The sequence below is a fragment of the Camellia sinensis genome, chromosome 9 (assembly GCF_055761805.1).
Source record: "Camellia sinensis isolate YWXY chromosome 9, ASM5576180v1, whole genome shotgun sequence".
NCBI lineage: Eukaryota > Viridiplantae > Streptophyta > Magnoliopsida > Ericales > Theaceae > Camellia > Camellia sinensis.
The window spans coordinates 161,537,756-161,681,934 of record NC_138969.1 but is presented as its reverse complement, the minus strand read 5'-3'; the positions used below and the strand labels follow the sequence as shown (position 1 = coordinate 161,681,934).

The following is a 144,179-nucleotide window of genomic DNA, read 5'->3' as shown; positions in this document are numbered from 1 at the left end:
GAAAAGATAGTTACGCTGCCAAATTTTTTGTTTGACTGCAAATCGCTAACTCATTTGAGTTTGAGCCATTGTGATTTAGGCCTTCCTGAAAACTTTTCAGGCCTTCGACATCTTCAAACTCTGTGTCTGCGTAACATTCATATCTTACCGAGCCAGCTTCAGAATCTGCTCTCCCAATGCCAACTTCTCGAAAGCCTGGTTTTGGGGGAATGTGATCATCTCTATTACATCAAGATTCCGGCTTCATGTTTTCGCCTGAAATACTTGTCACTGTTTAATTGTTTGAATGCTAATGAGATTGAGATTTCTGCACCAAACATACGTCGATTTTTGTTATGTCGGACAGTTATGGATATCTTCACATTCAATAATATCTCATCCTTGGAGGAAGCACTTATTGGGGTGTCTCGAAATCGTTATTCGAAAACTAAAGACATCATATGGCGGTTTTAGCAAGTGCCTCACATGTCAAAGTTTTAACTATCTACGGAGGAAGTCTTCTGGTGGTTTTTTTTTTTTTTTTTCTTTTCTTTCTTTTAACACATTCATTTTTTTTTTTTTTTCTCTTAGATTTTGAATCTGACTTTTGTTATATTTTTGTTTCAATTTAAGTGCCATTTGTTAGAAGAATTTCCGGTTACTTCCCACAAGTTGCTAGAATTGCAGCTGGTGAATCGCCGGGGGCGATTTGATATATTCAGCGCCGACGTCTATCTGTTCTTTAAACATTGCAGCTGTCCTCTGCTAGAGAGCCTCTCCATAGAAGTATGCCTGGTTTATTTTTTATGCTAAATCTTCTTACACACTTAGAGTATCTCCAATGATAGTAGGCATTTTACCTATCTAAATATTACTATAAAGTACACATTTTATTTTGCCTGTCAATGATTTCATGTTTCTACCCCAACCATGCTCTTTATTTTAGCTATTCATCCAAATACTATTAACTTCATAGAATGCCACGTCAGCAACAAAGATGGAGGGAAATAATCTTAATGATTAAATACATTTTGCCTAGCCTTGAAGGCTAGTTACATGTAGCTAGTGAATGTGAGCTGAGCCAAAATGCCTAAGCATATGCCTAGTGCATTGGAGTTGAAAAAAGTGAGTCATATTAGGCATTTTGACTAACAAGCATCATATGCCTAGTGGGTTGGAGATGCTCTTAGTTTCATTTTTTTTAAAAAGAAAGGCAAAAGGCAAAATATTACAAATCAATGTTTTAAAAACCGGACCGGTGAATAAACCAGAAAAATGATCGGGTGGACGGGTCACCGGTTCAACCGTCGGGTTGAACTGGAATCGAACCGTGACGTCATAAATATATTAAAATTATATTTAAATAAAAATATAATTAATAAAATTAAAAATTAAAAATTTTAATAATCTTAAATATTTCTCTTAATACTTTTTTTATTAAAAAATATAAAAATATATTTAAAAATATTATTAATTTTCATTTTAGAAGAAGAAATTAAATATTTAATATTCCTTCCATATGATTTTAATTCAAACACTTTGATTGAAAGAAGAGCAAAATTTTTGGAGGGATATCAAATTTTAAGTTTCCCTCCAATGAATTTGATTGAATCCCACATAGATTTCTTAAGTTTTTTGGAAGAATTTTTTTCTTATAAATAGATGGAAGCTTTCACAATAATTTCAAGCTCTCAATGGGATTCCTCACAAGAGGAGACCCTTAAAAGAGAGTTTCCAATTAAATTTTTATTATATATATAATATATAATATATATATATATATATATAAAATAAGAAAGAAAGAAAATAAATAAAAAAACAGGAAAAAAAAAAAGGGGGCCACGGGTTTAACCGGTGGGTTCACTGGTTTTCAAAAAAATAGGCCGATTTTTCAAATGGCCGGTTTAAGAGGGTCGACTGGACCGGAACCCCATCCAGTCACCGGTTGAACCGGCCAGTCCGATCCGATTTTTAAAACCATGTTACAAATTAGAGTTCAAAAACTCGTAAGGGTTGTTTGATGCAGCTTAAATACGCCATTATGACTTTATTTATTTTGAGATTCTATTTCAGTCCTATTGTTCAAGTTTTTGTATGTTGAAAAAAAAAATTTAAGTTGAAAAAAATATGATTATCTTGAAGCTAAGAGAATGGTGCTTTTATATTTTTCATATTAGTTTTCAACTTAGAATAAGTTGCAGAAAACATCTTTTGGAAAGTAGGGCTGTGAACCAAGTTGAGCTGAATATTAGGTTATTTAAGCTTGGTTTAAAAATTTAATAAGTTTTAAAGTGTATTCAAGCTTGGTTTGCTTGCATAACAAGTTGACCTTATACGGAATTTTAACAAGTATAATACAAGTACAGTTTGAATAGTTTGATTTTTTATAATACGTATAAGCTTATTCAATCAAGTAGTAGATTATTCAAATTTGATTTGAAAACTTAACGAGTTTTAAAATATGTTTAAGTTTGACTTGTTTACACAAACTAATCTTGAACAAGTTTTTAACGAGCCGAACACGAGTCAAGCTCGAATAGCTTGACTCGTTTAACAACCCTATTTGGAAGTAGACTTTTTTAGTATGGATTATTTTCATCTCTAGTAAACTTTCTTAAAATTATGACAAATTTCTTTTCTTTTTACGTCGGTCTTGACTAAAAATATACCAATACTAAAAAAAAAATTTAAAAAAAGGACAAAACACACAAAAATATACCAATTTTTTTTTAAAAAAAAATTATAAAAATTGGCTTATTTTCGTCTTTAGGGGGCATTTTTCGAAATTGACTCAACTTTTTTTATTATTATTTTAGAGTTATCTAGTCGAAACAGAGTGCAAGTCTTATCATAGTAATCTTGGGTAATTTTGCAGCTCCCCCATCCTCCTCCAGAATGTGTGCATCATTCCCGCCTAGAATCTGCAAGGCCAAAAGTAGAGTCTGTGGATTGCGATTTTAATCATCTCAAGACTATCAAGATAAGTAATTTCAAGGGCACTGATACTGAAATCAACCTGATTATATTTTTCCTGGAAAAAGCTATTTTCCTGGAATCTTTGGTCGTGGTTGGTTCGCAGAGTTATCAGTCAACTGATAAGGAAAATCCAATGTATAAATCGCTTGAAGATATCAGAGAAAGGCTCTTCCAATTGCCTAAGGCATCATTGAATATCCAGATAGTATTTTGCGAATATTCAGAGCATGATGATATTAGTTTAACATGCCTTGAAAAGCATGATATAGCCAATCAGACTCATCAACTTCCATCATATTTTGAGTTTGATTAACCCGCCACCATTGAAAACACTTCGGTTTCTAAATTCATCAAGTTTCCTTTCTGTCATTCTTCTTTCTTTTGTCTTTTCATTTATTTTCTTTTTTTTTTTTTGTTTTGGTTTTTGTCAATTTTAGTTTGAAAGTGTTTGTATGTGTTGGTTTTTCTGTTTTTGTCTTTGGTTTGAAAGGCTATGAATAAATATTTGGCAGTGATATATCAGTACTCCAGTGATTTTGAGTTCTAAGCTTGCCTAGCTTTTAGTATAGGGAAAAGTTAGGGATCATGAAAATTTTGTCATGAAAATGATCATGAAAAATTTATGATCCTTAGATTACCTTGATTAGTGTGTGGTGTTTTATTCTAAGTGTAATCCAAGGGTCACCAAGCTTTCATGATTATTTTCATGACAAAATTTTCATGATACCTAGCATTGCTGTTTAGTATATCATTAAAATTAACAATAATGCTAGGTATCATGAAAATAATGTCATGAAAAGTTTTCATGAAGATTCTCCACCCTTGGATTAGATTATAGTGTTTATAGTGTTTTATTGTATGTTATGCATTCACCCTTGGATTAGTTTCATGAAATTTTTCATGATATTTATTTCATGATATGTAGCATTACCCTAAAATTAATGCTTTGGCAGAAAACGTCTTCTGCAAAAAGTTTTCCATATTTTTATGGCGTTTGGTATAATAAAAATCTAAAGTCAATATAAATAATTTCTATAGTTAACGGGAAGCAAATATAGTTCGATGAAAACATTTTTCAAACTGAGCTCTTACCACCACCGCCACCTTACCACTTTCACTAACACTATCCCACCATCACAACCAGCACCCGCACCATCACAACCACAACTATGAGCACAGCACCATTACAACCACAACGATGAGCACATTAATTTCAAGTCGCAAGAAAATATTGTCTCAAATATGTTCTCATAGAAAAATATTTTATTTCCATACAAATAGACGTCAACAACTTTTAAATGCAAGACAACCTAATATCAGAACCGGTCCTGGACTAAGGCCACTAAGACCTGTACCTAGGACCTCCCAAATTTTGGCCCAAAATAAGGCTTCAAATTTATTAGTTTTATATTATACTAAAAGTTCAAAACCCAATCATTTTTTATTGTTTGAGGCCATCTAAAAGGCCCTCAAAAAAATCAATTGGGCCAAATTAAATATATATATATATATATACTCATTGTTAGGCCCAATTCAAAATTTATATAATTAGTCCAAACAAATATACATGATATAATGAGTTCAAATAGAGTCTAATGTCGAGATTTTAAAAGAATAAATAGTTTTATCTTAATTTTTTTTGCCCTCTCTCTTTATCATATTTTAATTGAATAAATTTATCCTAATTTCTTTTCCTTAATTTTGTCTACCCTAATTTTTTTGCCCTCTCTTTACCATAATTTAATTGAATAATTTTACCTTACTTTTTTCTCAGAATTTTTTTTTTCCAATAATTTGTGTTTTGTTATCAAATAATTAGTGGATTGTGATTTGTGTGGATTATGATTCTGCTATCAGATATCACATAACAATAACGTGGTCATTTTGTTATCAGATATCAGTGGATTATGTTATTTGTGTTGATTATTGCTAAATCATAAAATAACAAGACCCTATTTTGTCTTACAAAAACGCTTGGGACCCCCCCAAAGTTGGGGACCCCCCAAAATGATGTGGACCAATCATTTCTCCCCCCCGGTTCATGGACCAATCACAGGTGAGTGGAGGTTGTGTTTTTTGGAGGTCAGTAGCATTGTTGTTTATCTTTTTTGAGTATTTGTAATGATTTTTTTCATATCTTAATATATGAAAATAAATTTTAATAGTTATATGTGTAAAGACACTTTTTGTAACTACTAAATAATAAAAAAATTATTGGCAACTTATTATTTTATTCATAATTTTTTTATAAAAAATATATATATAGGAGGGTCGTCCTTTCAAAACCCGCCTAAGACCTCATAAATCTCATGGCCGGGCCTGCCTAATATGATATATTACAATACTCTAAGTGGGAAGCAACCTAGACTTGCCTCTTCTCATATTAGTATTAGTATCGCAGGAGGCAAAGTCAACTATCATATGGCAAGATGTAGATGCAAAGTCAACAAATCAACGAGTTAATGTTCAAATAATGGAATTCATGGATACTGAGGCTGAAGACAAAATTAGCAAGAAGAATCAATCACAAACAAGAAAAGCACGACACAGATATCCGCGATTCAGTAAAATTGCTTGCATCCATGGCTCATACTAGTTCCACTAAACTAAAAGAAGAGAAGATTATAATGTGGCTGCTTGTGTAGACAACAATAAATATGCTAGGGTTTACATCAATGGATTATCGTAACACCCTTAGTACTTACAACAGAATTGGATATTCCGCGATCACATGTTGAGGTGTACAGTACTAATCAGGCTTTACAAATCCAATATCAGCTTTATCAACCAAATGAAGAGGCCTCATTATGAACTCTCTTTTTTTCATAAAAAGTGAAGGGGAAAAAAAAGTACCTGGGAAGCGTTGAAATGTTATTGAAAATTGAAATCGTAAGATACTCTTTTTAATGTAAAAAACTAGTATGAAGTCAAAACTTACAATATTTCCAACAAGAAATTCTTCAACAACTACAACAATTCCCTTCTCATTTTCTCAAGAGCAATAGACTTATAAACCCCACATTGAAATTGTATAAAGAGAAAGAACCTGCTTTCTCTGGGCTTCACGGGCTCTGCTAGTGTGTATCATGTTTTCTCCCCAAGCAACGGATGTTGCCACGCACATATGGGCCGATAAGAACTAGATCAGAAATTTGTTATCCTCTTATCCTACTAATAAATCAGCTCTCCTTCTGTTCCCAATCTGTTTTTAATAGAAATTTTGGCATGCCGGGGCTTGCAAAAACAAAAGGCTAAAAAATGAATCGAATTTTAATGTCCATTTTGCATTCATCTTCCCCACCATTTTTTGCGGCTCTTCTTTGTTTCTGAGTGGCAAAACTTCTGTAGTGCTGTCTTTGTCTCCTGTAACCGTATTTTATAGTCTTTCTTCCATGCTTCAAACCTGAATGTCAGTTTTTGAAGTTCATCATCAGGACTCATGATGGCATTGTCATGTAACACCTTTTTACGCTGCTCACTAAGTCGATTCATTTCATTTATTCTGATGTTTGTTTGCTGTGGTTCATTATCACAAGGAAATTTTGAAAAATCTACTGGGCTTCTTCCATCAGTATTCTGTGTTCCCACGGGCATTGTATTATCAGCATCATAACAATGATACAAAGGAAAAGGATCAGATGTTCCAGGTTGATCTGCAGCGTATTCAGAAGCAAGACTCTTATTGGCTGCTGCTAGACTCATCTGCACAAATAGCGGAACAGAGACTCTTCGTCATTGCAGCAAACAAAACTAATTTTCTTGAGAGTGCCACCTATATGTGTTAGAAATCCTTAACACCTAACCAAGATTGGTGAGACACGAACACATTAAAAACAAACAAAAGCACAAGAAAGATAAATCACATGCACACACAAGGTTTACGTGGTTCTCCCCAAACTAGAGTTACGTCTACGACTGCTATGGTTTTTCATTATGATCAAAATGGTTGCAAGAGATTGCGGAGATTGCTGGCCCAATAGAAAATTACGGCAACAGGTCACAAGTGTGGGAATACCATAAATACCCTTACTCCACAATTCAGGGCAAAGTTGGATCTACAGTCTTTTGGTTAGTGTCCAGTACTTACCAGGATCCACACTACCCCAACAATATGCATATGCACTAAAGATATCCAAGGCAGGGGTTGGGAGAGCAACCCCAGGGTCATATCTGCAGCTATTACTTATTACGAAATAATCGCGTGCATAATGAAGTTTGAAGGTGGCATTAAGCAAGTGAGGACATTAGACAATTCCATGACTTGATCAATATCAAAATAAAAACTGTCTGTCCTTTTATGACCTTTGTATTTTCTAATTTGTATCTGTGAATGGCCAAGATCACAATTGGAGTTAGCAAGGGATGAAGAATTGGGAGCAGGGAAAACTCACTTGCAAAGATGTCAACTGATCTTGCCAAATCTTCTCCATGGATTTCATCTTTGCCTCGTACTGTGACCACTTTATATTGAATTGCTGAAGTCGTTGTCGCAAAGCAGTGTTTTCTTCTTCCTTTAACCCAAGTTCTGTGCCTGCCCTGAGGAGCCGCTTTTGAAGGTCAGCAAGAGCTGAAGGTGAAACTTGAATATAATCCTGCTCAAGAAACAGGAAATATTCGTCAACAACACATTTAAAGTTTTATTATAAAAAGTGCATTAAAAAAATTCAGGTTACTGACAATTGTCTGAATAGCTTTTTTGTTTGTTTGTTTGTTTTTCTGATAGAGATTTGAAGTTAAATTCTTAATTTGAAAGGACCAAAATGTTTCCATCTCATAAAATAACCGTTAGATCTTGATAAATTAATTTTTCAAATAACAAATATGCTATATAGCAATCGGCCCATAACACTTAATTACAGCCCCATCTCCTCCTATTTATCAAGCTCAATCTCTGAACCCTACTGTGATGTGGCAGTAAAGACCTATTGCCTGTGAAGATGTCAAAACATGCATACTTTGTCGTCATTTTTAGAATATTATCCAAAAAAATAAAATAAAATAAAATATAAAAGAGGAGAAAGAAGGCAGATAAAAGCCAAATCCGCCAATGAATATGATAAAGTCATCCCTCAGTTGGGTCAGATAGAAAAATTCAAACTAATTCAGTTTAGATTAATTTGCACCCAGGATAATGCATACATATATTCCCTTCTTCACATGCCGTTCATGTGCTAATCAAATACAACCTATACAAAAACTAGTCAGTTTCTATTATAGTTCATGATACAACCCAATCATCTCAATAATTGTCAATCCAACAGTCCATTTTAAGTAAAAATCATTGTATGTTTGATCCCTAGACTTGCATACTATTTAAAGTTGACATATGTTAAGAAACTATGGAGATTAGAAAAGCAAATCATTGCAGGTATTTAAACTATAACATTTACTGATTCTCACAAAAATTATCAAAATGGAGGTTGACCACATTATAGATGTCAGTTTATCATGTGAACATTGTCTCCACAAAAAAGTAGCAGTACAAGAAAAAACAAAGGCCCAACCAAAAGAAATTTACCTTTGTTTCTGGATTTCTCCAATCTGGTTTTTGCATATCTTCCACAGGCTCAACGCTAAGCAATCTGGAATTTCTCTTAGAATTAAGACCTCTTCGAGTCAACCAACCACGAATCACTGCAGATTATAAAAGGAAGAAAGTTTAGCTTGTGATTATACAGCCACAGCAAGCTTGTATTCACAATTCTAGAATTTTACCAGATTGCAAACATATGACCGCTCTCTGCCTTTTTTGCATTGTTCTCCATTCGATCCACCTTTTCGTATGCTGCTGTATCACAGTAACAGATGCCAGCCTTCTAGTCAATACCTGATAATCCTTTCTCGTGTTTTCTCCACGAACAACTGCATGAATAGATAGCTTCAATGAGAGTTTAAAAACAAAAACTAGACTACAGATTTGTAGCAGCATAAACTTGCTCTGTTTGGGTTTTCGGGTTTATAGGATTAGTTAACATTTCAACTTAAGAATTGCAGGTCCGAAACCAGAATGCTTCAAGATTTAGGCTCTGTTTATTTCTATTGAAAATATTCCAACAGAAAACTTTTCCAAGAAAATGTTTTCCTTAGAAAACGTTTTTCTATGTGTGGTTGCATCTTTGAAACTAATGTAGTAGTGGTTGTATTAGTGGTGGTACTGTGGTGGTATTAGTAAGACTTAGTCTAGAAAATGTTCTCCCCCCTAAAAAAGAATAAGCAGCAGCAGCAGGTTGATTTCAAAAATCATATTGTCTTCAAAATACATGTTATATGCATTACATGATTGCAGAGTAATTGTTCCTCTTTTAAGCTCAAGATAGTAACAGCGGGCTTGGTGACCACGAAAGTATTTCTGAATCTCCAATATCCTCTCCAGTGCTCTTTCTCTTGTATCATCCATGACATCCAATAATCCAATCTAGAAACCACAAGCATGTAACATCAGACATGGAATGGAAGCATGTGGAAATAACAGTTGAATTTTGTAACAATGCAATAAGGTTGAATATGGAGAGATAATAGAGACAAAAAAGAGAAGAAAGAACACAAGGGTTTAACGTGATTCAACCAATATTGGCCTACATCCACACACACAAAATCCAATGGGCATATATTTCATTCACTCAACTTGATACTCTTGTTTACATGATACACCATATATATAGAGTGAGAGATACAATCAAATCCCTTCAGTTAAGGAATTGAAATAAATCAAAGACACAAAAAATCAAGATAAGCACAAATCATGAGATCTCCGTATATTCTAATTTCTTCCATATCTGCTGATATCATTGACAATATACTCTTATCTCCAACAATAACTGATTTCGGAATAGAAAGAAATCAAATGTATGTTCAAACCCATTAACTAAAACTGATGTTAGATGATTTCTAGTGCTGAGAGACAAGATGAGAATTCCCATTTCTCAAAGGACATAGAGTCCCTGTCCCTCCTCAGTCATATGAAGTAGTTTTAGGCAATTGGCATGAAAGACTTAACAAGTAGTTCCAATATCATCTTGCTTGGTTTTGTTATCTCCATGAGAAGTTGTGAGCTAAAATTCTTGCTATATAACAGTGAATTATGAGTAAATTATGATAAACTTTCAGGACTAGAATAGTCAACTCATGTGATGGTATTGAGATTTTGTGATACCATTTTATAAGTGATTTGAATGAGTTTAAGTGGATGGTCCTACAAGCTTTCCTAGTCAGAAAATACAAATCTATGTCCAGTTGAATTTTTTTTGCAGGATACTTCAGCATTGTTTTCCAATGAAGTCAAGGTCTATATAGTTTAGACTATTACTGAATCAGAGCTGCATATTTGAAACAAGAGTAAAGTCACGAAGCATTGCCGAAAACATGGCAAAACCACTACTTAAGAGCCTAAAATGTACATTCTTCTTTTCTGCTAGAGTTGATAGGGAAGAGCCATGAGTGATGAGGTCCAACACCATCTCCAAAAGGGCTTAACTTTTGAAGAGGTGGTGGCACCTTATAAACTCATGACATTTCTAATTGGCTGTCATGTGGACAAAGCCCACCAATTTTTATTTATTTTTTTGCAAGATAATTTACAAGGGGAAGTCGGCAGAGAAGAGTCACGACTATTGAGTCTTAGTCCAACACCACCTCCAGAGTGGCCTAACTTGTGACTTAAATGAACCAGGTATCCCTATTAGTTCATCCAACAGTTAAGCTAAAATTTACCATATTTCACTTGAAAATTTGTGAAATGAAACTAGCTAATCTATAATCACAGATGAGATGTTGCTTAATTCTCAGAAATTCTTGTATAATTTATGCTACTATAAGCTGTCGGTCCTAAAGACTACAAAATCCAAATGCTATGTAAGTACAAAGAAGTGCAACACAATAATTATGAACAAATAAATTATATATATTTATGCAATACGCATGCATATTTTATATAAGCTGCAATTCAGTACAATTGATATTCCCCCATTTCATCAGGATCATGAAACTCAAGCATAAAGAAACATATTATTCTGAATTAAAGAATGGTTTACCTTCATTCTGGCCTCATTTTCTTTGGGATTTTCCCTTAGACCATTCCTTTTAAAGTTCACCGGCAATGCTCTTTTTGCCGGAGGCAACCGAGCCCTCGACACCGGACGAACCGGCAATGCCGGAGGCGCATCGGATGGGTCCTCATCCCTCTGCCGGATTGAATCCAGCATAAGCTCCAATGAGCTACGAGTAGTTGTTGAACACATCATCACTCACTCTAAACCCATAAAAAGAATTGTCCAAAGACAATCAAGAAATCCATTTTTGGGTCTAATTCAAACAATAAATGTACATACACACACAGATACAACTGTATATATACAAAAAGAACTTCTTTTGGGGGTATTAAAACAAACAACTATAGTGCAGACATGTTAATGGTGGAAACAGAGGCAGGCTCTGATTGAACCCATAAAAAGAATTGTCCAAAGATAATCAAGAGATCCAATTTTGGGTCTTATTGAAACAATATATGTATGTACTCACACAGATACAAGTGTAGAAATACAAAAAGAACTTCTTTGAGGGATTAAAACAAACAACAATAGTGCAGACAGTTAATAGTGGAAACAGAGGCATACTCTGATTAAACCCATAAAAAGAATTGTCCAAAGACAGTCAAGAGATCCAATTTTGGTTCTTTTTCAAACAATACATGTACATATACACACACTGATACAAGTGTATATATACAAAAAGAACTTTGGGGGATTAAAACAAACAACTATGGTGAGTAGATTTTGGGATGATTGGATTGGGGGGGTTTAAAGGTTTGGAAAGGTGTGAAATAGATAATTGCTTGTGCTTCCAGGAACCATGAAGAATTGCAGATTTCATGGGAAGGAACAGAAGTTCACCTAAAGAAAAGGTCTGCTTTGCTTTTTTGCTTTATCTGGAATTCAAATTCCTAAACAGGCCCCATTTTTTTATTCGTTATTAAAGCCAACCGTTGCAAGGTCTGCAGAGAGAAGGAAAATAAATAACAAGAAGATAAATAAATCTTTTGCCAGGGACATAATGGGAATTATGTGGCAATTAAAATTAAGTACCTGACCCTGCGAAACTGGGAGATTCTACCGGTTCTCTCTTTAAAAGTTGGTAGAATAAAATTTGGTAGAAAGTGAGAGCGAAAGTGAAATATATATATATACATATATATATTTTCTTCTAAATATTTGATTAAAATAAAAATTTTATAAGAAAAATTTAAAAGTTTAGTTTTAGATAACTCACATATTTAATTTTTTTTTTTTTTTTGTAAAAAATAAAAATTAGTTACAATATTAATATAAGTTGTATAAGAAAATTAATTTTTCTCTACTTTTTACCACTTCAAGCTAAACTAATTTTTTTTTTCTTCTTCATTTCTCTCACTTTCAACCAATTTTCATTCTAAGCAAACTGAGCATTAGGAATTTGGATAATTTTTTTTACACACCATAAAGAACCTCAGTACACACATCAATTATATCATTTAGATATAAATTTTTGAACAAAAATCAAATGTTTAAATATAAACTTATTATGAACGAAAAATAATTATTTAGACATAAACAGTTTAATGGAATATACATTTGAACAATTTATTTTTATTCATCAGTTTATATCTGAACATTTGCCTTTTATTCAAAAGTTTATATCCAAACAAAACAAATGGTGTATATTGAAATTTCTTAAAGTATGTTACTCTGTTTAGTCTGGAGTTTTCAAAAATAGTTTTATAAGTTTTCAATTAGTACTTTTATATTTTTAGTGATTTTTTAAATATTTTAATCAATTTTTTTTAAAAAAAAAATTATATCCACTTAATCTTGATATACTTAAAAAGTATAAAATTTGTACAATTTTTTTTTTAAAAAAATTCATTGAATACAACAATTATATATATATATATATTGTATTTAGTAATTTTGTAAAAAAAATATATAAATATTATACTTTTTAAGTGTATATAGATTAAGTGTATCTAAAAAATAAAAACGTTGCGTAAAATATTTTAAAAATTCACTAAAAATAATATATATATATATATATATATATGAAAAATAAAAAATTCAATTTTCAAGAAAGTAAGTTAAACCGCTGATCAAAAAAAAAAAAAGTTAAACCAAACAAGTAGGGGTGGGCGCGGGTCGGTTGCGGCCACGAAACCTCCAATCCGCCATCCGTCCGCCAAATTGGCGGATTGGAGAAAATCAATCTGCATCCGTCCGTCAATTCGGCGGATGTGGATTGAGCGGATTGACGGATTGGCAGTTTGAAATTTTATAAATTTTCAACATAGTTTAACTTGTGCACTTCCTAAAAAAAAATATATATATATTACAGTCAATAACTTAAAAAAAGTATTACAATTACCGCATGTATCATCCAAAGAAAGAAAGTTTGAAACTTTAGAATATCACAATCACTACATGCCTCATCCATATAAAATATTACAATCTGTGGTTCTTAAAATATAAAAACAATTCAAACCATCAAAACCATGAGCAAAGCAATGGTAGAGATTGTATGCCTCTATATTGTTACATTTATATATGTTTTTGAAAACAAAAACCAATCAACATATGTTATATTTTCTATTTATTACTTTTAGAGTTAGATTTAAAAACCAAAAAATATAGATAAATAATATGTTTATTTTTTTCAATTCAAAAAATATATCCAAGTTGAAAACTTTTTTTCAACAGAATATTTGAACTCTTTTTCAATTGAAAACACAAACAAAATATTTAAACAAATTGAAAACACAAAGTCTTATAAATTACTAAGGGTGCTCGCGGTTTGGCGGTTCGATTGCGGCCAAAGGAAGTTCAAATCCACCATCCGTCCGCCAAATTGGCGGATTGGAGAAAATCAATCCGCAACCGTCCGCTCGTCATCACGCATCCGTCCAAAATGCGACGGATTGGTTCGGTTCGGTCGATTTTGACGGATCGGTATATCCGCTGCTCACCCCTACAAACAAGGTCCAAAACCGTAATTACACTCACCTCCCTTGAGATGTAAGAAAAACAAATCTAGTCTTACATTTTTTACATAATTATATTAATCTCACATTGGTAAGTCATTTTTTATCAATAATTTGTTGGTTGTATGAATAAAAAAATAATATTATCATCTATTTTTTACTAAAATATATATTTATTTTTGTTAATTTTAGTGTCTACCTACTATTTTCATTAGTTTCAATCAATTTAATTTTACTAAAAAATATTCAATGTAATTATGTCAAAAACAAATATGAGATTAACTGTATTTTTTCTATGTAACTTAACTTTTTTTTTAATAAATTCATAGTATGTGTTTTTTGGTTTTTTTTTTTTTTTGGGTGTGCGTTTTCCATAAGGTGTAAGATACAAGACTACGTCCACTGTTTACAGAACTTAAATGGCTGAATTTAGAAGCTTAATTTCATGATCTGTGGTGTGGTGCTTCCATTTACAAAATTAAAATTCACTGACATTTTTAAAAAATAATTATAAATTCATAAAAAAATATAAGATTTTAATTATTAATATTTATAAAATTTATCACTAGCCTAAATTTATTTTACTAAACTTACACTAAAACTTTCTTCTAATTTTTAGGATGCTCACCTATATAAGAGTACAATTCGGAATGCAGGTAAGAAACAACGATAGTGAGAAGTTTGGTGGGTCTAAAATAGGCAACCATCAACCTATTTCAAACAAAAAATATTATGGCATGGAAATTTTTTGTCTTAAATCTTCATGTTCCTTGTTTCAATTTATTTTCAATCATAAAATTATGTTTTACAATTTTTATACTTTGAGATTTTCATTATATCTTATAGCTAAAAGTACAGTAGAGATATAGCACTAAATTTTTTAGAGATAGAGGATCATTACCTTATAAAATTATATTGAGTGTTGTAATTTGTGTGAATAACTAATTAATCCACCTTTGACAAGGTAGGAATGAGTTAGGATATGAGAAAAACTAGTCCCGTTTTGTAATTTTACCATCATTAAAAAATAAAAAATAAAATTTTAAAAAAATCCATTTTTTCTGATACTAGAGTGATGTATTTTTTGGAGGTTAGCATTGTAATTTGAGTGAGTGATAATTAACTTGATTTCTATTGCTTCTAGTGAGAGAACAATGTATGATGACTACTAAAAAGAACAAACTTTTTAACTATTATGATTTATGAGTCTCCATTGATTTGTATTTAAATTTTTGTTCTTCTATTTTAAAATTATCACAATTATTTAATTATTTAAAAATTATAAAGTGGGAATCTCAAAATTACTATGCTAATGACCGTCACTATATTAAAACAAAGGAACATAAAAATTTGAGAACAAAAAATTCAATATTGTTGATTATTATGATCTAGATAGGCTATATTTATGCATGGGTCAGTGGGAATGATGTATGGGGATCTGGCAAAATGAGTAATATAAAAAAATCACATATGTGATGGGGGTTTTCCAAGAGCATGGTGGAAGTAATCATGGAAGAGTTCATATTATATTATTCTAATTATCATAATTAGCATCCTAAGTTATTTAATTTTAATTGCAAGCATATGATCATTCACTTGGGGTTCAATAAAAATGAACCATGTTATTGTTATTTACCAGATGATTCCAATTCTTTCTACAAAGGCTTCAGCGTTATGGTAGATTTGTGGTTTCCAATAAAACAAAAATAAAAGGGCAAATTATACAAATAGTCCCTATAGTTTGCGCCTTGTGTGATTTTCCCTGACTTTTCAATTATGACACATTTGACCTTAAATTTTGAATCGTGTTCCAAATAAGGACAATTGAATATATAATTAGATTTTTCAAGAATAAAATTGTCAATTTGATAAAATATAAACTAATTTGACAAAAATGTCAAACAAATATTTTTGAATTTTTAAAAATTATTTCTACATACTAAAAATAAAATTATGTAAAATTGATAAATCTTTTAGATATTTTTTTTTACCAAATTAATTTTTATTAGGTATTTGGATGATGACCATGTAAAATTAATTTTAAAAAATTAATCATGTAATTTTTATTAATTTTACATAATTTTATCATTGGTGGATAAAAATAATTTTAAAAAAATTAAAAATATTTTTTTGACATTTATTTTTGTCAAATTAGTTTATATTTTATCAAATTGACGATTTTACCCTTGAAAAATCTAATAATATTTTCAACTTTCCTTGTTTGGAACAAGATTCAAAAATCAAGGTCAAATGTGTCACAATTGAAAAGTCAGGGACTAAACTGACACAAGTCCCAAACTATAGGGACTATTAGTGTAATTAACCCAAAGTAAAATTTAAAAATGAAATATAATAAAACTCATTAATAATGGGTTACATCCCAACTTTTAGGAGTTTTCTCGGATAAAAATAAAAATAAAAATAAAAAATACGTATGCTATTTTAAAACATATTTATCAAATTTAAGTAAATTTGAATTTTTTTATTAATAATTTCATGTTATTTTGTGATGTAGTACTTTGGAAACTCGACTTTAGGTGAAATCTTGAATTCAAAATATATTTTCTTATCTAAAGTCATTTTTTAAAAATAAATCATAACAGCTTGCATGATAAGTTTTGAAACTACTTAAGAAACTCCTACTTTTAGATTGTATTCACAACATTTACTCTCGTATAACAAGTTTCATCTTTGTGACCGACAATACATGTAGCTATTTTTTTTTTCTTTTACAAAGAACCCTTTTTTAATATATATATACTTTACAGAGTAAAATTCAAATGTCATAAGAGAAATCCATCCAATATAGAAATTTGAATCCTTAGATTTGGGTATCGAAGGTGGTGGTTGAAGTGCTGTTGGAAGTCGTCACATTATGGTAATTGGAGATTGTTAGAGGTCACAAAAGAGTGATCAGAGGTTATTGGAGTTCATTAGACGGTACTTGAAAGGTCTTCAGAGGTCGGTCAAACATCTTGACAATGGTGAATGGCAATAGGTGGTGGCCAAAGGTGGTAGGAGAGCTATTCCAAAAAAAAAAAAGACACTTAGTTTTTTATTTTCAAAAGTTTTTACAATTTTGAAATTGGTTCTCGAAAGAATAATAAAATAAAAACAAAAATGTTAACAAACAACTTAGTATAAATACAAATATCCCATTCTTCAATTTTTTTTTCTTGAATGAGAAATTCATGCAAAGTTGCCCACTGTAATTGTTCTGAAACAACAAGGTGCACAATGTCAATGTTTCATATGAAAGCACTATCATGTGGGATTATGCTGTTTTACATACCAAAGGCATACTTTTAATCATTGTGCACCCTTCATAAGGACCATCAATCTATCCCATCACTTGAATAATAATCCTCATTTCTCATAAAGTGCCAATTCAAAGTCTCAAGTGCTCAGACTACAATAGTCTAGTGGTCCCTTTCACATGCTTCTTATTTGCTATCTTTTAATGAACAAAATGGAAGTTTTGTGTCCCCCTTTTCCCTTATACATCACTCTCATATATGCATAGAGAACTACCCCACAGATAAACAAACAATTCTAGAAGCAAAGTGATGTGCTCTAATGCTAGCTTATTTGAGAATAGCTGCAGTGAGAGTTGTGTTTGACAAACCAACAATAAAATACCAAACTTTTTAAGATTTTCACATCATTTTAGGTTATTTGATAATTTGCTGTATAAAATGCAACAAACTAATGCAAAATTCTCATGAAACTCTAGTTATAGGGGGTGTTAGGTTGCTGAATTAGATTGAGTGGAATTATGAGATCAGATTGAGCAATGGGATTTCTAATGGAGGGATATTAAGTTGAAAATGTAAGATGGTGCACCTATTCATTACATATACCTCATTTTAAAATTTTTTATTACAATTTTATCGCTACATAAAATTACCTTAAATGAAATCCTAGAATTTCAATATCCTTATTTCTCTAGCCACCCATCTACTTCCTTCACCTATTGCCTACTATCACCTAGCTTAGATGTCTGCCCTACTTATCACCATCTACATCCCTCTCCTCGTTGTTGTCGTTGTCTCTCCTCACCACCCCAAATCTTTTTCCCCACTTCCCGACCACCTACCCAATCCCTTCTCTACTTCCTGACCACCTACCCCAACCTCTTGCTCCTTCTTGGCCACCCATCTCAAACCTTTCCCTCATTCCTGACCACCTACCCTAACCCTTTCTCTCACTCTCCCATGGCCTACCTATTAGTAAAATTTTGGTTTGGAACAGATCGACAGGAGTCAATCAATAGACAATCCACAATTTCACAAAAACTAAACTAAGAGATCAAGTAATGTAGTCAAGTTCTATGCCTTGATAAATTCAATGACTTTTTTGGAGTCAATCGATAGAAAGAAACAAATCAACACTTGAATTAAATAATTGAAATTGTTACTAATTACAAGAACAAAGTAGCAAATTACAAACTAATGATCTAAACTATTTGATTACAAGATGAACTACTCCTAAAACTACCTAACTACTGTTATAAATGGTTTTGAAAGTTGGTGGGTCTAAGTGGTAACGCGTTCTACGCCACGTTATGATTCACGTAGTATATTTGATTGCTCAAAACCATTATTGGGTGAATGAGAAATTGAAGCCAAAGTGAGGTCCATGGAAATGGAGTTTTTTGTGGAAATGCCTTAAGATTTGTATAAAGGCTTGTCCCACATTGGTTTGACGGGAAGAATTTTGTGGGTGTATAAGGCATGGGTTTGTAACTTGGAGAGGGCCCCAAGGGGCACCCCAAGTTTGTAGAAGAGAGAGATTATGGACAAATTGGGTTAAACCCATTGGACCCAAAAATAACCACACACGCGCGCACTACCGTTTGTCCAGCCCAATATCTATCTTTTTGGGCAAAAAACATTTGAATTTTATTTTTTAAAATTAAATTCTAATTTTTTGGAATTTGAATTTCGAAAATTAATTTCAACGTTGGCTCCGATTTTATTTTCCCCACCCGAACAGATTCAAATGTGTAATACGGTTTTTATCTGTTCAAAATTTGAACCCAACAGATTTATATTTGTTCATTCAAACCGAACAGGTATCATACCTATTCAAACAGGTTTTGCACCTGTTTAATTCAAACCTTACAGCCACGAAATTTTCTATATAAAGGCAGTCCCTCATTTGGATATTCATTCACAATTTTCATACTTCTCCTCTGCAATAAATCTCTGCATTTTGCTGCATTAAAATTTCTGTGAGAAAGAGTGTAAACACTCAGTGTGTTCGTTATGTAAATAATTTGTAGTGCTACTATTGTTTGTTGTTGATCATACTGGGAGATAGACATCCACATTCTGAAAGCACCGTGGAGAGGACGAATCTGTCTTAAGAACATAGTGTTAAACACTGGACTTTATCAGAAAATTTGTTCAATAAATTAATTTGGTAAGTAATTAATTTATTTTCTGTTTTTTTATTTTTCTGTTTCAGACTTTCATTTTGTTTTTGTAACAAAATAAAAATCTGTTTTATTTATTTTATTTTATTTTCTAGTTTGATTTTTGTAATCAATTAAATTCTCTCATTTCTTTTATTTCTTCTGTATTCCGTTTGTTGTTAAGTACACAAACATAATTTATTTTTCAAATACAGTGAAGATTGTCAAACAACTACTACTCTTATTTTTCACAAGTGTTATGAAATGGATTTGATGATGCCTTCTCTTCGTAGGCTTCATTTAGGATGTGAGTTGGTTTTTTGGCTATTTTAGTCTTGGGCTAAAAAGCGTCGTTTGTGATAGGTTTTTTTTTAACTCTTTTGACTTTGGTGAGAGAAAAATGAAATGATTATGATTTGGATGTAACATTTTATCTTATTAGCTTTTTAGTCTTTTTTTTCTTTTTGTGGCTATTAGCCCCAAAAATCCTCATGGCAAATGAGGGTTTAGAATCCTTCACCTTTGTTCTTTGACTTTGGCCACAACCTCTACAGCCACATGTCCTTTCCTGATGCATGCAAGTGTAGTCTCTTCATTGTTCGGAAAAACTACACACTCATCTCAACTGTTTTTAACTACGTCTCTTTTGTCTGCCTGTCTTTTTTTTTCTCATAAACACTTGTTTACCCTACATGCTCCACTTTAGGCCATCAACAAACAATCCTCAGCCATGTCACCATCTTTGTGAACCACTTTTCATATTTTAATACCAAGACCATGTCTACCTCGCCTCCCTTTCTACAATCCCTTTTCCAACCCTTGAACCCTAGCCCCTTTCCAAATCTCCTCTCTTATCTTTGAAACCTTATCCTCTCACCAGATCTCCCATCGTTTACCTTCAAAATATTATCCCTTAAGATTTGAAAAAATACACTTAGGGATTGTTTAGGATGTTCTAAATAAGTGTACTTTTTGACTTTTTTGGCTAAAAAGTTGAGGAAAAAGTATGGTTGTTTGGGATAACTTTTTAACTTTTTATGAAAAAATGTGTATTAAAAAATTGTATAAATTAGTGTATAAGAGAAGCTTAGGCAGAGTAGGCAGTACGGTGGGCAGAGCAGTGTATAGGAGAAGCTTGCCTCCTTTTCGGGCATTGAATTTGACGGTACTGCTTAGCCGGTGAGGGCCCACCACGGGTCCCGTTTTGCTAATCGAAACCATTCAATGTGTAGAACTCGTTGAGTACTATATGTTTGTAAAAAATCACGTTAATCGGATATCAATAACTATCTGATCGGATTAATTTTTTGTCAACTGTTAACTATAATACCATCTATTTTTTATACAAAGCTAATTTGATCATGTAGTTATCGATATCCGATCAACGTAATTTTTCTCAGGCATATATTACTCGACGAGTTCTACATATTGCACGGTTCAGATTATCAAAACGGACCCGTGATGGACCCCCACAGGCCGAATAGCACCGTCTTGTTTGTTTTTCCACCTGTTCCCTTTATACTAGGGGTGGGCGCGGGTCGGTTACGGCTACGAAACCTCCAATCCGCCATCCGTCCACCAAATTGGCGGATTGAAGAAAATCAATCCACATCCGTCCGCCAATCCGGCGGATATGGATTGAGCGGATATGCGGTTTGGCAGATGGATGCGAATCGGTTTGGCGGTTTGAAATTTTATAAATTTTCAACATAATTCAACTTGTGCACTTCCTCAAAAAAAAAAAAGTATTACAGTTAATAACTTAAAAAAATATTACAATCACTGCATGTCTCATCCAAAGCAAGAAAATTTAAAATTTTAGAATATTACAATCATTGCATGCTTCATCCATATACTACAATCACAGCATGCCTCATTCACATAGAGTATTACAATACGTGGTTCTTGAAATATAAAAACAATTCAAACCATCAAAACCATGAACAGAGCAGTAATAGAAATTGTATGTCTCTGTATTGTTACATCTATATCTATTTTTGAAAACAAAAACCAACCAGCATATATTATATTTTCTATTTATTATTTTTAGAGATAGATTTAAAAACAAAAAAATATAGATAAATAATACATTCATTTTTTTCAATTCAAAAAAGATATTCAAGTTGAAAACTTTTTTTCAACAGAATATTTAAACTCTTTTTCAATTTAAAATACAAATAGAATATTTAAACAAACTGAAAACACAAAATCTTATAAATTACTAGGGGTGTTCGCGGTTTGGCTGTTCGGTTGCGGCCAAAAGAATCTCAAATCCGCCATCCGTCTGCTAGATTGGCGGATTGGAGAAAATCAATCCGCAACCGTCCACTCGTCATCACGCATCCATCCAAAATGCGGCGGATCGGTTCGGTCGGTTTTGGCGGATCGGTGTATCCGCTGCTCACCCCTACTTTATACAAATGGTGGGCAACTAAAGTACAATTTACGTGACATGTGAGCTATACTTTTTTTTGTAAAATTAATATATATATATATATATTTATTTATAAACAATGATAACTTTTTAACTTTATTTAATAATTTTTTAATTTTTTAACTTTTTTAAGGTATGATAAACCAGCCCTTAGTATTATGATTATTATAATTGCGAGCAATTGTGATAGCAGGACAACATTGTGATGTAAGTTAATTGATTTTTTTTTTGTAAATGAAAAATTAAATTCAATGGCTTTAGTTTTTATGTAGTGATTTTTTATAGGGTTGAGAAAAATTAAAAGAAAAAATCACAAACTAGTCCTATCCAGACTAGTTTGATCTAGTTTGATCAATGCATACTTCAGTTTGGACTGTTTAGATATATATAATTTAGGGCAAATTACACAAATAGTCCCTATAGTTTGGAGCTTGTATCATTTTGATCCCTGACTTTTCAATTGTGACACATTTGACCCCGAATTTTGAATCTTGTTCCAAATAAGGACAATTGAATATATAATTAGATTTTTCAAGGGTAAAATTATCAATTTGATAAAATATAAACTAATTTGACAAAAATAAATGTCAAACAAGTATTTTTGAATTTTTAAAAATTATTTCTACCTATTAAAAATAAAATTATGTAAAATTGATAAATCTTTTAGACATTTATTTATTTATTTATTTTTACCAAATTAATTTTTATTATGTGTTTGGATGATGACCGTGTAAATTTAATTTTAAAAAATTAATTATGTAATTTTTATTAATTTTACATAATTTTATCATTGGTGGATAAAAATAATTTTAAAAAAATTAAAAATATTTTTTTGATATTTTTTTGTCAAATTAGTTTATATTTTATCAAATTGACAATTTTACATTTAAAAAATCTAATAATATTTTCAATTGTCCTTATTTGGAACAAGTTTCAAAATTCAGGATCAAATGTGTTACAATTGAAAAGTCATGGACCAAAGTGACACAAGTTTCAAACTATAGGGACTATTAGTGTAATTAACCCTATAATTTATTACTTATTATAAACATTCAAATAGTTTATTAGTATTATATATATATATATATATATATATTATTTGTAACCCTCTACTCTTGTAAAGGTGTTATTGTACAATAGAGAATTATTGGCCTTGTTTGGTTTGTGTTTCCCAAAAATTTTTGGAAAAAATTATCTACAAATTAGTTTTCAAAAGTAATCAAACCAAACAAATTTTTCTAAAAAAATTTCTCAAAACTTGTTTGGTTTACAAGTTTTTCAAACAAATCTCTCTCATACACATCAAATCAATCACTTTTTCCAAAACTCTCTCTCACAATAATTTTTCAAAACATCTTTTAAAAAAAACCAAACCAAACAATTTTTCGTACTTTTTATCTCTAAAACTCATCTCCCAAACTCAAACCAAACATACCCATTAATTCTAAATAATTTGTAGATTTTGAATAATATTTTGTGAATATTGTGTAAGATGACAAGGTTTCTACAAATTATTGTTCCAAACAATAATAAACTGTGTTTTATTAATTTTGTTTGATTTAGTTACAATCATCTTATTTGTTTTCAGTTTTCAGAAAACACTTTTCAAAAAATTATATTTTCTTATTTTTCGTGTTTTTTGTTTTTACTGAATTTTTTTAATATTTTAAACAATTTTTTTACTTTTTAGACACACCTAACATAAATACACCTAAAAAGTGAAAAAATTATAATTTTTTTTAAAATTCACTAAATACCAAAAATACAAAAAAATATAAGAATTTAGTATATTTTTTGTATTTCTATGTATTTATTAATTTTTTAAAATATTTTTCATAAATTTTTTACTTTTTAGATACATCTAACTAAGATGCATCTAAAAAAGTAAAAAAAATATTTAAAATTAAAAAAATATTCACTAAAAACAAAAGAATACGAAAATAAAAAAATTCAATTTTCAAAAAATTTAGGGCTGGTTTGGCTTATTCTATATAAGCCAAAAAGTCAAAAAATTACTCTAAAATCCAAAAAGATATCACTATTCTAAAAAAAAAAAAAAAAAATCAATTTGTTTCCAAGAAGTACACACCGAATTCAATAAGTGCGGCTGCTGTGTGCGTAAGTGAGAAAAAAGAAATGATTGGGTGTGATTTTTACACACACCGTTGTTTGTCCTATGGGGGCCATCACGGGTCCCGTTTTGATAATCTGAACCGTTCAATATATAGAAATCGTCGAGTTCTATATGTCTAAAAAAAAATCACATTGATCGGATATCGATAACTATATGATCAAATCAGTTATGTACAACAAATGGATAGTGTTATAATTAATGATTGAAAAATAAATAAATCTGATCAGATAGCTATCGATATCCGATTAACGTGATTTTTCATAGGTACATAGTATTCGACAAGTTACACACATTGAACGGTTCAAATTATTAAAATGGGACCCGTGATGACCCCCACGGGTCAAACAAAACCGTCCAATGCTTTGTTCAAAAATTAGCCAATAATTTCTAACTTAAATTACACAGCCGGTTGTACGGCTGGGGCCCACTCCTCTCTTATCATCTTTTACACACTTTTTTTATACAATTTTTTAATACACATTTTTTCATAAAAATTCAAAAAGTTAACCCAAACCTCTATATTTTTTTTTGTCTTTTTTAGTCCAAAAAGACAAAAAGTGCACTTTTTTAGGACACCCCAAACCAACCCTTAATCTAGAAAACTCAAATCAAGAATATTTTTATGATATGATCTTGCATGAATTTTATAAATTGTAAATAATAATTTGACGCTTACTTTACCCTTAAATCAAATTAGGCCAAGTTTGGGAAGATTAAATAAGTGTACTTTTTGAATTTTTTTGTATTATGTGTAGAAAAAATAGAGAAGAGATGTTGATTGATGTGACCCAAAAAAGATAAAAAGATGAAATAAGTGCACTTTTTTAGGTTAGCCAAACTTGGCCTTAATCTCAACCAGGCTCACCACTCACTTTTTAGGGATAATTTGGAATTGACTTTCTTAATAATTTATTTGTTGATTTTATTTTTTCATTTTCAATGATTTATTTTTTTTCAAATTTTCAAAAAATATTTTAAAACCTACTTAATTAGATGAATCAAAAAAGTAAATTTTTTAAAAAAATTGAAAAAAATCAACTATGACTTCTTTTTTTTTTGTTTTCAATGATATTTTTTTTTAAAATTTCTGTACACTTAACGTGTTAAAAACGTTAGTTTTTTTTTGACATAAATTTAAGAAAAAAAATTAATAAAGACAAAAGAATTTATTTTTTTTTGAAAAAATAAATGGTATAAACTTAAAATATTTGTGAAAATATATTTTTTAAAATTCATAAATATAAAAAAATATAAAAAAATGTACTGAATTTTCATATTTTTTTTGTATTTTTTGATATTTAGTGTATTTTAAATTTTTTTTTTCATAAATATTATATTTTAAGTATATTTATGTTAGGTGTGTTTAAAAATTAAAAAAAAAATATTTAAAATATTAAAAAAATTTATTAAAAATATTAAAATATAGAATATAAAAAAATAAATTTTTCTCAGAACCAAATCTCACTCTCTCTTTTTTATTATTATTATTATTTTATTTGATTTTAAGTGGAAGCAAAACCATTTAGACCAAGTTTGGGAAGACTAAATAAGTGCACTTTTTGAGTTTTTATGAAATATGAGTTGGATTTGGGTTGGGTTTGAAGTGATGTGTTAGAGAAGTGATGTGATTTAAATAAGATGATATGACTTAAATAGGATAGTGACTATTTGGCTAAAATATGAGCTAAAAAAACTAGTATGTTTGGGATGACTTTTTGGCTTTTTACGAAAAGATGTGCAAAAAGTAGAGAGAAAAGAGAATCTTTGACTTTTTGGTATGAATTAGTAGAGAGAAAAGAGAATCTTTGACTTTTTGGTATGAATTGTTGACTTTTTGACTAATTTAGTAACTTTTTGACTTTTTGACTAAAAAAAATGGTTCCCAAACGAGGCCTTAGTAACAAATTTTTGACCTACCAAATTTAAAAATCCCCAAACCCGCCCTTATTCCCAAACAAGGTCTCATTATCGAGCGCCATTGTTCCTCCATATTTGCAGAGAGACAATGGAAACAGATGAAGCTCAAAGGGTTCTTCCATTTCAGCTTCAGTTCGACAAACCACTCCCTTCTCAGGTATTTCATCTCTCTCTCTCTCTCTCTCTATATATATATATATATGCAAGTGTAAAGTATATGATTACAAGTATATTGTATAGTTCTGTGACACCCAGTTGTTTATTTTTCGATTAATCCATTTTTGAATTGACAGATTAAAATAGCAGAATGGAACCCAGAAAAGGATTTACTCGCCATGGTTACTGAGGACTCTAAAATTCTTCTCCATCGTTTCAATTGGCAGCGTTTATGGACTGTATCCCCAGGTGAACTCTCTCTCTCTCTCTCTCTCTCTATATATATATATATATATATATGTAGTTATGTTTGTGTTGTCATTGTGCTTTTTAGACCAAGTAGAAATGTTTAATATAGGAGAGAAATCAAATGTCAACAACTTTATGTTTTGTATGGAATGTAAGTGGTGTGCAATCAAGGAGTGTTGAGTTGAGATCAATTGATTTACACTTTGGAATGCTTGGTAGCTAGTTAGAATGTAGGGAATAGGGATAGGGTTCAAATGCCTGCTTTGGGAGTGGGATTGTCGTAGTGCCGTGTTTGAGGTGGTATTGTGTGCAAGATGTTTGATGAAATGACAATTGAGTATTTGGGATAACAAACAAATGTTGGGTGGCTTGCTTGTGAAGACTAGCAGGGGAGAGAATACTAGGGCAGAGCCGCACTCCAAAGATGGAAGGTATGGGGTGGGTTAGGTTGGGTTTAAACTATTTAAATAATTATTTAATATAGGTTAGTTGGACCAATCAAAAATTATACAGACCGATGATTGTCTCAATTTTGACATGCTACCCATTTCTCATAAACCATATAATTATTTGAATATTACTCCACGTGCCTTTGGCTCATGAAGCTTTATAAGTGGTCCAATTAAAAAATTATAAGAATCTATAAAAGAGACCAATTTATTTTCGTAGTCCATATACGAAAGTGTGCTTTCTCTAATTTTTGGAGGGGCCAGGACCCCCTTGACCCCCCTCCCTCCCTCCCTGATACTAGGCATTTGGTTTATGGTGGAGATTTGGAGGGGACAAAGACTTGCAAATCATAGAATATTTTCAAAGAACCAGTGTTATTAAAGGTGTGTCTAGGCGTGCACCTGGGCTCAAATCCCATCCAAGCCCAATGCTTGCGCCTTGTAGTGTTCCAGGCCAAGCGACTTCAATAAGGCACTCCTAGGTTGCAAATTCAAAAATTCTTCCTCACGTTGTTGTTGTTTTTTTTTTTCCCTTCTCTTCTTAAATTTCTGTCTCATTTTCTTCTCTTCTCTTCTCTTCTTCTTGTTTACGTTACTATCTTCTCTACTTTTTTCCTCTATGTTGCTATCTTCTTCTTTACATGGCTGTGATGATGTTGCCTTCTTCTTCTGCTTCCATTTTCTTATGCTTATTCTCTAGTCTTCTTTTCTTTCTCATCATTCTTTAGATTGATCTATTTCGCCCCCCTCCCCCCCCCCCCCCCCCTTTCTTATTCTTCTTCTTCTTCTCTTTCATTTTATTCATGTTTTATGTTAAATTTTGAAATATTGTTCATTTGTCTATTTTAAAATAGTAGTATTTGTTGGTACTTGGTATATACATTTTTAAATTTTTAAGATTTCATTTTGTTTATGTTGAACTCTAAATTATTTAGTTATATTAAATTATATTTTTTTTAACGTACAAGGTGCGCCTCATTTCGGTGAAGCCTGCGCCTCGCCTTGCACCTTGAGCATAGGCCCTAGGAGACCTTGGCACCTTGGTGCGCCTATCGCCTTTAATAACACTGCAAAGAACCATGGTTTTTGAGGCCTTCTTTACCAAGTTGAAGAGTAAATTTGGTAAAACGTGAAAAGTTCTTGCTTCTATATGCTTGTGCTTTATGCAAAACTGCCATATCAGCATAATCAGCAAGGAGATGGCTGGGGTATCGTGGTTTCAACAATAGCATGTTCTTGACCAAATCATTCATACTTCGGCTTCTGTTGTACCAGGATTCATGTCTTTGATAATGGTTGGTAGTGTTAAAGTATTGAAGCACTTGATGTGTTTGACAATTAATATATTTTCCAACTGGCTTAAGGGGATGATCTGCCACTTTGCCTGTTGGAATAACCTTTCTATTAAATGAATTATAACATGGCAATCAATTATTTATTTATTTATTATTATTATTTTTTTTCCCCAATGTGCTAGGCTACTGCACTTATTGTCATATAGCACATGATAGAATTTCTATGCTGCTTTTTTTACTTCAAAAGTGTTTTTTTTTTTTTTTTACTTCTTATGGACTTGAAAGAATTATTATATATTTTATGTAGGAAAATGCATAACATCCTTGTGTTGGCGTCCTGATGGTAAAGTAATAGCTGTGGGGCTTGAAGATGGGACCATTTCATTACATGATGTTGAAGTAAGTAACCTTACGACTTGCCTATCCTTACAAAACGGGGAGGGATAAAAATATCAGCCTTCAGATATAGGTATAACCGATTATAAGATTGCATGTCTTCTTGCTATCCAAATGCAATTTTCTCTTCACAGATGTATTTTGTCTTCTAGGGCTTTTAGATTGAAATGTCTTTTAAAGTGTTTTATTTCCATATTGATAACTCTACCATAGAAAAATTGCCAAAAGAAGAGGAATATATATACATAAATATATGTATTATGTTTATCATACACCAAATTATTTCACAGATCTAGTTTGTAGATCAAGCCTTACTTCTGCTGAGTAGTTTCCATCATACAATACAAGTTGGAATGCTTTATTTTCTTTAACAAAACATCTAGGGTTGTTAACTTGTTGCTTCCAAAAATTTAGATGGATGTTGTGTACACGAAGACTTACCTATGAACAGAGAGGCTATATTCACACTGCAAACATAGTATCTGGTGCTTTATTGAGTTCAAAAATAATATCAAAAGGCTAAAAATGCCTTTGTTTTGGTCATTCATTCAAGTTGTGTCCGCACAGCTCCAACTCACCTTCCCTCTTCAGCTTTTCTCAAATAGAGTTTGTCTTCCAAACACAAAGTCTCTCTCTCTCTCTCGCGTGCGTGCGCACAAGCAAATATGTCTGTCTTGAATCTGGTGAAGACCAAGAAGCATCAGTTTTCCAGTTAAGGTCAAGATTTCTCATTTCAAACCCAATAGTAGCTTCTTTCAATCTTCCCATTGTAATGAATAATAGCATTTGCAATTTATTTCAACATGTTGTTGATCTGATATGTGTTTCTGCTTCCATTGCTACAAAATCATTTTCAAACTTCCTCACTTTACCCTTTCAACCATCAAAAACTTTCATAGTAAATCTTTGTTAAAAAACATGGCAATTATACGTAAACTTTGTAGGGGAAAGCAAGTGCTTATGTTAACATCTAAGGATCACCTTTGTAAAGGTAGTCAACTAAATGAGTCATAGACGAGGGCATGGAAGATCCATTTGCAATGCTATAGATATCCAGAATTTTCAACTCCACCATGGCTGTATTGGACCAATTTTTAAAGAGTTCACTTCTTTAATGAAAATTGAGATCAATAGAGAAATGATAGAAATCTTGTTTGGTGTGTGGGTTGCATGTGCATTAGAGAGAGACAGAGAGCTGAAAAGTTTGAGAAGTTTTATTTGGGGGAGCGTTGCAAATGAAGGTTAATTGATGGCTGACACAGACAGTATACCAGAAAGAAAGTTCGTATTTGCCATATTTCAGCTTACAGAATGAAGCTGCAAATATTATATTCTGAGTGCTAATCGCATCCTCCTAAGTCCAAAATATTGACAGTATGTTCTAAAGTCATTTTTTTTTTCTTGTTTAGAGAAGTGATGCTAGTTTATAACATGTGAACCTTTTAAATGTTGTTAAAGCAAAACCTTAAAGATGCATATTTTGGGTAATACAGATGATATTGATACGTTTTTTTGTTGACTCTTGTACTTGTTTCTGTATGATTTTTGTTGTACTGATGACAGTTTACCCTTTTGAACCTCAAGAATTTTATGTATGTTTGATTATGAGTTTTGATTGACCTGATTGAGGAAATGTACATAAGTCAGTGCTTGCTTCTCTAATAGTTTTACTGGGAGTCTGAAATTCAAGGCAAGTTAACCTCTTTAGTATACATGGTTTTTTTAAATGTTTTTTATTCACTGCAGAATGGAAAGCTGTTGCGAAGCCTAAAGTCCCATACGGTTGCTGTTGTGTGTCTTAACTGGGAGGAAGATGGAACAAAGAATGGAGTATGCATTTCCTTAACTTTTGTCCATATGGCTTTTGTAGAGCATGTAACCATTATGTATACATAAAGTAAAACTGCATTTCTATTATCTACTATAAACATTTTACAAAAAAAATTGAACTGATTTGTTCCTGTAAGATTATGTAGGATTTGGCCTTAATTGATGGAAGGTCATGGATCGTTAAGATCAGAGAAAGGAACTTTAATGTAGAAATTTATTACATCAGCTTTTAGATAATTACAGTCAATTGAGCCTTATTATTGTTTGTTGGAAAATTAAGATTGTTTAAACTGCTGCTTGTTGTGATGAGAATCATGAGATATCAACTATGCAAGGTAGCTTGGCTTCCTAAAACAAATTAAATTGGCATTCTCATTGCCTTTGTCTTTAGCTATTTGATCCTGAATGCATTTTGATTGCTCTCCTACTCACAGGTAATATAGTAATCAATGAGAGAACAAACGAAAAGTGTTTTTACAATTGACAAAATACATGAAAAACTTAATTCGAGTTTACATATATGAGTTTTAGCATTCTCATGTCTCTATTCCCTTTCCATTATGTGTCATTCCAATGTTTTTGGGCAAGTGTGCCATTCCATTGCCTAACGCACTGGAAATATAGCTTCTATGTAAGTTTCATGAGTGGAGATGCAGGATAATATCTCTCTCTTAATTTTCTTGGCAGATTGAATGATCATTTGCCATAGGGTTTTATTGAATATTTTCTTTATGTTTGGTGTCATTCATTCAATAGCATTTATGAAATTCTGAGGTACATGTTGAATTTTTTCAGTTTTTTTAAGGCGCGGCTAGAAGAAGAATGAGTAAATCTTTTGAAACATGAATAGATCTTTTAGCAACTTCCGCCACAGAGGGCTTAGAATTGCTGTGATATTGTTCACTTTGAACCATGGATATTTATTTTTCAAGGAGGGAGAATGGCTGCGGTGGTCACGGGGGTAACAGACTCACGTGGAGGAGGAGGCTGCGACGGTGGCTGGGAGGGAGAGGGGCTGCAGCAGTGGTGGGGAGGAAGGGCGCAGAGTTGATACAGTGGCAGGGAGGGAGGGGACTGTAATGGTGGTGGGGGTGGTAATTGTTTGGTGGTGTTGGTTAGGAAAATCATGGGCAAAAAAGACTTTTTATTATATTTTTGACTGAATTGTAAATAAGTTCCTAAGATAAAGACTAGAGAAGAAATTTAAACTTCTCTAAATTTAAACACCAGTGAAACTTCACTAGATTAACGTTTGCAGACTAGGACCAAATGAGCTAAGAACTTTCAGTCAATGTAAAAAACATGATTTTTATTTTTCTAATTTTAACCATACCTATGGGCTACTTATTAGCGTTTAAGACTCCAACCTTTTGCCACATATGTTTAAAGGTCTAAGTTGAATGAGAGAGAATCTAAGCCTATTTATTGACGGGTACTGTGAACAAGATTTCTTGAGTAAAATTTTTGGAGGGATGTACTCCTGCGGTGAATAATCTCAGAAACTTCATTCTATTTCTACTTCATCATCTTGATGTCATTTTTCTGAAATATATAATATGCTTGTCCAGTTTTATTTGTTTCTCTTTGCTTTCCTCATATAAATGGAAGTCTCTCTTTCTCTATTGGGAGTCAGGATAACTCTGGTAACATCTCAACTTATGAAGACCGCACTTCTCGTTTCTTTCCTCCTGCACCAAGGGTCCCTCGAATGCCTGGGGTGGTACCTGGAGATACTGGCTTCATGGATGAAAGTGAAGATTCATTTCGGGAGCTATCAAATTCTTCACATCAACGATTTAACATCTTATGCAGTGGGGACAAAGATGGGAGCATCTGCTTTAGTATATTTGGCATATTTCCCATTGGAAAAGTTGTAAGTTAGTTCCTGGATTGAACCATAGAGGAAATAACTCTAAATGTGGTTCATTTGTATTCCCTTCATTAGTCTCTATTCTTTTTGGTATTCTTTTTTATGAGTCTTCTTGTGGATTACAACTCTGGGATTATTTGCCAGAATATACACAAGTTTTCTCTCTCTAATCAACCAGTGGACAACCACATCCTTTGTCGACTTTTGAATGCTTCAATTTGCAAGGTGTGCTTATCCTTAATTTGGGTGGTTTTAATATCCTTAATATTTATCTAATTATGTGATGCTTATGATTATGGAGAGCTAGTCTCTATTTTGTCATGAATATATATATATATACATTTATTGTTCAATGCTGTATAATTTGGGTAATTTTATTTCCAATTAGATTCATTGCTATTTCTGTTGCTCGAGCCAAGACACTTGGAAAGAATACTAACTATATTGAAGTAGAGGCAAATACCATGAATGGGACTGCAAACAAAAGTCTTATACAGGCCAAGCAAAAAAAACAATCACGAGGAATTCTTTCGAAAGGGCTCAAAAGCTGATTCAGTGGTCTACATTTGATGCAATCATAAATGATTACGACCTAAAATAAATTTCTTCTTTTTTCTCCCAAAAAAAAGAAAGTTAACTATTTTTGTTTTTATTAAAAAAATAATATAAAATTTTATCTGTGCCTGTACACCAATATAACTTATATGAAGTTGTCAATGGTCTTACATAATATCTATTGAGAGTTAGAGGAATTTTTTGACAAATGCAAGTGCATATGGAATAAATTTGGGAAATAAGTCGATTAGATATGTCAAGCAAGACAGCTTATTGAATGGAAACTTGTTAGAAATACATTTGTTACATTTCATTAACTCATGTATCTTGATTTATATGATCGTTGCAATCATGAATGAAATGGGTCCAAGCTGTTTGCAGATTTCTTTTATGTGGTTATTTTTCTTGTATACTTGTGTTCATAAATCTTTGATGGATATATTATTTTTTAGGGAAATAATATCGGTAGCAAAATAAATGCATACGTACATATGTTGTTAAATGAGATGAAACTAAGCATATTTAGTTTGTTGATGCTTTTAGAAGCTTTTCACTTGCCAGTTTTCTAAAGTAACTCATTATTAAGTACCTTTCTGTCATAGGTAGCTTTGGCAAAAGATCTTTGTCATTTGGTAGTCATTTGCTCTGGGGAGCTTTCAGAAGAACCAAGCAAGAGTCCAATATCTGGACGTGATTTACTTGGTTTGCATTGCTTAGTGCTTGATACTTCAATATTTTGGAAGAGGTAATTTTAACATTTTGCAGAAGCTGTGATTATTGGAAGAATTAAAGAAGCTAATGAGTTCTGTAGTCCTGAAGTCGCGTTCATTATTCTGTTATTTTTCTTGTTTACCATTCCATTGCTCAGGAATTGGTGCTTCATTTTGTCAGTCTTGCAAAGATTGAGTTCTTAGTGTAATTATTTTGACACATCTTATTGGTTGTCTGTATTATTGAGAGCTCCTTGGCTCAAAATTTTTTGTACCATTTGTTAAAATCCACCTACTCTCCACCTACTTCACCCACTTAAACCTACTCCACTAAACCTAACCCACTACACCACTACCACCTCACCTACTCCACTAAACCTAACCCACTACACCACTACCACCTCCACTTCACCTACTCCTTACCTACTACACACTCACCCTCTTCTATATATAGGAATCATGAATCATTGTATCAAGATCAATACATCAATCAATAATACATCAATTTTAACACCATTGTGCCGAACAATTATAATTTTTGCATTTCCCCCCTTTTTTGTTACATAGGTCACTCATCTTAAAGGGGTAGTTTGGATTATCTGAAAAGAACTTGATATTAGAATAATACGAAGCTTCTTAGTAATAGCTATGCCATAGCCTATTGTGTATCATCAATCTTATTGGGAGAATTTTACTCTTTGTTTTTATGGGAGTTTAAAGATGTGAAGATCTTGAAATAATTAAAAGAAAGAAAGAAATAAAAAACGAGATTATAGATAAAATAAAGTAGTCACAGCAAAACTTTTGGAAGCTTGAATCAAGACTTGTAAATGCTTGAGAGCCTAAAATATTAGATGCATAATTTAAGGTGACTATGGAGAAAATTAGTTAGTTTCTTTATTTGAACTATACTTACCCTTTTGAGAGTAGACGAAGGGAAGCCAGAACAACGTAGAAGCACAGCATGGTTTTATTTTCTACATCCAAGTGAAAGATACCCAAGTATATGCTCTGAACAATACTGGATCAAATGTCAGGAAAACTTAACCAGTCTCATAATAAACAACACTACCCAAACTGTCGTGTATTGTTCCCATTGCATATGGCAGGAAGGTATTGGCAAATTGATCATCTTCTTCAATGACCTTGTTACCCAGCCCCTTCAGCCTTTCGGGTCCTTTAAAAATTCCTTAGATTGAAACAAAGATCCGAACCTTGTGAATAAGTTTCAGATTCAAAACAAAAATCCTTGTGGAAAAGTACCGGACTTGTCATACTCCTTTTATATATTTTGTAGGATCACAGTGACACTCACTGTAGAGTTTCAACCTTTAGTTAACAGCCAAGTATCTCCATTCCTGGAAATCTCCCTATGCTAGAAGAATTTCTTTTAGGGGGACTTACGTGTAGGTCTTAATAGGTGGACTTATTGTCCTATTGGTCCTGTGAGAATTAATGGTGTTTTTCATCAAACACTATTAAAAAAACGTCACTAATTATTAATTTTCAGCGACAGTTTGAAAATTGTCAAAAAAAATGTCACTAATTATAAGTTTTAGCAATAGTTTAAAAAAATTGTCACAAAAAGTCACTAATATTTAACTTTCATCGACAGTTAAAAAATTCGTCACAGAAAAAGTCACTAATTGTCAATTTTTAACGATATATGCAAAAATATCATCACAACTATTTTTAGCGACGATTTTACTAGAACTTATTTTCAATAGGACTTGATGGGAATTAAGTCCAACTATTAGGACCTATTGGTAGTTTACCCTTTTAATAATTTGGAGGTGTTCTAGCTTAGGCTCAGTGTAGGCTCAGTGACTCTGTCTTTGAGTTTTAATTTGCGTTGCCTTTTTATAGTAAATGCTCGTGTCTTTTTTTCCAGTTTTGAGTGCATACTGTGTGCTTCATTCCCTGTTTCTCCCTTAAGACATATCTATCGTTTATATGTTAATTACTATTATTACCGAATCTTCCCATTTCTAATGTGTTTTATTTCTCTATTAGACCATGTTTTTCTGTTATTTCTTTTAGAAAGTTCTTTTTTGAAGTTTTCTCTTATGACTTGCAGCTATAAGATGACCTAAAACAATTATAGTTAAAAGCAGTGTTTTTTTTTTTTTGTTTTTTTTTTTTTAGGTACAACAGAAACTTTAAAAAAAGAAGAAGAAAGTGTTCAATGGTTTATGTTTGTAGTTAACATACTGACAGAATTTTCTTTGCATAACCAAATTATTGTTAGTTATTGCATTCATATTTGGAAACTACCACCACAATAAACAATTATCAGTTAACATGTTTTGTTTGCTTTGTTCATCTCCACCTACTTCAGGAAAAATGAGCTTCACCAGGTGGCTCAACAAGCTTCCAATATTGAGGATTTAACTGAAGTCATCCGGGCATCGCTATCAGTCATGTGTAAGCAATGGTCTGATGCCATGCATACATTTCATGAGAAATTTGATTCTCTATCTACTCTGATTATTGACCATGGTAATGACTGAGAACAATCACAGTTTAATGGTATGCTTTTCTATTTGTTTTCCATTCACTTTTCTCCATGATTTATGTATAGGACTGGATTCGACTCCACAAGAGGAACTTCTAAGCCTTTTAGGTGGTGCTCGGACAAGTCCACCAGTACATCAATTTCTGGTCAATTCTCTTGGTGATGCGGTATGATCTACTTTATGCAGTGTATTCATTTTTGAAAAGAAATCTTGATAATATCTAATTTGGTTAGTTTATTACTAAATAGGGTCTCAAGCGTGTAGCGAAGGTTGTTTGTGGTGCTGGAAAAGAGCTTCAGCTTATTGTACTTGATCATCTACAGGTGTGCTCCTCTATTTCTTTATGTAGTAAAATTCTTTACTTCTTGATATTTTTTTTGGGTATTGTATGTTGGTTGTAGAAATTTAATGTATAAATAGAAATAGAGAATTGTATTATTGATTGATATAATGTTATATTGATATATATTACAATGATTCATGATTCCTATATATAGAAGAGGGTGAGTGTGTAGTAGGTAAGGAGTAGGTGAAGTGGAGGTGGTAGTGGTGCAGTGGGTTAGGTTTAGTGGAGTAGGTGAGGTGGTAGTGGTGTAGTGGGTTAGGTTTAGTGGAGTAGGTTTAAGTGGGTGAAGTAGGTGGAGAGTAGGTGGATTTTAACAGCCCCCCGCAAACTCAAGGGGGATAGGAACTAACCAACTTGAGTTTGGAGAGAGTAACAAAACAAGAAAATACATAAAAATAAAAGAGGATAAGAGACACTGTATGGTCGTGTCAGACCATTGGTGAAGACACTGGATAGTGGTGTCATAACGTTGTAGAGGACACTGTATGGGGGTGTCATAACCATGTAGAGGACACTGGATGGCGGTGTCAGACCGATGTAGAAGACAGTTTATGGGGTCATGTCGGACCGTTGTAGCAGACAATGTTGTGACAGTTGTGGTGACAGTTTACGGAGTCTTGCTGGACCCTTGTAGAAACTAACCGGAATCAATGTCGGGACAGTTTACAGAGTCTTGTCGGACCCATGAAGGAGCTAACCGGAATCAATGTCGGGACAGTTTACAGAGTCTTGTCGGACCCTTAAAAAATACACTGTATGATGGTGTATATAGGCTGCCCAAATATATATATATATATGGATATAGTGAGCCCTCAAAAGTCGTGCCCTCAAAAGGTGTGCCCGCACCCTCAAAAGGCGTGCCATCAAAAGGCGTGCCCAAATGCATCAAAAGGCGTGCCATGAAAAGGCGTGCCAGGTTGTCGGCGAGCGCCGAGCGGCGCAGGATGCGCGTGTCTGCCTTGGCTATATAACTAAGACGAAGGCAGAGGCTGAGGCAAAGACTGAGACAAAAAAAAAACTGAGAGAAACATCTGAAAAACTCTTCGTGTTCTGAGAGATTCGTGTTCTGAGAGAGAAACTCTGTAATATTCTGTAACACTCTGTTGCCCAGAAAATGGCTTCGTCTTCCCGTGGGCTGCTCACTCTCTTTCCCGACCTCAATGAGTCAACAAGAGAGAGAACCGGTGCGGTGGCCAGTGAACCTCAACCAAACACCTCTGTGTTTGCTCCGTTGAACTTTCCGATGCGGTCGGTGGAGCAAAAAATGGCGGTGCAAACTGATATTGAGGCCAATCAGTATACTCTGAAGTCATGTGTGGAAACCATGACTGCGGTCACAAACCTGTCGCACCGGCTGCAGAGTAGGACAAATGAGGTGCAACAGTTAAACTCCCAGCTGGCTCTGCTCCAACGCATGTATAAGGATGCGCGAGCAGAGATAAGTGTGCTAAAGACAGAAAATAAGGAGCTGAAGCGGAAGGCCACCGTGATGTTCCGATTTGGAGGTCCACCATATGCTGTAGTGGAGGAGCAGGGAGGAGGAAACTTGCTTGGTGGTCTAGGAAGCACGGAGGCAACACCGTCAAGGGCCGTCCAGGACGGAGGCAAGAAGAAAAGACAGGCGGCAGAGTAGAGAAGAAAAATCCCGCCTGTGTATGTGGTTGTTTGGGTTTTGTTTGTTTGGTTGTTTTTTTTTTTTTTTTTTTAATGTAAAATGGTGATCGGGGTGAGGCCCGACATGAATAAAATAAGGGAAGGTTTGGTGTGCAATTCTGCCTTTGTTTGTTTGTTTGTTTTGTTTTGTTTTGTTTTTTTTTTTTTTTTTGGTTGAAATAATAAGAATATATAAAATAAAGTGTTGTGCCACGTCTTGGGCAGATCAAATACTTTGGAAAAAAAGTTGAAAGAAAAGTTGAAAAGATGAGAGGAGAATGGGACAAGCCCATGTGAGTGTGAGTGAAAGTGGGGTTGAAAGAAAGTGAGGTTGATTAAAAAAAAAAAGATAGTGGGTTTGAAGAGAGATGTATGCATGTGTATCAAATCGTTACAGTGCTTCATTGTCTTCAATCCTTCCCTGTTTCCTGATTCAAAGCACTGTAAAACTTTGGATCTTCAAGTGGGTTGAGAAAACTGAGTGGTTTCATGCCAAGAGAAGAGGCTGGAGGCAAGTGAGAATACATGGCCTGCTCGCAAGCACGTTGTTGCATGTGCTGCTGTGTGCAGGTCATGGAGAAAAATGTGTAAAGAAAGTGTCCAGCCGTTGATCAGAGTAAAAGGACTGCAGCGACGGGTTAAGGTCAACAGTGGTGGTGGACTCGAAGAAATTTCAAGGTATGTGTAGAAAATTTTAGCGGAGTAGGTTGAGGTCCGGCGGGCAGCCAAGGCGAAGTTGCCGCCCGCCGGTGAAGCAAAAATACTAGTTTCTAAACCTGCTCTGATACCATGTAGAAATTTAATGTATAAATAGAAATAGAGAATTGTATTATTGATTGATATAATGTTATATTGATATATATTACAATGATTCATGATTCCTATATATAGAAGAGGGTGAGTGTGTAGTAGGTAAGGAGTAGGTGAAGTGGAGGTGGTAGTGGTGTAGTGGGTTAGGTTTAGTGGAGTAGGTGAGGTGGTAGTGGTGTAGTGGGTTAGGTTTAGTGGAGTAGGTTTAAGTGGGTGAAGTAGGTGGAGAGTAGGTGGATTTTAACATTGGTACATATGTTAGGATTGACAAGATCAGTTATTAGATCTACTGTGCGATTACATCAATTAATGCAAGTAATGCCCTTTCTGATTTCTTGATATTGATACTGGGTGCAATCTAATTTGTGGCTTTTTCTACTTAGTTTCAACATGTCTAGTACCATGGAACTACATGGGTAACAATACTCATCGTTTAATAGTTTAAGCTTGTCATATGCTTTTCCATAAAGTTCATATGCCTGCAACTTGCAATTAAGTAGAAGTGTAGAAGCAACACAACTTTGTATGTGGACTTAAACAGATGATTACTTTTACTTTTATTTTTTGGCATGATTAAACCTGAATAGGAGCCAAATAGGCGTCATAGAGCCGTAAGATGTCTTTTTTTAATGAGCCAACTGTTACCAAAGTAGGCATCAAAGTGGGTTATTATCATTATTTTTATTGTTATTATTGTTGTTGTTGTTATTATTATTATCCTCTGAAGAATGAGCTGACTGCATCAAATGAGAAATGTCAAATCTGCTAGAGATAGCACAGAAAATTGGCATATTGATTTGCTCTATTTATTTCTTATTATTGAATTTTTAATTTTTTTTTAATATATAGATACAAATCAGTGGTTGGTGCATTCTTCTAACTTCTCTTTTCAGGTTGCCCTATTATATATATAATTTTGTGCATATGAGTTTGTTTAGTCTTGCTCCTTATGCCAAGAGGCTTCAATTAAAACCTAGGTTTTGGATCTCCATTTTTCAGCCTGCTGCAGAAATTATTGGATTTAGAATGGGAGAACTGAGAGGCCTTTCAAAATGGCGAGCACGTTTTCAAGGTATTGGTTTGGATGAGACATTAATCAATAATGCAACAGAAAAAGCGGGTATATTGCTCATTCAAATTGAACGATTTATGAGGGTTCTATCCTCTGTGGTGCAACAGGTATCCTTTTGTTTTACTATTGCAAACACAAGATCATTGCTCATTAAGTTATATTCCATAGGTTTCATTTCTTATGATGATCAACACCTTTTTTCAAAGAATTTTAGGAGGTGGGGTTGTTGCTTGGTTGTATTTCTCCAACTCTAAAATGTGTAACCCTGTCAAAAGGGTGGTCAAAACTTTGTAATTTGTACTGCCGTTAACTGCTGTAATGTCTTTGTTTTGACTTGAAGAACAAGTAGTAGAACAGTTGAACAATTGAACTTTTGTTGGTTTGCTAATTCTTTAAAATGTTGTTGACCTCTACTGCATTTACATGACATACAAGTCAGCAGACTTTTAAGGTATCTATTTCATTTCATGCATTATTATTGTTGCTTAAAGAGATCTTTAGTTACCAATTATAGAGTGGGCATTATACATTTCTGTTAGTCAAGATACAACATGTGTGGTGGTTAGGTTTGGTTACATGAATCAGTTGCTAGATAAATTTGAGATGTGTTGGATAAATCTATGACACAGTTTTAAGATATCAGAGAAGTATAAGTGGTATCTAAGGTAAGAATATTTTTGTGAATTTTGAATCCTCTCTTGCTATTGTAGATTTTATAGGGGAGCTCAATTTTGGTGTTGAGCTTTTTATGAATTTGCATAGTTTTTTTTTTTTGTTGCATGGAGGTGCTGACCCTTTTGGCATCTTCTATACATAACTTTTACTTATTAAAAAATAAATAAATTAAAAACTCTGACTTAATTTTTTTCCTTTTCTCTCTTATTAAGCCAACTGAACAATAGAATTTTTTTTAAGAAAAAATTTCCTTTCTTTTCCCATAGTTGCCCTCATACCAATCATAACATTAAACTTTTTCATCATCCATTGAAATGATTAGACAATTGCAGTCAGTTGTTTGATATGATTGTAAGCTCAAAGTATATACAAGCACAATTTGTTGCATGCTTTGTTTTCCCATTTCATTGTTATGTCTTTTTATGTGACTCCCTCTTAGATCTTTGTATTCAATTTTTTATTTTTATTTTGTAAACTCTAAAAGTCTTTCTTTTAGCTTTCAAATTTCTTCAGCTGGCTTCTGAAGACAGTAAAAATACTAATGTCAGAAACAAGTGATCAGCTTCTACCATTCAGTAGGTTTGTCTTTCAGATGTTCTTTCTTGTTCTGTTAGGCTTTGCTGATTTCCTGAACTTATAATTTGTCCTTATACATATCGGTTTTGGCAGTGAACTTGTGATTATATTCTTGAAGTTTCTATATGATCAAGATCCTGTCAGGCAGTTGCTCGAACAATCTGAAGTTGATCACACTATTGAAATTGATGTGTAAGCTATCTTCTCAACTACGGATAAAACAAAAAAGCTTTCTTCTCTACTGTAGTCAACCTTGAGCGTCACATACCATATTTGTAATTGACAAGCTTGCATTGTCTGTCATGTAACCTTAAGTACATATCGTTGTTTGGTTTCGTTCTTGCCTTTATCAATTTCATGGAATTGCATATGGTTAGTGTTAAGTATTAGTGTGTAAGGGTAGTTATGTCATTTGTTCCTTTAGTCTCTTATTATAAGTATGGGTAACCCTAATATGTTTAGTGGTGTGAAATAATAGATAGTAGCAGTAGTCTCTCTTTTCTTCCACTCATTCTTTTCTTTCTTTTATGCAAATCTAACATGGTATCAGAGTTTCATCTTCCTCCTTGAAGATTCTTCTCTTGTTCCTAGTTTCATTCGTTCTTCCTTGTACACAAAAAAAAAAAAAAAAAATCCTTCATGGTCGAAATTTGATGGGTTTTCACCCTACATTTTTATTTTAATTTTTTGATGAGTGTTTGAGTGTTTTTCCAATTTTTGTTGATTTTTGGAAAAACTGATTGATTTTTCGGAAGTCCTTGCTAGGGCTTGTTTTTGGCTGATTTTTCCCTTCCTCCCTCTACCTTGGGAGCTGACTGGGACTGTCCTAGGGTTGGGAGACCTGGGTTTGATGATTTGGTAACGTTCCACTCTATTTTTGTCGGTTTTTCCTTAGTTTCAGCACAGTTTCTGCTGGGTTTTGGCCTCTCCAGCCCATGTTTCAGCTCTGTTTTCGTCTCTAGAGGTAACTTTTGTCCCTAAGTCGAGTTTGTGGATTTGCCTCTATTTGTTTTTTGCTGTTGTGGGCTAGTATTTGTTTTTCTATTGTGGGGATTTAATCTTCAATGGCTGGGAGTGAGACTAAGGGTGGCATGCGTCGTGTTATTACTCTTACCGACAGTCCCTCTCTTCAAATTAGTCCCGTTAAATTGGATGATTAAAACTATTTGATTTGGTCGCGCTCCTGTAGTATTGCTATTGCTGCTCGTCGGTTGCCTGTGCATCATTACCCTATTGGGAGTACATTTGGGCTGCAACTGTCCAAATCTTATGAGTTGAGGAAGAAGCTTTGGAGCTTAGATCAGAAAGATGGATCACTCGCAGTCTACTATGCTAAGTTGAGTAGTTTGTGGCAGGAACTAGACTATTACCAAAGCTTCCAGGCTGTTTGTTCTCGGGATGCCACTTTGTTTCAGCAAACCATGGAGGAGCGTGTGTATGACTTTCTTGCTGGCTTGAACTTGGAGTATGATCAGATTCGCGTCCAGGTGTTGGGTCGTTCACCTTTTCCCACCCTACGCGAGGCTTATGCCCTTGTCCAGCAAGAGGAGAGTCGCCGTAGTGCTATGGTTCATTCCTCTATTTAAGAACGTTCTGCTTTAGTTGTTGCTCCTCCTTCTCGAGTTCCTCGGCTTAGTTCGGTTCAGTCTGGGAGTCAAGGTACACTGGTTGATCGAGATCGCTTGAAGTGCGATTATTGTGGGACAGACAGACATGATCGAGAGCATTGTTGGAAACTGAATAGTTGCCCTAATCGGGGTCGAGGTCGAGGTCATGGTAGTACAATTCGTCCCCAAGCACATGTGTCTGAGATTGCTGTGAGTCCTTCTGAGCCTAGCACTCTTTCCCTGGATGAGTTACACACTCTCAGGCGTTTGATGGCTCGACTTGACTCTCCTCTTTCTCTCCTTCATCAGTGACATCGCCATTTGGGTTATCCTTCCTTAGTGTTTTAGAGAAACTTTTTCCTTCTTTAATTCGTGATTGTCCTAGGAGTATTTTTGGTTGTGATGCTTGTGAACTTGCAAAGTATAAATGTACTTGTTACCTTTCAATTAATAAAAGAAGTACTTTTCCTTTTATGCTTATTCATACCGATGTGTGGGGTCTTTACCCTGTGATTTCTACTTCTGGGTATCGATGGTTTGTTACATTTATTGATTGTTATTCCCATATGACTTGGATTTACTTGCTTCTAACTAAGAGAAGTTTTTTCTTGTTTCCAAACTTTTCATAAAATAGTGACCAATCTTTTTAATACTCAAATCAAAATTCTTCGTAGTGATAATGGGACTGAGTATGTTGATGGAGTTTTTCGAGCATACCTAGAGGAGCATGGCATCCTTTATCAAACTAGTTGTGTTGGTACTCCTCAGCAGAATGGGGTTGCCGAACGCAAGAATGGCCATCTTCTTAAAATTGCTCGCTCTCTCTTGTTTATCATGAATGTCCCTAAGTTTTTTTGGGGTGATGTTGTTCTTACCGCTACTTACCTTATCAACCGTATGCCTTCCAGTGTCCTCAAATTTTAGATTCCTCTTCAACTGCTTCCTGTCGAATATCTCACCTCTTCTCTTCCTTCTCGGGTGTTTGGGTGTGTTTGTTTTGCTCATTTGCAACCTCGTACTCGTGGAAAACTCGATCCTAAGGCTGTGCGTTGTGTCTTTATTGGTTATTCTGCTACTCAGAATTGTTACAAATGCTAAGATCCTCACACTCACAAAGTGTATGTTAGTATGGATGTCACTTCCGTGAGTCTGCGTCCTTCTTTTCTTCTCCTCCGCCATCTCCTCCGGGGGAGCGTAGTAGTGGTATGGATGAGATTGCGGATGAGGAGATGGCCTATCAACACGAGTTGTCTTTTTTCCTTCCTAGTCAACGGACTATTATTTGTGGTGAGGGGGAGCCTAATAGTTCTCTTGATGTGGAGCCTGACATTGGTGGTCGTTTAGACAGGGTTGATCTTAAGACTTATTCTCGGCGTCCGAAAGAGCAAGCTTCCCTTGTGCCACCAACCCATCATCATCCCCCATGCCAGTTCCAGGTAATGCATCGTAGTCTATTCCTCTACCTGTAGTTGAGAGTCCTGTTGTCAATGATTTGAGTCTTCCTATTGCTTTTAGAAAGGAGGTTAGGGCTTGTACTGATCACTCCATTTCTAAATTTGTGTCATATGATTCATTGTCTTCTACATATTGTGCATTTTTTCGTCTTTGTCTTCTGTATGTATTCCCTAGGGTTGGAAGGAAGCTATCAATGATCCTAAGTGGAAAGTAGCTATGGTCGAAGAGATGCAAGCTTTAAACAAGAATAACACTTGGGAGTTGGTTCCTCTTTCTTATGGAAAAAAGCCTATAGGGTGTAAGTGGGTGTCCACCATCAAGCAAAAAGCAGATGGAACAATTGAACGGTACAAAGCATGGTTAGTGGCCAAGGGGTTTACTCAAACATATGGAATTGATTACCAAGAAACCTTTGCTCCTGTGGCAAAGATGCATTCCATTCGAGCTATTTTCTCATGTGGAGCTAATTTGGGATGGCCTTTACAGCAGTTAGACGTGAAGAATGCATTTCTCCATGGTGATTTTGGAGGAGGTAGTATATATAGATGTACCACTAGGATTCTCATCTCAATCTACAGTTGAGAAAGTTTGTAGGTTGAAAAAGGCGTTATATGGTTTGAAACAGTCTCCTCGAGCTTGGTTTGACAAATTCCTGAAGGCTATGTTGAGGTTCGGGTATAAGCAAAGCAATGTAGATCACACAATGTTTGTCAAACGTCATGCAAATAAGGTAACTGTGCTTATAGTATATGTGGATGACATAGTTGTAACAGGTAATGATAAGAAAGAAGTGATACATCTTAAAATGCTGTTAGCCAAGGAATTTGAGATCAAAGACCTTGGTTCGTTGAGATACTTTCTTGGAATTGAAGTTGCCAGATCTGACAAAGGCATCTTTCTTTCTCAGTGGAAGTATATCCTAGATCTTCTTGAGGAAACTGGCATGTTCGGCTGCCGACCTGCTGATTTGCCAATTGAGGCTAATCACTATCTTTGTAGTGGTGTTGGTGATCTTGTGGAGAAGGAAAGGTACTAGCGACTTGTGGGAAGACTTATATATTTATCAAACACTCGTCCAGATATTGCCTATGCGGTTGGGATAGTGAGTCAATATATGCATGAACCTCGTGCCTCTCATTTGGATGCAGTGTATCGCATTTTGAGATATCTTAAATCTGCTCCTGGAAAATGGATTTTATTTTCTAATCATGGTCACTTGAGGTTGGAGGCATTCACAAATGCTGATTGGGCTGGTTCTATAGATGACAGACGATCTACCTCCGGTTATTGTAAATTTGTAAGGGGGGGATTTAGTTACATGGCGTAGTAAGAAACAAACAATGGTGTCCGGATCTAGTGCAGAGTCAAGATACAGGGCTATGGCGTATGGTACATGTGAATTGGCGTGGCTCCAGTCCTTGTTGAATGATATTGGGTTTGTTTGCAGTGAACCATTGACACTGTACTGTGACAATAAAGCTGCCATTAGTATTGCTCACAATCTTGTTCAGCATGACAGAACAAAGCATATTGAGATCGACAGACATTTCATTAAGGAGAAATTGAATAAGGGTTTCATATGTATGCCTTTTGTGAAGTCTGCAGACCAATTGGCTGATGTCTTTACTAAGAGTCTTAATAGTAAGGTTTTCCATCCCATTTGCTGCAAGTTAGGCATGAGAGATATCTTTGCACCAATTTGAGAGGGAGTGTTAAGTATTAGTGTGTAAGGGTAGTTATGTCATTTGTTCCTTTGGTCTCTTATTATAAGTATGTGTAACCCTAATATGTTTAGTGGTGTGAAATAATAGATAGCAGCAGTACTCTCTCTTTTCTTCCACTCATTCTTTTCTTTCTTTTATGCAAATCTAATAGTTAGACATCTGAGATTTAGGATTTAGGGTTTAGGTAACTTTAGGGTTTATCTTTTACTGATATAAAGAAGGTAAGGTTTAAACCCTAGCTACCGATTGTGTTTCAATTTGTCTGTTTGGTTGCCAATTTTTGACTCTAATAAATTCTGATAATATATGAATTGGCAGTGGTTGGCAAAGATGAACTAAATTTTCAAAAGCTCTAGACAATTTTAGCAACTTTCAGCTTTCAACTAACTAACTTGATAGAATATGAAAAAAGTTGCAACTTTTGTTATCACACCTTCTATAGGCAAGCTTGTGTTATTCTCATTGGACACAGCGTGATCTCTCTCCTTAGTCATTGAAGCCTTCTCTCTCTCTCTCTCTCTCTCTCTCATTTGCTAGTTTACATCACCAAACCCAGTCATTGAACCTAGTCAAAGTCCTTGCACCCACTCATCGTCGATGAACCCATTTGCACCCCTTATCTTCTTCAACAAACTCCGTTGTGTGTTGAAGCTTGTTGCTCTTCGGGTAGGGTTGGAGAGGTTGATATGAATTGTTGGTCCCGTTCCTAACAATTTAAGCTTTTGGAACTAGTAATGTAGCAATTAAATGGTGTCGTATATCTTGTGTTATACATTATGTTGGAATTAGGAAATTAGTATTTTGTATATATGGTAGTTTGTATAAAATCTGTGATTGTGCAAACTATAGATTTAGTGCCTTCTATTATTTTTCTTAATTTGTAAATATTCGTGCAATACATATTCATGGCTTGGCCTCATTCCAAGGTAAGCCTTTCAATTATTTTCTTCTTCTTGGTATCAGAGCCAAACCCTAGCCACTCTCTCTCCCTCTTTCTTTCGGTAGCCTACAGCCACGCCCATCACACCGACAGACCTTCCACCCTTACCCATCTACCCGACTGTCCTTTTGCTCTCTCTACACCAGCCAGCAGCCTCTTCTCTCCCTTCCCAGCAGCTCTGCAGCCCTCTATCCTTGCTGCCGAGTGTATTATGAAGGCCAACTAGACCCCTATTGTATTGGGTCTAGTTCGGCAGTCCCTTTGAGGAGGTTGTGACTCCTTTTTTCCCTTCTAGGGTTCTTGTCTTTTGATGTGGTAAGCATTTTTTTGTGTTTACTTTGCTTGTTGGGCTACTGGGTTATTCGGTAGCTATTGTTGGGTTAAGTCGTCGTTTTGTTCCAGCTTTTTGGTACTTTATTTGTTGCTGTGTGATATCTTGGACCTCTTTCTCCCACTATGACTGAGTCATCTTCTACTGTTACACCTATGGTACCCACCAAACCCTACTCCGGTGAGTTCAAATTTCTCTTTCTCACCAAACTCCTATTCATCATATTACGAGTGTGGTATTAAATGGGAAAATTTTTGTTGCCTGGTGTCGTTCCCTTAAACTCTATTTAAGGGGGCAAGGGGAAGGTTCATTGGCTTTCATTCGCCACTACCCAACCTACTGATACAAATCCTACAAGCAGCCAATGGGATATTAATAACTGCATTATATTGGGATGGATGTTCAACTCCATGGAGGAGCGGATTTATCACATGTTTCTGTACTGTGACACTGTTCCAAGTTTATGGAAAGCCTTGTCATAGATGTATGCTGATGTAGGATGAGTAGGGATTACTTTCTTACAAGTAGTGAGCTTGGTTTAAGTATACTGGCAGCAGCAACAATAGACTTATAGGCTAGATTTTGTGAGATTTTGTGGCTGCAACAATATTTAAAAAATGAGAGTTTAAGGGTTTGTAAAAAGGTAGGGTTTTGGGAATGAAAACAAGAGTGTTTAGGGGTTGTCGGGTGGCTATTCTAAGCACTGTGAACCTTAGTAGCAGGAATTGTTCATGTTGCTTGCGATTCTTCCTCAGAAGCGCAGCTCAAATTCGTTGAAGAATCGTGATTTTGATGCAAGAGAAACGCAAATCTGATCACGAATTTGTCTTCTTCTCAGTCGGAGCTCCATCGCGGGCCATCACAAGACCTTCACAGGCCATCGCAGACTTCTCCCTTCCTCCTCGCTGGTCTTCGCGAGTGGCACACAGGCCATCACGATTTCTCTCTCCTCTTCGCTAGTCTTCGCGACGTCTCTCTCTCTCTTTGCAAGTGGTTCACAACTTCTCTCTCTCTGATCTTCTCTTCTCTTCTCAGATTATATTATATAGATATAAAGATATATATATATATATAATATGTATTATGTATATATATATTTTTTGTTTTTGTTTTTATAAATTGTACTTATATATATATATATATATATATTTTAATTTATATATTTTATATTACCTTTATAAATTTATGTGTGTTTATTTATATATTATATTTATTGAATTAATGTTATTATGCTATTTTTTTAAGAAAATAACGTAAAACAAATAATTTTTAACAAAAATATTTTAGAATAAGTTAAAAAAATTCTAATAAAAGTGTATAATTAAAATATTTTAACATATAATTTTTTATACTTCTTATTTATTTATAACATGTATAGTCCCATAAAAAAATATAATCTTACAATATATTTTTATATATTATTTAAAATATATACAGACGTTCCCAACTAACGATTCTTGAAATGTCTACGATTCCACGCTCTCATTCCCACTCCCGCTTCGTGCAACTAAGCTGTGAACAGTGAAGTGAACAATAACCTCGCTAGAAAGAGAGAGGGGGAGAGAGATGCTTCACCCTCACAAGGGATAAGCCAATCACACAAACACAATCTCAAATTTTCATAATATTAACTCTGCTCCTCAATCATTGAGATTAGAGCTACTCTAACTACTCTCTCTAGTTTTCACTAGCTAAAGTACAAAAAAAAGTACACTATTTATTTTACCTAATTACTTTAGATATTGTATTCTCCAACCACACTCTTTATTTTAGCTAATCATTCAAACTAAATTAATTTTTAAAACAAAAAATACTAATTGTTGATATTTTACTAATATAAATTTACAATAATAATAAATTTGTCCATACAAACATACAAAACCTGTAGAATGAGGAGGAAAAAAAATACAAAATACAAAATAAGTTATTCTGTAATTCATCAAACATAATTGAAAGAATATATAAAATTGTTACATACACATATAAATATATAAAATATATAAAATCCCAAATCCAAGACATAAATATACAAAAATCCAAGATATATATATACATATTTGTTTGGAGAGCCTCTAGGGCTCTTTAATTGTAGCCACAAAAAAGTAGGATGGTAAAGTAGCTAGCCCAATAGCCAGTCCATTGGAGCTCAAAATTAGAGTTACATTGGCTAAAATGCCTAACAAGTTTTTTTTAACTATCCCCTTGGAGATGCTCTACACATATACTTAGGCTAAAGACTCTCCTAATTCTATAAGGACTATAACTCAAATTTAGAAACAAAAAATATTTGGCAACTACTAATATTCTAGACCAACTATGACTTCCAATTCTACTTCAATCATAATAGGAAACTTGACTTTTAATTCTACTTCAATATCAAAATAGGAAATTTAGACTTTTGACCACTAAAATTATTTTAGACATAATAAAATCCATATATAAGACCCATTTAATAACTTGGCCCAAAATAAAACCTATAGGTGACCCCTACAACCCATGTTCAACAATTATTGGAATTACCATTATATCCTTAATTACTAAAACCTACTATAATGACATGAAGACTCAAAATTATTTCAAATCTTTAATTCTTGATGGCCTAAATGTGCTTCATGTGAAATCCCAGATTTGCTCTTTCTCTTCTTTCCATGATCTTCATCATATGCTCATGCTCATAATGATGTTTGCATCTTTGAGCTCTACCAAGAGATAGCTCATGCTTCTTAGTCTACTTTGGTTCTCACTATGGCCAAGCTTTTTGGGTATCTTCAGGCCTGTTGGGAAGAATTGGCTTAATATGAGCTTTTGACGGAGCTTCCGACAGAGGCTGCCTCCTTTGTGTCCAAGAGTCTTGCCCGGCAGCACACTTATCAGCTTTTGATGGGTTTAAACTCTGAATTTGAGTCTCTTCGGACTCAGATTTTAAACATATCACCCTTGTCGTCTCTATGAGGCTTTTGCTACCATTGATAGTGATGAGCGTCATCGGCGATTAGTCCAACCTAGCCCTCATCCGGTTGCTCCGAGATTATCTGATCAGATGGCTCTTGCTGCACGTTCTGCTTCTCAAGGTTCAAATGGTTTTGTGACTTGTCATCATTGTGGTGCACCTAGGCATGTTAAGGCTACTTGTTTCAAACTTCATCCTGGGTTAAAGCAACGATTCTCTCACACACGTGGTACTGGCTCCTCTCGTACTACGGCTCTAGTGGAGGCCTCTCCTGTTCTTGGTTCCTGGCTCTTCTAGTATTCGACAACTAGCTACAAACTCAGATTAGACATATTCAAGCCCAACTCGGATCCCTCACCACTAGTTCTTTGGGCCCATCATCATCTACCTCCACTGCCACTCTCGCTACAGGTACTTCTACTGTTTTCTATGTTCGGTCTGCTAGTCCCTCATGGGTTCTGGATTCTGGGATTAATGATCATATGACGGGTGAATTTTCTTTTTTTTTTCCTATCTAGTCCCTACTACTGTTGCCCAATCTATTTGTCTTGCTGATGGTTCTTCATCCTCTGTGCGTTATACTGGTGTTTTTTCCTTATCCCCTAATATTTCCTTGCCTTCTGTTTTACATGTTCCTAATTTTGCCTATAATCTTTTCGTCTTGCCAAAACTTTTAATTTTGTTGTCATATTCTTACCCACTTCCTGTCTTTTATAGGACCTGAGTTCGAAGAGGATTTTTGGCAGTGATTATGAGCGCAATGGGCTTTACTACTTTGGGGATCCACCGGACTGTCTAGTTTAGTTAGTTTTTAGGCGTCTGTTTTGCCTCATTTAGTGTCTTGTGTTTTTTTAGTTAAAACTTTAGAATTATGGCACACCCGTATGTGTCATGTCAATTTTCAGTATTTATGTCAATTTTTTCCTTTATTAAATAAAGCTTGTAAGGATTATAAGGGGTTGTTTGGGATGACCTAAATAAGTGCACTTTTTGTCTTTTTACGAAAAGATGTGCAGAAATATAGAGAGGTGATATGATGGAAAAAAGATAAAAAGATGGATTATTTGAAGTATGACAAACTTGGCCTAAGTTTCATTGTGTGGTTTGTGAGTTGTCTAAGCATACCTGTACTAGTTATATACCTCACATGACTCGTGTTCTTAGTGTTTTTGATCTTATTCATTTTGATGTTTGGGGCCTCTCTCCTGTCATTGATTTTTCTAGCCATAGATATTATGTGACTTTTATTGATGACCATACTAGGTGCACTTGGGTTTATCTCCTTCGTTGTAAATCGGACGCGTTTCTCATTTTTGTTCCATTTTTACAAATGGTTAAGACTTAGTTTCGCACAGTTGTTCGGAACATCCAGTTTGTACATTTCAGATGCTTTTCGTTCCCATCTTAATTAGACCGGTATTCTTTAACAGCTTACCCGTCCTCGTACCCCTGAACAAAATGGTGCTGCTGAACGTAAAAATCATCATATTATGTCCGTTGTGAGGTGTCTCCTTTGTAGTATGGGTGTTCCCAAGTCGTATTGGCATATGACTATTCTTACTGCTATTTATCTCATTAATCGGATTTCACGTCGTGTTTTGCATGGTCTTACTCCATTCCGTGTTCTTATGCCTAACGCTACTTTGTTCCTCTCATACCCCATGTTTTTGGTGTACTTGTTTTGTCCAAGATCGGAGTCCCAATCAAACTAAATAGATAACAAGTCTATTCGTTGTGTCTTCTTGGGTTATTCCTCTATGTCCAAAGGTTATAGGTGTTATGATCATATTTCTCGTCACTTTCATCATACTTTGGATGTTACTTTTTGTGAGGATCTTCTTTTTTTTGATAACTCGTTGCAGGCTTCTCCTCAAGTTGAGTCCAATGCCTGACCGATTCTTATTTTGGACGAGGTCGCGGATGAGCTTGTTTTCTCTCATCCTCCTCCTTCACAGCCTCCCCAAAGCCCCACCCCATTGCAGGTGTACCCTCGTCGCCCTCGCTCTCTACTGCCTCCTCTCCGTTTCTTGGGTCAGGTAATTCTTATCCATCCATTTCTACCACCCCGCCTCCTCGTCGTAACCCACCTCATAACAGACATCTTCCCAACTGTTGGGGTTATTTTAGTAGTACTAATCATCCCATTTCCTAATATTTTTCTTATGGCAGAATTTCAGATTCTCATCGTTATTTTCTTGGCAAGCTTGAGTCAGATCCTATTCCCCGTTCCGTGTAAGAAGCTCTTCGGAATTCAAACTAGGCTGCGGCTATGCAGATTGAGCTGGCAGCTTTAGAACAAAATCACACCTGGGATTTTGTTCCTTTACCTTTTGGGGAGCGCACCATTGGCTATAAATGGGTGTTCACCATTAAATATTTGGCAGATAGCTCGGTTGACCGCTACAAAGCGTGGCTGGTTGCATAGGGCTTCACCTAGGTTCCTGACAAGGATTTTGGGGCTACTTTTGCGCCTGCTGCAAAGCTTACCATAGTTCGTCTCCTTATCTGTCTTGCAGCTTCCCATTCTTGGCCTCTCCATTAGCTTGATGTCAAGAATGCGTTTCTTCATGGGGATCTTTTTGAGACGATTTACATGGCTCCTTCACCCAGTTTTCTAGTTGAGAGGTAGTATTCGGGGAAAGTGTGTCGCCTACGCAAGTCTTAATACGGTCTCAACAGTCTCGCAGAGCATGGTTTGGTCGTTTTAGCTCAGTTATTCTATCCATGGGATTTTCTCAGTGTCATTCTGATCATACTTGCTTCATCCGCTATAACTCTGCAGGCCACTGTATCATCTTGTTAGTTTATGTGGATGATATCATTCTCACAGGCGATGATACAGTCAGCATTAGTCAGGTCAGAAGGGAGTTAGGCAGAGAATTTGATATTAAGAATCTGGGGAATCTCAAATACTTTCTAGGTATTGAGGTTGCACACTCTCGACAGGGGATTTCTTTGTCCCAGGGGAAGGACACTCTTGATTTGCTTAAAGATACTGATATGTTAGGATGCAAACCTGCTTCTACTCCTATGGATCCTAATTTTAAGCTCACAGAGTCTGGTGAATTATTAGCAGACCCATGCATCTATCAGTGCCTTGTTGGTCGTTTTATTTACTTGACCAACACTAGACCTGATCTAACATTTGCAGTTAGTGTTGTGAGTCAATTCATGCATGCACCTCGTACAGAGCATCTTGATGCTGTTTATCACATTTTGAGATACCTGAAAACTTCTTCTAATTTGGGATTATTCTTCTCAGTAGTCTCTCAATCCAGGTTCTCCTGCTTTACTGATGCTGACTATGCATGATCTAGGACTGATCGACGTTCCACTTATGGTTTATGTACTGTCTATGGTGATCATCTTATATCATGGAAAAGTAAGAAACAAGCAGTTGTTTCTAGATCTTCTGCCGAAGTTGAGTATCGAGGCATGACACAGGACACGTGAGATTCTATGGCTTCGATCTATTATTCAGAGTTGGGATTTGAAGAAGTTGCTCCTTCTTTGCTTTGTGATAACAAATCGGCTATTATGCTCTCCTCTGATTCAGTACTTCATGAGCATACTGAACACATCGAGATTGATATACATTTTATTAGAGAAAAGGTTTGGACAGGTGTCCTGAGTCCATCCTTTGTTTCTTCTTCTAAGCAGTTAGCTGACATGTTCACAAAGTCTGTGGGTCCAATGCTACTTCAGTCTTCTATTGGCAAGCTGCGTTTGTTGAATGTCTTCACACCAGCTTGAGGGGGAGTGTTGGAAGTAGGAAATTAGTATTTTCTATATATGGTAGTTTGTTTAAAATTTGTGATTGTGCAAACCACAGATTTAGTGCCTTTGATTATTTTTCTTAATTTGTAAATATTTATGCAATATATATTCATGGTTTGGCCTCATTCCGAGGTAAGCCTTTCAATTATTTTCTTCTTCTCATTATGCATGCACTTTGATGATTGATCAATAATTAATTTTGTTTTGCTTGATTCTTCAGGGAAACTATGAAAAGAGTTAAAGAATTAGTTCAATTTGGGGGATTTTTGGACACTGGATACTTGCGAAGGACACTAGCTAAAGAATTTCAGCAAATGGAATCTTGGTATTCCTTTCTCCCATTCTCATTTTTTGGCATACATGATCTTCACAGTCTCAATATAAACTTTGTAAGAAATAATGGCAATTTATTTCTAAGGCTTCCGAAGAAAGGGAAGATCTAGATTCTTTTTCTAAATATTGATCTTCACTCTTTCTTCCATCAAACATTAAAATAAAGAGTAATATTCAATGGAGAACACAATGTTGAAGTAATTGTTGCTCATCTATGTTACATGGACTTTGATACAGTTGTACGGATATGTGTCAAAGCGTTCGATTCATCTAATTTCCATTTCTATTCACGCAGGGACACCAGAAAATATTCATGTTTCTTAATTTTCTTTTCTTTTTTTTTTTTTGAATATACCAAGTTGGAATCGTGTTTTCAAGGTGACATAGAGCATTCCACGTATAATATGGAAGCTTCATGCATAATTATATGGTAAACTAGAATTACAAGACATTTTTTGGGTAAATGTCCAATTACACACGGTGGACACCTAAGTATCATAGACACGAGCATGCCTACACGTTGGTTTCCAAAAATTGTAGGACACCATGCGTTTGGGACACATTAAAATTTTATTTTTGAAAAATATATTATATATCATAAATATATATGAATATTTTATCCAAAGATAATGGAAAATATATAACATGACACTAATCACATTAAAAGAACTATATAGTTCATAACTTAAACATCAATATACCATTCCGTAATAATTACATTCTAAAGAATACAAAACAAATTATAGAACATTGTAATACACATGATGTATTCATTTTGTAAATATTTCCAAACATATTTAGAATGCATAAGTTGTGTTTTTTTAAGAATGTAGGACATTGTTATTATGAAAAAATTCATCACATAGGAGGTATTTGGAGGGTTCAAAAAGTATCACCGAAGTATCCACGAAGTTTTGGCGAAGTGTCTACTGTCATGGATTTGTTTTTTTAATTAAGACACTTTGAAGAAGTGTCTGAAGAGTGTCGGTGTCAGACACGGATGTTGGACACGACACGCTTCCTTTGCAGAAATGTCCATGCTTCTTAGCTGAACACATATCCCATACCCTTACCCAAGTGTTGAGTGTCCAAAATGGATACACATTTAAAAGAGTTCGTTCTCTAGTCTTTCTAAAAAAATTAGGATTTTTTTTTTCTTTCTTTCTTTTACTCTAAGAAAACTTAACTGAATAGTCATGTGGCTTGTTTCTAGTTATTAATGCATTTTATCATCACTCCACATTGGCAGTTTCAAGCAGGCCTTCGAAGTGCCCTTTACTACAATTTCCAAGAAGATACTTTTTGAGGATTTATTGCCACTGTTTCCAGTTGCATCTTCACCAAAATCTGCGTTCTTAAGTTTTCCTACATCAGTATCATACTACCAGGTATGTCCTTCAGCACATAAGGCTGTCTTTCAAATTTGATACATGCTAGGTTGTATGATAAATTGAATATCTGTTTTTCTTTGCAATTCGTGGAACTTAATGCAAGTTTTCTTTGTAATTCCTCTTTTGTTTGTTTGAAACAGTTCTCCTTTTCTTGTCATCGTGGAATTTATTAGCCATGAGTTGCTGATAAAAGATAAAAAATTTAAATAATAGCTATGACTGTGAGTTGGTGCGTAGTTAAAAAAGAAAAACCTTCATAGTTGACCAATCAAATCATCTTAGTTGCGTTGATATCATCGTAAGTGGATGGTCTGAAGAACTAGATCTCTATTATCAATCAAATTTTGAATAAGATTACAGACACTCCATTTTCTACCCGTTTACTCACAATGGGAGTGGGGCTCACATCTTCAATTGGTGTGGGCCCCAATCCACCCATTCTATCATTTATGTTTATAAGGTGTTGATTGGCATGATGATTTGTAAATTTAAAGCATTAATATAGAGCATGATGAGACAGCTTCTTTATTATTGCAATTGTAGCAGCTTCAAGCACATTTAGTTGACCACCACTTAATACAGGAGAATCTCATAACTGGAACATTTTCTATATAGGACAGGATATTAACTTGGAGAAACGGGAACCATATTTGGATTGGTTGCTAATTTACATCTCTGGTTCATTTTTTATGATGGTTTCTCGATATGTTTTATGAGTCTTTCATATGTTCTCTGCACAAACACTAATAACTAATAAGACTGCAAATTCATTGAAATTGTGTAACTGCTTGTTTATGCTATCTGAGAAGAAACTTTTGGTCCATTACCCTTTTTGTGTGATGATGAATAGTTTTCAAATGATAGAGGCATGTCCACATGTTCAATTTGCGATATGGTACGAGATTAGATTTTATCATAGTTGTGCTTTGGTGATGCCTGCCTAGTAATTTATGTTTAGCCCCTACAAGTAAATTACTCTTAACAGTTTTCTTTTCCTCTATAGGAAGCTTCTGAGGCTGTCACAACTAATAAAACACATGAACAAAGGCTTGTTGATTACATCTCTTTCAGAATACCTGAGGATTCATTCTCAACTATCAGAAATTGCATAGGCATCGCTAGGGGTTTTATGCATGATTTGAGCAGTGTAAAGAAGGGAAATGCCTCACTGGAAGCTGTCTTGTTATCCGTTCCTGATGGCTACCACTGCGTGGATCTCTGTCTATATAAAGTAATGATCTTAAAGAGTTTCCATGTTTATGCCGTTAATTTTCATAACTGGTTGTCTATATGACCTTTTGTTGTCGAAAACAGGAAAGTCAAATCGTACTATTATTAAACGAATCAACTACCAGTTCTGAAAGCTCCAGTAATGGTTGTATGATGATTGTACAAGCGAGTGACCTTCCCTTTGTATCAATTTCAAGATCCACTGGTCTAAACTGTTGGAATCTGCATGAATTGAAGGTATATTCTTGTTGAGTTTGATAGAGCGACCTGATATACATGAGTTTATTGTGCTTGCAAAATCTATCAGTTTTGTTGTGTTGGCATGTCTCTGAAAGTCTTCTTTCTGTTCTGTGAGATTGAACTTCTGCTTCTCCTCACATGCAATTTTGTTTGTGTTGTATCTTTAAAACACATCTGATGAATTTATACAGCATAAAAAGTTGTATGCAACTGCTCACTTTACTGTATCTCTTTCATTGTTTTAGTTGCTTGTCCAATTTGCCTTCAAGATAAACTTTTAGCTCACAAATATGTTATTTCTAGGACTCTGTCATGTACCTGCAGATGGAGAATGAAAAGGTTCGGAATATTCCTCACTCTGTGGTTGCTCCCTTGGCAGTCAGTGGTAAGTGCTTCTCACTACATCTCAGACCTCTATTTTCTTAAAGTTTTACAAAGAACAACCACCTTTATGCGGCCATATTAAATTGAACTTCTTTTGTATGGAGTCTTAGTTACTCTCTAGATGCCATGGTATGTGGGATATGTGTCTGACATGCATCCAAATCGGTTAAAAAACATAAATAATTTTAAAATTTTAAAAGTTTAAGATTTGATTTCAAATAAAGAGGCTTCTTGCTCCCTACATTGAGTAACAGAAATCCACTTGTCTCAACCTTCCATTTAGATTGAAATCTAGGTACATCCTTCCATTTTGTTGGTTGTGGAACCGAAGGAACCGAAACTGAACACATGCTACATTTTGATTTTGTTGATTTTTCGGTTTGGTGTAAATAAGAGATACATATGAAGTTTTAAGAGTTATACAGAGACTTGTCTAGAATCCCACCTCAGGAATAAGTAAAAAGAGAGGGTGGAAGGTGCTCTATAAATGCCTCCCCTTCTACCCTTTATTACAAAACGTATAGCATTGTTCACTTATCTTCTAATGTTCAAAGAATCTGAATACAAAAAAATAATTTAAATATAATATTTCAGTCCACATCAGTACAAAAAATTTTAGAAATGAAACATACCATACCTTATGAAAAGCTGACCAAAAACCAAAATTTTAGTCAATCTCGAGCTGTCAGTTGGGTTCCAACAATTTGTCTTACAGCCCTAGCTACAATCTACAATCCTTTATGAACAATAATTTTGTGACTTGAGGTGTACTGTTAGAATTTACCATCACCTACCACCACTACCACCTCACCTACTCCACTAAACCTAACCCACTACACCACTACCACCTCACCTACTCCACTAAACCTAACCCACTACACCACTATCACCATCCACTACACACCATCCACTACACCTACATCTATATAAGGAACCATTTGTAATAGACAGAAAATAACATCAATATATCAATCAATAATACATAATTCATTCTCTCTATTTCTCTATACATCAAATTTTACATGGTATCAGAGCTATAGGTTAAGCTCTTGGTGTTCTTCGCCTTCCGGCGGGCGGCAACCTTGCCTTGACCGCCCGCCGGATTTCATTTCCCTATACAAATCATAACCCTCTCAAGGCTTGTGCAGCCCGTGGAGTGTACTGTTCCACTGTGATCACAGCTGTCACTGCTCAGAACACCATTGGAGTTCAGGGTGTGAACATTGTGCCCGAGGATTTTGTTGCAGAGCAATTAAAGTCCGTGCTGTTTGACATGAATGTTGATATTGTGAAAACAGGTATGCTTCCTTCCATTGGCATAGTCAAGGTTCTTCATCACTGTCTCAAGCAGTTCCCAGTTAGAGCTTTAGTCGTTGGCCCTGTAATGGTATCTACAAGTGGAGATGTACTGGCTGGACCTTCCACACTTATGGAATCTTTAGTGGGTTTTGATGAGGGCAGAACAGCATTGACATCTGAAGAAGGTGGAGTGCTTGCAGTGGTCGAAGTTCTGGAAAGTGGGTCTCTTCAAAGCCGTGAGCACGCAGTGGATGTGTGAGGCTTCCTCACCGGAGTGTTTCTCTCCATTGTTACTTGGAATCCAAAACAAACCAATACTTTGCCTTTCTTTCTTTTTCTCTTCCCTTTTCCAACCTTCTCCACTCATTTATTTTATTATTATTTTGTACAAATCCAACCCATCCTTTTTTCTTTTTCATTCTTTCCACACACTCATATTCCCCACTCAACTTTTTTACTCCATCTTTTGAAAAGCAACCAACACACCCGCCCACAACTTTAAATCTCCCATTTCTTTTTTATTTTTTTATTACTTTCACATTCACACACTTCTCTTCAATTTTCTTTTCTTTTATAATAAAAAAAAAAAACAAAAAAAACAAAAAAAACAAAAAACAAAAACAAAAAAAGACGCAGGAAGATCTGCACACCAAACTCATTTTATTCATGTCAAAGCTCACCCCGATCACCATGTTTCCACATACAAAAAAAAAAAAAAAAAAAAAAACAAACAAACAAAAAAAAACAAACAAACAAACAAACAAACAAACACCCACATTCACAGGTGGGATTTTTCTTCTCTACTCTGCCGCCGGTCTTTTCTTCTTGCCTCCGTCCTGGGCGGCCCTTGACGGTGTTGCCTCCGTATTTCCCACTCCACTGGGCACGATCACTACCCCCTGCTCCTCCCCTGCAGTATATGGCGGACCTCCAAATCGGAACATCACGGTGGCCTTCCGCTTCAGCTCCTTGTTTTCTGCCTTTAGCACGCTTATCTCTGCTCGCGCATCCTTATACATGCGTTGGAGCAGAGCCAGCTGGGAGTTTAACTGCTGCACCTCATTTGTCCTACTCTGCAGCCGGTGCGACAGATTTGTAACCGCCGTCATGGTTTCCACACATGACTTCAACGTATACTGATTGGCCTCCACATCCGACTGCACCGCCATTTTTTGCTCCACAGACCGCATCGGAAAGTTCAACGGAGCAAACTCCGGGGCACTTGGTTGAGGTTCCAGTGCCACCGCACCAGTTTTCTCTCTTGTTGACTCGCTGAGGTCTGGAAAGAGAGTGAGCAGACTCCGGGAAGACGAGGCCATTTTCTGGGCAACAGAGTATTACAGACTATCTCTCGCAACAGAGTGTTCCAGACTCTCTCTCTCAGCACAACGAAGAGTTTTTCAGAGAAATTCGCAGGTTTTTTGTCTCAGCCTCTGCCTCAGCCTCAGGTTCAGTCTTGGTTATATAGCCGAGGCAGCCACGCGCATCGCGCGCCTCTTGACGCCCGACAAACTGGCACGCCTTTTCATGGCACATCTTTTGATAAAGTGGGCGCGTCTTTTGAGGGCGCGCCTTTTGAGGGCTCACTATATATATCCATATATATATATTTGGGCAGCCTATATACACCATCATACAGTGTATTTTTTAGGGGTCCGACAAGACTCTGTAAACTGTCCCGACATTGATTCCGGTTAGCTCCTTTATGGGTCCGACAAGACTCTGTAAACTGTCCCGACATAGATTCCGGTTAGTTTCTACAAGGGTCCGACAAGACTCTGTAAACTGTCCCGACATAGATTCCGGTTAGTTTCTACAAGGGTCCGACAAGACTCTGTAAACTGTCCCGACATTGATTCCGGTTAGCTCCTTCATGGGTCCGACAAGACTCTGTAAACTGTTCCGACATTGATTCCGGTTAGTTTCTACAAGGGTCCAGCCAGACTCCGTAAACTGTCACCACAATTGTCACAACATTGTCTGCTACAACGGTCCGACATGACCCCATAAACTGTCTTCTACATCGGTCTGACACCGCCATCCAGTGTCCTCTACACCGTTATGACACCACCATACAGTGTCCTCTACATGGTTATGACACCCCCATACAGTGTCCTCTACAACGTTATGACACCACCATCCAGTGTCTTCACCAACGGTCTGACACGACCATACAGTGTCTCCTATCCTTTTTTTTTATGTATTTTCTTGTTTTGTTCCTCTCTTCAAACTCAAGTTGGTTAGTTTCTATCCTCCTTGAGTTTGCGGGGGGCTGTTAGAATTTACCATCACCTACCACCACTACCACCTCACCTACTCCACTAAACCTAACCCACTACACCACTACCACCTCACCTACTCCACTAAACCTAACCCACTACACCACTATCACCATCCACTACACACCATCCACTACACCTACATCTATATAAGGAACCATTTGTAATAGACAGAAAATAACATCAATATATCAATCAATAATACATAATTCATTCTCTCTATTTCTCTATACATCAAATAACATCAATATATCAATCAATAATACATAATTCATTCTCTCTATTTCTCTATACATCAAATTTTACATGTACCATAAGAGAAAATCTTGAAGTTAAAAGCAATACAAAAAGTCAACCGATTCTCTATTTTTTTACATATTTTTGTGAAAAGTCAAAAAAATCACTGAAAAAACCAATTCCCAAATGAATCCTCAGAATTGTTTAAAATCTGCTTTCAGCATCCAGGGGTGTGGCTTGTGTTTTTGCTGCCAGAAGGCGTGCGTTGGTCTATATTCTGGAAGAAGATGAAGATGAAGTATCCGATGCAGAGTGATTGAATTATTATTGTATTATTTCTCATTTTATTATTATTATTTTTTTTGGGGTTTTTTTTTTGTTATAATCAACTAGTGTTTTTCTCACTCTTTGTGGGTTTGTATTTTTACTTTTTTTTGTATGTATGGTAACTGTTGGTACAATTTTCAAGAAATATGTTAAACAATTTTAAAATAGGAACAAAAAATGAAAGAGTATAATCATTTTACATTCTAGCAGGGAGTTGTTCTCATTTGATCTCATTCTTGACACAGTGATGGTTAGCTCTGGTATCAAATGTCACTTGGATTTTGCGAGGGGGAAAGTTTTGTTAATCGATGTGGGATTGTAGATTCGTAATTACTTCAACAAAATATACATATATATGCAAAAAACAAAAAAAAAAACAACCGAGATTCCAATTCCACCTTCCAAATGCAATTTTTGCTTTACTTGGGATACCTCACAAATAAATGGTAGGTTTCAGCTTAAAAAGACACAATACTGAATCCATGAATTAATTCTCATTTATGCTTCATTTGTTTTGGTAAAAAATATTTTTTAATGAAAAACATTTTCTTATATGTTGTTGAATTTTTGAAAAAATATACTAATAATTGTGTTAATGATAGTAGCAGTAATAGTGATGTAGTGGCGGCAATGGCAGAGGTAGTGGTGTGGTGATGGTAGTGAAGGGGTGGAAGCGGCATGCTGGAAGCAGTGCTGGTGGAGATGGTGTGGAGATAGTAGTAATGTAGTGACATTGATAAAACATTTGTTTGAAAAATATTTTTCGCCTTTTAAAAGTGAAATATTTTTCACTCAAATAAGCTTATTTTCCGTTAATCAAAAAAAAAAAATCTGTAGTATAAATACATTTTCTTTTCCTCCCAAACAAATAAGAGCATTAAAACTAGATCTTTTAGTTTTTTTGGCTGCTATAAGATCTAAAGGAAGAAAATCAAGATTGATTTTTTTAGCTATTTTCTGTGAAAAATGATAATGTGCCAAGTAAAGATCCGAAAAGCAGTGAAAAAAACATATCCAAGGACTGTAATTTGTATGGACAGTTGTACAGACTGTAAAAAAATTGCACTACATATCAGAATCTTTTTTGTGCAAGGCTAATAGTCTTGCACCGAATACAGGACAGACTTCTACTCCACAAATAAAATTTATTTTCAACTGCACCACTAATTTGAGATTTCCCCAAGATCAGATCTACAATATCAATGAACCCTCCATGCCAAACACCCGTAGATGAACTAGATGAACTAATTAAAGGGCAAGAATTCTAGTACTCACTGTTTCAATAATCCCATGTTCGGATCTTGAATTTGGGGGAAAAAGACGAACAAAACAGAAATACCGATTTTAAAACCTCTTCTCTTGGGGCCTACTTTGTGAAATTTCGGAATAAGAAACAAAGACAGCCAAAAATAATAGCCAGCGACAAGTGGGGCTTAGCATAGCATACGAGGAATTTGTTGAAACCTACCACTTTAAAAGCAACTCTGCAGTCCATATTATCACATGAAACAGAATAACTAGACATAAAGCAATTTGAAAATCACATAAAGCATCTTGCAATCCATCAGAGTCATGGCAAATTTGCCTCAGGGATGTTTAACAAAAGATGCAAATAATTATTCTTAATGTTACAATCATACAACACTGATTATTGTGTTAGATTACACCACTAACATGCTACAATAATAGAACAATAAGGTACAATAGAATAACTAATAGAGAAGAAAGTTACCCCTGTTTCTACCAAGAATGGTTTAATAGCCAAGGAGAAAACCCGTGCTAAAAAAATTCCAGGCTTTCATGGTGTCCTCTACAGTCTCAGTAGGCATCATTAGTTAGAACAATCGACACCATTAATAATTCAGAAGATGCAGACTAGAAGAAAACAATCTTACTGTACAGAAACAAACTGTACAAGCAAAAATGCACTTACAAGTCAGGTTGAGTGAGCAGATCAGCTGATGCTTTGAGGACATATACTGCATCTGACAACTCAATCCACAAGCGTAGTCTTGTTTTTTAACACAACCCATATCTATAAATCATCTAACTCAACAAGTTGTGCCCGTCTCTCAGCAGCCTTTTTCCTGATGAAGATGCCCCATCTAAGGGCTGCCTTGAGTTTCAGCCACCCAACTACAGCTTTGCCTGATGAGCGTGTCTGATCATCATCGAATACGTAGTTTGAAGATTGGTTGGGCATGTGTGGTGCTGATGAGTAAGGGTAACTGTCGTCAGAGCCATTAACAGGGGCATGACTGTGGCCACCCATGTTGAAAACACGAAGTAGATGTTGCATGTCTTCATTTTCTAGCATCTCGTGACTTCTCATGCGAATCTCCTCCTCTGGGAAGTAGTCCTCGAATCCCCTATAAGAGGTAAAATTTGACGTGCCGCCAGTCTGGAAGCCTGACATGGATGATTGTGGTGGACCAAGGGCCAGCGCACTCGAACTCCTAGGAGGCTGGGTCTGTTGCAGAGCATTGATCATCTGGTTATGCAGAGGAAATGAAGTGCCATCAAACTGAATAGGAGCATCAAGGTTCAAGTTCTGTGACTGTACTGGATATTGTGTAGTGACACTAACATCGTGACCTAGTCAAAGAGAGGATTCACGTGTCAGCAATTACGTAAATGGCTAGAAACATAGGTTTAGAATTTCATGGCATGCAAAGCTTACAAACCAGCATCTCTAAACAGAAAGATTTGGGCAACACTTTTGTTTCCTGTTGTTTGTTTTTGTTTTTATTTCCGTTTTCTTGTTTGGTATATAGTTTTCGTTTTAAAAAAAGTCGAATTGATTCCAAAATTTTTGAAAACGAAAAAAGATATTCTCTCGTTTTTCAAAAAAAGATTTCCCTATCTCCTCCAACCAGCACCACAGCAGGAGAGCTCCGGCCACCTTCCGCCAGCCAACACGTCCGTTCACTGTCCACCGCCAACCACCACCTCCAACAACTCACCAAACACGCCTTCTTATTTTTGTTTTCAAAACATATGTACACCAAACAAGTCTTCTGTTTTTGCTTCTGTTTTTTGAAGGAAAAAAAAATATTTAAAACTTGTTTAACACCTTGTATTTTGACATATTCCTCTCTTTTTTTGCTCTCTCCCTCCCCTAATAAATTTGTATTGAAATATATCTTACCTCCTAAAGTTAGGCCTGGATTCATAGAGGGCTGCTCTGGGGTAATTGAAACTGGAAGACTCGGTAGTGTGAGCTGAGGATCAAAGGAGTTGGAATAATCGTGTGTGCTCACTGTAACATCATTTTGAGAAGCAGCTGAGTTGTTGTTCTGCTTGAAGCCTAAAAGAGACTTGCCATCATACTCTATAACGTGCATCCAGTTGTCATATGCCTTCTTGACCAAGGTATCCACATAGACCTGCAAAGAACCAAATTATCAGACTAATCTCAAGCACTTCTTTTTCCAGCAATTTGAGACCACAACAAATGTATTTCTCGAGTTTCTACATAGGTTGACTGTATAAGGTAAACAGAAGGAAGTTTTGCTCCAAATGCAACATCATACGTTAATATGCCATGCCATTAAAAAGATAGCTAACTCTAGTTATTTTTATTGAGGTTAAATATAACAAGACAATTGTTTTATTTTCTTCTCAAGTCAGAAATGGAAAATATTTTTCCAAAGCTATTCTCATTTGCGAACTAAACCTAACAATTGGTGCCTTGTTTAGGATCAGGAACAATGGATTCATTGACAGAAAGCAAACCATCATCAGTTTCAGATATACATGAAACATTATTCCAAAAACGAAAATGACAGCTTCAGCATTACATACCTTCTGGTCATCAGAAAGAGAATCAACTGAAAAATATTGCCCACCTGCAATTAAGCCACTCAATTCATAGATGTTGTTAAAAACAACACCAATATTCCTCACATCATCAGGATAGTAAACATAAAGTTTCCCGCTCAGAACACAAGTCTTTGCATGCTCTACAAGGGCATCCCACATCTTGTTTGACATGCCACTTCCTAGTATCTACATAACAGAAGCAAAATAAATGAATTCTTATTAGAAAAATGAATGTAATAAATTATAATTTGACAACCAAATGCTAGATTTTTACATTCCGCAGTCTCTGGGAGTCTCTCACTACAAGCCGCAAGAAGTCTTCAACTGTATATATTCCAGCTTTATTAAGCCTCTTATGAAACGATCCATCTTTGCCAATCTTCTCTAACCTCCAAACTTCATCGTTTAATGCAGGTGGATAGTGCTTCTTGTACACTGTAAACCCAAAAAAATTACAATCTTTCCAATAAACATTCAACAGATACAGAAATTAAAGTAAAACACGTGCTAACACACACAAAATATGGTTTAAGGTTGACATAGCTTGAACTCACATTCTCCTCTGTGATCCTTGACAATGAAGGCATCTGTTTTTGCCTCACGAATACGAATGCCTTCACAACAGCCTGAGGCAACCTTTAGACCTAATCTGAACTTTCTGCTCCTTATCCAGCTAGAGTTGTCAGTAAATGTAAACTCCCCCAGGGTTCCTACACCTTCCTTCAATATCACTTGCAAATCTCCAGTCAGAAGAGGCCTCTTTCCATCACGTTCTTTCACTATACGTGATTCAAATTCTTCTTGACTCCAGCCTTCTTCATCCTCATTATTAAAATCACCTTCAAGCACAACAACATCAAGTTTCACTGAAGACTCTGGACCTGATGTGACCACATGACCAGTGTTCGTATCAAGCAAAACAATGTGGATTGCTGCACCCCGCTCCCCTTCTACTTTCCCTCCTGTAAAGAGTGGGAGCGACAACCTGGACCTGAAGTGAAGCTGCAAATTTCTCCCATCTGGACCTTCTAATCGTTTTGGAGAAACCCTGCATTTTTCCCCTCAAAGTTTAATCCAAAATAGAATAAAAAATAAAAACACGCACAACGCATCAGAAGCATCTTGATCTAATGATATATAATTCTAATAGATTGAAACTTGTATGCATACTAATAAGAAGTCCAGGACTCTACAGGAATTTAACTGAACAAATGAAGAACACTTGATATATTGACCAAGTAACCAACTAGCTTAATCAACCCTGGCCTCATTATTTGGGGCCCAAATTTGGTCCCTAGAGTTAACCCTGCTTGCCCCAGCCCCACAGTACAGGAAACTTGACTGAAATTAAGTCCCAAATAGACAGATTTTGTGGTCTTATTTAGCAAAGATGAACAGGTTTACTAATTGAACATAGAAAACAACAGGAATCAAAATAAATTTCAATACAGAAAAAATATCATTAGAAAACAGAAGGCAAATAAAAAATAATAATAATACTGTTTTACCAAATGTAAGGAAATATCATACCTCGTATTAAGTTTAGCGGGGCCTAACTTAGCCAAAGCACGCTCCACCTCTTCACTAACCTGTTCAGCATTCAAGAAATCAAATATATTAAGAATACTGAAGCATCATTAAACCAAACATATACATCTACAAATGGGTTTTAAAGCACAACCAATCAGACATTTGTGGATGGGATATTCTGCCTGCACGACTGAATTTAGAAGAAAACAGCAAGACACATTTTTGCCCCAATAATGAAAGCATATTCATGCATACACCTCATATTTGGTTAACTGTCTACACCATGAAGAGAAAACTTAACTTCAGTCATAGCTTCTCAACATGCCAACTATTTTGACACGATGCCATTATTTATGCCTTCTTCCAAGCCATGTGTCCCACTCAAGTGGGGTCAGGTAAATGAATCACTTTTCACCATTCTACTCTGTCAATGGCTATATGCTCAATTAAATAAATTCTTTTTGTTTTTTAGTACTGCATCCTATGTTAGTTTAGGTCTTCTCCTAAGGAAATAATAAATACACACACAGAAGAAACAGCTTGATCTAATGAAATAATGCTAGTAGATTGAAACATTGTATTTATCTGTGTGCGCCCGCACATTGAAATGGGTCTTTGCCCTCTTGGGTCTGTGGAGACCAATTTTTTATTAACGAATGGATCTTCGGAAGTTCATGATCCGCAATGAATTCAATCATGAAATCATCAATATTCTACAATATTTGACAAAATTGGTCATTTTCTCAATAGCATTTGACAAGATTCCCTTTGTCAGTACATTATAGCTACTTCAAAAAGCAATTAACAAGTATTGAAACATGTGTTTGACCTAGTGTTCCACAAACCTCTTTTATAAGAATCTAGCTTAGAGAAGGCTTCCAAACAAAATAATGTACTGGATAAACTTGTGTAGCATTCACAACACAAGGTACAACTGATTGACAAATTAGTTTTGTCAATAACCCGAAAGAAAAAAAATTTCAACCATCTACGTAGCAAATAAAGTCAAAAACATAGTTTTCATAAACAAAAACAAAATCCACATGTAGGCATAGTTATCTTACAACTTTCCGAAGAATAGGCTCCAGTGATGAGCAAAGCTTCTGCAGACTATCCACCTTGAGAGCTTCAACGATAACACTGCAAAAATATGGATTCATCAAGAAACTAGGCTTGATGAAACAATAAACAGTTTATAGACAAACAAATTGAACTTCCACATATAAGAACATTAGTCCGCAGTGTAACTTGTTATAAAAGGAGCTAATTCAATTGGCAAGTACTCATGCAGGTAAAGACTTAAAAAGGCAGGTATTGGAACCCAAACTAAGATTAAGAACAAAAAAATTGCAAGGATTGAGACAACCCATGATCTTTCCATTGCCATTCACCCTTTCCTCAATTAAGGTCTGGAAAGAAATCAAACCATAGTTGACAAGATTTTGAAACATCAATCAAGACCAAAATGGGGTTTCAAGAGTACAATTGCAGCAATAGGAGGAAAGATGCCTAAGCTAAAAGACACATTTATGAAGCAAAAAGGGAAAAACGTCATATAGAGAAAAGGACATGTACGGACCCCAACTTCCAAATTTAATCAACCTATGGGTGCTCCAAATTTAATCAACCACTCAGCCACCCAAAGGTATGATAAAAATGAACTCATCGAGCCCAAAGCAAAGGTCTCCCTCAAAGTCATGCCCAAGGGCCACTTGAGCAGGCTGGATGATTTTAAAGTTGCAACTCTAGAAAGGTCCTACCTGAAGTGGGACCTAGACTCCAACTTAAGCTGAAGCATCTTTTATTTATTGGAAAAAATCCAGTAAGGTCCCGCTAGATCTACCCTCGAGCAAGTTTTAGGTCTAGATGTTAGTTTTTCATTCCACTAGGTGTGCGATCAAAGCCTACTCGAAAGGCAATCGAAGCTAACCTGCTTAGCTTAAACCATTGTCTCCAATATAAAACTGTAAGCTTATTAATATACAACTGCTTTCTTAGAAACCCATCTTTTTCAAACAATGAATTAAGAGCTTTTAAGAGAAAAACTTAATTAAAAATTCATGTTTTGTAGGCCTACTTTGGCATTCTTGTCCATGTATGATAAGCACATCATTTCAAACATTCAAACTCATGACCCGTGTCATGTCTTTCTAAAGTTGCGGAGTCCAAAACTCAACATATGTCGGTGCCATATGTGGCAGTGGCACTCAAAACTAACACCAAACTTTCAAATCTACTTCCTCCCTGCTAGCACCTCCATCCCGTAACCAGTATGAGCCCTCACACCCACACAACAACCCACACTCTCAATTCAACACTACCTGCCTTTCTATAGTAGTTAAAAATAAAATAAAAAATCTACAAATTTTTTCTCAGTTAAATTTGCATACTCAATCTGTGATACTATTCACCACGTTCCCTTTAATTTTAGCCAACTGGTAATAACAAAAGCAAATTCAAACAAAAAATTTCAGCTCAATTGACCAATTTCTTTAAACAAAAACACACACACACACACACACAATATATATATATATATATATGAATAAAACAATTTTCATAGCTCATACTAATTTCCACAAATTGAAGCAAAAACTAAACTTGATAGCTGACTTCAGTCAAACACAAACACATACACATACACATACATTCACATAGTGTGCATTTTCTGATATCAACTGCCTAAATACAACGACGAAACGAAATCAAAACTAAATTTATTCACCAAAATTATAAATAAATAAATTGTAAACCTGGCAAGAGCTGGTCGTTTGGGGTCGCGCTGACTTTCGTCGGTAGAACTCGGATCCAGAGCTCGCTTTTCTCTGGCCATGCTGTTGGATCTCTCCAAGTACCTGGTTTGCATTTTCTCAGCTTCCAAACAGTCCCTCTGGTGCTTCTTCAGATCTGATCTGATCCGAAATGAGCTTCAAGCACTCTACTACTCCGACAATATTCCCTCGGCAGATTCGAACAGGGAAAAAAAAAAAAAGAGAGAAAAAAGAGGCAGAAAAGAGAAAGGAATAAAAGAGAAAAAGAGAGAAAGCGGGAAAATTGAATCGTTTTTTGGACCAGGTTTCCGGGAAAGTTCAGAGGAAGGGACTGCGAATCTTCGCTCTCTCCAGTAACCATCAAAGTTTTGTTCTACTCTGGCGGCTATGAACAGCCTATGGCGGTGTTTGAAAAGAAATTTTTTGGGCAAATTACATATACACCCCTCGAGGTTTGGCTAAATTACAGATGCCCCTGAGGTTTGAGAAATTACGAATTCCCCCCTGAATGCTATATTTGCATAAGAAATTAGGGGGTAATTTGTTATGAAATATAAATCTCATGGGGCAAATTGTTATGAAAATACAAACCTCAGGGGGCGGGATGTAATTTCCGAAACCTCAGGGGTATCTGTAATTTAGCCAAACCTCGAGGGGTGTATATGTAATTTGCCCAAATTTTTTTGATTTTTTTTTTTTTTTTGCTAAAATAGTATTAAAAAATAAAATAGGTTAAAATAATCAATAAGATAAAATGTCACATTAAATTTATAATAATATTTCACTTTTTTTCTCACAAATATCACATTCAATTATAAAAATATTCAACTTTTTTTCTAAACACAAAAATTTTAACCTTCTAAAATAATCAAAAATTAAAATAACCTACTAAAATAACAACTTCTCAGACACTATGTACCCCTATATATTTGCACATGCTTGTAGAATCCGGATCCTCGGTGCCCCTTTCTTGCCGCACAACTTTTTTATTTTTTTTTCTTTTCTTTTTCTTCTTTCTCTTCCGTCTGTGAATCAGAGGGGAAGGGATGGAAGGGGAATAAGAGAGAAAGGAAGGGAATCGGCTCGGATTCTCTAGCTCGGGTCACGGCCGGCGAGGAGCTTCTCGGCGATGAGGAGCCACCGCTTCGCTGCTGTTGATGCCGCCATGAGGGGAGGAGCTTCTCGGCTTTCATTTCTGTCACTCTCTCTCTCTGCTTTCACTCTCTCTCTCTTCTCCTTTCCTCTCTCTCTTCTTCCCCTTCCCTCCCCTCTGGTTTCTGTTCTGCAGAAGACCAAACACAGACGGAAGAGAAAGAAGAAAAAGACAAAAAAAACAAAAAACCCCCAAAACGACGTCGTTTTGGGAGGCTACAGGGTTGTGCGGCAGGAAAGGGGCACCGAGGATCCGGATTCATGCTTGTATAGCTCTCTTTTATGGCTTTTTTTTCATTTCTCTCTCCTAAATTACACTCTTGTTTTTTTAGGTCAAGTTTGATAAGGTCAAGTTTGACAAGTTCAAAATAATTTAAAAAGTCAAAAAGTTTCATAAAAAGTAAAAAAATTATATTTACAAATAAAAAATATTAAAAAAATATTTTATATATTTTTATAATTTAAAAGTTTGATGGATGCTGTCAAACGTACTTGTGAAGCAGGAAGGCCATTATACACTTTTTGGGCCATAAAAAAAAAATCATATATGTAAAGTCACAAAGTTTGATTTTAATGTTAGGCCCTTGGGAGCCACTAAGGGTTCCATTTTAATAATCCAAACTGTTCAATATGTAGAACTCGTCGAGTAATATATGCTTGTAAAAAATTAAGTTGATTAGATATAGTTAACTATATGATCAAATCAATATTATATAAACAAACGAGTAGTGTGATAGTTAACTGTTAAAAAAAACTAATCCGATCATATAACTATCGATATCTGATCAACGTGAGTTTATACAGACATATAATACTCGACGAGTTGTACATAATCAGCGGTTCAGATTATTAAAATGGGACCCATGGTGACCCCTACAGGCCAACCAACACTGTTTAAACACTTTGCCCCGAAAGAGACAATTATTCTATGTGTAAGACATGTTGGGGGCAGCAGGGCAGCAGGGCAGCAGGGCAGCCGTACATCCACTCAACTTTCTTCCCCTATACACTTTATTTATACAAGTACACTTTCTGGGAAAACTTTAAAATAAATAAATAAAGTTTAACGATAACGAAATAAATTTTGAATTTTTTTATTTTATTACATTTAATTTTAATTTTTTATTTATTTTAAATTTAAATTTTTTATCTATTTTTGTCAAGTAAAATTAATAATTTTTTTTAATTATTAAGACTTCTGTTTACAAGTTTCTAATTTTATCAATTTAAATTTAAATTTTTAATTTATTTTTAATCTAAATTATTCATCTATTTCCGTCAAGTAAAATCAACGAAAAAAAATAATTTTTTTATTAGGTGGATTATTAGTGATGGAATTAACGAGGAGATTTTTTTTTTAGGGTCCTAATGTTAAGATTTTATAGCAAAAAGGACATCTAATATTTTCTTAATGTCTAAGGTCCCTCACACATCGATCCAGAGAAATTTCAATTCAGAGAATTTCTCTAGACTTCGGAGAGAAATTCTCTTCAAACTTCTCTAGTTTGCACAAATTTCTTTGGTTTGCGTAAATTTGCGCAACTTTCTCTGGTTTGTAAATTTCTCTAATTTTCTCTGGACTTCACAGAGAAATTCTCTCCAAACCAAAGAAATTTTCTCCGTGTTTTGAATAAATCAGAGAAAATTAGACTACTTAAAAATTAAAAAGAATCATAATTTTCTCTGTGTTTTAAACAAACCAGAGAAAATTAAACTACTTAAAAACCAAAAACAATCACATGTGATTGTTTTGAACAAACCAGAGAAAATTGGCGTACTTATAAACCAAAAATAATCACAATTTTCTTTGTGTTTATAACAAACTAGAGAAAATTAGGCTACTAAGAAACCAAAAAACAATCACAATTTTCTTTGTGTTTTGAACAAAACAGAGAAAATTGGGCTACTTAAAAACCAACAAAAAAATCACAATTTTCTTTATATTTTGAACAAATTAGAGAAAATTGGGCTACTTAAAAACAAAAAATAATCACAAATTTCTCTGTGTTTTGAACAAACCAAAGAAATTGGGCTATTACGAAACCAAAAAACAATCAAAATTTTCTTTATATTTTAAACAAACTATTGAAAATTGGGCTACTTATAAACAAAAAACAATCATAATTTTTTCTGTGTTTTGAACAAACTAGAGAAAATTGGACTACTTAGAAATAAAAAAACAAACCAAAGAAAATTGGGCTGCTTAGAAACAAAAAAACAAACACAATTTTCTTTGTGTTTTGAGCAAATCAAAGAAAATTGGGCTACTAAGAAACCAAAAAAATCACAATCTTCTCTGTGTTTTGAACAAACCAGAGAAAATTGGGCTACTTAGAAACCCCAAACAAAAAAAAAAATCACAATCTTCTCTGTGTTTTGAACAAACCAAAGAAAATTGGACAACTTAGAAACCAAAAATAATTACAATTTTATCAGTGTTTTGACAAATTAGAGAAAATTGGGCTACTTAGAAACAAAACAAAAAAATTCACAATTTTCTCTGTGTTTTGAACAAACTAAAGAAAATTGGGCAACTTAGAAACCAAAACAATTACAATTTTCTCTGTGTTTTGAACAAACCAGAGAAAGTTAGATTACTTATAAACTAAAAACAATCACGTGTGATTGTTTTGAACAAACCACAGAAAATTAGGCTACTCAGAAACCAAAAAATAATCACAATTTTCTCTGTGTTTTGAACAAACGAGAGAAAATTAGGCTACTTAGAAACCAAAAACAATTTCAATTTTCTCTGTGTTTTGAACAAATCAGATAAAATTAGACTACTTAGAAATCAAAAACAATTACACATGATTGTTTTGAACAAACCAGAGAAAATTAGCCTTTTTAGAAACAAAAACAATCACAATTTTCTCTGTGTTTTGAACAAACTAGAGAAAATCCGGCTACTAAGAAACCAAAAAACAATTACAATTTTCTCTGTGTTTTGAATAAACCAGAGAAAATTTGGCTACTTAGAAACCAAAAAAACAATCACATTTTTTTTCTGTGTTTTGAACAAATCAAAGAAAATTGAGCTATTTAGAAACCAAAAAAACAATCACATTTTTTTCTGTGTTTTGAACAAATCAAAGAAAATTGAGCTATTTAGAAACCAAAAGCAATTACAATTTTCTCTGTGTTTTGAACAAATCAGAGAAAATTGTGATTATTTTTCTCTGTGATTGTTTTTCTAAGAAGCATTTTATCAAACAGGTTAACTTCAAAGCTCATAGCTATATGTTTTACAATTCTAAGAAGTGTTCTGTCAAATCAAATCTCATAGTTATGTGTTTTGGAGTTCAAATAAGCATTTTGTCAAACAGTTCATCTCCATATTATGTATATATAGATGTCTGTATGTGTATGAGTTGTGTGTGTGTGTGAGAGAGAGAGAGAGACCTTGTTCCAGGACCAGTAGAGGACGAAGTCAGAGAAGGAAGAACTAAAAGCAGCTTACTAGGGCTTTAAAACATGAAAGTTATAGTATCACTTCCATCATCGGCCTTGATGGTGATGATATCATTGTCCACTCCCATCATCGCGGTATGCTTCGATTCCGATATCGGTGAAATCATCTATGGATAAGGATGCTTTGAGCTTTGCTTGACGAAGGAAAGAAAATTGGAGAAGACGATGACGACGACAATGAACTCCGGTGATAGAGGTGGAATTCATCGGAGATAGGAGCAGAGAGAGGGAGAAGTAATTTGATTTGAGGGGGTCAAATTTCTCTATGATATATGGGTGTCGGGGGTTAAGAGACCTTACACATAATACTGTGGATCTCTTCCATTATTAAAAATGGGAGAAGGACCTTAAACTAATTTTCCCAATTAACAATCTCATGGGATTAATAATTTTATGGGATAATTATATGCGGATTGTTAATACATACATTCCTTTGGTATTAAATATACCACAATTTTGTAAGATTAAAGTCTTGTGTATTATTAAGTCAGATGCTATTTGTGTGATCTAAAAGTAAGAATATAAATTTGATATGATTAAGTATCCAATTCTATGTAGTTATTTTCGAATCAAACAACCCTAAGCTCAATAATTTTTTTTTATCTCAATATATGTGAGCTGTTTAAATTATCATTCACCTTGTTTGGCTTCAAAAAGTCAAACAATTTTTTTAGAAAATTTTTGTTTTCCGTCTTTTATTGTTTTTAGTAAAAAAAACTAATATTTTAAGATTTTATTTTACTATTTTAGAAGCACCTAACCTAGATACACTTAAAAAATATAATATTTATGAAAAAATATTTTAAAAATTCACCAAATATAAAAAATAAAAATAAAAATTCATTATATTTTCGTATTTTGTATATTTATTGATTTTTTAAAATATTTTTTCACAAATATTTTATTTTTTAGGTGCATCTAAGTCATGTGCTATTAAAAAATAAAAAAAAATTAATTAAAATATTAAAAAATTCACTAAAAAAATTGAAAAGCAAAAAAAATCAAATTTTAGAAAATCAATTAGAACCAAACAAGTTGAGTTTAATGATTAAAATATTTATTTTAATGATTTTACTAAAAAGAAAAAAAAGAAGTAAACGATTTAAATTGAAAACAAATCAAAATATTATAATTTAAATTGATAAAATTAAAAATTCATGATTTATTTTGTTATATGGGTCATCCCTTAGGATTTTTTTTTATAATTTTCCCAATTTCATTTATTTGTCCTAAATTATAGTTATTTTATATTTTATGGTTGAATTATTAATTTTATCTATTTAATTTGTAAGGTTTTTAATTTCAATTTCAATTATTAATTTTATCTATTTAATTTGTAAGGTTTTTAATTTCAATTAAAATTATTATTTTAAAATTTGAACAACTTCAACTAGAATTTGGCTGTATACACAACTTGTCCAATAAGTCAATGTTTAGTTTTACGATTTAAATTATTGGAATTATAAAATTACCTTTGTGCCCATTAGATTATGTTTTCAATATTATTGATCTAGATTGATTATCTCTAATTAGATTATATGAATAAAATAATAACTTTTAAGAAATAAATAAATAATTTGATAATTATAAATGGTGATAATAGTTGAGAGGATAAAAGTAAAGTCAATCAATTGTATATTATTTGGAAAAATTAGCATGAAGGAGGACTATTTTACGGATGAGTTTGGTTTCATTTTCAAAATATATATTTTTTAACCAAAATCATACAAATTCAAAATTAATAAACAAAAAAAATGTCAATTAAGGTAGAGATATCTGCACTCAATTTTAAGCCAATCACATTTCATTTTTCATATCTATATCTATACTATATATATAACCAAATGTAGTGATTTCTTAAAAAATTTCAAATCCTCAATCCTAATACGTTATTAAACTTTTTCCTAGGTGACACATCTATTCTTCTCTCATTTTATTTTTCTATTTTTTCCCCTCTTTTTTAATATATTTTAGTTCACTTTTTAATTACTTAGGGTATGGATATATATAATATCATATGGATATGATTTTTTCAAAATATTTATAGATAAAAGATGAGTTTGACTCTAATTTAAATTTCTTCATCAAATTTATATCCTACTCAAAGATATTTCAAAAATAATAATAATAATAATAATTAAACTATAAATTTCAAAACCTTACTTCCATGACAATATGAAATTGGGCAAAAATACCAAATGTAGTGATCTCTTAAAAACTCTAAATTCTCAATCCTAACATTTCATTAAACTCTTTCCGAGGTGGCACATCTATTATTCTCTCATTTTATTTTTCAATTTTTTTCCTCTTTTTTTAATATATTTTATTTCACTTTTTAATTACTTAGGGCATGGATATATATAATATCATATGGATAGGATTTTTTCAAAATATTTATAGATAAAAGATAAGTTTAACTCTAATTCAAATTCCTTCATCAAATTTATATCCTACTCAAAGATATTTCAAAAAAAAAAAAAAAAACCTTACTTCCATGACAATATGAAATTGGGCAAAAATATTGGAGAGCTTTTGTGATGCAATTTGAGTTCACCCATTTTTTTAAGAAAAATTGAACCAATCGAGAAGAGTATTTGGAACGCATTCACAAGTTTGAAAGAAATTTTTATGCAATCTCATTTATTTTTTTATTATATTTTGTTCTTCAATTATATTAATTTACGTGTTCGATTTTGTTGTAATTTATAAGGAGGGCACTCAATTTAAATTCAGACGTAAATAAACTTAATTATGTAGGAGCTCTAAAATATTTTTGCTTATATTTTTATTTTTTTATTTGAGATCTTCATGAATTTAAATTTGTTTCTTTGCATATATGTAGTGAGTAGGATTAAGTTTTTAAATGATACGTTTATCTTTTACAATAAAAAGTTATCTGCAAAAAGGAATATTTGAAACACAAGATTAGATTTCAAAATCCTTAATGAATATACAAATAAATTACTTTGCTTTCAACTATATACTTTGTATATATATATATATATAACGAAAATCAATTGTAGACAAGGGCATTTGGATACATTGGAAGAGTAAAAACTCAATATACATGTTTTTTACTTAATTAATATTTAATAGTTAATTTCAATTACATTATTGAATGTCATGTAATTTTTAAATAGATTGGATTCAATATATGAATACTTCAATAAAAGTTTGGTTAATTTCTTATAAAAAAAAATCATTACTCAACTATGTTTGTATTGAAATTTTAAACACATTACATATTATTGATCAAAATTTTAAAATTTAATTTGAATAAATATGTTTTATATATTTAGACAAAAATCATAGGTAAGAATTTTTTTTTCTATGATTGCTGAATTTTATATTCACGTGCCACTGCTATAGAAATATTCATGTCATGCGCGTTCCATGGTTAAGACTTTATTGTATTTAAAATGAATGATTAAATTATCATATAACATAAGGTAAAAATAAAACTAACTACGAAGTTAAAAAAAAAAACAAAAAACAAAGTGATGTTAATTTTTTTTTTTATTTAGTAGCTTCAAAATACGAAAGTTGTCGAAATTTATAGGTTATAGACACAAAACAAATTTAAAAAAATAAAAAGTGATCCTCGAATTTTGTTTGTAATTAAATAGCTTTAGAATACAAAAACTGTTAAAAATAGAGTTAAAATTTATATAATAAGATAACATACTTCTAGGTTGGCACCGCGAAAAAAAACACAATCATATGCATGGACTTTACCCAAGATTGGCAAGAAGCCAATCAAGATCAGCCAAAGGAGTTTTCTTAAGTGTGCAAGTGCACACCATGTGCCACTTACACAAAAAGTGTAAGTGTAAGGTGTAAGTATAAGTATAAGGTGTAAGTGTAAGGTGTAAGGTGTAAGTGGGTTGCACATGGTGTGCAACCTCAAAAAAGGTGTAAGTGTAAGGTTTAATTTTTTACAAAAGGTGTAAGTGTAAGGTATAAGGTGTAAGGTGTAAGTTGCACACCATAACCAAACCCTCAGCCAAAATGCAAAAGAGAACACCAATACAGCAAATCAAAAACAATTGACATACTTCTACTCTAGCTCCAAACCATAGAGCTTCTAAGCCAATCAACTTTAAAAAATTTATGTTTTAACTACACAAAATTTAAATTTTAAAAAATGTTTATTTTTAAAAAAATAAAAAATCAACTTCTTTTTTCAAAATTCTAAGCCAATCAACTTCTAAGCACATAAATGTTTATTAAAAAATTATAGATGGCATTTAACTCTTATATAATTTTTAACTTACTATGGTTTTATTTTTGAGTTCTTTTTTTATTATAGGTAGCATTTTACTCTTATCTAATTTTTAAACTACTATTATCTCCGGTTCTTCTATATTAGATGTTTTTTTTATCAAGTTTATCTTATCTAATTTTTGAATTTTTAAATTTCAACTTTGATTTTTTTTTTTTCAATCTTCATTTGATATTTACTAAATTTCCCTCTACCTCATTTTTCTAGGATTAATCTAAATTTCTCTTTCTATATTCTTATAATTTATCTTCACATTTACACATAATTTTTATTTTTATTTTTTTTAATCTTTACCTTATATGTGCCGGATCTACTCTTACTCTTAATTTTTCAATTAAGTTCAATTTTTTTTAGGATTTATTTGATTTTCACTTTCTATATTCTTATAGTTTATCTTCAAATTCAAACTTAATTTATTTTTACTTTTATCATATTTTTATAGTATTTCACTCTGACCTTTCTTTTTCGGTTGAGATCAATCAAATCTATTTTTTTAAGCACCTATGTAAATTAATATCATATAATTTTATTATTAATTTTTAACATATTTAGTATTGTTTACCACCTTTTGTTATTTACCCGTGCATAGCACGGGTTACCACTAGTTTTAATCTATGAGAATGTAAGAAATTAAAAATTAAGTGTAAGTATTATCTTCACATCCAACTATTACGTAACAATAAAACAAAAATATGTATTAAAGCAAAATATAAACCAAAATTAACATATAACTTATTTTGTGATTATTCTTTTTAAGTTATCTTGATTTACCTTTTGTGAGTTAATTACAGACACTTTATGGTAATTTTTTCTCTCTCCTATTATGTTTGTTTTATTTTGTATTATTATTTTATTTTACTCATAGAAAGATATGTGAGTGAAAGGCATAATTGAATAGCTCAAGTTTAGAATTAAAAATAAAATATAATTTTTTATGTGGATAATTCAAAAATTTTGAATTTTTTTTACTACCTAAAAAAAAAAAAATAGTGTAGAGAGGGACAATTCCATTTTTTTTTGTTTTTTTAGATGGTACAGAGGGACAATTCCTTGGAGTATGGCAAAGGGTAAGTTAAGCGTATGACGGGGTAAGCTAGTGTAGAGAAGGACAATACCAAAATTAGTTAGTGCCGTTTTGGAAAGTGTCTAAAAAAGTTGTGTTTGGGAGCAGCTCAAAAACGCCAACCAGCCCAAAAACGCCAATCATCTCATTTGGCAAAAAAAAAAACAACATCCAAATTTACTAAATTACTCTTTGGAATATTTTAATTAATTAATTCAAAAATCAAAAAATAAGAATATTTTGGTCATTTAGAGTGATGTGACACTTTTAAAAAATATTAAACCCAAAATCAAAAAAGTCAGCTTTTTACCAACTTCTCAAATCACTTCCAAAAAAGCCAAAAAACTTAATAAAAAGCTAAAAGTCAACTTTTTACCAACTTCTAAAAACACAAATTACTCTCTCAAATTCGCTATGTGTTGGGGGTTGTTTGGGGAGCTAAATCAAGTTATCATATCATTGTTTTTTTATTTTTTTTGGGTACATTTTTTTGTAAAAATTTTAAAAACCAACTAAAATGACTAGTTCTCAAACGGATTCTAAATTTCTTTTTGGATTAGTCTTTTATTAAGATTTAGGGCTAGTTTGGCAACCTTGGAAAAAGCCAACAAGTTATCCAAAAAAGTTAAAAAGTTATTACTATTCATCAAAAAAAATTAAAAAATTAATACGCAAATGTTAATACATATAAAGTAGATGGCCCAAGATTGGTACTCACGTGATGTAGAACTCGGTGACAGACAAAAAAAAAAATTTATGTGTATATTCACATAATTGGATGGTAAAGTGGGGCCCGTGGGATCCACCATGGATCTCTTTTTTCTAATTTGAACTGTTCAATATGTAGAACTCGTCTAGTACTATATACCTATAAAAAATCACATCTATCGGATATCGCTAACTACATGATCAAATCGGTTTTGTATAAAAATTGATGGTGTTATAGTTAACAGTTAACAAAAAAAAACTAACACGATCAGATAGCTATCGATATCCAATCAACGTGATTTTTTACAAACATATAGTACTCGACAAGTTTTACACATTGCACGGTTCCGATTAGAAAAACAAGACCCATGGTGGGCTCTCACGGGTCAAACAACACCATCCAATCAAAGCTGAAGAAGGAGACAATATTTTCTCATATACTCACCCGGCAGACTCCACTACCAATCCGTACGGCCTCCTACCCTATCTTTTCCTACACACTTATTTATATAATTTTTCAATACACATTTTTTCATAAAAAGTCAAAAAGTTAACCTAAACATTCATATTTTTTTCCTCAACTTTTTAATATAAAAAGACAAAAAATGTAGTTATTTAGGACACCCCAAACAACTCCTAAATTGTTTTTAAGTGATCTCATTAGTTTAGAAAAATCAATCAATAAACAGATAGTATTACTCACCTTTTAAACATTGATGAACAAAATTATTTTCATACTCATAGTCGCAATGATATTAGAACATGTTTGATTGGAAAAAATGAAATGAAATAATAATGAAATATAAGGTTGAATGAAATAAAATCTCCATTTACAATCCACTGCTTTATTATCAATATAAATGACCTAAAAATAAGATAATAATTTACATTATCATATTTGATTATATCTATTAAACTAATAGAATGGAATTCATATTATTAATAATCAAATCTAAACATTAGTAAATCATTATAGGATTGATAGTTGAAAAAGTGGTGGTGGTAGTGCCAATGACTGCAAACATTGGTGGTGGTTGTAATGTGCAGTATTGTCGTGATGGTGATAGTAGTGTTGTACACTTGGCCATACTTAGCCATGATTATTAAGCAGTATACATTTCACTACAATAGTTTATTTTGCTCAAACAATCTTGACTCATTTGACAAACTCATTTTTCGCACAAAAAAATCACTATAAAAAGTTATTAAAAGAGTCAAACAAATTAGGAATCGGCAATGCTAAGCGTCACTAGTAAGTTGGCACAAGAAAAAAAAAAAAAAAAGCACAGCAACACTATGACAGTGAATGGGCCCCACTGCCACATAATTAGTGTTACCACTAATTAGCGATCTCAAGCATTTTCCATTAGGAATATACCAAATAAACTATTTTTTTTAGTATTCCTTTTTACCAACTCCCAAAAGAATCATCTAACTAATTTGTTAATGTATGTTGTCAATAAACCTAGCAAGTCAATCCGAATAGCTTGAGTTATCAATATATATATATATATATATATGAGATCCCATCTTGTGAGTATGTGTTTTATGAAGAATAATTTTAAAATGTTTAAATACAAAATTACCACACTATTTTTCCTGGCTACCTCTTTAAATTTACATTTATGAATACTTTTGATTCTCGAAAAAATCTATTTAACAAGAGTCCCTTTGTTTTTTTCTTTAATAGTTAAATTAAACAAAAAAAATGAAAATAGAATTCTCTACTTGAATTCAGTGTGGATATAAGAAAATATGTTTATTTGTGTATATTTTGATATTATTTTTATTTCTTATATAAATAGAAATTGATGATATAATTTATATTTTCTTTTAAAAAAAAATTGTTACTGTATATCTTTATTCATCCCACTAAATTATAATTTTAAATTTGTCCATGAGATTGTTTGCGATTTTAATTTTAATAATAATTGGCCTAAGTTGTACGAACATGGACATTGAGATTGTGACATGTCAATATTATGAAAAACAAATGTTTAAATTTGCTGACCCACTTACACGTTCAACATTAGGTCCATATACACTAACTAACCCAAAAAATATTGATATGGGTGAATAAATGGATAAATCTAAGCCTTCATATGCCGTAAAGATAATGACATGTCACAATCTTGATTTTTGAATTGTTCGGTCTAGTTTAAATTTGAATTAAAGACAAACTGATATCGTATATAGAATAAGTGTCCGGTTAACAAATAGTATGAGGCACAAAAAAATGACAGGTAAATTTCGAGACAATTTTCACTAAATTCAAAACAATTTCTATGAGTTTTATAACACTTTGAACCTTTTACACTTTTCCAAAACACTTTTTAATACATTTTCAATCTTAACAAGTGCTTTTTGAAAGATAAAATTTCATAATAAAATACCAAACTCTGGCCCAAAAGGCCCATTATGGAATAACTTGTTCTATGTAGTAAAGCAGAACTTCAGTTTTTTCTATTCAATTCTAAATGAATGGCCCATTCCAATTTCCAAACATATGATTTTGTACAAAACTTCAATATAACTCTTCAATTTATGAGGCATTACGTTTTTGGAAAAGGTATTTATTTATTTGGAAGTATTGTATAAATATAAAACGGAAAAAATAATAGTAAATGAATGAGGGTACAAGTGAGCTTTTTGTCTAGGGCTGCAAGTCAAACTATTTTGATCGGGGTTGAAAGTTTATTCAAGCACAAGTCAAAGTTTTGAGAGAAAAATGTTGGAGAATGAAGAAAATACTTTTTCTAATTTGATCTACAATGACATGGCATAATAATCGTTAGCTTTCGATTCATCACACACTCAGGTATATAAGTTAAACTCCTTTATCACATCATTATAAGTGAATTTGTGGATTGCTAGTTTTTCTTGTGTAGAGAGATTTGTTTAAGTTGAGTCCAACATGGCTTGACCGCTTGGCAATTAGGTTAAGTTTATCTCAAGCAATTCAGATTAGGCTTAGATTGCCTGAATTCATTACCAAAAAAATGTTTTGGATTGAGTATTGAGTTGTTCTAACCAAATGTATTGCACTTTCGTAATAAGTTATTTTTTTTAAAAAAAAAAAAACTAAAAATATTGCAAACATTAAGACATCGTTTGGAAATAGACTATTTTAGTAATTTTTTTTACTTTTTATGCAAAGATATGCAAAAAAAATAGAGAGAGTAATGTGACAATTTATAGGATTCATGATGTGACAACTTTAGTGATTTTTTTGACTAAAATATATAATTGACAAATGAAGCCTAAATATAATAAGTAATTAGCTTGAGTTATAGGCATATCCCTGTCCTTAACTCAAACTTATATCAAATTTTAATTTGAATAAAAATCACTCAAAACACACTATTCTTGAACCCAAAATTATATTAAAAATTGAATTTTACCCAAATCAAGTGAGACTCAAATGTGTACTCAAAATTGTTAAGGTTATTTTGTGCCTGTTAAATTTGGCACTCTACCATTAGTAAAGCTTCTACTTAAACTTATTAGTAAATATGAGTTTGTACATTAAAATAGTTCATATCAAGTAAGATTTTTACTTAAATTTGAGTAAAATTTTGAGTAAAGGGCAATCTCCAGCTTTTAATTGAAGAATTGCGTAAAAACTAGGGCTGGGCATAGGGTTATCCGAACCGCCCAAACCGCCATACCCGATCCGAACCGCGCACATATGGGCAGTTTCGCAAACACATTAGGGTAGGGTGCGGTTTGGATCTTATGTAATTTGCGGGTTGCGGGTTTAACCTGCACCCGCCCAACTCGCCCGCCTAAAACACTTTTTTTTTTTTGGTTCAAATCTAAGCTAACCGTTTAAAAAAAAAAAACCCCATTTTCTTTTCCTTCAAATCCGACCGTTCAAAAAAGAAAACCCTAATCAATATTATCTATCTTTCACTCTATCTATCTCATTCTGTGTCTCTCATTCTCACGATTTTCATCTCCACTGCCTACACCTACTGATCCACTCTCTCTATCTTCGCAAGATGGACTAATCGACCGATCAACCGATCGACCTCATCGCACACCTCACAGGTAAGCTCCTCTCTGAATCTCAGTCTCTGTCTATGTCTCTCTCTCCCCGATCTTTGTGTCTCTGATTTGTCTCCCTCCCTCACTCTCTCATCTCACGGTCTCTCACTCTTTGGCTTTGCATCTACTGCACCGATCGACTCTCTCTCATCACAAAATCGACCGATCGATTGACTCTGTCATCGCACCGATCGCAAGTAAGCCTCTCTCTCTTTGTCTTTCTCTCTCTCAGTCTCCCCAATCTTTGATCTGTCTATGTTTGGAAAATCAGTTGATAGATCTATTTTGAATCTGTTCATTAATGTGGTATTGGTTTGAAGAATCAGTTGATAGATAGATCTATTTATGTTATTTGTTGATGGAGGACATTAAATCTGTTTTTGGAATTAATCTGTTTGAAATCTGTTTAATTTGTGGAATCTATTTAATTTGTATTGAATCTGTATTGAATATGTTTTAAATCTATTTGTGGAATCTATTTAATTTGTTTTAAATCTGTATTGAATCTGTATTAAATCTGTTTTAAATCTGCTATTTAATTTTTGGAATTAAATCTATCTGTGTCTGTATAATTTGTTTTTTGGAATTAAATCTGTGAAATTGAATCTGTGAAAAAAAAGATTCCAAAATAAAGATTGACAAAATGGGGGAAAAAAAAAAGGTTTAAAAATAAATTTTTGGAAAAAAAGTTCAATTCGCAAACCGCCCGCACGTCCGCGAACCCTATCCGCACAAACCGCAAACCGCATTGCGGGCGGTTGCGGGTTGACTTTTTTCCAAACCGCATAGATGCGGGCGGGCCCAAACCGAACCGCAAATCGTCCCAAACCGAACCGCGGACACCCCTAGTAAAAACTAACACTTCAATAGGCAAACTTTGATTGAAGTATAAATTCAAGTAAAAGGCAAAAAAACAAAAGCTTAGTAAAATCTGTGTAAACATTTGATTTTCCCTTGATTTGAAAAAAAAAAAAAAAACAAAGAGCAAAACTCATTTTGATATGGGTTTAAGTAAATGAGTGGGAAAAGATTTTGGAGGTTGTAATCACACAATTAAAGCTTAAGGTTCAAAATTAAAAAGAAATTTAAATACTTATGTAGATCCACAGAGAAAGATAAATTCGGTGCGCCTTATGATAGACATACTAATCAAGTATTGGTTAATTTTACTTTATTTTTTCGGATCTCTCTCTCTCTCTCTCTCTGAAAGACTTTCTTTGTGAATAAGCTAAGGGTTGGTTTGAGAAGTGGGTTGACTTTTTGGTTTTTTTAGCTATTTTAACTTGGGCTAAAAAGTTTGGTTTGGGAAGAATTTTTTGGCTTTTTTGACTTTTTTTGTGAGAGAAGAGTGTAATGATTATGGGTTGAATGTGATGTTTTGTTTTTTATGGCCAAAATAGCCTATTTTGTCTTTTGTGACTAAAATAGCCAAAAAAACCCCATATTCTTCTTCCCAAACGGTGCCTAAGTATTCCACAAGCAAGGTATTTCAGCCGAGCAAGGATCCTCTAGAGTTTTTTTTTCCTAATATTTCCTAGAGTGGTGCATTGTGTGGTTAAGATTTAATAACAAGTCACATCAATTTTTTAGCATTAAATCTCAACCACACAATACATCACTTTAGGAAACTTTAGAAAAAAAAAAACACTCTAAAGGATCCATGGTGATTTGAGCCTCCCATGCTTCAAGCATGATGTGTAATTTTCTTAAGTGTGTGTTTGGATATTTGATTTGTGAAGGAAAATAAAAAGAAAAAATAAAAGTTAAATTTTAATATTTTTTTCTCCTCAAATTTTTTTTTTCCCTTACAATTTTATTTTTATTTTTATAAATTTAAATTCTGAATGCAATCCAAATGGATAAGGTGACAATCAAGGTTGAAACTTTGGATAGTTGGCAATTGTGTCTCCATTTCCTTTTCCTTCTCCTTCTCCTTCTCTTCCACTCTACTTTCTTTAAATTAAAAATTAAAAAATCAATTGTGGAGGCAAACAAAAATATTCAAAATTTCAACCAATTTTCAAAATTTATTTATTTGAGAAATTTCAAGTCTACCTTGGAATCCACCTTTTAATTAAAGAGGAGTGATGAAAACCCCCTCCAATCACCACCCCCACCACCCCCCACACACGTGGCAGGTGGTGATTGGAGGACAAGGGAAACAAAAAAAAAGAAAAAAAAGAAAATCCAATCAATAAGAAAGAGAGGGGGTCAAAGGGAATGTGAAAAAAAAAGAGGCCTTAAACATTTTTGTTAATTAAATTAGACTAATAAAAGATAGCATACCCACATCATGGTATTCCCATCCAATTAAAATGATAAGAAGATTTTAGTGCCAACCTTTTAAAGTCATGACATGAAGATAGTGTGTGGTGCAAAAAGTACTGACTGAACCATTTTAAAAAAATGACATCAAAAAAAAAAAAAAAACTATTTAAAAATGTTCACATCATGTCACGTTAGGATATAAACAAATAGAGTTGCACATTTAGTCGCACATACTACTTATTAATTCTCATAATTTCTTTGTCCATATGCATATCTTATATTCGCATAAATAATAAGGTCAGAATCATACATATGGCTACATAAACTTCATAGTCATGTTAAAACACTAATCATACTTCCACATGTATTCCATATAAGTCATATTCCATATCAAAAGTAGCATAACACAAGTACATATAACTTTCATTCTCATAATCATATAAGATCATGAATCCATATCTTATCTTACATATTTGTATTTTATATACTTGAAATATAAATGCACACGTTTCTTACTCTTTTCTACATTTCTTACCCTTCCTATAGCTCAACTGGACACGTGTGTGGGTAAATTAACTCATACTCTGATATCATTCTGTCACGATCTAAACCCGCCCCTATAGGTTTAGTATCGTAACCGGCCAGTAATCCGAGATTACTAAAGGCCTTCATGTGCAATCAACAATAATCGGGGCTAGCGGAAGCATTATACAAAAATACCAATGGTCCAACGAGCTGTGCATCTATATGAACAAATATGAACAAACACATACTGTCACGACCCAAACCTGCCCCTATGGGTTTATGTAGCTCGACTTTTCCGCATCTCCTTTCGGAAGCTCAGAACAAGCTCTACAGTTCGGACACCTGCAATTTTGAATTTAATCTCACAAATGCAATGTGAAATTGATAAACACCAAAGAGTCCAAATCCGACAAATCTTTTGGAAAATCGATTTTGAATAAAAAATGTCAAAATTAGACTGCTTTGCCAGATACAGAGTTGCCACTTAAATATTTTATTTTGGAGAAATTTAGGAAACCCATGACTCGTGCCAAAGGTCACGTGTCCGTCATCACCAAGATTGTCTCAGAAACAAGGTAACAAGGTAAAGGGTTTTAATGAATGATTTCCATCACAGAGTTAGAAATTAGAGTTCATATCAGAAACAGAGTCTTATGCATATTCACATTTCAAATTAGAAATAGATTCATATACATATTCATATTCAGATTTTACATAAGATCATATATGGTACATCTATTAGCTATCATATCAACTTGGTCCTAAGACCTACATGTATAGTCGGTACCGACGACCATAAAGGTCCTTATTTTGCGCGTAAGTAGCCATGGTATTGTTACCCCCAGGCGAAGGCCACATGAATATAGGCCTCGGTATTGTTATCCCCAAGCAAGGGCCACGTGAATATAAGCCACGGTATTGTTATCTCTAGGCGAGGGCCACATGAATGTAAGTCACAGTATTGTTACCCCCGGGCGAGGATCACGTGAATATAGACCTCGGTATTGTTATCCCTAGGTAAGGGCCACGTGAATATAGACCTCAGTATTGTTATCCCCGAGTAAGGGCCACGTGAACTAAGGATGCCACAAATACATTTCAAAACAATGAACATTCATTCATGATTCATAAAATAACATTTCAGAAAACAGATCGTATCATATCAGTCAGAGAATACTTATAATTAATCATAACTTTACAGAGTTATTACTCACAGATAGTTGTAGAAGCAGATCAGACAAATTGGACAGATCAGATAAATCAGGAAAACAATAGCGCATGACCTACACAAATACATAACATATACACATTGAAACACAATATCAATTCCTTGATCAAACTTGACTTTTCTTGTCTTTTTCTATCTAAGTAGTCCGAAGTTCTACCACGCTTTATTCTTTCTTTAGTCACATGAATCGGGTTCTCATTTAACGTATTCTTTCATTACTAAATCATTATTTTCTAAATAAATCAATTTCTTACTTTTCTTAAACAATTACTATTAAGTTAATGACTTATTCTTTAATCAACTAATTTATATTGATTGTTAGCTTATTAGTCTTCATTGAGTCATAAATCATGTCTAGAATGCTTGGAAGTAAAAGAGAACGAAAATCGAAATATGAAACTACTTTTTAAAATTTTCTAAAACAGGACTCTTTGCTCGAACGCAACATTGGTCGCTCGAGCAGACCCCTTGGTCTGCAAAAATACTGGTTGCTTGCATTCTACGCTCGAGCAATGGTGACGAATTCTGAGTTTTCCATAATGTTGTTTAAACTTCAAAACACATTACCAAGGCTCCAAATTCACGCATGACTCACTCAAACATGCAAAAACATTCTCAATTACATATACTTAAAGTTAATTCCACTTATACTTCAAAATTCCATCCATGATTTTAATTCAAATTTAGACCTTGGCTTTCATGCTTAAAAATCGTCTTTCAATTCTTTCTTTGTTTCATGAAACTTAAAATTGAATCTATAAGGCCCTTTAAAAAATATTTGCATGTATAAAATTAAATCAAAATCAAACTAATATTTGACTCTCAAATACAAATTACAATATATTTCCATATTTGTCCGAATTTAAATTTAATTCATTTTCTTCATATCAAGCCCAATTTCAAACTCACAAATTCTAAAACATAAATTGATCTTCCAAAACTATTAAACACTCATGACAACTAAATTCAAATACTTTCTAAATTAATTTTCATAAATTTGAACATAGCTCCAATTCCTTATTTTCTTTTTAATTACATAAAATTGACTTCAAGCTCTTTCTATTTTTCTTCAAAACATGAATTTAAAGTTATAAACTTCTTAGAAAATCATTTGCATGCATGAAATATTTATCAAAATCCAACCAATTCTACATAATCAAGCTCAAACCATAATTAAAATATTGAATTGCTCTAATTTAGATTTTTATTAATTTTCCTCATATCAAATCCAAATTCAAACTCATAAAACATGAATTAAAATCTCAAAACCTTAAAATTCCATGATGCATGTAAGGTTGAGTTTCAAATTTATGAAGAATGACAAAATCAAACTCAAACTAACTACTTTTCAAACTTATTTCCTTAAGTCATAGATGTTCCAAAATATATTTAATTTGAGTCAAACTCTTAAATTACATTACATGTATGTAGAAATGAGACCCAAATTCATGCAAGAAACTCAACAACAAACCAAAAATAATCAATTTCCATATTTATTTCCATAACCTTACACTCAACTAAAATTTTCTTCATCTTCTTGCTAATCCTTTTTAATTACATGATATTGGTTCCAATTTCATCTTTAATTCCAAGTGTAATGTGAAGATTCTACAAAAATTAAGTATAAATTTCATACCTTAAACTTTAATTTCAGATATTATGATTGATTTTCCTTTAGATCTTCTTCATCTCTTTCAATTTTCTTGAGCTTTTCTTTCTCTTCCTTTCACTTTCCTTACTTTTTTCCCTTGGCCTTTCTTTCTTGAGTTCAATTTTCTTTCCTTCTTTTTGTTTCCAGCAGACAACACATAGGGCTTGTTTGGTTTGTTTTTGGAAGAGTTGTTTTTGAAAAAAATTTTAGGAAGAGAGTTTAGAATTTTTTTTAGTTTGTTTGGTTGTATATTTTGGGAGAGTTGTTTCTTTGGGAGTTTGGAATGATTTGATATTTTGAGAGAATTTGAGTAGAAAAAGTGATTGAGAAGGAGAGAGGAGAGAGAAAAAGTGATTGATTGATGTGTAAGAGTGAGAAAGTGATTTTGAAATTTTTTTGAGAAAAACTCAAACCAAACAATTTTTTAGAAATTTTTTTCTAAAACTCATCTCCCAAATGCAAACCAAACATAATCTCTCTCTCTCGGCTGTTCCTTCTCTCTCTTTTTCTTTACTTCTCCCAAATTTTGTTTTGAGCCAAGTGAAGTTTTACTTCTTGGACTCACCAACACACACACACTTCTCAGCACACACACCCATATATATATATATATAGATCTTCAAACTCTAAATCATTCTACAATTTAATTTATGGTTAAGATTAATTTAATTAAATAACACTTAGTCTTAATAAATCTCAATTAACACATAATTAAATTAATTACAACTAGTTATACACTCCACATAATTTAATTTGTCTAATTTGACTTCATTTGGAGCGCAATTAATTATATTAAAATTCATCATTCTGAATCAGATTTTTAATCAAACTCTCAAAAGGCTCCAAATATCAAATTAAACTTATTCCCATCCTCAATTTTGGTTTCTTAAATCATTTAAGCTTTCAATTTCTTCTCGGACTCAAAATTTCGTTAATAAATTACATATTCAAATTAGGCACATCATAAATGAATTTAATTCATAATCATCTTAATTCCCAATCTTCATAACTTAATCAACTCCAATTCAGATCCAATTAATCAAATCTCAATTTTATAAATCTGAATCGATTATTTAATTAAACTCCCATATGGTCCGAGACTCGAAATTAAAATAATTCAATTTACCATTTGTACTTTCTGGAACCATTTAGGCTTTCAATTTCTAATTCCAAAATAAATCCTCAATAAAATCATATATGAATCAATCTCCATAATTTTCATAAATCCCAGATTAAATTAGAATAATTGGCAATTAAAATTCAAATCTTTTTAATTAATTAAGTACTAATCATAATACATGATGTGGTTGTTACACATACACATATAAACGTTAATTTAACCACATATCGATACATATCATTTACACGCATCAAAAGTGTACATCAAGGTCAAAAGTTTGACAACGTACTTCCAGGCCTAGCCCCAACTCGGAGGCACTCAAAACAACTTGGTAGGCTTCAAAACGGTAGCTCGGCTAAAGACCTCTTCTAGACCTGCCCTCCAGAACGCTCACCTATACATATATATAAAAATAGTGAGTTAAAACCTAGTAAATAAGAACAAGGTAAATGGTTAATGAATGAAGTCCCAAATCATTAATTCAAACAGTTCAGGTCATCAGTGATTCTTGAATTAGAACTTTATAGCATATCTTATCAGGTCATGTAAATAGTCATACCGTTACTTGTGGATAGTCATGTCCGTACTTATAAACAGTTATGCCAGTACCTCCCTTAGCATAACAGTACGGTGGTTCCAGTACATCCATGTTAGAGATTTCTGTGCACATATAGCCATGGTATTTCTAGGCGAGGGCCACGTGAACATAAGCTACGGTATTGTTACTCCCGAGCAAGGGCCACATGAACATAGGCTGCGATATAGTTACCCCCGAGTAAGGGCCATGTGAACATATAAATATAAACCATGGTATTGTTACCCTCGGGTAAGGGCCACGTGAACATAAGGAAGCCACATTACATTTCAGAAGAATAGACAATCATTCATTTATTTCAGGAAAGAACGTTCAACAAAGCATATCATGTCGATCAGAAAATACATATAAGTTGTTACTCACAGTGGCTTCCAGAAACAGTTGTGCTGTCCTCGACTCACGACCTATAATCACAATGCGCATAGCATAACACATATCTTATCATTATACACATTTAAGTGGCCAACATGGCTTGGCATTTCTTACATTAACTCTTATTCATTCAGTCGGTTCTATTCAATTATCCGTTACTCATTCGTTTGATTCTTTTAATTTCTATCATGCTTATAAGATGCTAATGAATGTAAATTTCACGTGAAAACCCTATAAATGAAGGCCTGGAAATCAGAAAATGGAAAGAAAACAAAACCAGAAATAGTGCCCTGTTTGGCCACACGTGCGGTGGCCTTGGCCGCATGAGCGGTGATTTTAGAATACAATTTTGGCCAAAAAGGGATTGGTTGCTCAAGCACTGGCCTAGGCCGCTCAAGCGGTCTGGGTATAGTTTCAGTCTAAAAATCTGCTTGGAGGGGAACTCATTCTTTTGCAAAAATTAACTTTATTTTCATGCAATTCAAAGCTCAAAACTCTTCAAAACAAGTTGAATAAACAATTTCTAACATCAAATAAAAAAATTAGAACTTCATATCAAAACCCAATTGCCACGTAAAAGATCAAACTTAGACTTGAAATGTAAAATAATAAAATATGTATACTTTAGTCCCAATTCTCAAAATCTAGGGGTTTCTCTTTAAATCTCAAGAACCATGCAAGAGAGCAAGTGTATGCACAAGACTTTCATGAACTCATGCCTTGTATGTCAAGATCTTGAACTAACTCCTACAAATCTAGCCATGCATGTTCATATAGGTATTCCACCTCATACATCACAAAACCCCTTTTAAAGATGCATGATGCTTTCTTGATTAAGCTTAAATTCAAGAGGATAGGCATGGAGATGTCTCAAATTCAAGGAATTAGGAGTGAAGTCTTACTTTAGATGGATGATTAATGGAGGTCAAAGCTTTCCTCTTCCTCCTTCTTCTTCAAGCTCTCTCCTTCTTCTCTTCCTTGGTGTTCTCTAGAACTTTCTCTTTCTCTCTCTCTCTATAATTTTTGTTGGGTCTAAGTGGATAAGTATGAGTTCAAATGAGCTCATATCTCATATATACATATAATCGTATAAAAATGAAGCCAAACATAACTTAGTAAATCAGACGAAATCAATTTTCAATTATACTTCCCAAATGGTATTAAAAATTCCCATTAGTCTATTCATGAACTCAATTCCAGTTTCTGAGCCCATTAAGCTCGTCAATTTCAGGTCTGAAGTTGTAGCTCCAACAAATATTTTCCCAATTCAGACAGATAGTTCCAAATTAAATCATATTAACTCATAATTCCATTAAGATAATTGTGATAAGCATTTTGGGGCCGTTACACATCATGTATTGAGTTTCCATTTTATTTAATTTTATCCTCTCAAGTATGTTGTTTGTGTCTTATTAACAAAGATATTGATGGAATTTGAACATTTGAGTCAGTTGTCGTTTGGGTAGAGTTTTTTTAATTGATTTTTTTGAATTGAATTTTTTTTAGTTTGGGACTAAAAAGTTCGTTTATGTTATTTTTTTTTTGTTTTTTTGAGTTTTATAAGAGAAAAAGTGAAATGATTATAATTTGGATATGACATTTTGTCTTGTTAACTTATTTAACATATTTTATCTTTTTATGTTTTTTTAGTTCCAAAAGCCCTAGCCAAACGAAGCTAAATTTCTTTGATTGTTTCATTTTCTCACAAGTTCTCTTGACTCAGGTTAGTTAGATAATACAAAAAAGTGATGTGTTTGTTTAAATAGAGAGTCTTAAAAAGTAATGAAACTATAGTTTTCTGTACAATTCAAATTAACTTGTTAGTTAGGTTAACAATTTCTTGCAAAATATAAAGAAAAATTTATTTTTTTTACGAATTTTGACAAGGTTTATTTTATTTTCCTTCTTACTCATATTTTTTCTCTACAACTTCCTGCTATCAGTAATTACATTTTTTCCCATCATTTCCTTACAATTTTTTTTATCTATTCAAATATATGCAAGAAAATAAATTTTCATTTCTTTTTCTTATCTTTCACTTCACTTTCTACTATTTTTATTTTCTATCATACATTTCTTTCTAAACAAACAGAGTCTCCTTTCTAAATTAAATAGTCTAGAAAGTAAAAAATTTTGACATAATTTAAAAAAAAAAAAATTACTACAAAAAATCAAATGACATATTTAGCTATTGCCAAATAGAGACTAATTTTTTATTTTTTTATTTTATTTTAACATTCATTCATATTGATCGGGTACATGGCTATTTTAGATATTTTTTTATTTTTATTTTTAATATCATTTCTCTCTCTCTCTAATGTCAAGTAGTAAACAAATTGAGCATTCATTCGGGATGTGATTTTTTGACTATTTTAACTTAGGTTAAAAAGTCTCATTTAGAATGAATTTTTTAACTTTTTTGACTTTTGTGAGAGATAAAATAAAATGATTATGATTTGAATGTGACATTTTGTCTTATTAATTTTTTAGTCTATTTTATTTTTTTATAACTATTTTAACCCAAACCATTCAAGTCAAACATAGTTTGAATCAAATTAATAGGATATTTGAATTTAGTTCCAAAGATTTAACTAGTTTAAATTTGTTTCCATCTTTAACCAACTTTAATGGAGTTTATCACAAAGGCTTGGCTTATGAACTTTCATTTTTAGTTAAAAAGTCATTATAAATTGTCACATGACTCTTTTTATTTATTTCAAATTTTTTCGTAAAAAATTAAAAAATTATTAAAATAATTTATTCTCAATATTTTTTTTTATAATATAGATAAATTTATCAAGTTGAGTTTTAAAAAAATAAAAATTAATGTGCTTTACCTTATTTATCTAATGAATTTATTTCAAACAAACTATTAACAAATTGAACACGAGTCAAACTCAAATAATTTTATTATTTTTACAACATTATCCATATCTTTTTATCACTTTTAATTCATTGTTTGAAATTTTGAATCACTATCATGCTTTTAAAATTTGAAGACTTATTTGTTTAGTTTTTGAGGCTTCAATTTGGGTATGATTTGGGTTTGGATAATATTCAACTTGGAGGCGATTCTCTCAACATGGTGTCTGCAATCCAGGAAAAAGCGGAAAATTTGTTTGGTTATGGTCATTTCGTGGGTGTGGCTCAGACACTCCTCTTGCAATTCCATTCCTCATCGGTTTCGCATGTTTATAGAGAAAGCAATTTTGTGGCTCATTGTTTAAGTAGGTTAGCCTTTGACTTTGATTCACCACGCGTTTGGATGGAGGGAAGTTCCTTCCTCTTCAATGGCATTGGTAGTTTATGAGATTCCCTCTTCTTTGTAATTGCTTTTCTTATCTAAAAAAAAAAAATTCATATATATATACACATTTAGTGATTTTTTTTAAAATATTTTAATCAATATATATATATACTTTTTAATCAACTAATCTAAATACATTTAAAATATATAGAATTTGTGATTTTTTTTTAAAAAAAATGGTAAATTACACTCATCTCTCTTAAGGTTTAAACAAGATATATTAGCCCCACGTTTTTGACATAAAATTATAATCTTTTCCTTTTTAATAAGGTTAAAATGATCGAAACTAATGCAGATAATAGGCATATACTAAAATAAATAAAGATAAATATACATTTTATAAAATATAGATGACAACATATTTTTTTTTATTCGTATGATAACGAATTATTAATGGAACATCACTTAACTGTTATGTAAATTAAAACCCCAATAGTGGTTAGTGTAATTTTATCAAAAGTATGCGACTAAGGGGTTGTTTGGAGTGTTCTAAATAAGTGTACTTTTTGTCTTTTTAGAGTAAAAAATTGAGAAAAAAATATGGATGCTTGGGTTAACTTTTTGATTTTTTATAGAAAAATGTATATTAAAAATTGTATAAATTAGTGTGTCGGGGAAAATTAAGATTGGGAGTTGTGAAGCTGTAATTTTTGACTTTTGGTGAATAGTGATAACTTTTAACTTTTTGAGTAACTTTTTAACTTTTTGACTTTTTTTCAACTTGCCAAACTTGGCCTAATTATATATGTTTTTTAAAATCTCAGTGAATGTGAGTGTAATAAAAAATTCACTAAATAGGAAAAATAAAAAAATTCTATACATGTATTTATTGATTTAAAAAAAATTACAAATATTTTATTTTAAAAATAAATTTAAATTTAAATTAAATATATTTTTTTTGAACAAAAATTAAATACATTTAAAAATAAAATTAAAAAAACACCAAAAATAAAAAACTTAAAACCACCAAATATATTGGACCTAATTTTCAAACAAATGATAATCAATTAGGATATTAAAGGTAACACTTTCTCATATCTTCTTTAATTATTAACAAATTATATCATTTACATATCATTGGTTTAGGAAGAGTGTTAGACTAAAATAACTCACTAAAAGACAAAATAAGTTAAAATAGTTAATAAGATAAAATATCACATCTAATACATAATCATTTCACTTTTTCTTTAATAATCATCAATTAATTAAAAAAAAGTCAATTAATTTTTTAAACATAACTATTTTAATGAGATCAAAATAATAATAATAAAAATAAATAACTAACAAAACAACCATCTTCTGCCAAAATCAGACTACGTTTGAGAATAGATTTTTTTAATAATTTTTTAATTTTTTAGTTAAAATATAATGTAAAAAAAATAGAATATTTATGATGACTTTTTAATTTTTTATAAAAAATGTGTAAAAAATTAAAAAATATCTTTAACTTTTTAATATAAATTATTAACTTTTGGAAAAATTATTTATAAGTCCTATTAGGAAGACTTATACTACATATGGTCCTACTAAAAAACTTATATTCCCATAAGTCCTGTGGAAACCCTCAATATTAGTTGTTAATATCATAAATAATAGTAAAATTATATATAAGAGATTGAATGTTATCATAGATCATATCTATATAAACGTAACGTGACACCTATAATCTATGGTAATATGCAATTTCTTAATTTCCTATAAGAAATTGCATGTTACCATAGATCATATCTACATAAACGTAACGTAACGTGACACCTACATAAACGTAATGTGACACATATGATCTGTGGTAACATTCAATTTCCTATATAGGAAATCGAGTGTTGCCACAGATCATATCTATATAAACGTAACGTAACGTGACACCTACATAAACGTAACGTGACACCTATGATCTATGGTAACATTAAATTTTCTATATAGATCATATTTATATGAAATGTAACGTGACACCAATATAAACCAGTAATATTTTTATATTTAATTTTAAAAAATAAAAACTCATTAAATTTGCATAACGTAATGTGACACGTTACGTTACGTTTATGTAGGTGTCACGTTACGTTTATGTAGGTGTCACATTACGTTACGTTTATGTAGGTGTCACGTAAACGTAACGTTTATGTAAGTGTCACATTACATTATGTTTATGTAGGTGTCACGTTACGTTACGTTTATATAGGTATCACGTCACGTTACGTTTATGTAAGATTTTATAAAATACATTCCTATCTAAATAGAACTTAAGACTTTATAAGAAATTATACAAGATTTTATCTACTATAAGTGTCTAAAAAAAAACTTATAAATAAATCTCCCTTAACTTTTTAATTTTTTTAATAATTTTTTTATTTTTTGACTTAAAAAATTCACTTGTCAAACCACGCCTCGCTGTCATTTTCCCAGACAAGAATGCACCGAAAAATTAAATCAACGGCCGGAAGAAACAACACTACCTAATAACAGCCTCTGACGGATCATTCAAACCACAAAAAACGACTTCATGCCATAGATCCGTTTTACTCAAATCCACTTCTCTACCCACCCGACCCGAAATCCCCAACGACCACCACACCACACAACCACAAAACACACGCACACACTCATCCAAAAAACAAATAGAAAACCGTTTGACGCGAAATGGATCAAACCGAAGGAGAGTCCATAATACTCTCGGACCGAGTTCTGGTCAACGGCACAGTCACGCCGGTGACACTCACCGCCAGCGGAAAACTCCGGTGGTCGGGGGGCGTCGGAATCCAGAGCTGCTTGGCGGTGGAGAAGGAGGTCCTCGGTTTTTGCACCGAAGGTTCCAGAATCAAGATCAGGACCGTCGTTGAGAGTGGAGATGGAATCTGCTGCTTCGGGAGCAGAGGAACTCCCGTGAGGAAGACCTTCGCGTTCGAGACTATGTCTGACGAGTTGCTTGGACTTTGGTGCCAAAAGCTCCGAGAGTACATCGATTCTCTAGGTAATATCATCGTTCTGTTCTTCAATCATTATGAATTTGAAATGTGTAATCGTATTGTGCAATTAATGAATTAGGAATCAGATGTGTGGTGTATATGAATTAATGAATTTGAATTTTAAGCTCCTTAGTTTTTGATTTATTAGTCAAGAGTGCGATAAGATGCTTGTTTGGTTACTGAGAAACTGCAGTCCAACAAGAAGTGGAGGATTATTTGGATTTTTTGTTATTGTTAACTTTAGGGTTAGTTTGGACTTGAATGTGTGTGCATAGATTGTAAATTTGTTCTGTTTAGGCAAGCATAGTGTGCAATTAATGAATTAGGAATCAGATGTGTGGTGTATATGAATTAATGAATTTGAATTTTTAACTCCTGAGTTTTTGATTAATTAGTCAAGAGTGTTTGGTTACTGAGAACTGCAATCAAACAAGAACTGGCCATGAGTTTCTGAAACACTTCATTTGCTTTTCCACAATCAAATGCAGGATTATCTGGATTCTGTGTTATTGAATGACTTTAGGGCTAGTTTGGTTGCCCTAAAACTACAAATTTCAGCCAGTTTAAAATTTTTATTAATTATAAATCAAGCAACTAAAACATCTACGTAATTTATTTTATATAAATTTAACCTGAAAACCTATTGTAAAATTGAGAGATTCATAATCTATGCTGTTTGACCCCTGTACAATTTTTTTATTCAACTCATTTTCAAATTCATAGATTTTGAGCCCTTCCATACTTAAAATATGATATGTAATTAATTTAGAATCTAAGACAATTTTCTCAAGTGTGTGTTTATATGTTTTTGTTTACATGGACTTGAATGTGCGTGCATAGATTATGAATTTGTTCTGTTTAGGTAATCATATATTCATTGTGTGCAATTAGTGAATTTTAAGCTTCTCCGTTTTTGATTAATTAGTCAAGAATGTAATTAATATGCTTGTTTGGTTACTGAGAAACTGAAGTCCAACAAGAACTGGAAATGAGTTTTTTTTCTGAAATACTTCATTTACTTTTCTAATAAATTTTCCACAATCAAATGCAGAATTATCTGGATTCTGTGTTATTGAATGATTTTAGTGCTAAAAATTAGTTAATTAGATGTGTTTGCTTTTATAAATCAAGCAACTAAAATGTTTACAGAATTTATTTTATATAAATATAACCTGAAAACCTAACGTAAAATTGAGAGACTCATAATCTATGCTGTTTGACCCCTATACAAATTTTTCATTCAACTCATTTTCAAATTCATAGATTGTGAATTTGTTAATTCAAGATCGAGTAATTCAAGCTGGGCATTCAATGTGCCCTTAAATGCATAGTCTAGTTTAAATTGTCTATAATTCTAGCTAGGGCTAGCTTGGTTGCCCGAAAACTGCAAATTTAGGTTGATTCAAAATTAGTTAATTAGATGTTTTTGTATGTAAAAATCAAGAAACCAAAACATTTAGGGCTCGTTTGATTAGGCAGATTGTAACAAGCCCGCGGGGGACCTCGCTACAGCTCGGACTCGACTTGTTGTCACGGTTCTAAGTCTGAACCAAAGAGTCCAAATCCGGCAAATTGTTTTGAGAATCAGATTTTTTGAAAAAGTAGTGCCAAACATGGACTGCTTTGCCAGATACAGAGTCGCCACCTAAATATTTTATTTTGGGAAATTTAGGAAACCCTGACTCGGTGCCGAAAGGACACGTGTCCGTCATCACCAAAGTTGCCTCGGCTCGGGAACTTGGGTACGATTGGGGAAGGTCACTTCGTGAGCACCCCCGCTCGCCCGGTCATAGACCGGCCTCTACTAACCATGATATCAATTTTTGAAAACATTGTGAGTTCTTATTCCGGTTATTAGCCTAGGTTACTATGTGATGCACACAGCATATAAGTATAGACTGGATCGCCCGAATTGGAACAAAACATTTCATGCTTGTTTATTTGAAAGATGATTTGCTACTCGCAAGTAGGCTTAAAATGCAGATTTTACCACCTGCAGGTGGGTTTAGAAAAGATGGTTTTGCCACTATCTAGTGGGCTTAAAACAAACAGTCGATGATTTATTCCAATCTAAACAACTCAACCTTCACCCACAGGCATTTAGGCAGATATATCACATAAGCACATAGCCTCATGGTAAGCATGCTATTCATGGCAGTCACTCACACGCATGCGAGGATGCTAAAGCATAGAACTTACCGAGTACTCCAAGCCAAAATAGGAACTACATTAGAAATCATGCATGATCCTAAGTATACAAAAATGCTTAATGCAACACATGCAAAATGCAACTATAGTAGGCTCGGCTATTCTAAGATGGCATATGAAATGCTACAACTAACATGTATTCAACTTGGAATTGAAAATACAATGCAGTTAGTATGATGCGCCGAGCCCGGTGCATGCAAAACAGATGAATGATGCAAACATGCTGTCATACTGTATGCTAATTTAAACATGCCCTAATCTAACCATCATAAGCGGATAAATAAAAGGGAGAAAGACGTGGGGTTGGAAGACATACATCACACTCACGCACACTTATTACAGTTGTGCCCTCACTCGGAGGGTCCGAATAAATAATACAGTCCAAATATTACAGTCCCCAAAATAAAAGAATATTACAGTCCAAAATATTACAGAATTCTAATTAATTAAAGAATTAACTAAGAAAGCAAATAAAACTGGCGTGCAGGCCAGGGACTGCCTTGCTTCTGATGGATGATGCATGTCCGGATTGTCTTGCGCGGAAATCCACCGGAATGCCCCAATTAGCCTCTGTTTACACCTGTTTCTTGAAATGCGTGCCAAGCCTCGAAAAGTTGCTGATTCTGCGTTTTGCTGCAACAGAGAGCAGGAAAGGGGCATAGCAATGTATTTGCACAAATATATGCATGTCTCGATCCTCGTGCCACCAATCACGCATACCGAGGCATGATGGCCGAGGAGCCGAAATGCGCAACTCAATATAGGATGAATGCACATGAAACTACAGCTAAAACCTAACTCCATCATGGATAATCCGGAGTGTCGGTGACTGGGGAATTGAGACACATTCCGTCACTCGGAGTACGAAACATACCTCGTTTCCCGTGCCCGGGCTAACTCATATTCCGGACACGATGCAATATGCATGATATGCATGAAATGCAATTAAGATACAACCTAGTATATATTATGCTATGGAATGAAATGCCTCGAAATGCGTGCACGCAGGCACGCAAACCGAGAAAATACAGAATGCTATGAAAATGCGGTGCCTCGAAATGCGTGCACACGGGCACGCAAACCGAGATGATGATATGTGTCTCGAAATATGTGCACGCGAGCGCGCAAACCGAGACGATGATATGTGTCTCGAAGTACGTGTACGCGGGCACGCAAACCGAGGCAATGATATGTGTCTCGAAGTACGTGCACGCGGGCACGCAAACCGAGGCAATGATATGTGTCTCGAAGTACGTGCACGCGGGCACGCAAACCGAGGCAATGATATGTGCTATGAAGTACGAGATGCCTCGAAATGCGTGCACACGGGCACGCAAACCGAGGCAATGGTAAATGCAATGAAAATGAGATGCCTCGAAGTGCGTGCACACGGGCACGCAAACCGAGGCAATGGTAAATGCTATGAAAATGAGGTGCCTCGAAATGCGTGCACACAGGCACGCAAACCGAGGCAATGGTAAATGCTATGAAAATGAGGTGTCTCGAAATGCGTGCACACGGGCACGCAAACCGAGGCAATGGTAAAATATGATGAAATGACATGGAAATGACAAATGGGCTTATACCAACATGAGTGAGCCTCAGCCACACTCACATAGGATGCCGACGGGTGAAAATGAAGTGCCTCGAAATGCGTGCACACGGGCACGCAAACCGAGGCAATGCATACGCAATGCAAATGACATGGAAAATGAAGTATGGACTTATACTAACATGAGAGAGCCTTAGCCGCACTCACATAAGATGCCGATGGCAGAAAATGAAGTGCCTCGAAATGCGTGCACACGGGCACGCAAACCGAGGCAATGCATACGCAATGCAAATGACATGGAAAATGAAGTATGGACTTATACTAACATGAGAGAGCCTCAGCCGCACTCACATAAGATGCCGATGGCAGAAAATGAAGTGCCTCGAAATGCGTGCACACGGGCACGCAAACCGAGGCAATGCATACGTAATGCAAATGACATGGAAACTGACAAATGGACTTATACTAACATGAGAGAGCCTCAGCCACACTCACATAAGATGCCGATGGCAGAAAATGAAGTGCCTCGAAATGCGTGCACACGGGCACGCAAACCGAGGCAATGCATACGCAATGCAAATGACATGGAAACTGACAAATGGACTTATACTAACATGAGAGAGCATCAGCCACACTCACATAAGATGCCGACGGATAAAAACGGAGTGCCTCGAAATGCGTGCACACGGGCACGCAAACCGAGGCAATGATAAAATGTGATGAAATGTGGCAAAAATGATATGCAAGCATGCCAATGGAATTTCAGCACTAAAATATGGGGGAAAACAGTCCCGAAATGAGGCGAAATGACATGAAATGCAAGGAAATGTCCCGAAATGCAACATTAGGCACCCGAAATGACCTATAGCTATGCCAAACATGCACAATATGGATATGCAATTCAAAGACAGAAGCTAGACAGTCCCAAAAGATGCACTTTTACAGTTATAAACATGGCCAAACAGCAAGCATAGGTAGGGGAAAAATAGCATGCAAGAATAGGGGCCAAAAGAGGGGTAATGAAGCAAGTGGTATGAGCAAAACCCAAACTGAAAAATTTCCTTCTACAACACTGAAGATGGACCAAAAATATGAACATTTACAGTATATGGCAGCCTCAAAATCAGTATACAAACATGCTAAAAATATGATGCAAAATGAGGCTCAAAAGGTGCTAAAACATGAAGTATACAAAATAATCACCAAACAGAAAAAAAGTGTGAATGAAACATGAAGTATAGGCCAAAACAAGGCCACTTTCAGTTCGGACCAAGGTCCAAAAACAGAAGCAAAGAGGGCTACTAATTTATGCAAAAATGGGGCCAAATAAGGGATATAACTACAAGTGACACATAGAGACACCAAACAATGTTGAGCCCTTCTCCAATGTTGAAGAGGGGCTCAAAATAAGCCTTATATCAGTTTACAACATGCTCGAAAATAAATTGCTCATGGGCCAAAAATAGCATGCAAAATCATGACATACAAGAGGGTCAATGAAGCAAGTGTATTATGGAGGGCTCAAACAGGGTTGAGCCCTTAATGAGAAGTGAAGATGAGCTCAAAATATGGCCCTTTTCAGTTAGGGCCGGAGCTTGAAACCAAAAAGAAGTGGGGCTTAGAAATAGATCAAGAAAAAGGATCAAAAGGGTAAAAGTACTACTTACCCTTGAAGAATCACACTTTTGTTGCTTCTTGGATGGATTTGCAGCCTCTTTAGCCTTCAAGAATCCTTCCTTGTTGCTGGAAATGAGATGGTGGTGGTAGAGCTTGGTGGTGTAGAAGAAATGGTGGTTAGGGGCTTAGGGTTTTTTGAAGAATTGAGAAGGAAGAAGATGGAGTTGGCTATGGAAGCTTGAAGGAGAGTTTTTCTAACCCCTCTAATGCATGTTGGTAGCTGGTTATATGGACCAAAAAAAGGGTGTAAAGGTGGGGCATAAAGGAGAGCAAAATTCCCCCAAAAGGGTCCCCCCGGATGTAGATATTTTTGGGAGAAAACCAAGGCACAGCTGGAATGCACTCAACCTGAAGAAGCAGGCCGGCCTATCACTTTTGTTGCAGGTGGCCGGCCGGCCACTTAACATAGCCGGCCGGCTAGGTCAAAGAAAAAAAACGGTCGGCCGGCCAGAAAAAATGGCCGGTCACCCCCTAGGATGAAGCCCCAGAAGTTAGCTTTCCAATGGCGCAAACCTTGCATTAAAATTCCTCCTGTAGAAAAAGTTATGCCCTTTTCCGTGAAGCCGCGCAGATTCAGTCCAAGCGGACTTCAACCAACCACATCTCTCCCCCCCGGACTTGGACTTGGGAGATTCTTGAGTGCAAAATGAAGCCCCGGAAGTAAGCTTTCCAATGGTGGTGGCCTCATATCTTAATTCCTCTTGTGCAAAGAGTTACGCCCGTTTCGGTGAAGCCGCGCAGCTTTTTCTCCTTCCCGGATTCATGCTGAACCACTTTTGACCAAAAAGAAGTTGGCTTTTTGGCAAAATTACTAGCCTCCCACCAACTTTTGGTGTCCTCTCATGTGTGTAGATCACATATATGTGGTTTGGGGTTGGCAATAGTGACTCTAGGGTGTTCAACATTGCATTTGAAGAGGAGGGGCAAAAATGGAAAGAAAAATTAATGGCCGGCCATAAACTTTTAGGGTCCTCCCAAGTGTGTACATCACAGATATGTGGTTCAAAGTTCAAGAAAGTCGGCCCAAGGTGTTCAACATTGGCCCGGAAGAGGAGGGGCAAAAATGGAAATAACAATTAATGGCCGGCCATGACTTTTTTGGGTCCTCCAAGGTGTGTAGATCACAGTTATGTGGTTGAAAGTTGGCAACACTACCCCTAGGGTGTTCAACATTAGCCCGGAAGTTGGAAAAACGGGCGCCGGGAGGCTCCGGTGGAGAGATAACTGGTTGCTGCAACAATTACTAGCCTCCCACCCTCCAGTGACCTTCCTGGTGATAAAACAGAGGTACCTGCCAAAAATGAACGAAAACCGATGCAAAACGAATGTTCGGGGGCCAAAACACGCAGTTCGGGGCCCCGGAAACTGCCCGTTAAACACCGAAAGTGGCGTTCGGCCACGAAGTGGGTTTCTCAGACCCCAGTGTCCCTCAAAAGGGAGAAAATAAGATGTATGCCAAAAATCAGAGCAATAGGAGATGGTTAAGCGGTCCCGAACCGAGGCACACGGCCTGACGGCTCCGAAAACCGGGAACCGGACTCCGAAATGGGAAAAATGGCCTACGGCCACCAAATGTAGCCTACGGACATTGAGAGATGGTCTACAGGACCTCTCCCTCCCCTCAGGAAAAGAAACAGAGAAAACCGAGTCTGGTTCGCAAACCGAGACAAGGCACAGAAAAGGGTTCGGGAGTCCGGAGGCAGGGCTCACGGCCGCAACTCCGAAACTTCTGAACGAGCACATCATGCAACATCACCAAGCACTCAATTGGTGACGTCTGAGTCTTAAGGTCGGTCAAAAATGGGGTGTCTACACAGATAGGATTGAGATTATTAATCCATGGGACTCACATTCCATTGTTTGGTTGCAAATATTATTATTCGGATTAGATTCCAATATCCATTCTATCTAATGAAATTGATCAATTTTTTAATCCTATGACAACAACCCAAAACATGCATATAATTAAGATTATATACTTCCATATCTATTGCAAAACAAACGTGGACAAGAGGAAATTATGTATCTCACTAATTCGGCTAGATAGCTATCCTATACTAATCTCAAGGATTGTTAATCTTGCTAATCAAACAGGCGCTTACGGAATTAACTTTATATTAATTTAATCTAAACGCCTAATGTAAAATTGAAAGGTTCAAAATCTATGCTGCTTGATGCCTATACAAATTTTTTATGAACTCATTTACAATTTCATAGATTTTGAATTTGTTAATTCAAGATCGAGTAATTCAATTTGGACATCCAAAGTGCCCTTAAATGCATAGTCTAGTTTTAAATTTGTCTATAATTCTAGCTATGGCAACAATTTTTCCTTTTTTTTGTTGTCATTCTCTAACAGGTCGGCCAAAGAAGCTATTTATTTTTGTAAATCCATATGGGGGGAAGAAATCTGCATCTAAGGTATTCCTTGATGATGTGAAACCACTGCTAGAGGATGCTAATGTTGAATTTACAGTGCAAGGTCTGTAGTCTTTGATTTTGGGTGCTGTTTACAGTTTCTCACCATTCTGGGATGGTTATTCATGCTTGTTAATTTGAAATTTTGACTTTCAGAAACAAAATATCAGCTTCATGCAAAGGAAATTGCCCTAACATTGGATCTATCAAAGTATGATGGAATAATTTGCGTTAGCGGGGATGGAATCTTGGTTGAGGTTGGCTGCTTATGCTTAACTATATTGCATCATTCACAACTAAATTCAATGCACATTATTAGGTACTTAGGGGGCAACCTAGGGGAACAATGACCATCTCTAGAGTGATTTGTGATGGTTGGTTAATAAGATTTCATCAAGGATGGTCAATATGCTTTAAAAGGTGGACAACACTTTCCAAAGTTGAGATGGTACCAGTGAAGGGTAATTGATTGAATAGCCATTTCCAAATTACTCCAATTATGAATCCTGGTGAACTAATTAAGCTACAAAGTGACCTAAAAATCAGGACGCAATTCTAATGAATGACTGAGAGACTCCTATGGTAGTTTGGAGGTCTTGTTCTCTTAAGTTGCTTCCTTGCACTTCTGCAAGATTCTTAAAAAAAATAAATCCTTTGGCTCTTTTCATGAACATAAGCAACTGTCTAATAAATGTGTTAGTTGATTCTAGGAGAAATTTTGTGTTGGTGTTTTGTTATAATTATTACAGTAATGGATATGTTTTAAAAAAATAATGGATATGTTTTGGAAACATTTTTTTAATTTTAATGGAAATGCTTTGAAAATGTTTCATAAGCTACTAAAACATACAAAATACATAGAAACATTTGGAAACATAAATTAAAATGTATATAAATATATAAAAGCCTAATAATTGATTAATTAAACATTAATATTTATATAGTCATTCATATAAAATGACAAGTGTAATATAATCAATGTTGCTATGGCAAAAAATTATTAAGTTTTGTCCAATAACTCAATTTTATTAAACACAAGTGCTAATGATTCTCAAAGTGTTTAAGATCCCAACAAAACAAGGTTTAAAATTACTTAGACGAGTAATAACAAGTGTCTCCATGCGTCTTGCTTTGCATTTTGTTTCAATTGTCGTGTTGGCATGTTTGTGTCGTGTGCTTGTGTTTCTCACTGGTGTTTCATTTCGTTACAGTCTCTTAAAAAATAAAATGTTTTGGCCGTTTTGATGGAAATAAAAGGAAATTTTGTCTGTTTGGTGGATGAATATATATATGCCATTTTGATTTGGTGACTTGCATTTTCCTTTCAAGATTAATCAAATCTGTGTTTTGTTGCTTGATGTGGTACATCTCTGGGACCTCCATTCTTTTTCTTACAAGCATTGCAAATTTAGTAGGTAGTAAATGGACTACTTGAGAGAGACGATTGGGATGCTGCAATAAAAATGCCTCTTGGAATAGTCCCTGCAGGTTTGTGTACCAAATTTATTTTTGTTGTAATACATTTTAAGTAAGCCTTGCTCACATTATATTCTGGGGTATGCTTACAAAAATAAAAATAAAAAATGCTCTGTTTTATGGTACTAGCTAGTAGCAAGCAATAGCACAGCAAGTGCATCAAGGTTTATCTAATGAATGGAACAATAGGTTCATATGATATTTTGCATTAAATGCTGTAAGCTTATCCCAACAATTGATTGGTGATCATATATAAATTTTAGTAAAGATCTCCACTTCAAGTGAAGCATGCCATCCTGTGTTACGGGCAAAATTCTCCTTACTTCTTCTATTGTTTTATGGAATTTGAAATCTGACATGATGTATTTTTGGGTGGAGGTACTGGAAATGGCATGGCAAAATCCCTTCTGGATTCAGTTGGTCATCCTTGTACAGCATTTAATGCTATTCTTGCCATTATTCGAGGTCGTTTATAGTCTCTGTTACTATTTTTTGTTTGAAAATATTAAATTACTCCTTTTGATTACAAATGGTATTTTGTTTTGATACAAGAATTACTTCATACTCCAATTACTGGCAGGGCATAAGTGTTCATTGGATGTAGCTACCATCTTGCAAGGGCAGACTACATTCTTTAGTGTCTTGATGCTTGCATGGGGTATGACAAAAATGCCATTCAATTTGATACTGGATTTTACATTTCAAGCTAGTTTATGTGTGCTTCCTTAAATCTTGTGTTTGGTATCATGGATAAGTTTATGACAAAGTCATACATTTAGAATATAATTGGCAGTTAGCTGTGGCTATATTTTCAGCATTGCTAACATAATCTTACTATATTCCAGGTCTGGTGGCAGATATCGACATTGAATCTGAGAAGTATAGATGGATGGGGAGTGCTCGTATAGATTTCTATGTGAGTTCTGGAAGATATCTCGTTTATTATGTTGTATGAAGTTTTACAGTGAAACTGTTTCGGAAGTATTATTTATACTTTCATTTGATGGGTATATATTCTTTGTTGTTTGGATGTTTCTAACCATAGGATCTGCTTTCATATATGCTGCCCTATATTCAGTTTACAGCCTGTTACACTTTTGTTTAAATTACAGATACTTTCCAAGAGAATCACTTTTTTTATACCATGTGGGACCCTTGTTTTGTCTATCTAATCTTTTGATTACAATTTCCTCCCATACATAGCATGCAAGTTGAATATCACATATATCAGAAGATGTTCAATACATACAAGCTACATTATTGGTAAAAACACACTCTATCTGATCGCAACTTATACATGGGATGATCATCATGTGCAATTGCCTTGATATTTGGTGAAATATAACTCTCTAGAAGTAAATTCTAAAATTGGTAGCCTGATTGTTTAAACTTTATTCTATCACAGTTTCTACTGTAGAAACATATTCCTGCATGAAGAGCTTTAAATAGCAGCTGTTTTACTAACACACTCAGCTATGTTATGCCTATCTTATTATTATTTGTATTGCAGCTGCTGCCGTGGCCCACCACTGTCGTTATTCGTGTTTAAAATGCTTCAATGCATATTATATTTGTATGACTAGTTTTACTATTACTCCATTTTAATGCAGGTGAGTCTTTTTAACCGTTGCCATCATTGTTGCCATTTGTTTTACTGATATTATTGTGCAACTGTTGGGTTTTTTGTTATCAGTAATGCTCTTACTATAACTTCTACTACTTGGCAAATATGATCAGTGATTCACTAATTAATGTTGTGTTTCACACCAATCACAGTTTTTAAAGATTGTCTAGGTATAGTAATTTTCAACTTTTTATATGAAAAGAATTAAAAGATTAACAACCTAATTATTGTTTCCAAAATAATTTATGTTTACAAAATCGGATTATCAAAGCACTATTTTGGATTTTTAGTTGTCCTTTATCGGTTTTATACTCTTGTTGACTTCAAATTTTAAAGTAAGGTTTGCCCATGAATGCGATGCTTGTTCCACCTGAAGGAGCTGCTGTTTAACTATCAACAGCCACCTCTGCCAGTGCCTCTGGCTGGCTAGTCAATGCAACATTTTTATCCTCCCAGCCCACGCTTCCACCTGAAGGAACTGCTGTTTAACTACCAACCCCGTCTCTGTTCTATTAACTCATGGTATTTGTGTAGTAAAGTTTATTTATAACTTTTTGCATCATCATTAACAATTGGATTATCTTTATCATCATTATTTGTTCAACATGCCTTAAGAGATTAGAATTTGACTATGTTGACAGTGCTATTGCTGTGTGAAATTCTTTGTAAAGTACTAAATACAAAAACAGCTTGTAAGGCGTGGAAATGCTGTTAAGAAAATGAATTTGGGAAGCTTTAGAACAGCAAGGTTATATTAAACTTATCCACTTATATTTTTTTCAGGCTGTTCAACGGATATTTCATCTTAGGGAGTACAATGGGAGTATTTCATTTGTGCCTGCTCCCGGCTTTGAAGCTCATGGAGAGCCAAGTGAACAGAAAGGTGAATTCATGGGCAAAGACATCTGCAATCCAAGCCATGATGAGTCTAGTAAGATTCAGAAGTGTGGCTACCAAGGTCCCCGTGATGACTCAGAGAACTTAAATTGGAGGAAGATTAATGGTCCATTTGTATCAGTCTGGCTCCATAACGTACCATGGGGTGCTGAAAACACCAAGGCAGCACCTGATGCCAAGGTTTTTTTTTTTTTTTCTTCTTCCTTTCTATTTTTTGTTGTTTTCGGTGTCTTCCTCTCTGTTGCTTTTCTTACTTTTTCAACCACCAATATTCAGTATATGATTTTCATGCTGATCATCCGAAATTATAGTTGAAATGACCTGTGTTTATCTTTCTCTTTCTTTTTTTTAAAACAGGTCTTACCTGTGGTTTGAGATAAGTTGCTAATACCTTAGAAGTTGCAGCAGAAGTAGGTTCTAGGCTGTAAAATGCTGGAGCTGTCTGTTTACTATGAAATCTCTGGGAATACATATATATATATTTCTGTGATGTATGTTATCATTGTTCTAGCACATCATAAGTATGCATTTGGAACAAATTAACTGTGTATTCATCCAACAAAATAAAGAATACTATAGTGATGTAGCATATTCCAAATAGTGGGGAAATTTATGTGCTATTATTTGAGAAAATATACATTTGCCAAATACGCACTTAGAAATTATTCTATTGGTCATTGGAAGTCATTCTTCCATCAAGTTACTTCCTTGCTCACGGTTGCTAGTATTATTATTGCATGTTTGACATTTGGCACTAGTAGAATTCATTTTTTCATGAGGTTAATTGGCATCCATGCTCAAACTTGATGATTTTAATATCATTTGGACTTAGGGCTGGCTTGGATCTGTAGTTTTCTTTCATCTTGGACTACATTCTTCAGTGTAGTATTTGTAACAATTTTTGGCTGGAAAAATTGGGGAAAAAAAGATTGGTTGATTTGTGGTGAAACTGGCAATGAAACAAAATGTTACGATGTTTGTTTACCTTAACTCGATTGAGTTTGAGATTTGCAGAATAAGAAGTTTGGCTACTGTTGGTGCATTTTAAGATCATCAAACCTCTTTAATTAAGTCCCTCTTGAAGCTAAATGTATTGTGTGCACAATTATTGATCCTTGTGTTCAATGAGCTGCCTTAACTAGGACTTCATGTTCTTGCATCTGGATCTGAAAATGCTTACTCTTTATATGCCTTTGGCAGTCTCTTCTCTGCCATGAGTACTGAGGCCTAAGATTTCTATTAAACATTTCAAGATTTTCTTATTTGTGGGCATATTTGACTTCTGTATTCTTTTTGCTGGTTGATGTGCAGTTCTCAGATGGATATTTGGACTTGATTATCATTAGGAGTTGCCCAAAGTGTGCGTTGCTATCGTTGATGACTGAACTCAATAATGGAAATCATGTCAAATCACCACATGTCTTGTACCTAAAGGTGAGTTCATGGTATTAGTAATTGCCAATTTAGCCTGGTTGCTGTAAATATTATTTCCTTCATGTACCGTTAAATTTAATTTTTGAAAGAGTTCTCCACGATCTTTTAACTTGTGGAGGGGGAATTGCCATGGAAGTTCAGATATGGAAGGGCAGAGATCCTCATTTCCATGCTCACTCTGTGTAACTTCTGAACTGCCCCCCCCTCTAAAAGTCTATCTACACCAAGGATCAAAATTTCGTTTCAGTTAGCTTGGAAATAGAAACGTTTCAGAAGCATAAATGAAATGAAAAAATAATTTGGAGACATTTGAAAATATTTGGAAACAAAAACTAAAACTTAAATAAATATACATTCTCAATAATTAAATAATTGAACAGATTGATGTCTTTGAATATTAGAAGCTCATAAACAATGGTTTGAAGGCTTAGCTAGGAAAGGGATTTGTCATTGTAAGAAAAAAACACAAAAATTCTAGTAGGAGGGATAAATAAAGAAGAAAAAAATACCTTGAAATAACCATAAAAAAGAAAAAGAAGAAGGAATAAGTGAACTTATTTAGATTATTTGCTTAAAGGAAGTTAACTAATGGTGTTTGGTTACAATTTTAAATTATAACTTATTTGATTATTCAACTTGTTTGGCCAGTAAAAAGTGAAATTTTCTTAAGCAACAATTTGTAGCTTTTTAAACTTATTTGAAACCCTTAAATACGTGTGTACAAACGAGCCGTATCTCTTTTGTCTTGGTTATAATTTTTGAGAGACATTCTGGATATTTGTGACAAAAAAAAAGAAGAAAAGAAGCTATGCAACAGCTTATGTACCGAACATTTTAACTTTTTTCACACATTAAAAGTTGTACCAAATAGATTTATAATTTATTTTATTTCTTTTAAGCTAATAATTTAAAAAACTATAACCATAAAAGCTAACTTATAAGTGATACCAAACGGGCTGTTAATCTTCTCTTTTCTATCTTGCCTCTTCTTGTTTCTAGTTTATGAAATTCTCAAAAAAAAAATTAAGAAGATTTCCTTTATTCTTAAATCTTTCGTTTTGACAAGGGACAGCCAGAAATGATCAGTGTTAGATATTCCTAATAGGTATTGAAACAACTCATTATTTTGGTATGTATGGTAGTGCTTTGGTGCATTTCAGTGAAACATTGGAATCATTCCACTGCTGTTTCAATGGAAATGAAATGAAATTTTGCTCCTTGCATGCTGTTGTGCTCATTGTGATAGAAAAGAAAGAAGAGAGGAACTGGCTATTGAATTGAACTATGAACAATACAAGGATGGATGAGAAGCTATATGTGGACATTACAATCAAATCATATTGTATTATAATCGTAACGCATCGTAATCACAATATACTACAGGTGAAAGCATTTGTTTTGGAGCCCGGTCCAAGAGTTGACGACGCAACAAAGGAAGGGATTATAGACTCTGATGGAGAGGTCTTGGCCAGAGGGAAAGGAACATACAATTCTGACCAGAAGGCCCTGATGGACTACAAGAAGCTCCAAATAACAGTGGATCAAGGTTTGGCTACTTTATTTACCCCTGTTTGAAATTTTATCATCATTTTTCCTCTATCCGGTTTTGTCGTTCCACAGAATGTTAACTTTAAAAAAAAGGGTTCTGGAACCAATGATAATTCTGTTTGTAAAGAGTCATGCATAGAGAAAACAGAAAAATAAAAGACACATCTTTTTTTTTACTGTATCTGAAAAGTTATTTGTTAAACTGACTTTGTATCATTGCTACAAGTTTTCTGGGTTTTTTTGCCGCTTTATTTTCTAATTTGAACCGAGTTCACGGGCAGGGTGCAGATCTATTCACCGGATGGATTTCACAATCCCTTTTCACCTTCAATGTTAATCCACAAAACCACTGGCTAGGGGGGCCACAGCCCATGCTAAGATCAAAAGAGTTCCATTAGTTTGTAGTGTGTTGGGCTCTTGATTTGTAAATTGCAATAGGATGGCCCCTCCAAAAAAAAATAAAAGTATCAAGTTTTATATATTCCCCCCATATTTTAATGCTTTTTAAGCTTGATATGGTTATGGACCACCTAAATATTAAAGTGTTACAAAATTAGTAGTTTTTAGTTATAATCTATAGTTGTGTTTAGTTACAAGTTACTATGATTGTTTCTAGTAATGAATCTAGAGGTGTTTCGTTATGACAGATAAGAATAATGCTATATGCACCAATTGGTATGTCAATCAGTGTACTAACGGATGATATAGTATTATTTTAGAGATTTTTGGTATTTATAATTTGTATAACGAGTGAGATCATAATTTTGAAATGGCAATGTTATAATATACAAAAATGCTAGAGGTCCCAAAAATTCTACCAAAAGTTTTGGGTCCCACACCCATGTGAGACACTTGGTAAAACTTTTGGTAGAATATTTGGGGTCTCTAGCATTACTCTATAATATATGTTAGTACATTAATTGATATATCAATTAGTGCGAGTAGCACCACCAGACATATAAACAAGTTATGAATCAATTGAATAACTCATTCATATATATATATATCAAATCTAACAGTTAGCAACAAAGATGTTTATGTTATGCACATTTTTGTAGGAGTGTGTACTATCTTCTCCTACCCTAATTAACATCGTGTGTTTCGTACAATATCAATATAATCATTTTTCTTATTTTTTGTTTTGTAAGTCTTAATATTGATTGAGAATTTTTAAAAAATATATATTTTTAGTATAATTTAGATACAATACTTCAGCTATAGATGAAATAATTAAAACTTTGTTGTCAATTCCGAGTGTATACAGTTCGGTCCTATCTTACTATAATTCCTGCGTCCGCCACCGCACAAAACAAACACCGTATGTATGATCATTGGCAGCGCCACATTGAGGCCGGAGGGGACACGTGCTCCCTTGATTTTTATTTTTATTTTTATTTTTTGGTCAAAAATTACACTTTTAAATCTAGTTGAGAAATGTTTTTCCATTAATTCCTTTGAAATTCCAAGTATTCCCCCTTCTAAATCTTTATACCACATTTTTTCTTTTCAACAAAATCCCTACAATTTGTGTTTAATTTTGCTAAAATCTTCTCTTATAAATTTGTATTATCTCTCTATTCTCTCTCATGTTTTTCTTTTACCCCTCTCTCTCTTATTTTATTTTTATTTTTATGTGTATCTCTGTGTAATATTGTAATAGAGGGATGAGATGACATTTTAATTTGTGATGATTACTAAAGTAGAAAATTCATAAATAAATATCAGTGGACTCAAGTAATAGTCTAACATATAAAGCTTTTACATCACGTTTATTTTCAATGGTCCTATCATCAAATGAAAATCAAATTCATAGTGATTGATCTTGAGATTATTTCAACTCGTGCTTGTGCTTGCATCCCAGTAAGGCATATCAAAAGCCACTTGTGTGTCGGGTTAGCGTTAGAATTAGGGCTTCTTGATTGAAAAAATTATATTTTTGAAAAAATTCTTTTTATCAAATGGTCAGAAAAATCTTTTTCGTTGTGTATAAAACCGTGTGCTTAATTAGCTTGTTGGTTTGATTTGTTTGATTTTGAAAATTATTTTGTTTATCAAATTTAATTACTCTTTTTTGGCTATTTAAAGAAAATCTTCTGTATTGCTTTACATAAACGAAAAATCTATTCTGAAAAGTGCATGTGTTTTTAATCTTTTTATTATGGTGAATTACACTGTCATTGTAATTTTTTCTTGTATCATCAATCATACTCTTTAAGTTTTTCCTAGTGTGTCAATTTAATTCAATTAGTAATACCTTTTGGCCTAGTAGTTGTGTGCAGCACAACTTTGTGGTGAGATTATGGTTCAACACTTGTAGAGAGAAGTTTGATACTTTCATGATTTTATTTCTCCTCTATTAAAGGGGTTGTATGTAATTGTTTTTTTTCTTCTCATATTTTGACCCCTTTTGAGCTATCTATTTTGTTGTTCAAAAATTAATTATTTGAACAAAAACTAAGTTCAATAGTTGATATCTAAAAAATTAATTTTTGTTCGTAGGTTAATTATCCGAACGAAAGAAATTGTGTAAACTAGAGTATTTTTGGTATACAAATAGAAGCTCTCAATTTATAATGGTACATTTCTTTTTAAATGAACTATTTTGTCATTCTCTGCCCATGGTTCAATCCTTGTTAGGAATTGATTTTTTTAGAATATATATATATATATAAATTTTTTTTGTGGTCTTTTGTAAAAATTTTTAAACTTAAAAATGAAAAAATTTGATACAAATTTAAAATAAATAAAAAATTTAACATTTTTGTATGGGCATGTGCATGCGTTGAAAGTGGACACACGAACACGGCATGCGATGCGACGCAGGCTTCTGAGTAGAGCGAGACTCGGCGGGCCTATCCACCCAAAAAAAAAAAGACTCGGCGGGCCCACCTGAAAATACGAAATAGATAGGGGAAAATAACCCATCAGTGTAAATTTTTTTTTTTTTTCATGAATATGTAATTTTTTCTTAATATCTGTTTGGGTACATGTGAATTTTAAATTAATAATAATCCAAGTTCATTTATGAAAGTTTATTTATGAAATCCAAGGTAGAGTCAAATAGTTTTATTACTATAGATACAATTAGTTATTTGAAATCACACTAAACAAATTCTCTTTTTAACTATTAGAATCATACTAAAAAGAGAAAATTAGTGAGAAATTTAATCTAAAGAGGATGTAAGGCATTAGATTCAGTGAATATTTTTTACAACAATGATTCATCCCCTCTTTTCTCCTCACCCCCTTTGACCCCCCCTCTCTCTCATTGGTTACATTTTCTTTTTCTTTTTCTTTTTTTTCCTGCTTCTCCAATCACCACCCGCCATGTGGCAAAGGGGGGTGAGGGGGTGACCCCCAAAAGGGGGTCCCAAGCATTATTCTATTTTTTATTGGTAAGAAATTAATGTTTTGTAAAATAGTTTGGTAAGAAATCTTATAAGACATTTTGTTTCTTATTTTACCCCTTAACTTTTTTATATTTATTTGACTTTTCGTTAATTATTTGTTCAAATTTATATCTATTGATTTAAATTTTTATTTATTTATTCAAATTTATATCTATTTGTTTAAATTTTTTGACTATTTGTTCAAAAATCTGCCTGTTAAAAATTTGCTAAACTTAATTTTTCCTATATATTGAAATTTATCAAGCATATTTTTCATTTTTCAACCTATTTGTTCAATTTTTTGAACAGATCATAGCCTTTTATCTGTACAAATTTTAGTTGCAAAAATTTGAGTTTGCATAGATCAAATTTTTGGGATACAATCTATCTGTTGCAATATCAAGCCCCTATATATCAAGCCCCTATCTGTTCAAATTTTGAATAGATCTATCTTATTATCTGTTCAAAACAGATCTGTCTTTGTTTTTTTTTTAGGGGAATTGACCAGTAAATCTCATTTTGTGGACTTGTAATCCATAAGGTCCTGAATGTTTTCTTAGTGACTAGGTGGTCCTTTAATTTGTTTGTTGACAGTTTTGTCACTGTTAGTATTATTGATTGACATTTGGTGTGGGTTTGTATAGGAGGAGGTGAATGGGTGTTTGTGTGTCACGTTGATCGAAAAAGCATATTAATACTTTTTTTAATTGAGTAAGTGTGTAACACTCACAACATAAGACGTGGGTTGTGACGTGAACACAAGTAATTTGACACAATTTTTTTTTTTTTTTTTTTGTGTGAACTAAGTAATTTGACACAGTTTGACACGAGCAATTTGACATGAGCAAGTGTGTCACGTTTCGGCTTTCCCACAGTTTGACTCTTTTTTCCCGATTGCCATTTGTAACGTTTCGACGTGAACCTTACCATTTGTTGGGTTCACGCAGAATCCGATCGCCTGTTCCGGCGGGGAACGACGGATGATGCTTCAGCCATTTCCATCGTTTCTCGTCCAAGTTTGACCCTTTTTTCCCGATTGCCATTTGTGACGTTTCGACGTGAACCTTACCATTTGTTGGGTTCGTGCAGAATCCGATCACCTGCTCCGGCGGGGTACAACGAGTGAAGCTTCAGCCAATCCTACCGTTTCTCGTCCCAGCTCTCAATCTCCTGCCCTCCTATGGAGTAACTGAGTTCTGGGTCGTCGTAGAATGTTGGGTCATCTGGGTCGTTGCGTAGGTTAACCCGGTGTACACCCCAGCGCAATCTCGCTTCTTTAAAGAAATCGATGCCTTCGTTTCGTTCTCTGAGAAACCGGTACTAGGGCTAGGGTTTATGAAGGACGAGAGAGCCCAAACCGTTAGAAAAGCCACCAAAACTCCACCGACGAATAGAAGGCCGTTAGAGAGAAACAACCCCGCTTTGGTCCGAGCTCCACACTTGGCCATGGATAGTGATGAAGATGTATGGAACTGAGAATGTTGAGGGGGCACCATTTGAAGCTGAAGATGAGTATTCTTGTCAGTGTGTAGCCGTTGTATCCATTGTTGGGTTCACAAAAATTGTTGATTTGTTGGGTTCACATTTGTTGGTTCACGCAGTGTTGTGTGACTCCATAACCCACGTTATCACACCCCAAAACATGGATCCGAATTACTAAACGTGGATCAGGAAACGTATCCCACAAAATCTGCATTCATTCCCAATATACACCTCTAAAAAAAACAAAAAAGGGTTAGACCCGTCCACACACACATCGCATAAATTTGAAACGGGACCTGGTTGTCTACAAAACATGCCAAACATGACTTGCCAATCCAAGAGAATGAATGTGGGACCAGATTGAGTAATAGATTGGTAAATAGGACTTTCTGATAATTTCCTCTTTTTTTTTATCATCATAAACAACAACACAAGAACAAAAAAAAAAAATAATAATAAATAAAAATTGAAGTCGCTAAACAGATATGTTAACAAAACCCTAATTTGCCAGGGTTGTTTTGGGAAGTTGGTAAAAACTTGACTTTTAACTTTTTACCAAGTTTTTTGCCTTTTTTGGAAGTGATTTGAGAAATTGATAAAAAGTTGATTTTTTGTTTTTTAGGTTAATATTTATTTATGGTGTCAAATCAAATTAAAATGACCAAAATACCCTTACCCAACATAAGAGATTTATTTTTTTATTTTTTTTTCATAGGTCCTAATTTGTAATTTTAGGGCTGCATTTTTGGCACTTCCCAAAGGGATTTTGTTGCATTTTGGCAGCCACGTTTTTGGACATTTTGTCCAAAAACATGGCTTTTTACTATGTTCCCAAAATGGCACCAAGTGTTTACTGTCGATCAACCTCGATTTGGCCAACTACACGAATTACTTGACGAAGTAATACAAACCCTCGTCTCTGTAAGCAATTACAGAGAGTAATATTTATTCTTTGGAGTCAAAACACGAGTTTCGTAGAGCATTCGTGTCTTGGACGAACTTGCCGAGCCTGAAGGCCTTGTGACTGAAGCCAACGCTCGATTCGAATCTCTTGAGTCGGCGATTTAGAAGTAGGGTTTCGGGGAGGAAGGAGGAGGTGAGGATGATGCGTGCCTCGAGATCCGATCGATTCTAACTTTTAGAAGCCTCAGATCTTGGCTCTATTGTTGGATTTGGAACTTGAAGACGAAGAAGTCGTCGGAGATGTTGTAAATTTCAATGGCGAGTGGATCGTGCTCGAAATCGCGGGGTTTTTCGGTGACACGATGGCACGCGACGACCACGATTGAGTTGGATTTTGATCAAACAAAATTTGAATTTGAATTTATGACCGAGTACCTTACTAAAAATATATACTCCATTCTACTGTCTTTGGTCGGAAGTTTTGGGAAGGGATTTGGAAAGAGAAAGGGAAAAGGTGTGTACAACTATGTGAAATATAGGCATGATTTATTCACCTACCTTTTCCATTTTCATTTTCAAATTCCTTCCCAAATCCTCCAACCAAACACAACATTCGTCTCAAAATGTTAGTCTTTTATTCTATTTTTCATTATTCCAAAATATTAGTCCATTTTTAAAAATTAAGAACAAAAATAATATGAATTTCTTATTTTATTTTTTTTAAAATTTATTAACCATATAAAAAGTACAATTATGACAATTGATATTTTTTAAAAAATATATTATCAAAGGGTAATTTTGAAAAATTAAAAATTTTAAAGTGTAATAATTGTACTACTAAAAAAAGTTAGATTTTCCAAAAAGAATTATTATTTTGGGACAAAAAGAGTATATCTCAATTTGTTTTTTTAATTATTTTTCTACTTATTTAACTTTAAATACATTAATTTAAAATTCACGTGTATCCAAACAAACACTGGTGTGTTTGGTAACGTTTACGTTTTCAGTTTATATTTACAAAAATTTTATAAACTGGTTTTTGTTTATTTTTAGAAAAACATAAACTACAAACGCGTTTGGTAATTGACAAAATGTTTAAAAAAATTTAAAAATATAAAAAAGAGTGAGAAATGGCAAGTGGTGGCAAGTGGCGGCGGAAGACGGTGGTGGAAAGTGGTAACGGTGGGTGGGTGAGTGGGTGGGTGGGTGACGGTGGCGGGTGGTGGTGGCGGCGGGTGGCGAGTGGTGGTGGCAGGTGGGTGGCGGATAGCGGGTGGTGGTGGGTGGCGGGTAGGTGGCGGTGTGTGGGTGGGTGACGGTGGCAGGTAGCTGGTGGTGGGTGGTGTTGGCAGGTGGGTGGCGATGGCAGGTGGGTGGCGGATGGCGGGTGGGTGGTGGGTCGTGGGTGGGTGGTGGTGGCGGGTAGGTGGCGGTGGGTGGGTGGGTTACGGTGGCGGGTGGTGGGTGGTGGTGGTGGTGGTAGCGGGTGGTAGGTGGTGGTGGCAGGTAGGTGGCGGATGGCGGTGGGTGGGGGTGGTAGCGAGTGGGTGGTGGGTGGTGATGGTGGGTGGGTGGGTGACGGTGACCGGTGGTGGGTGGTGGCGGTAGGTGGGTGGGTGGCGGATGGCGGGTGGTGGCGGGTGGTGGTGGTGACGATGGCGGGTGGTAGCGAGTGGGTGGTGATGGTAGGTGGTGGGTGGTGGTGGCAGGTGGGTGGCGGGTGGGTGGTGGGTGATGGTGGTGGTGGTGGCAGGTGGGTGGCGAGGGGGTGGCGGGTAGGTGGTGGGTGATGGTGGTGGTGGCGGGTGGGTGGTGGTGGCGGGTGGATAGCAGGTGGGTGTGGGTGGTGGTGGTGGTGGTGGTAGTGGTGGTGGCGAGGGGCGGGTGGTGGTGGCGAATGGGTAGCAGGTGGGTGGTGGGTGGTAAGTGGTGGTGGCAGGTAGTGGTGACGGAAGACGGTGGTGGAAAATGGTGGCTAGTGTTGGGTGGTAAAAAAAAAAAAAAAACTCAAAACTCAAAACGAAAACATATTTTTTATGTTTTCAGTTTTTAGCCAAATTTATAAACTGAGACCACTGATTTATAAATTAAAAATTTTATCAAACAAATTTTTATTTAAATTTTTAAAATTTTTATAAATATAAATAAAAAATTAAAAACGTAAGTAAACCACACCTTACATTTTGCATGAGGCTTGGGTTTCCTTTCCATTCATCGCACGTTTTTAACACTCACTTGACTCATATTCTGACTTTTTCGACTCCAATAAAGACGTACAGGGAGAATGATTTTTATTATTATTATTATTATTATTTGACATCCGATTCAATCCTACTTCTTGATTATATTTATTAAGGGATTGTTTGAGGTGTCTTAAATAAGTGTATTTTTTTTTTTAACTAAAACATTGAAGAAAAAAATATAGATGTTTGGGTTAACTTTTTGACTTTTTATGAAAAAATATGTATTAAAAAATTGTATAAATTAGTGTGTAGGGAAAAATTAGGATTGTGAGTTGTGCAGCCGTAATTTTTGACTTTTGATGAATAGTGATAACTTTTTAACTTTTTGAGTAACTTTTTGACTTTTTGACAATTTGCCAAACTTGATCTAAATCTCTTTATATATATCATATTGAGAATTAATTCAAATTTTATTTAAATACATACATATCATTTAGATACATATATTAGAAGGTGAATACATTTGAGAGTTCATATTAGATGATTGATATATCATTTTTATGAGTAGTGCATTAATTAAATATTGATTCATGTATTCAAAAGTTCATTCCATTATTACTTATGCTTTTGTTCATAAACACTGTATACCGTAACTCATTTGTAATTAGGAGACGAGAGGGACATACGGTGCAGAGAAAGTCTCAAATGTATTTCTAATTTTGTCTCTAAATTATAAAATGGGATTTGCTACATCCCCCTAAAAATACCTCCCTAATCCTCCTAATTTCCATATCAAGTAAAAAAAAAAAAAAGAAGAAAAAGTTGCCCAAATTGAAAATTAGGGGGATTAGGGGGTATTTTTAGGACTCCAAATCATTTTCCTTATAAAATAGTCAGCATTCAAGTTAAGGAAAATCACATAAATTGGTATCTTCTCTTGTTGTTCACTATTTCATTTATTTATTTAATAAATTACATATATATATATATATATTAATAAGGTACATTGCATTGCATTACTTTTCTATGTATTGCATGCCCCTAGAATGCAAATTGGTGTGTGCATGCATTGCAAGACTTTTTAGTCCCCCTGGTGGGCCCTAACCACTTTTGTTTATTGTTGTGGGCCTCCAATGCATAGCTTTCCTTTTGGGTCGGTATTGCATGATTCACATTTTATTTTCATATATGAACATATTGTCACTCTTATAAACAGCGAAGTTTTTATGAGAGGGTCCGGGGATATTGTTGAAAAATTCAAAAGTCGTCGAAAAAGTTGTTGGAATCTTTGAATGTCTAATGAAAAATTCAAATATCACTGAAAATTTTGAATCTTCTAAGCCTCCGTTTGGTAACACAGTTTGGGGTAAAAATAGCCACCACAATCCAAAATTGGCTAATTTAGCCACTAAACGACAAACATTACTTCAGACGCATGACTTACGTACATTGCAGGGTGAAAGTACCAAACTACCCTCATTCAAAATATTGGCACCAGCACAGCCTCTACACGCCCTCCCCCACAGACACGCACACACACACACACACACAATCACTTCGCGCTAGTTAGGTCATCCACAGCCGCTCGTCGAAGGAGGCGATCTAAATGGCTCTGCTCGGGGAAGAACCACAGCGACACTTCTGACAGGCCAACACCACCGGAGTTCATATCGGCGGCGACTCTCATCCTTAGTCTCTCAAACACGACCAATTTTGAGGTAATGGTTGGTTTTCCCCTTTTGTTTTTGGTTTTTTTCTTGGGTTTGTTTGCATAATTTTGTATCCTCGAACCCGATGTGGTCGGTGTATGTTTGAAACCCATTGTTGGGATGCTTCAAAATTTTTTGGTATTTCTTTGTGTTTCATTTTCTTCATTACGGTTTGCACAACGGGAAACCCACTATCATATATCTCCCTTTCACTGCAAAACTGACCTCCGATGGATGCTCAGAAGTCCAAACTAGTTGTCACGACCGATTATTGGTTCAAAACACATTTTTTTTGGACGCTTAGTTCTGGTGTTCTTCACATGACTTTTGATTTTCTGTTCAAACCTGGAATTTCTGTTCTGTTTCTGCAAATTTTTTTTTGATTTTTTTTCAAAATATAAAAAAATTCCTAATTCTGATTTTGAAATCTGGTTCTGCAATTTTTTTTCTAAATTCTGGAATGTGTAATCAGATTTTTCCCGAAAAGCTAAAATAGAAAATTACACTCACCTTCGTGTCTAATCTGAAATCTGAATGGTGATATGTAAAAACTGTGAAATATATATGAATTACAGATGTTTTCTGATTTTTTAAAATCCTCAACTCCGGAAATTTTTTTCTCCTCAAATTTTCTGGGTGAAGTATGATATGTAAATTTAAATCGGTATTTAGTCTACGAATGTGGCCATGTGTGTTCCATTTGTTCCCAATTTACAAACAAATTTCATGAATTATGGAATGTGTCCATAACAGAAATCTGGAATGTGCCCATAAATGTGGAATGTGTCCATAACAGAAACAAAAGGGTCAGTGTTGTCTTCATAAATCTGGAATTTCAGTGTTGTGTAAATTCGTTATTTGATTTCTTATCATTCTCATTACAGGAAAAAAAAGTTAATATGAAACTGTTTACTGATTTGTGAATGGTGGATCCAATATGATTTTCATGATTTATGAACTGGATTTTTTTGAAGATTTCTGATTTTTGTGATGGAAGATAATAATCTTAAATCTGAGTAAAACCCTCTGCTTTTGTCGTCATATTTGTCCAAGAATGTCTCCACATTATCATGCCCTGATCTTGCTTTCAACTAAACAATCGTATACTATTTCAGTTGGTAGGCTACCATGTAATCAATTTCATTAGTTATGACACAAGAATCATGTTGCTTAGGAGATGAGAAAGAGTGACATTATCCACATTGAAGGTAACATTGGGAGATGAGGGAGAACAAGTTAATTGGTTTCACATAATAAACAAAGGCATATTAGGTTGCGGTTTAAAACTAAGATTATGGCCTTTGAATTTTCTGAATTTGTTATGAATGTTCAAACAAGCTTCATGTAACTGACCTAAAATTGTGTTAATGGTAATGATAGAATCAATATAAAAATCCTACAAACCTCTCCTAAACCCAGATGTCCACACCACTTCCTTTCATTGCGAATGTGTCCATGTCTCATCCAAAAAATTTGTCTTCATATGTGGCTTCATTCATATATATGAGATTTTTTTTTTTGCATGTTCAACTTCACTTCTTATTACATTGGAAATTTCAAACTATTATTACAAAATATATGGAACTTCAACTACAGTACTATTATACTGTCGATTCATGAATGTAAACTTCCCATTCATGAATGAGATTGCATATGCCAGAAAGTACACCCTTTTTGTTTTCATTGACATATGTATATGAAATGTAACAAACAATTTTCATAAACGACCTTTGGCCTCATTTTACTTGAAGGTGATAATGTAAACAAGGAAAATATCCACTTCACATAATGTGGGGATTTTTAATTATTTTAGTTTAAAAATTTCAATATACAAACACATTGACAGTGAAACCATACTTGTGCATCAGCTGCACCAGTTCATGTTTAACTTGAAATATGCATGTCATAAACTAATTACTGCTATGATTCATTGCTCCTTTCGTATGTTTGTCAAACATAGCATGGCTTCGTTTACCTCTAGTGCAACTTCCAGCACATGGCCACGTCGAATGTGTGCCTGTGGACATGGCCCCTGTATTGTTAAGATTTCAAGGTCTACCAAAAATCCAAGGCGTCCCTACTTTGCATGTCCCTGCCCTATGGTGAGTGCCCAATTCATTACCGATCATAACTGCATGAACATTAAGAACCCATTGACTAATAGTTTCATCATTTGCACTCGTCAGCCCTATGTCAGTTGGATTGGTTGGTGCGAAGAACCAAGGCGAGAGAGCATGGACTATGCGTCACCTAGAGACGAAATTGTCATGCAATTACGGGATGATCTCATACACATTCAACAATCCTTGCGTGTCGTTAAGACCGTTGTGTATGTGCTATGCATTGTCGTTGTCATTTTGTTGTTGCGTATGTAAGCAACGTTAGGATGTTGGTCATATGTACAACCAAGTTACGAGGTTGTTAGTATGTTAGTAGTACGTTTTAGTATGACTATAATCTTGCTTTGCGTTCCTTCACTAGGAAAGGTTATTTGTATTAATGACTACCACACCTATGTGCATTACGCAGTTCCATGTTTCTTTATTTATGTTACTAATGTGCAATGGTTATATGATGTCTAATTTAGCATCCTATTTATCTGTTTATTGCTCATGGGCATAGATTCTTCCATAATGCAACCAATTTAAATTATGTTGCTGTCGGCTTATACGTTTGTATGTAACTGTAGACACCCTATTTTTGACCGACTTTAAGACTCAGATGTCATCGATTGAGCGCTCGGTGATGGTGCATGTTGTGCTCGTTCTGAGGTTTCGGAGTTTCGGCTGAGAGCCTTACCCCTGGACCTCGGGACCCTTTGTGCTTTGCCTTGGTTTGCGAACTAAGTCTTGTTCTCTCTTCTCGAAGGGAGGGAGAGGTCTCGTAGAGCATCTCTCAGTGGCCGTAGGCTACTTTTCGTGGTCGTAGACCACTGTTCCCGTTTGGAGACCAGTTTCTGATTTTCGGAGCCATCGGCCGTTCGCCTCGGTTCGGGACCCTTAACTTTCTCCGTTTGCTCTGGTTTTTGGCACACACCTTGTTTCCTCTCTCTAGAGGGACACTGTGGCCCGGGAGACCACCTTCGTGGTCGCACGCCACTTTCGATGCTTAACAGTCAATTTTTGGGGCACCTGGCTGCGCGTCTTGGCCTCTGAACTCTCGTTTTACATCCGTCTTGGTTCATTTTTGGCATGGACCCTAGTTTCATTATTTGGAAGGTGGTACAAGGGTGGGAGACCGAGACCACCTTTCTCTTCGCCAGCCGATTTTCTTGACAGGAAGCTGGTCTCTTTGGTTTTTGGCCCACATTTACTGGTCTCCCACCATACCACTTGCCTGCATTTTATGTGGAGACCACCCTGGGAGGCTGCCGACCACTTGAACCTTTTGACCCTGGTCGGCCGACCAAGGCAAGTGGTCGGCCGACCACTTGAGCTGGTCGGCCAGCTCTCATTAGTTCTGTCTCAGTGAGTTGATTCCAACTGTGCCAGCTGGGAGGCACAGACTGCATCCTCCATACATATGGAGGATATTTGCCCTTGGTTTTAAGCTTCTAGGAGAAGCTTTGGTCCCTCTTGTCTATAAGAAAGGGCTCCGCTTCCTTGTAGAGGGTTCAAAAAAATTTGTCTAAGGCATACAAGACTTCTTCCTTTATATCTCTACATCCAAGCTCAAAAAGTGCATGGTTCTTGCACCTTTGCATACCATCTCCCAACCTAACCCCTCCACCATCACTCTAAGCATCTTGGAGGCCATTTTCAGAGGTTGAGAGGCCGTCTTTGCGGTCCAGAGGTTGCTGGTCCTTTTGTGCTACAAGGGTAACACACTTTCTCCCTTTTAAGGCTTTATTTTCCATCATCTTTTAGCTATACTTGAAAGTATATTTGAGCTTTGGTGTAAACTGAAAAAAGTCTTATTTTGAGGCCCTTAACATGTTTGTTTAAGATCATTTTTCTGTTGGGGGTCATCTACCCCCTTGCATGCTTCATTTTACCTTGTTTTGAGCCATGCCTTAGAACATTTGTGTTGGCCTTTGTTTGGCCTTTTAGCCACTGAAATCCAGTGGATTTTTAGTGGCTAGCATGCTATTTTGAGTGCCAAAATCAGAGAGGGGTGGCCCTCTATCTCCTTGTTTTGTTTTCTAGCATTTTTGGCCTTATAAAGGAGCCCTTATTTGCATGCTTCCAAGCCATGTTTCAGGCCATTTTTGATGAGTTTTAAGACCTGCATAGGCTCTTTCCAGAGCTTGTTTTGCCATATTGGATGTCCATCTTGCACGTGTAGAGTAACCCTCTTCATAGCATATCAAAGGAGCATCTCATTCTTGCATGCATTAACCATGTTTCAGTGGATTTTTGGGCTTTATTTGGAATTTCATACCTCTGACTTTTGCTGGTTTAGTGGCAACTTGATTGCCTCACATGCTTGTAGTGCAAATCCTCTTTACTAGCTTACATTGCATGCTATTTTGGCCTTTGATTCTAGCACTTTTTGGCTATGCCTTAAACTGATTTTGTGCATGTTTTGGACTACCTTAGCTCTGTTTTTGGGCCTAATGGTCGAATGATATTTGCTATGCATGGTTGTAGTTTAATACCCTTGCCTAGCTTTGAGTTTTGAAGCCTATTGCATGCGTATTTTGAGGTGTTTCCATGTTTTGGCATCATTGTGAATCATATTTCAGAGCTTATATGTATGCCATATTCCCATATTTTCCACTCTTTAAATGTGTTTGAGAGTTATGCATGAATACCTCATTTTTGAACCATTGCATGAGCTTCATTTCCATGCTTTGCGAGCCATCATTTTAGTCCATATTTGCTATTGTTTTGGCCTGTATAGGGACTATTTGGGGCTAGTTTGGCCATTTGAGTATTACTTTGCATGCCTATAGTGTAATCCACTTCATTAGTTTCGGTATTTGGGCCAACTAGCATGCATTGTGTGAGGTGTTTGCATGATTCGGGACCATCTTGCATGTCATTTCAAAGCTAGAAAATATGTGATTGTATGCCATATTTCATGCTTACCATGCTTTGGTGGAGTTGCACTTTGTGCCTTAGGTTTGGTCCCTTGCATTTGTGTACGTTTGCATATGTGTTGTTGCTTCATTTTCATCATGTATGACCACTGATTTAAGTATGGCTGAGGCCCATTCATTTTAGTTTAAGTCCATCTTGTATTATGTATGCTATTTCCATGTTGTTGCATACGAGTCGTATTGTGTATGCCATGTATATTGCATTGTGTTTGGAATAGGGTTTAGTCCAAACACGAGAAACGAGGGACGTTTCGTACTCCAAGTGACGAAATGTGCCTCGATTCTCAGTCGCCGACACTCCGGATCACCCATGATGGAGTTTAGGCCTTGTTGTGTTTATATGTGCATTCATTTTACATCGAGTCGTACAATCTGACTCCTCGGCCATCATGCATTGAGATGCGTGATTGGTGGCACGAGGATCGAGGACTACACTCCCTGGAGCTCATGCAATGATGGGGAGAGTGGTCATGCACACATATGTTGAAAATACTTTGTCATGCCCCTTTCTCGCTCTCTGTTGCCGCAAATTGGAAACCAGCAGCAAAAACTGGTCAGCAGCCTTCTGGAGCTTTGTACAGTGTTCCGGGACTAGTTGCAAACAGAGGCAAATCGGGGCATCGCGATGAATTTCCTGACAAGGCGACTTGAGCATGCATGCATCCCTATCATTCGGAACAGAGCTGAGACAGTCCATTTTGTTTAATTTGCATGCTAGTTTTCTTACTTACTTAGTTAATTCGCTGATTAATTAATGTTGTGTAATAATTAGTTTAATTAACTTAGATTAGCTAGTTTATTCTGTACTATTCATTCGAACCCTCCGTCGAGAGGGCAAATTTTGTAATAAGTGTGCGTGAGTGTGTGAATGTCTTCCAACCCCGCGTCTTTCTCCCTTTTACTTACCTATTTTTGATGGTTAGTTCTAGGTCATGTTTCAATTAGCATGCTTACGCTTTGCATGCGTGCATCATTCATCTGTCTTGTATGCACCGGGCTCGGCGCATCATATTAACTGTATTGTATTTAAATACCAAGTTGAATACATGCATCAAGTTGCATCTCATATGCCATCTTAGAATAGCCGAGCCTATTTCTAGTTGCATTTTGCATGTGTTGCATTAGCCATCTTAACATGAATTAGGATCATGCATTGATTACTAACTAGTTTTTGTTTTGGCTCGGAGTACTCGGTGAGTGTTTATGCTTTAGCATCTTGCATGAGTATGAGTGTTGCCATGATAGCATGCTTGCCATGAGGCTATTTGCTTATGTGATATAACTGCCTGAATGCCTGTGGGTGAAGGTTGGATTACTTGAATTGGAACGATTCATTGAAATTCATGTTTTAGCCTACTTGCAAGTGGCAAACTTCAAACCATTTTCAAAACAAACGGATATGCAATGCTTTGTTCCAAATTAGGGGATCTAGTCTATACTTGTTTGCTGTGCGCATCACATAGTAAGATTAGCTAATTAACCGGAATAAGAATGCATGTGTTTTCAAAAATAAGATATCATGTTTAGTACAGACCGATCTTTGATCGGGCGTGCGAGGGTGCTCATTAAATGACCTTCCCTAATCGTACCCAAGTTCCCGAGCCGAGGCAACTTTGGTGATGACGGATACGTGGCCTTAGGCACGAGTCAGGGTTTCCTAAATTTGCCCAAAATAAAATATTTAGGTGGCGACTCTGTATCTGGCAAAGCAGTCCATGTTTGGCACTTCTTTATAAAAAATTAGTTTTTCAAAACGATTTGCCAGATTTGGACTCTTTGGTGATTTATCGGTCTCACATAGCACATTGTGAGATTAGATTTAGAACCGTGACATTTGAGTCTGAACTGTAGTAAGCCCAATGGATAAAACGGGATTTTCTCGGGACGTATGGGGACGTCTACAGTAACAACCACATATAGTCATGTAACCTTTTGTAACCGTACTTTAGTAATGGCTTCCATACATACTTCGCCGCGTACTCAATCCAAAAGCAAAGGCATTGTCACAGAGAAGTCCACTAGTCTTGAAGAGACACAGACTCAGTTCAGCCACAAGGCCTCATGGGACAGTGACTCAATCCGAGTTTTCCTGCAATTGATTGCAAATGAGATTACAAAAGGAAACCAGCCATTCCTAGTCCTATGCCAAGTTGGGTACAAGTTGTTGGCCAGGAAATTTGAGAAAAAAATAGGAAGAAAACATGGCCTCAAACAGTTGAAGAATAAATACATGAGTTTGAAAAAAGAGTGGCAAGCGTGGATAAAGTTGATGGATTCAAGCAAAAGAGTGTCAGGGATAGGGTTTGACTGTGACACTGGTATGTTTCAGGCACCTGATGAGTGGTGGGACAAAATGGAATCGGTAAGTACATGTGTTTACAATGTTTTATATTTGTCTGTTACCAGTACATTTTTAACCTTTTTAGTTAAATTTAATTAATTATATGAATGTAACGTCTTTCTCTGTCATATATTTCTCTTGCTGCAGATAACCAAGGTGTGTGCCAAGTTCAGGAAAAAAACCTTGGAACATCGTGACTTAATGGAGACGGTCTTCATGGGGGCATCAGCTACTGGTAAGCACCATTGGACCCCGGGAGAGAAACTTCCTGAAGCTGCTGATGACTCATCTGATTCTGTGCATAGTTTGGGAGCCCAGCCATTTGCTGATCTGATTCCCGCAGGAGTACAGGATGTGGATTCAGATTCTTCACTGGAGCATGTTCCGATTGAAAAGGGGAAAAGGAGAAAGATGCCATCAACAAGTGTTTCAAAGTCGAAGAAGGAAACAAGTGGAGTGTCTGTTATTGCAGAAAGCATGAACAATCTAACAGATGTGGTGCATACGAAGAATCAGCAGGTTATGGTGAGGCACCTCACAGGCAACGAATCGCTGTACACTATTTCGGAGTGCATGCATCGCCTGAAGGCTATTCCATCCCTGATTGGTACGCCGCTATTCTATTTCACCTCGACACTTATGGATAACGCAGATTATCGGGAGGTGATGATGTGCCAGCCTGATGACAACCACATCATAGGGTGGCTCACACAAAAGTAGCTTCGGTATACTGCGTCAGCGCCGTTTGCGAACCTGTTTGGGGCTCACCGGATGTGATGTAACGGTGTTAGGATTGTTGAAGATGCCTGCCCTTCTCTTGCTTTTAACAAACTTTTACTTATGTTATTGTTGGCACTGCATTAAAACAGGATGGTTGTGTTTGCATGTTTTTATTCCTTCCTTGTTATTTTTTTTTGTTGGTAGCTATGGTTCACAAAACTTTTAGTTAAGTTTGTTGTTAACGGAATATGTATGTGTGTGCGCTTTTTGGGAAAGGAATGGGATGCTTCTGTTTTAATTAAATGTATGGCAATGAAATGCGCATCGACAGTTTTCTTGCTAGCTTTTGTATGTCTTTATTTTGCGAGGGAAATTGTTATGTTAGTTTGACGTCATTTTTTGTGGTTGTGACCACCATGGTCCCCCTGTAAACAATAATGACCAGGTTCACAATTAGTTCAATTCATATCATTATGCGTTAGTAATGACATTGGTGACGACATTACTTACATTAAAAACAAAGTAGGCATTCTGTAATTGCAAACTGTTATTACTTTTGAGTCAATGAATCACGTGCAAACTGATTGAAACAGTGCCACTCTTGTAAGTTTCACATCAACGAAGACGTGATGAATCCTTGGGATGGAAGCAATAATGGCAATTTAAGGGAAATGCTTAATCAAATGGCGGTATAGCTGCAATAAGAACACAACTGGACATTTCTACAAGCATGCCAGTATGCGACAGAGTGGTACGAAAAACACATGGCTAAAATGCCATGTCGCACTTCGATATTGACCGGGCATGCATGGATATGCGAACTATATACGGGCCATATAGGTCGATTTGAGGAATATGTTTGCATGCCGAAGGAAGTTTTTGCCGCTTTGTGTGAGACATTAGTAAATGATTTTGGGTTACAAGTACCGCAACGTCCACATGGCTTAGCTGTGGAAGAAAGCATTGCAATGTTTATCCACGTGTTGCAAGGGATGCAAAATCGGCAAATCCAAGAACGTTTTCAACATTCGGGGGAGACTATGTCTTGGCACGTCCATAACGTATTAACTGCCATGAAAGAGTTCACTGTTGTTCATTGCTGGCCCACATATAGTCAGCATCGTATACATCCATACGTGCGGTCTAGACGAAAATACCTACCGTTCAAGGTACTATTGAAAAACATTATTGACATATAAGTGCGAAATGCAATTATTTTGTTTTTATTATTAACTGGACGTGACGTATAAAAATAACCATTACTTGGTACCCGTTTAAGTAACAATACAATTGAGTTGTTTGCAGGACTGTATTGGCGCAATAGACGGAACACATGTAAGTGCATGGGTTACGGGGCCAGATGCGGCAACATATTTCGGTAGGAAATATTGTCACACACAAAATATCATGGCCGTATGCGATTTTGACATGTGTTTCATCTTCATTTCGTGCGGATGGGAAGGAAGTATGCGTGATAGTCGCATCTTCAACGAGATACTAACAAATGACAATGTCTCATTTCCACATCCTGACGAAGGTAACACAGTGCCATGAATTCTGCATTGATGGGGCTAGAATTTTTTGTCATAACTGTATGAAAATGAAGCACAATGTTTGTTTTTGGTGTTATACATTATTGTCCTGTCTGCAGGTAAATATTATCTTGTCGATTCTGGCTATCCAAACCGGATAGGTTATTTAGCACCATTCAGAGGCAGCCGTTACCACCAACAAGAATTCCGACGTATTCAACGGAACAGGACGGCAAACACGCCAAGGGAATTATTTAACAAAGTTCACTCATCGTTACGTAGTGTGGTGGAACGCACTTTCGGTGCCTGAAAAAATCGATGGGGGTTTATTCGAGACATGCCTCGGTATGACTTTGCAAATGTGCAAGTTTAGTTAGTAGGTGCGTCAATGGCATTACATAATTATATATAGCGAAACACAGGTATTCTAACAACTGTTCACCCAATCTGTGACGAGGAAGAGGCTATGACAATAGTAAATGTCATACCAGAAGTTGAACATGACGAGAATGGTTTAATGGTTGGGGATGAGGACCCGCATATGGCATTGGTGCGCCTTCTCATACGCAACAAGTTATGTTACATGCGTAATACCGAAACGTTAGGAAATATATAATAGTCGACCTAATTTTCGTAGGGTTGTAACATTGGTAACACACGTGGAACAGACTGTATTCAAATATATTATCATGTACAATATGTATGTGTTTACACGGGAATATACCCCATTTCAGTTGGTGACGTGCCTAACTTTGAAAAACCAAAAACCACAAAAAAAAGCCTTTTCGAAAAAGAAAACAAGGTGAAACAAATAACAAAAAAAAAAAAAAAACTAACACAGAAATCATCATGTGCGACGTCAATTAAAAACAACAAAAAACCAATTGAAAACAACAAAAAACCATAGTTGTTCACCCATTTTTTGTCATGTGCCACGGCAATATATGATTTTTCACATCATTTTAAATAAAAATAGAAAAAGAGAAATTAGCATTTGCCACGTAATTTACAAATAAATAAAGCACATGAAACCCCATTTTTGAAATATAAATACAAATTAATGTATGCAAAAAAAAATTGACAAAACCGTAAATTTAAAAAAAAGAAGGACAAAAATACGGCTCATCCAAAAAATGGAAATAAAATTTTAAAAACAGAAATGAGTATTTGCCACGTAATTTACAAATACATAAAACACATGAAACCCCATTTTTGAAATAGAAATACAAATTAATGTATACAAAAAAACAAAATGACAAAAACGTAAATTAAAAAAAAAGAACGACCAAAATACGGCTCATCCAAACCAAAAAAAAAATTTAAAACATAAAAACAGAAATTAGCATTTGCCACGTAATTTACAAATAAATAAAACACATGAAAACCCATTTGTCAAATATAAAAACAAATTAATGTATATAAATAAAAAAAAATTACAGAAACGTAAATTAAAAAAAAAAAGAACGACAAAAATACGCCTCATCTAAAAAAAAGGAAAAAAAAAAAAAACAGAAATTAGCATTTGCCACGTAATTTACAAATAAATAAAACACATGAAAACCCATTTTTGAAATATAAAAACAAATTAATGTGTACAGATAAAAAAATGACAAAATCGTCAATTAAAAAAAATTAACCACAAAAATACGCTTCATTCAAAAACATTTAAAAAAAAACATGAAAACATAAATTACCATTCGCCACGTAATTTACAAATAAATGAAACACATGAAAACTCATTTTTGAAAAATAAAAAAAAAAACGTTATTGTGTACCAATAAAAATAAATAAGGCAAAAAACGTAAATTAAAGAATAAGAACTAATTAATGTATAAAAAAATAAAAATGGCAAAAACATAAATTTAAAATATATATATATATATATATATATAAGCAAAATACGCCAAATCCAAACCCAAAAAAAAAAAAAAAAAAAAACAATAACAACAACAATAATTTCGGTCCAAACGGAGGTTGATGTAGAGGACCACTTTCATTGCCTCACAGGTAAACGTGGATGAATGGCAGTTTGGTAATTTAACAGGAAGACACCTCACTAAAAAGTCAAAAAAGGCAAAAAACCCTTCCCAAACCAGACTTTTTAGCCCCAGGCTAAAATAGCCAAAAAAGTCAAAAAGCCAATCCACTTTCCAAACGGAGGCTAAAAATGATGAGAGGTTTACACACTACAACATATAAGAATTTTAAAGACTAAATTTTTTGATCTCTAAAATTGAAAATTTTGTTGCAAAAGACATTCAGGGATCAATTGTTATTGCCGTGAGAATAGTTGCTAAAAGGTCATTTCGAAAAGTTAAAATAAGACTTTTAGCGATAAAATTTTGAAAATGTCACTAATAAATACACTTTTAGGGACAAAATAATTTAGTCTCAAAATGGTTTATTTTTTGAGACAAAAAATTGGGTCACAAAAGATAATAATTCATTACTAATATCCAATTTTCGTTACTAAAAATATAATGACGATACTTTTTGCAACAAAAATATTTGGTCTCTAAAAATTAATTTTGTCCTTAAATTTTGTTCTCTAAAACTTTAATTTTTTTGTAGTGTGATTCTTCAATAGTTGCAACTAGAAATACAATAGTAAAGAGATAATGGGGATAAGAGAATGCGTGAAGAAGGCAAAATAGTTAGAGAGAAAATAATGGCAAGATTCTTCCATTGATCTCCCACTTTTACACTCAAGGTAGATAATAGAAAAGAGAAATTAGTTTTCTTTCAAAAATTGTCTCTCTAAAATCAACCCCTTATAAAGCTATGGGTAAGCGTTATTTATAAACATCTCATGATGTAGGATGGAGCCTATGTGCAAGGCACATGAGGAATATTCTATCTAACCACTTTGTCCGAGGAGGTGACCTCTCTGTGGATGAGAAAAATCTCAAAGAGGAGATCAACCTCTCGGCGAACCCTTCTTCTTAGTCACGTTTAACCAATAATCTCCAATCATCCTAAAGGGTCAGAGGTAGTCCTGGAGGACTCCCTACCATAGAAGGGTCAGGGGTAGTTTACGAGAACACCCTGCCGCAAATATTGTTGAGTCTTAGGGACCCCTTACATTGTGCTACCTCGACTCGGATATAGTCTAATTTAATTGAAGAGTGAATTTGTCTCTGCTCACCATCCTCGGGATCGGGTCATTTTTCCGAACTTTGTCATGTCCATGGTTTTGGTGCATAGATCTCGGAAAGCTCTGAGCCCACAAGTGTTCTGGGACTCATTAGCGGAGTGATTTCTAGATTGTGTTCGAATCTGTTTGAAGCTAAGTGCTTCAGATCTCTAGGTTCGTGGATCTGAATCCTTTTGAGTCCGAGCTCAAATAGGTCTTTAGGCTTGTGGTTTCGAGCCTTTTCGAAACTAAGCAAATACCTCAGAGAATGGATTTCCTTTGAAAGTTTCATCTCTTCTAAAAGCAACGATCAACTTTTTCGGACGCCCATATGATCTGGGCCTCCTCAGATGGTTTGCTGGACTTTCTCTAGAGATATAAACTTGATGGGTTTTCCTCGGCCCAATTTGTTGATTTTTTTGCAGGTTCATTCAATAAAATTCGTTTGAGGCCACTTGGTGATAATTTCTTCGGGCCCATTAAATTTTGGGCTTTCCGATTGGGCTCCAATTGGACCCAATTAATTCAATAGGTAAATGGGTTCAAGTTAACCCCTCATACAATTACAAATATAAGGTAAATAAATATTTATTGGGAAGGGAACGACTCCGTTCTATAGCACTATCTTTAATATTCTTTCATACTAATTTTTATAGGTCTCATTTTGGGTTTACAAAAATGATCTGAACTTTTCATTTCGTAAATCTCACAGTGAAGACGGTCTCTGCAAAAAATTAGTTTTATCGGATATCAATGAATAGATGAACAAATTGGGTTTTATTTTATAAAATAAACGGTTTAAGTTTGAACTTATAGTTACTATTCATTTTAAAAAATAAATGTAATTTGTTCATAAATAAAATTGATTTGTTATCCAACTCATCTTTACTGTTGGGTCTACGAGATGACCAGTTCAAATCATCGTTGTAGGCCACAAATGAGACTCACAAGATAAAGTATGGAGAGGCATGGATAATAGTGATATGGAGGAGATCTAAGTAGGAGCTGGGGTGATTATAGCTACTATTATCTAATTATCAATTTTCAGTATGTAAGAAGTTAAACCAAACAATCTCTCTTATATTGTTTTGAGCATTTATTTGGTGTGAAAAGTAAAAAAAGAAAATAATGGATTGAGTTTCTCTACCATAATCTTAACTTGCAATAATTTTGCAATGTTAGTTTTTTAGAGGCCCAAACATAGTCATTAGATGGTTTAAGAGTAGTTTAATTTTGCAGTAATTGTGTTTTGAACTCCTAAACTAACATTGCAAGTTAAATTATTGCAGAGAATTCCAATACGAAAAGAATAGGGTTTCAATTTTGTAATTTTTCATTTATGCTTGTTTGGATATGAAATTTCCATCATATAGCAAACACAAGAAAACAAAAAGAAAATCACTAGGATTAATTCAGAGACTACAATCAGTAGAGTCCCTTTTCCTCCTCCAGTGTACCTTAAAACTTGTCAAACATGTACAATGGATTTGTCAAATTATGAAAGATAAAATTTATCTCGTGTAAAGAATGCTACTTTGAATCAAAAATAAATAAAATAAGGTATGAAACATAATATTATAATGGAATGCAGTCTCTCTTGTTAGCATCTAATTGGAGAGGTTTTGTTCGGCCTTCGTGGGTTGGTCACGATACTTATTTAAGTGATTTGATTTATTCATTTTATAAAGTTTGTTAAGTATTCAAACAAAAAATTAAAATAATCAGATATTAGTAGTTATATGATTAAATCATATTTTTGTTTTAAAATAAATGAATAGTCTATTATCAAAATCATATTTTTCATCTTTACAAAAAAAAAAAAAACAAAAAACAAATATGAGTTGATCATATGACTATTAATATTTGATAAACTCAAATTCTTGCATGAATGGCCTACTCAAAAAATCTTACAAAATTAATGATTTAGAACCTTGAGAACCTAAAAGGACCTAAGTTGGAAGCCCAACTGACGAGAATTCATTTCCATATAGTAAAGTAATACCAAGATAGGAAACAACCCTAACGGTTGTTACATTTATTTGGGATACTTTTATTTCTTATTTTAAAGAATTATGGTTGTTTTGTTTTATTGAATGGAGTTTCAATGAATTAGCACACTATAAAAAGTACAAAGTCCTTACTTCTAATACAAAACCAATCATTTACAACTCAGATTTCCAATCCAACTTTGTATTAATTAAATTAACTAGTGGATTTTCCCTCAACCCAAACGGCAACATAGTTGTTTCCATTATTAACTTATCCAAGTTTAGCATTGTCCTAGAAAAGAAACAAGAAAATATGAGCCAGCCTGTTAGATTCGACCTAGACTAATCAACTCTTTAGTGTATTGTGCCTAGTGTGTTGTTTAGTATATTTATTAGAAAAGTAATGCTATACCTTTACCTATTCTCATTTCTCACTTTTGTTTTTGTTTTTTTTAATTTTATTTATTTATTTATTTATTTTTTATCAGTTGGTATGAGTATTTGCAATATGAAAAATTACAATGAGATAGTTATAATTCAGCAGATATATAAACCCAACAAAGAGCCCCTATAATGGAGAGGAATCATCAACCCACCAACCTAACAGTCAACTTAATAAAGAGATCCATAATGGAAAAGAAATAAACATAACAACAAAGCTCTATAATAAGCAATAAATTATCAATCAACCCCTTGGCCTTCCAGATCATAGAAGTGTACAAGAGTGGTTGATTTTTTTTTTTTTTTTCTTCAAAACAATAGGGAGTGATCAATTGAGCTACCCCAGTTTTGAGCACAATGTACTTGTGATCCTGTGTTACATTAGTATATGCTCTTCAATTCTCATACTGGAGGTTGCGAGTTCGAACCCAAGTAAGGCATTGAGGGTAATTCCCTTTCCCTTTTCCCTTAAGATTAAACTAGCGTAGATTCTAACTAGTGAATATATATATATATATATATATATATGAAACATAACTTTTGAGTCTAAAAATAAAAAATAAGAATATATAAAACATTTTTAGATTGTCACAAATTTATGCATGCCTGTCTTCATCAGCTCCAAAATTTTTTAAATACGTAAAACACAATACCAACCCATTCGGCCATTTCATTGTCATCTTTCTACTTTATTCGTTTCATTCGAGGCCTCTCTTACCATACAAACTAACTCATGCTTATACATCCTAGTACATGATAATAATGTCCTTTAAAAAATGGATAAAGATTAAGGAGCAAAATAATCAATTCAATCTGTGTGTCAATTTTCGATCACACTGCCAATCAAACACTCAGTTGGAGAATACTGACAGAATAGATTAAACCCGAATGACTTGTCACAAAAAGAAGAGATTCCAGCAATGGTTCGTTCACCCGGGGGCACTCCAACGATCAAGTCAGTTATCTCTCAGAGATAGCAAAAGTACTTAACTCACTATTCAGAGCATAAAAAGCATACCTTAGACTCATGAGGTTGCCTCTCTTTTATAGCCAACACAAACTCAGTCCCAATAGAAGTCTAGCATCAATGGACTTAAGATTACTGCTAATCTTGGACTCCTAGTAAGATTGGGATAAACTCTCTAAGAGTCTTATCTTTACCCAAACTGAAGTCCTCTCTCATTCTAGGACTCTTGTCCCTTATCCGCTTGTCTCATATTCCGGTATCTTCGTAGATAACCTCGGCCTAGCCGAGATGATCTTGGCGTCATGACCAGGATACGTGGCACCTCGGCTGGCACTTCGGTGACACCTCGGCCACGTGTTGTCATTCAAAAATTATGTCCCCACAACTGCCCCTAGGTTCTATTACATCGGCATCCTGAGGTGATGGAACCTATATCATTCATTCCTTTAATCATGACCCCGGTTTAACTTCAGCTTGTAAATTTTTCTTAAAATTTTAACAAGTGTTAAACATGACCTCGGTTTAACTTCAACTTGTAAATTTTTCTTTAAAATTTCAACAAGTGTTAAACATGACATCGGTTTAACTTCAACTTATAAATTCTTAAAATTTCAACAAGTGTTAAACATGTCCTCGGTTTAACTTCAACTTGTAAATTTTTAAAATTTCAACAACTGTTAAACATGTCCTCGGTATAACTTCAACTTGTAAATTTTTAAAATTTCAACAAATGTTAAACCAACCTTAGCTTGTAAATTCCAACTCCCAAGCATCATTCTCCAGCCCTTTTTGATTCACTACTTCCAGTGTCATTGTGAGTCCTTTTGGACCTCCCTCCATTGGTCGTGTCGAAACAGAGTTCCTTCCCCTGAACATCTCGATGTTCTTTGGTGCAGGTTTCTTTTGTTCAACGTGTCTTCTGGGATTCTCCATGCCTAACCTCCCGCGAAGGCCGGTGAGAATGTCCCTTGGTCCCGCCATGCTGAAGGACTGTAAGAACAGTTTTCTGTCCCCTTTCTAGGCACCTTTCTTGGCTGCTGGAATCGGCGTATCTTGTAGCGGGAACGGTGGCTGCATGACGTTGTTCTGCATCATAAAATTGATGACTGTTTGCAGGTCCGCCAATTTGTTCGCCATTCCCTTCATCTTGCCGTCCCTCCGCAGGCATCTATCTTTCCATACTTGGAGGTTGTCCTCGTTATAATACCCGCTCTGGTCCGATTTCTTCAGTACGCCGCCCTCCTGGCCGACGTCTTTTCCTCTATGATTCGTATCACGAGTCTCTTCGTTGCAATTGTCTTCTTCGACGTCAAGGTCAATGTGCTTACCGCTCCCAGTAGGGATGTCGTCTCCAACCTTCTCTTTCTGTCCGTCGTTGGCCATCTATTCTCATTTCTTTCCCACAGACGGCGCCAAATTGTGTGTGTCAATTTCTGACCTCACTGCCAATCAAGCACTCAGTTGGAGAACACTAGCAGAATAGATTAAGCCCGAACGACCTGTCACAAAAAGAAGAGATTCCGGCGGTGGTTCATCCACCCGGGGGCATTCCGACGATCAAGTCAGTTATCTCTCAAATAACAAAAGTGCTTAACTCACTATTCAGAGCATAAAAAGCATACCTTACACCCATGATGGTGCTTCTCTTTTTTAGCCAACACAAACCTAGTCCCAATAGAAGCCTAGCTTCAATGGTCTTAGGATTACTGCTAATCTTGGACTCCCAGTAAGATTGGGATAAACTCTCTAAAAATCTTATCTTTACCCAAACTGAAGTCCTCTCTCATTCTAGGACTGTTGTCCCTTATCCGCTTATCTCGGATTCTAGTGTCTTTGCAGATAACCTCGGCCTAAACGAGATGATCTCGGCGTCATGATCAGGACACGTGGTACCTCGGCTGGCACTTCAGTGACACCTTGGCCACGTGTTGTCATTCAAAAATTATGTCCCCACACAATCTATTTAAAGTGATTGAAAAATTGACGTTCATTTTAAAATTATTCATTTGCTTTTGAATTAATTATTTTACTCTTGATTTAGATTTAAATTCTTAACAAATGTTATTAAATCATCTAATTAAAGTTGATTATGACCCATTATGATATTTGGTTATGTCCCAAAGTGGTGCTAGTTACAACCTGTTATTGTAATTTTGATTATGTTATAAAGTGATGTTGATTATGAACTAACACACCAGTGTACCAACAAATCACTTATTTAGTGATATTTGATTATGCTAGATGAGACCTATGTTAAGTGGTGGAAGTCCGCATGTACTTAGTATGTTAGTTAGTATAGTAATTAGTGTTCTTAGTAATTATTGAAAAAAATTGTTGAAATATTTGACATTTTCAGCTCATGATAAATGTTTTGGTGGCCTTTTTTATGTGGTTCCCAAATGGACTTCTCATGGCATTTGTATCAACCAAGCATGAATTATGTAGGGCTTACCAGATTGTTAATCTAATCCCCCTACGTATGGAATTAAACAAACATGGCCTAAGGGTGCAACTTGAGCAGGTTGAAGAATTGCCTAGGCCCAACTTAAGTTGTACTAAGAGTTGTCTAAGTCTTTGTTTAAGAAGAGTTAAAATAGTCTAGTTTTTTGGTTTTTTGACTATTTTAATTTGACTTTTTTAGCCTCGTTTGGTTTTTTGTTTTTAGCGTTTTTGACTTTTGTGAGAAAAAAAATGTAACAATTATGGTTTGGATGTGACATTTTGTCTTATTGGCTTATGTAGCCAATTTTATCTTTTGTGCTTTTTTAGCCAAAAAGCCAAAACCAAACATAGCCTAAGTCTATTCAAATCTGTGGAGAAGTGGTTTGGAATACTCCAGTATCTAATCAGACGTCCTTGATGCCCTGATTGCTACCTGAAAAAAATGATGAACACTTCGGTCAGGGGTGCCGGAATTAGCACTCTGACGGTCAAGTTAGTACGCTCTCAGGTTTACTTCTATCTCAAGTTATTTTATCTATTCTCACATACCTTTCTTTTGTCGACGTTCTTCTTTTTATATTACCCTTTGGGCCCATGGGTCGGACCCACCTTTAATCTCGCACTTGATGGCTTACTCGGCTTTCTGATTATGTGTTGGTTCCTATTCAGCTCTTCATATGGCTGACTGTACATTCAGATGTCTTCGGCCAGATCTCCAAATCTCTTCATATGGCCAACTATACTCTACCTTAGATTGTAGCCGAATCGACTAAGGCCAGATGTCTTCAAATTCTTTTGCCTTCCTTAACACATAATTATTCAGCCTCCACAATTGCCCCCCAAACATTTGACTAAAGCCAATTATTCGGCATGTTTGGTTTTAATATATGGAAAATCAAAAATACGGCACTTGCGCTCCTTCCAATACCGAAACGTCAGAACGACCATGGTTTAGAAATCATTACAATTTCTCGCTCCTTTGTACGTGTTGTTCATTTAATGCGATATGAAGTTGCACTGTTCCTTTGGATATTTTTTGAATTTGCAAAGCTCCTTCAAATTCACCTCTGCAACGTCACGACCTCTGCAACTTCCACCTGCTCCCTATTGTCTTTTTCTCTCTACCTTGTAAGTTCTTCTCTTCCTTGTATTTCTTCTTCATTCCAACTCTCATTTTCTTGTTTGTTTTTAGTTTGGAGTATTTTCCATTCTGATTTGGATGGCGAAATACTTGAAAGCTCTTTTTTCCGCGGACCGTGTCTCCGCTTTTCGACGCCATTTTTCCATTCCAGATGACGTCGATCTGTCACTTGTGGCAGATAGTGTGCTCGACATGGAGAGGACCGATGAGAATACGATCATTTTTTCTCTCCTGTCAATCACTGAAAGTGGAGTCCATTTCCCCCTTCATCCATTTTTTAGGGTCGTCCTTCGTTACTGGGGTCTAATCCCTTCACAACCCAACGTAAACTTTTACTGAATCATAATGGGAATAGTAGAACTAAACCGCCGACTTAGGATTAATCTAGGTATCCCTGCTATTCGGCATTGTTATGCCTTGGCAAAATCATCTAGTCGGCAAGGACGCTACTTTCTTAGGGCCAAGGACATTGATCACCATCTGGTGACTATGCTTGCCAGCTTTAATAAGCATGTTGACGATGTAATGGTCGTTGTCCGAGACAATTGAAAATTCGGCAAAGGCAAAGATCGCCTAGATTCTGTGCCTAGATGAAAAGGTGAACCAAGTGGCCGTATAGTCCCATTTCTATGCGCATTTGTTATACATTTATTCAGCTTAAACTGCATACTTACCGTTTCATTTGTGCAAGTAACGATTTGAAAAAAGTACTTGTCTCGGCCGACGACGCTGTGCTTCAACAAATCAAAACTGCGTTCCAATTCTTCGGCCGTCTAAACCTCCGAAAACAAGGGAGGGCCACTCATATCTTATTGCGGTACGAGCTGACGTACGTTACTTTTTCGGTCGCTAATCACATCCCGATTCCAAAGCGAGAACAGTAGTTCATGACACTCATTTTCCCAAATTTCAAGAACCTTAGGGAAATTGGTCTTGAAGTTTTGGATTTATAGCAAGTCACCGAACAGGTCGCTGAACAAATCGTTGAACAACTGGATTAGTCCAACTTGGACAGATTTGACAGTCTAGGGGATGAAGTTGACGCGGCTCTTAATTTGGCCTTTGAGGAAGCCAACTTCAACTTTCCATCTGCTTCAGGCCAAGTCGACGTGTCATTTGAATACGATATTTTCATCAGCTTAGGAGATCTTCCCAGCACGGATCCTGAGAATGTGGTTGGGAAGTCGCTCGGGCAAATGGCTAGAAGAAAGAATGTTGAGAAAATGGTAGTCCGAAGAAGGGCCGAAGCCGCCAGGTTTGAATCCCCACCTGTTGTGGCCGAGTCTTCGCCGTCTGCTCTTGTTGAAGAATCGGAGCAGACTGTTATAATCGAAACAGAGCAAATTATCACTGATTAGTCGGACAATCTTGTGGCCGAACAGAGGGGGAAAAAATGCCCCCCCGAGCATGAAGTTGACTCTTCAAAAAACCAGAATGATAAACGACCGCGCGTAGAAGAGTCGCAGGACTTGGCTGTACCGTTTATCATACAACCAAAAATAAAGAATGTGTCGGTTGCTTCAGATGTTTCGGCT

General features: G+C 34.6%; 5 protein-coding genes and 1 long non-coding RNA gene across 10 annotated transcripts in view; 3 read left to right on the top strand and 3 right to left on the bottom strand.

The window, feature by feature from the left end:
* Nucleotides 1–453, top strand: part of LOC114260814 (F-box/FBD/LRR-repeat protein At1g13570) — a 765-nt gene extending 312 nt beyond the window's left edge. The window contains exon 1 of the mRNA XM_028200993.2: nt 1–453. This exon is cut by the window's left edge and continues 312 nt beyond it. Coding sequence (XP_028056794.2) covers nt 1–453 — 453 coding nt within the window.
* Nucleotides 454–5,572: 5,119 nt separating this feature from the next.
* On the bottom strand, nt 5,573–11,953 carry LOC114260830 (myosin-3). 2 transcript variants are annotated; one of them, XR_014340520.1, is made up of 7 exons: nt 10,986–11,930; nt 9,232–9,370; nt 8,671–8,817; nt 8,474–8,589; nt 7,347–7,547; nt 5,894–6,657; nt 5,573–5,808 (listed from the first exon to the last, which is right to left on the bottom strand). XR_014340520.1 is itself a non-coding variant. In XM_028201007.2 (6 exons), the coding sequence occupies exons 1-6, from the start codon at nt 11,193–11,195 to the stop codon at nt 6,244–6,246; spliced, it is 1,227 nt and encodes a 408-aa protein (XP_028056808.2). In that variant the 5' UTR covers nt 11,196–11,953; the 3' UTR covers nt 5,806–6,243. The 2 variants fall into 2 exon arrangements, 1 of the variants encoding a protein (XP_028056808.2); XM_028201007.2 differs by having other exon boundaries at nt 5,806–6,657; nt 10,986–11,953.
* Nucleotides 11,954–25,855: 13,902 nt separating this feature from the next.
* On the top strand, nt 25,856–61,726 carry APC4 (Transducin/WD40 repeat-like superfamily protein). Of its 4 annotated transcripts, none has more exons than XM_082888584.1 (19): nt 25,857–26,015; nt 26,152–26,263; nt 28,315–28,406; nt 30,150–30,233; nt 31,867–32,106; nt 32,248–32,328; nt 33,261–33,403; nt 35,707–35,867; nt 35,950–36,050; nt 36,133–36,207; nt 39,693–39,872; nt 40,937–41,019; nt 41,110–41,208; nt 54,021–54,125; nt 55,383–55,521; nt 56,528–56,755; nt 56,839–56,991; nt 57,298–57,379; nt 61,415–61,726. In XM_082888584.1, the coding sequence occupies exons 1-19, from the start codon at nt 25,947–25,949 to the stop codon at nt 61,507–61,509; spliced, it is 2,322 nt and encodes a 773-aa protein (XP_082744710.1). In that variant the 5' UTR covers nt 25,857–25,946; the 3' UTR covers nt 61,510–61,726. The 4 variants fall into 4 exon arrangements, with proteins under 4 accessions (XP_082744711.1, XP_082744712.1, XP_082744710.1 ...); XM_082888587.1 differs by having other exon boundaries at nt 25,894–26,015; nt 28,315–28,476; XM_082888585.1 differs by lacking the exon at nt 32,248–32,328 and having other exon boundaries at nt 25,856–26,015.
* Nucleotides 61,727–63,044: 1,318 nt separating this feature from the next.
* Nucleotides 63,045–70,054, bottom strand: LOC114260832 (calmodulin-binding protein 60 C). Its single transcript, XM_028201010.2, has 8 exons — nt 69,626–70,054; nt 67,937–68,012; nt 66,873–66,931; nt 65,897–66,390; nt 65,617–65,777; nt 65,325–65,528; nt 64,669–64,906; nt 63,045–64,115 (listed from the first exon to the last, which is right to left on the bottom strand). The coding sequence occupies exons 1-8, from the start codon at nt 69,736–69,738 to the stop codon at nt 63,556–63,558; spliced, it is 1,905 nt and encodes a 634-aa protein (XP_028056811.2). The 5' UTR covers nt 69,739–70,054; the 3' UTR covers nt 63,045–63,555.
* A 21,719-nt stretch (nt 70,055–91,773) lies between these two features.
* LOC114260855 (uncharacterized) lies at nt 91,774–93,166 on the bottom strand. The gene is made up of 3 exons (XR_003628744.2): nt 93,028–93,166; nt 92,117–92,157; nt 91,774–91,912 (listed from the first exon to the last, which is right to left on the bottom strand). It is a non-coding gene; the product is annotated as an uncharacterized LOC114260855 (long non-coding RNA).
* Nucleotides 93,167–97,822: 4,656 nt separating this feature from the next.
* LOC114260833 (sphingosine kinase 1) lies at nt 97,823–113,457 on the top strand. Its single transcript, XM_028201011.2, has 10 exons — nt 97,823–98,403; nt 106,195–106,317; nt 106,410–106,510; nt 107,669–107,741; nt 108,108–108,194; nt 108,310–108,387; nt 108,575–108,645; nt 110,137–110,430; nt 111,562–111,684; nt 113,068–113,457. The coding sequence occupies exons 1-10, from the start codon at nt 98,073–98,075 to the stop codon at nt 113,257–113,259; spliced, it is 1,473 nt and encodes a 490-aa protein (XP_028056812.2). The 5' UTR covers nt 97,823–98,072; the 3' UTR covers nt 113,260–113,457.
* The last annotated feature ends 30,722 nt before the right edge of the window (nt 113,458–144,179 follow it).

Bases quoted from the DNA above. Each gene is read 5' to 3' on its own strand.
- LOC114260830 (XM_028201007.2), bottom strand. From the start codon at position 11,195: ATGATGTGTTCAACAACTACTCGTAGCTCATTGGAGCTTATGCTGGAT. The intron at 9,371-10,985 runs GTAAACCATTCT...TGTGGTTTCTAG, and splicing joins AAAATGAGGCCAGAATGAAG to ATTGGATTATTGGATGTCAT. The intron at 8,590-8,670 runs GTAAAATTCTAG...TATAATCTGCAG, and splicing joins GGTCATATGTTTGCAATCTG to TGATTCGTGGTTGGTTGACT.
- APC4 (XM_082888584.1), top strand. From the start codon at position 25,947: ATGGAAACAGATGAAGCTCAAAGGGTTCTTCCATTTCAGCTTCAGTTC. The intron at 32,329-33,260 runs GTGTGCTTATCC...TTTCTGTCATAG, and splicing joins TGAATGCTTCAATTTGCAAG to GTAGCTTTGGCAAAAGATCT. The intron at 33,404-35,706 runs GTAATTTTAACA...CACCTACTTCAG, and splicing joins ACTTCAATATTTTGGAAGAG to GAAAAATGAGCTTCACCAGG.
- LOC114260832 (XM_028201010.2), bottom strand. From the start codon at position 69,738: ATGCAAACCAGGTACTTGGAGAGATCCAACAGCATGGCCAGAGAAAAG. The intron at 66,391-66,872 runs GTATGATATTTC...GGAAAAATGCAG, and splicing joins CCCGCTAAACTTAATACGAG to GGTTTCTCCAAAACGATTAG. The intron at 64,116-64,668 runs GTAAGATATATT...CTCTTTGACTAG, and splicing joins TCCAGGCCTAACTTTAGGAG to GTCACGATGTTAGTGTCACT.
- LOC114260833 (XM_028201011.2), top strand. From the start codon at position 98,073: ATGGATCAAACCGAAGGAGAGTCCATAATACTCTCGGACCGAGTTCTG. The intron at 107,742-108,107 runs GTTTGTGTACCA...TTTTGGGTGGAG, and splicing joins TCTTGGAATAGTCCCTGCAG to GTACTGGAAATGGCATGGCA. The intron at 110,431-111,561 runs GTTTTTTTTTTT...GTTGATGTGCAG, and splicing joins AGGCAGCACCTGATGCCAAG to TTCTCAGATGGATATTTGGA.